This window comes from Pleurodeles waltl, chromosome 4_1 (genome assembly GCF_031143425.1).
Source record: "Pleurodeles waltl isolate 20211129_DDA chromosome 4_1, aPleWal1.hap1.20221129, whole genome shotgun sequence".
In the NCBI taxonomy this organism is placed as follows: domain Eukaryota; kingdom Metazoa; phylum Chordata; class Amphibia; order Caudata; family Salamandridae; genus Pleurodeles; species Pleurodeles waltl.
In genome coordinates this window covers 57,483,357-57,627,535 of record NC_090442.1, presented here as the reverse complement: position 1 = coordinate 57,627,535, position 144,179 = coordinate 57,483,357, and positions in this window count along the sequence as shown.

The following is a 144,179-nucleotide window of genomic DNA, read 5'->3' as shown; positions in this document are numbered from 1 at the left end:
TCCTATACTTATTGTCTGATGTGCTCTATTCCCCAAACACATTCGATTCCAGAATACTGCTCTTCAGCAGAAAGTAGAGCCCTGGGTACCAAAGGCAGTAGCACACTGTTTCCCATTCCTCATCTGAGTGAGGTCGGCCACTCAGACACCAAATCTTTATCACTGACACCTGGTTATGAGTTATTTCACACAGCAGCCTTTATACTTTGGGAAGCAAGTTCAGACTCATCATTCATTCCCTTCAAATTGGGTTCCTTTTTCTCTCAACATTTTCTGCTAGGTTCTGTCATACTTGAAAAATTCTAGACAAATATTGAATAAAACTATGTGTGTCATAAAACAAATGATCATATATCATTCATGTTCTTTGGGACAGGGGTTCACATCACAATTTGAATATGCTTTTTTTGGGTTGAACCCCTTCCATTCTGACCTCATGACCTAAATAGTCTACAGTTTTCTCAGTTAATTTACATTTCAAATAATTGATGGTCAGAACCTTATCTGAAAAACAGCTGCCACCAATACCAACTAACAGGCACTGGTGGAACTGGAAACACCCTCCAGGTGTAATGCTGTCAGCACCCTACTATCCCTGTATAATGGAGCTTGGTTACAGGAGGAGGAGAAATCAACGTGTCCAATTAATCAGTGTTAACCTTTTGCCAACATTTGACATGGGTAACCTGTCAATAAGGATGCTGTTGTTCAAGTCTCTAAGATCAGCACAAAACTTCACCTTCCCATTTGCATGATGTGTGACAATAAGAGGTGTCAACCACTCTGTCAAGTCCACTGAATCAATGACACTAGTATCTTTGGTCTTCTGGAACTCTGTAGTTACTTAACTCCTGATAACTACAGATACATTCTGAGCAAATCTCCTTGTTTACTGCATCACTTTTAAGCATGATGTGATGTGTGAAACCTTTGAAATTCCCAGTCCCACCACTAAACACCCAGGAAAACTCTCCCAACATAGCCTTCACACCTGCTCCCCATCATACATAACTACACACTTTGTTCCTGTATCTTAAGGTCAATCATGATAACCTAGTATGTTGACCTATGTACCACTCCACCTATCAGGGCTAATGTCTGAAGAAAGCAACATCCATTTTCCCAATACACTCCTCAATTCACATCTTCTCTGCCTTGACAGTTTAAGGTGATCTCAAGGCTGCAACACTGTTAATTCCATCACCACCAATGTATGTTGGTTTGTTCTTATTTTTTCAGATGACATGTAACTCTGTGTCTTTCACACCAATCTCAATCTCTCATTGAAGCCTATTCTTCAACTTCACCAATACATTTTTCCTGGTCTTTCACTTTTTGTTTGTGCAAAATCTTCCACAGTGACCAAAAAGACCACGATTGTTGCATTTCACCTTGCTAACAGGGCACACTTTGTAGGATGCCAAATGTCTAACACTTCCACATCTATGACATTTGTTTTCCTAACTTTCCTCTGACTTGGACATCTATCCATTCCTTTTTTAGACTTTTCTGCCCTATTTAATGTTTCTCCCAGACATCTCAGCCCTTCTAATAGTTGCCAAGCTGTCTTGTAGAGGAGTCTCACCATTCATCTGATCTTTCCTGTAACTCAGTTACTACAGTGTGTAACAATTAGGTCCCTACCCATGCAACATGTGAGTTAGGCTACGGGTCATTTACAATTTTCTTAAACTTGAAATCCATACTCTCCTCTTTGCCTTGTTTCCCTTGGAAACAATTGCAATGGTTTATAGTTGCATACACTTTTGGTAAGAAATAGGCAGCAGGGTCCTACCTACATTTCTGAACAAATTTCATTCGTCCTCTTGCTTTGCCCTTTCGGCGTCTACGTGTGCACAACCTCTGCCCTTCTGGACACAAGGACTATACCTATTCTTGTAAGACTTCTTGCCACTCAAGTGCTGCCGTCTAGATTTAGAAATGCACCCCCCCATTCCCATGGGCAGAAGAGGCTTTGCCAGTGCAAGCAGATATGGTAAAGGGGTCTTTAGGCAGAGCTTAATTTGAGCCGGTGATTTCTGGTGCTCGGCACCAGCACTTAATTGTGAGCACCGGCACTCATGACAGTCCACCCCTGGTGGTGTAGATTGTCTAATTTAGAGATGAGCACAACATAATATAATGACGAATGCCTGCCTCCAGAGCCATTCTTATAGCGTTCAAAGCCTTGAATAGTCTGAGTTGTCATGCTTGTAGGAGTGTGGTGGTAAGTAGTTATGTTGGCAGCATGGCAGGGGCAATGGGTGGAGCAGGCTGCAGGGGCCTCCTGACGAGGGCCCTGGCACTTATTTTGTTTACAATTTAAGCACTGGTTTATGGCTAGTCTCTTAATTTATAGTGGTCACCCAAAAGGTGATGGGATGAATGCTGGTAAATAGTCTAACCTCTGGCAATCGCTCGTAGTAGCATTCCAACCCATCGTTTGTCACCCTTCTGCGCCACTCTAGACAAAGGCCCGCTTTATGCAATCAGTAGTGGCCCAGCTCCTCTTGGGAATAGTCATCCCAAGCTGCAGGTGAGGCTCACCGCAGAAGGGACCACAAGCAACCGCAGGACTGGTTCAGATGGTGTGGCTTCTCAGTGAGGTATGGTTTGGATCCCCTAGGGATCCGCTTGTAGTGGCTGACTCCTTCAATCCATGTTTCATCCCAAGGTACGACTCCTGTGTTCTTTCCTCACCAGTAAATATCCCTGATATGTTTATCAATGGTGTGTTCCCTAACCCACACAATTTCATGGATATTCTCCACTGATGTATGTAACATGTATCTGTAGCATCCTCGGCGTGGACAGAACTAGAGGCTGGAGTCTTAACTACATTTTCTTCTGGAATTTTCTTCATTCAATAACCATCAGTTTGCCTACCAGTTTTATTTTTTTCAAACACTACCAGCGCTGCTTCCAAAAGTTCTATTGCAGGTCAACAGAGGCCGTACATTGCTTTTAAAAGCCCTGCCTCCTACCTGGTAGTGCGCACAGAAATTGAGATCTTCCAGGCACTACCCCTCTCATACTGATGTCGACACTGACAAAGAACGTCAGGTTGATGACAGAGAAAGAGAGAGTGTGTGTGTGTTTATTGTGGTGTGTGAGTGTGTATTTGTGTGTGTATGAGTGTGTGTTGTGTGTGTGTGTGTATTTGTGAATGTGTGTGTGTGTATGTGTATGTGTGTGTGTTAGAAATGGGGTCTTTGGTTGGCAGTCAGGTTACTCCCTGTACAAGCAAGGACCCTCACTCTAGTCAGAGTAAAGGAGAATCACACTCAGAGTACCCCCGCTCACCCCCTTGGTAGCTTGGCACGAGCAGGCAGGCTTAACTTCAGAGATGATGTGTTAAGTAATAGAGTGAACCACTACAAAATGACACACGTTTAGAAAAATGGTTATTATTTTATCTAAACAAAAAAGACCAAATATGATAAAAATCCACAATATACAGTTATAAAATATGAATTCAACACTTAAAAGCACAGGAATAGTGCTTAGAGGCACAGATGCTGAAAGTTGGTGTTAAGCGTCGTCGTGACGGAGTAGTTCCCTATGATGCAACGCCACTGGTGCCGTTTACGGAGTTGTTCGACCCCAAGGTATAGTACCTCAGCAAACAAGTAGAAAACAGGCCGGTGCATGGAGTCGGAAGGGAGGCGTCGCTGGATCCGATGCAATGTCTGTTCCGGTGCTACGGGGCAGAAGAGCAGAGGTATCGCTCAGTGGCATTGGGTCCTTACTGCAGAGCGGCGGAGGTGAATCGGCATTGGTTGCAAAGTTGGTTCTTTGGTTCCGCCAGACACAAAGTCTGGCAAAGTCACTATGCTGTGGGGTAACTTCACGGGGTTGTGATAATGTCACAGGGCCGCAGGTGCTGCAATGGCATCTGGTGTCACAGACATCGGACTTACAACACTTCGGAGTCAGCGAGGTTGTGTGGGATCAGCGGCTGCAGCGAGGCAAAGCCTACAGAGCTTGTTGCAGTTGTTGCACTTCTGCAAGGTCCACGGCTTCAGGGCAGGCGGCGTCACGGTTCCGGGCAACTGCGTCCTTTGCAAAGTCGTACATGTCATCCAATGTCGTTAGACAGGTTTTCTCCAGAAATTCACTTATAGGGACCAGGGAACTGGAATGGCACCCTCTAGCAAGCTAGAGTCCACAGCATGCATACTCAGAACTGGATGGTGAAGCCTTTGCTGTCCCTGAGGCTTCAAAACAGGAGGCAAGCTCTACTCCAAGCCTTTGGAGATACCTCTCAAACAGGAATGCACAACAGAGTCCAGTCTCTGTCCCCTCGCACAGGCAGAAGCAGCAACTGGAGAATAGCCCAACAAAGCACAGTCACAGGCCAGGGCAGCACTTCTCCTCAACTCTTCTCCAGGCGGAGGTTCCTCTTGAATCCTTGAAGTAATCTAATCTTCAGGGGTTTTGGGTCCAATACTTATACCCCTTTTTGCCTTTGAAGTTGGTTAACTTCAAAGGTAAGTCTCTCTTGTTTGTAAGATCCTGCCTCCCAGGGCAGGCCCCAGCCACACACCAGGGGGTTGGAGACTGCTTTGTGTGAGGGCAGGCAAAGCCCTTTCAGGTGTGTCCCTCCCTTCCTAGCACAGATGGCTCATCAGGGTATGCAGGCTACACCCCAGCCTCCTTGTGTCACTGTCTAGAGAGAGGTGCAAACAGCCCAACTGTCAAAATGACCCAGACAGGGAATTCACAAACTGGCAGAGTCAAAGGCAGGTTTAAGGAAGAAAAGGCATACTTTCTAAAAGTGGCATTTTCAAACTAACAATCTAAAAACCAGCGTTACTAAAAGATGTATTTTTAAATTGTGAGTTCAGAGACCCCAAACTCCATATTTCAATGTGTTCTCAAAGGGAATCTACCCTTTAATAATATTTAAAGGCAGCCCCCATGTGAACCTATGAGAGAGACAGGCCTTGCAACACTGAAAACTGAATTTAGCAGTATTTTTCTGTTAGGACATGTACAACCACATAAGTACATGTCCCACATTTAACATATACTGCACCCTGCCCATGGGGCTACCTAGGGCCTACCTTAGGGGTGTCCTATAAGTATAAAAATGGAAGTTTTAGGCCTGGCAAGTGGGTATACTTGCCAAGTCGAACTGGCAGTTTAAAACTGCACACACAGACACTGCAGTGGCAGGTCTGAGCCATGTTTATAGAGCTACTAATGTGGGTGGCACAACCAGTGGTGCAGGCCCACTAGTAGCATTTGATTTACAGGCCCTGGGCACATCTAGTGTACTTTACTAGGGACTTACTAGTAAATCAAATATGGCAATCATGGATTAGCCAATTATATATACATTTTACAAAGGAGCACTTGCACTTTAGCACTGGTTAGCAGTGGTAAAGTGACCAGAGTATCAAAAACAGCAAAAACAGAGTCCAGCACACATCACCAACCTGGGAAACAGAGGCAACACGTTAGGGAAGACCACGCCAAGGATGCCAAGTCTAACAGTGTGTGTGTATGTAAGTGCGTGTGCGTGGTACACAAAGGGGCAGAGATATTTCTTCTTTCTCTAGTTCACCCTTGCACAAAGACTGGAAATGTTTTTCACAAGCATGGTTGGACTGTAATGTAAGACAACCAACCGCAGCTTACCCACCACGGTCCAGATAAAGACTCATCACAGCTGTAAGCATCTCCCCCTGTAGATGTCCCAGGTGGGGGCCTGGAGCCGGTGACCTACGCCCGCTGGAGAATATAGGGTTGAGGACAACTCATCACCAGTATTGTAAAGACTACTCAGGAGATATGCTTCATATAACGTGACTCGCAACAAAGGCTTAGCTGCAATTCCACAAACTCAGTTCCATCTGGTAAATAATTACCTAAGAAACCGCTACATCAAACCTACCACAGAACGCTACCACTCAAGGAAAGAAGGTGTACAGCTACTGCACACCACCAGAGGTGCCCCTCCTGGCACCGGCCTCTCTTCACCCAAACTACAAGGAATGATGAAATGACCACTGAGGCCGGAAGTGAAGAGCAGGTGTGATCCATCTAAGCATGTCCAAGGGGTGCTGAGTGAGGGGGTGAGAGGAGGGCACCTGCAGAAGAGTTATGTGAGGGAAGGAGGCTCTGGAGGAGAGATCGGGGGGTTCCCCTTCTCCACCACCCCCATTTCCAGCGGCTGAATGCATTGGGCGTGCTCCCAGCTGGTGACATGGCTGCGCTGATGTTGCACACACATAATGTAATGAAGGTGAGTACATTGAAGTGGCATGCCAGCCTGGGTGGCGGGTTTCATTGCTTTGTCATTCTCCACCCACCCGAAGCCTTTGAAAAAGCACGACTAAATAATGGGTTTTATGACCTATTATCTACTGGAGTAACTAGAGAGAGGCATGGGGGGCTGTAGCCTTCTGGCCACCGAAGATCACAACATTTTTAGGGAGTCAAGGGCTAGATCTCGGAGGGTGTGAGACGACCAGCCCAAGGGGCATCTAAGGTCCTAGTCAGGGTGTCTGAGGCTGGGTGATGCTCTGTGGGGAACAGCTGTAGAGGTGGTATGTCTATATACAAACAATATTCACTCTAGAATAATACTTACTTCATGAGCTCGTGTGTGTGTGTGTGTATGTATATTTATATATATATATAAATATATATAGATAGATAGATAGATAGATAGATAGATTTCTCAACTCTACATCTAAATACTTTGGAGATACATACATTATCAAGATGCATTGATGAGGCTTCAAGAATAGTAAATCTATGCTTATCTCTACGCTTACCTTCGCGGTACAGTGATACTGAAGATTCTGGTGTCCACATATTTGATATTCCAACTAGGGGACAGCTTGAGGGGTGTAAGGAGCAGCTGGACATGTCTGGAACAGGTTTCTACGTCAGTGATTGACTGCAGATTCTGAAGGGCAGGAAGATACCTGAAAACATAAAACTTCAACGTATGCAAGCTCAGGCCTGTGCTGACAAGGAATGTGCCATAAAAGAACAAATCTTGCTTTAAATGTATTGCTCTGGTGGGCTTGGGTGAAGCCTAGTGTCTTACAGTTTCGCTTCCAAACCTTAGTTCTGCTTGGAAGCCCTGCGGCTATGAAACCTCCCCTGCTACTCAGTTGAGGTTTATGTATGATTTTCCAGCATGACCACACGTCTTTCTGGTTTTATGATAATTAGGCCTGCTGTTATTTCATTATTTTAATAAAGAGATACTTCACTGAGGTCAAAATGAGAGTATCTGTAAATTAATATGTTTTGCAATTCAGATTATTTGTGTGCAGTGTCAGATGTCTCCAGCACACCCCTTCTGACTTTCATAATCTCATTACATGTCTCTCTGTTTTGAGTGACCTTTTCTGAGGCTGTTTGTTGTGGCTTCTCATGGAAGTAAAACAAAAAAACTTTAAGAAACAGACTACAGATTTTTAAAGCTAAAAAGTATGTTGTTCTACTATTCTTGACGACAATTCAAATACATTCTCTCAATTTTATTGCCTACATTTCCCTCTTAGGTTTTCTCAAATGACAACATATGTTTTAGGCTGGGGTTGCTTGTGGTCCCTTCTGGAGGGGGTGTCGCCTGGCAGTTCAGGAAAGGACTGTTCCCATGAGGAGCAGGGTCATACTGATTTGCATAAGGCGGGCCTTTGTCTAGAGTGGCATCGTGGGCGAAAAGTAATAGACTGGAATGCGTCCCGAAAGATTGCCAGAGGTGAGATAGATTCAAGCACTCCATGCACCATCTTACTGTTATTGCAGCTGAAGTACTAAGTGGCCATGGGTATAAACAGATGTGGAACTATATACCTGCTGGACAAGAACAGCTCTATTCCTGCTGTATATTACCTTTTTAACATGTGCATAGGTGGGAGAAGTTTAAACCAGCATAGTCAGTTGACTTTAATTCTCACGGTTTGGAGACGAGACCCCCTAAGTCAGTGGCGTAACAAAGGCCCCTGTGCACCCTGTGGTGCAGGGGGAGGGTCAAGCTCCATGGGGCCCCCTCAGCACAGTACCCTGGCCTGAGAGTTCCTGAGTGAGTTCGGAGGGGGACGTCCATGTAGTTTGCGGAGGGTCCTCAAGTTTCGTTATGCCATTGCTCCAAGTCACTGTCCCCACTGCCAGTGCTGAAAAATAAGGAGATCCCACCAGATCCAACTCCCTATATAAGAGATGTGCATGCACTTTAAGAATGCAAAATGTATCTGTCTGTATGAGCAATTATACAATGGCACCACCTAATTTTTTATTTAATTCTTTTATAGCTCTACTCATCCCTGTGTACAATGTGAGAGCGCTTTGCATCACACACAAAGGCAGAATAAATAATACAAGTGTGTCCATCAATATACAGGAAATGTAACGTAAGGCAATGAAGGTTATAGGGGCATATTGTCCATGCCTGTAAACATCACAGGTTAATGTGAATGGTCTGGAATAACACAAAGTCAGGATATAAAATGTAACACCGTGATTGTGGTTGCCTGTTCTAACAAACTGATCTCAGTGTCAAGTCTAGCAGCCCACTTACAAATTTAAATAAAATACAAATCTGTGATCTGAATGGTGCACAATGTGCGTTGCGGCAGGCACATTAACCCTCTATGCTACTTTATAACTGAAAACTGTGACTGAACAAAACATAGAACGTTCTGGTAATGGCGCAGCGCCTGGTGAGCACAATGCCTATCAGGCAGCATTTTGGTGAACATCAGCACCTTGTGAGCACAGCGCCCAGTGAGCACAGTACCTAGTGAAAAGCAGCAACATCTGCTTTACTGTGACATTATCATAAGGTTTCAAGCTGCACGCCTTTGAAGCGCACAAACAGGCCATCCACAGTAGGTCACATAAAGGGAGCGCTCATTGTCAGAAAGAAACCTCTGGTGTACAGAACTCAGTTGCTCTGCTAATAGCTCTCTGTGTGCTGCTGATTGCGCTATGCTCTGAATATCTCAGGCTGCCTGCCCCCTGGGCCCTCAGAGTGTGTGAGCTGAGCTACCGTACATCACGTCACAAGTTGAGGGTACATGCGAATAGACCCACTTTTCTCACAGGGTGAAAAAACTGCGTTTTTTACCATTTTGTATTAAATGGGGTGGGGCCACGGACTGTGACGTGAACTGAGGGGAGTGCACTGTGCACTCCCCTCAGGGCGCATGTGTGTTTGGCCGGCCGACTCGGGCCGACCAAACACACATGCACTGTAGGCGCTCTCCAGCCCGGCACTGTGTTGCCGGGCTGAAGAGAGCCTGTACAGGCTCCCAGTCGCCACCCCACCCCTTTCCCCTGCCACAAGCCGCCACTGGTGACAGTACACTTGTTGTGGATGGCTGCATCTAGCTTGGGTCCCTAAAAGTAAATAGTGGAAGGATACAAGTCAGACAAGCAAAGGTGGATTAAGAGGGCATGATCCAGGGGCGGACAAACACAAGACGGACAAAAAGTCAAAGAAGTGCAATACCTACTCTGGATTTACCATGCTGCTTCTCTGATGCCGATAAATTAGAATATAATGGTTACACTTGTCGTTTGAGAAAAATGACCGAATCTACACGTATTTGGATGCATAATGGAATGACACGTTGGATTTGATCATTTGACAATAGCCTTGATAATGTCATTTGTGACGAAACACGTTTTGGCTGTCGGGTGCAAACAAATTGAACATGAAAAATTGTATTGAAACAAGAAATGGATTGACATTTTCGCAATAAAAGAAGATTTTGAAATACGATACGAGTGGTCTGAGATACACATGACCTTATGATTGCTGGCTGCTTACTGAGTTCTGTGCTTGTATTGTTCATCATGACAAAAATATCGATGACAAAAATATTGTGAAAGTAACTTTCTATAAGTAACTAAAGTTTTACTATGTATAACTCCACATATGTGTACCATGACAAAATATATATTTTCAAGGTACAAAGATGTGAACTTAAGAACAGTAAATCTATACTTACCTATTGCACTTACTTTCTCGATATTTCTCGATATTTTGGTCCTCAATATTTTTGACACAGTAGTCCGTCCACACGATATTTGTGTTTCCGATATTCTGTCAGTGATCCATGTAACAGATGCCTTCAGTTATTCCAGGCCTGTTCAGTTGGTGGCAGCTGGTTCATGGGCTGGTTCAGTGCTGGGTGACCCATCACACCCCTACAGATATGTCTTTTGTGAGAGTATTAATCTGTTGTTGGCTGTCGTCCGCTGGGTTGTATGGTATTAGTGAGGGCTGGGAGGGTTATATATGAATTGAGATTACTACATGACTACAAGGCTAACCCTAGATCGGCCCTTATCGTAACCACTCCATAAGCGCCATAGAGATGCTCTTTGCGTTAAACATATGGAGCACAGGGCAGTTCTGACATCCGCAGTGGCACCCAGTTGTCCAGTCTGTCAGGCCCCTCCCCCCACCCACCGGCAGACAGGAGACGTGCACTTCCTGTGACAGGGCCTCTTCCCCCGGCAGCGTACACACAATCACAACTCGACAGTGTTTTCCAATTATCTAATTAACGGAACCCCCAGGACAGTTTAGTCCACATATTTAATAGGCCGGGATACGTGAGCGGATTTCTACAGCATTAATTAGAGAGGATTGTCATGAACCGCTGAGGCGAGAGGGCTTTATCTGGTGGAGCAGGAGTTTTCACACATAACATGGTATGATATTCTGCTTACCTGAGGTCTGCAGCTGATTAAATGTAGCCCCTTGAAGGGAGTAAGGTGTTTCAGTCCCCACACCCCACATGAAACTGCGCAGCCACGGACTCTCTTTGCTAGGTCTCCTTCTGGGGGGCTGGGGGCTTGGTATGTATGAGGGAGGGGCAGGTGTAGTATGCAGGGTCTCATTAAGGCACATTTCATCACCAGCACGTTAATGCTTACGCGAGCTATCCAGCACGTACACAGCCGACGACCAGCTCAAAGAGATCAGAGCACAACCAATACAAGGCTGTTGCAGCAAGACGTTTAGAGACCGTATCTTAACTTACACCAGCCCAACATAAGCCTCAACTACATTCTTGTCATGGCCAGGTCACAGGACCTCTCAGCGGTAAGAGCATATGAAATGAACCTAGCCTTCATGCAGATACTGGAAAAAGGTTCCCCCCATCAAATCAGAATGCACAGATGCTATAACCAGAAGAGGAAAATCTAGCAGACTGCAGAAACTAACCACCACCACACCCCAACCTAGTTGCGGCTATTGTGGCAGGGAAGGACACCCCCTGAACAAAGGTCCAGCCCAAGATATACCTACTCTAACTGTGGGAAACAAAATCACTGCGTCTGTCTGCCGAGGAGGACAACGGAACAGGGGAGCGAGAGGGAGGCAGGTGCCGACTAAGGCAGTGCGTCAACTATCCCTGGACGAGCTGCAACTAACAAGAGCAACTGCTCACTCAATGAGATACCAGCAAGCAGAAACGGATTCACCGTCCGATGAAAAGAAAAAAGGTATTCCTCATTTCATTCACTAAGGAGCTAAAGAGCAACAAAGACCACATTCCACATGCCTTATCTAACTAACAGGCTCAGAAATCAAAGCCCTCATTGATACTGAAGCATCAATCAATGTGATGGGCATCCAACAATACCGCTGCCCTAAGCTCAAACAACCACTATCACCATCACGCACAAAAATCTTCACAGACGGCAGCTGGACACCTTTGCCGTTCAAAGGGCGCATGACAGTAGCATCAAATCAAACAGCCAAGAGATCCAGACAACCTTCTGCATGGTCGAGGAAGAAGCTGAGATCTTGCTGGGAAGCCATGTAGCTGAAGATCTGAGGCTAGTGTCATTTGCGTGCAGCGTCAAATCTAGTCAGATGAATGAATTATTACAACAATTCCCAGGGCTTTTTGAAGGGCTCAGGTGCCTCAAGGCCCTCCCGTTGAACTGCACATGGACAAGGCTGTCAAACCCTTAGTCCTCCGCCACTGGCAAGTGCCTTTCCATGTGAGGCCCTTAGTGAAAGAGGAGCCCAAAAGGCTGGAAGACCGAGGAGTGATTGAGAAAGTGACCGGGCCCATGCCATGGGTCTCCCCAGTGGTCATCGCCAAGAAGCCGAAACAACCTGGCAAGTTGCGCCTATGCATTGATATGAGGCTTACCAACAAAGCCATCAAAAGAGAGAGGCACCCGACCCCAACCATGGACGACATTATAGCAGACCTCAATAGAGCGCAGTAGTTCTCTAAGCTGGACCTAAACCCAGGCTACCACCAGCTGCTCTTAGCAGAGGAAAGCTGCTATATTACAACATTCTCGACCCATTTAGGGCTCCGTAGATACAAAAGGCTGAATTTTGGAACTCTGGGCTCCAGGGAGTTATGAACATAAGTGATGATACTTTAATATTCTCAGCCACAGTGGAGGAGCATCCGAAACACCTGAAGGCTACATTGAAACACCTCTGGGAACACAGAGTCATGCTACACAAATATAAGTGCTTGTTTTTTTTTAATTTCCATTGAATTCTTCAGTTATCTATTCAACCAGGATGACGTACGAGTGAACCCAACAAAATCGCAGGCTATTAAGCAAGCCCCGACGCCCACCACGGTGTCTGAAGTCTTCAGCTTCCTGGTAATGGCCACATACTGTGGCTGTTTTATCCCCAACCTAGCCACGATCACAGAGCCTCTGAGGACCTTAATGAAAGTGGACACCACAAGCATTTCAGAAAGCCAAGACAGCTCTATTGAGCAAAATCACAATGGCATACTTCGACTGAACCGAACTGAACTGTTGGTAGATGCTAGCCCAATGGGAGTCGACACCATGCTAACACAAAAGGTGGAACCTGGCAAGTGGGCACCGCTAGCTTTCACCAGCCGGGCGCTCAACCAGAGACCAGATAAGCCCAGGTTGAAAGAGAAGCACTGGCGATCAAGTGGGCCTGTACTCATTTCCAATTATACCTCTGTGGGAGACCGTTCACTGTGGTGACAGACCTTCAGCCCCTCATCCCGTTATTCGGGGGCACTGCTCCACACCCCAACCCCGGATAGAAAACTGGACTATCCAACTTCTGCACTACAGCTTCAGCATCGTATACAGACAAGGTGCCAAGAACCCTGCAGGTTTCCTGTCACACTATCCTGCCGATGACTCCAAAGGAACCAAGGAGGACTCCAAGGCATCCGACGACTATGTCCACCTGATGACACAAGGGGAATGCCCAAGAGCGATGAGCCTCAGTGAGATCCAGGAAGCCACCATGAAGGATAACCTGCTAGCAAAAGTCTTGGATGCACTTAAACAAGGGTCCTGGCAGAATTTCGGCAGAGATGCGAACTATTGGCAAGGAGTGGAAAGAGAGAACCTTCTACAAATGTGGATGATCCGTGGCGAACTCAGTGCCACCTCGGAAGGCCGGATACTACGGGGGCATTGTCTGGTGATCCTTGTGAGCCTGCAAAATCGCGTAACATCCCTCGCACACGGAGGTCACCAATGTATGGCGAAAATGAAGTCACGTCTGAGAACCAGTGATTGGTTCCCACACCTCAAAGCAATGGTGGATGAGGTCATACGGTGTTGCCCCGGCTGCCAGTTTACAAGCACCCAGAGACGCCAGCACCCATAATCACAGAAGATCCATGCATGGCCCTGTGGTCCAAGGTAAGCATGGATTTTGGAAGTTTCCTAGATTGAAGAATGACAATGGTCCTAGTCGATGTGTACTCCAAATACCCCATAGTTGATGTTGTGAAGTCAACAGCATTCGTCGAAGTGGCTCCAGCTCAGGAAAATATGTTTGCAATAGTTGGACTACCCGATGAGCTGAAGACTGACAATGGGCCTCCATTCCAAGGGACTGAGTTCAAAGAATTCCCTGAACACCTGGGGGTCCGACACTGCTGTAGCCGCCTTCCCCCCCATGGCCAATGGGGATGTGGGGCATCTTTTGCACACTTAACAAAAGCTTGAGGATAGCAGTCCTGGAAAAACAGACCAGAAACTCGGTCTCCGCAGGTTCTTGAAGGAGTATCAAGGAACACCACACTGCACTACTCAGCAAGCCCCATGGACATCCTGAATGGTACCCACCATCATCTGATCCAAAAGCAACACAGAACAGACGTCAACAAAACGATGTCCGAGCCAGTGAAGGGAGACGTGCCAATGTCCGAAGCATCGTACCTGGTGATGAAGAAAACTGACAGATAGAAGACCAGACTGGAAATTCTTCAAGCCCGGAGTCAGGAAGGTTGTCAGCATGGATGTAACAATGGTGACAGCTCACAAAGGCTTACAGACTGTAACAAGGAACATATATTGGTACAGCAAAATCTTGACTCCTAACCGCCTCCAGCAGGAGAAGCCGAACAGACGGATACGATGGGCAGTTTCATTGGGGTCAGGAAGGGTTCCTCACTCCGATCGATGAAACTGTCCATCGTTGGGCAGGCGTGGCCAGAGGTTATAAATAAAAGGGTTGTAGACTGCACGGGGTCTTTACGCCCATGCCATATCTCGAGTACGTGGTGTCCATTACTGTCATTCTATGACTGTTAGACATAGGCCTCTTAGCACTGAGGCACATTGGAGAGCCCCATTACACAGGCTGCTTGTTTAATGCAGCGCTAGTGCAAGGAATGGCAGAGCCACAGGCAAATGTCATTTTGCCATCTGGGTGCTCCTTCTCACCTATCAGCAAGGCCATTTCTTGCAAACTGGCAGCCACCTGTGGCAGGGTGACAAGACAGGTGCCTACGGTGCCCTTAATGTAGCACCAGCCCTGATCCTTTGAATATTTAGATTTTTACTTGTACTAAGGTGTGGGGCCGTGTACAATTGCCTCCTAGTCCATTTGTTTGTCTAAAATGCATCCAAACCACCACTTTCCTCTGTAGACTGGCCTGATGTGCCAGTTCACGAGCCTGTCACGGAGAGGCTCGAATTATAAATAATAAGGACAGTGTAAATTCACTGTCCAGGTGCAATGTCTTCCATCTTATCATGTGAGCACTTGTGCATGAGGCTTTGGTTGAGTGTAACGTGTCCCCCAGGGCTGATACTGCCACAAAATGTTTGCAAGTGAAGATGCTGTGAGGTCTGTCATTTATTCTCTCCTAAAATATATTTCTGCTACATGTTACCACTGAAGGTTGGCAGCTCCAGCAGAGTCAGATTGGGACCAAAAATAGGACCGGGCACCCTAAAAAATGACTCAGTTTCTGAATTGTGACCTTTCGTGAAGAATTGCATGGCTCGTAAGGTGAGCTAGTTTATAGGTTTTGGGAATCGTAACATAGGTCAGTTCTCACAGCTCATTATTCCCCTACATCTCTCCCACTGGTGTCCTGAGGCATCTTTAGATGCATGCCTCTCCCTTAGCCCTCACGCTCGCTCAGATCCCTGAGTCTCGTCAGCTCTTGCTCATTCATACAAACCCTCAGTTCCCACTGACCAACAGGCCCCCTGAGGAGCATGTTCATCCTTAGGTCTGACTTCTATGCGCTCTCAAGGACCTAGGTCCCATGCTCATCCCAGGGTGTGAGGCTCCTGGTCACAATCAGTTTCTCAAGGACCTGAGTGATCCTGCAGTGAGGTCTTACTCATCAGTGACTTGTGTTGTGTTATGATATGTTGTGCTATGTTATGTTGCGTTATTGTGTAGAGCACACTATTACCCGGGAGGGTATTTTGGCTCTGAGCAGATGTGAGTCTAGCCCAACCTAGGGCTTAGTGCGACTCCTCAAAAAGCCAGGTCTTCAGCTACTTGCGGAATTCATTGTTTAATAAATCTTTTAAACTTTTCTGCACAGAAGCCACACCTCCTGTGCAAGACCTCCCTGTCACACCCTAAGGGTGGGCGGGAAGCAGTGCACCGCAGGCGGGACCTGCTGGGACTCTCCAATTGTCATCCTGTAGGTGACAGTGGGCAGCCAATAGTCTGAGCTGGGGCGGGGGAAGGGCCGCTGCAGCCTATCAAGTTCCGAGGAGCTGTCAAACATTGCTAAAAGCGGGAGTTAAAAACCGTTCTGTGACTGGCCTCAGCCATTGGGCCTCGGGCACTAGCCGAATATTCCCTTCCCAATCCGAACAAAACTCTAGGCTCCATTTTTGGAAGCCTCTCTAATTTGACAATACAACTCTCCACTGTGAGATCAGAGGTGGAGCCTAGTGCATGTCAATCAATTGTGGGTCAGTAACATGGGCGGGTGTTCACCACACCGAGGCCACATCATGCTTGTGTGAGAGGAACTCGATTCCAGTGTTAAGCGGGTGCATCTACTACACACCCAGTAGAACATAATAATTTGGGAAAACAATTAACGTACTGATTTTTTTTCAGAATATCGTCAATTACAGTGGTTAATGGCAAAATATTTATTTCACAAATTATTCTACTTGATTTAAATGAAAGGAAGAAAATGGTTTTCTAACAATTTAGAGTTTTGTGTGTTTCTGCCTTTTACATAGTTTTACAACAATTGGTTGTTAATCAAAGTGATTAAGATAATTTAATTAAAAAAAAAGTAATTATTGAAATATCTTAATTAACGATTTAGCCTTTAAAAGTTATTCATTTTATATGTTTTCCTTTCACTGTCAGAATACACAAAATGCCAAATCAATCTTGAAGGAGACTTAATTATAAAATGCAGATGTTCTCCCGAGGGAGTCATCTGCCTTCCTGTTCAGAATGGATTGCCCTCCTCATGCCAACCTGTTTCACACAATTCTTGTCCTTAGCAGGAGAAGTCGTCATTAGTTCATCCGGTGTGTGTGGGCGACAACGAAAAAGGACTGAGGACTAACACTCAGCATGAAGCAAGACTAAAGTTTCTAAAAGTACATCTGCAAGCAAGGAGATGCTGGCTCAGAGAGGAAATGCAGGATTTAGAGTCTTATTTAGTCTTGGTGCAAAGGTGAGAGAGTAACCTTCCTGCCAAAGTGAGTTCTGTGTGCCTCATTCAGAGTTGGGTGGAACTTCAGTATGCAGTATTATGGAGAGGTGTGGCTCAATGGTTAGAGTGGCAGACCCTGCTGCAGAAATCTGGCCTGGGGCCAGGGTTCAATTCCTGCCTTGGTGGGTCTTGGGCTCAATTTCCTCGGACCTGATAATTCTCGCATCCCCAATGGCCCCAACAGCGCTAGGATGCCTGGCTTCACCTTGGAGGTTGCCCAGAGTGGGCACCTCACAGGGAAAAGCCAGGAGGGGTTCCACAGCGGTATATGTACATTGCCTTGAGACCCTAACGGGTGAGCAGTGTACTATACAAGTACGAAGTTTACAGACAGCAGAAACTACTCTGACTCCAACATGCTTACATACACCTCCAACGGCCTGACGGAGTAAGGACCATTGAACGATTGGCCATGTATCTGCCCGCCCTACTTAGAGAGGGCAAGCACATGGCCAGTTTTTGTTTTCACATACTGCCACACAAAGTGTGGTGGCACATGAAAGCAAAACACATCAGATGACCCCCATGCCATGGGAGAGAATTCCCATGACAAAGGAGACACTGTTTTGTGTTTTCAAAAAACAAATCCTACTTTGGGATTTTGTTATTTAAAATAAATAAGAAATGTTTGATGTATGGCTCTATCATGTAGGCTAGCCATCTGTCAAACTTTCAAAACATTTACAGGATCTGCTGCTATGGCGGTTCCTGGAAATGCAAGAGATGTCCGCTGGCTGACAGACATCTCTACATTTTGCAGGTTGAGTATCCTTGTCGTGACTGAGTAAAGTACTCTGCCATGGCGACGGTACCTACTCCATCCGCTGAAGTCTAAGTCAGGCTCTGAGTCTTCCAAGTGACTACATTGATTACTTTTCTTTTGTTAGTTTTTTAATGCAGGTAAGAAAATTGAAAGGGATGGAAAAAGGAAGACCTGACGGACATTTTTATTTCACTGTATTCTGATATTTCTGGTTGCCTTCACCGGGGGTTTTATAATTTTTGTTAGACATGGAGACAGCAGAAGCCCGATCAATGTTCTTACAGAATCCTGGAGAGTCTGTGTTGATATGAGAAGATTGGAAGGAGAGTCTTGAGACATCTCAAAGCCTCAGCAGACGTTTTTGAGTTCAAAACCTTGGTGCAGACGGTAACAAAGTGCTAAAAAATCTACCTGAACTTGGCAGGGTAGCAGAAGACAACAGAGTTCTAAAAGATGTCAGAGGATACTGGCTGCTGGCTTCAGATTTAAGGATTTATAAGATTTGATCGTGAGAGACCAGATGACAAATAAGAGCTACAAACTGAAAATGTAGGATGTTCTTCTGAGGGTCAAAGAGCCATTTCTAGAAAAAGCTGTATCCACCACCAAGATAATAGAGGGAGCATCTAATATGTAAACTTGTTAAATTCCGGAAATAGAAATAGCAGACATGAGATCACTGCATGTCGTGGAGAGACAAAACAGGTGGATGTGGTTCAGAAGGGAAAGAACAACAAAAAGGCAAATTCAGCTAGAGGGCCGGGGAAAAAAGTGAAATGCTGGGAGTGTAGAGGTATAAAACATTTGGCCACTGTAGAGTCTTGCATGATTTAGAACGGAACCTTTCTGGCTGTCAGCAGACTCCGTATCAATGTGATGTAATCGCTAGAATAGAATGTAATGAAAGTTTGGTTTGAAACGTTGGAGTTCACAGGTACACGCATAGGAATAAAGACATGTGATTTACAGCTGCATGCGTGGCCTAGTCATTGGCGGGTACCCAGGCTGGGGAAGATGCTACAGCCATGTCCTTCACTAAGAATCGGAAGTTACCCATACAAAAAGATGGGACACTTTTCACATGGATGCAAAAATGATCTTGAAATGAGTGACAAAGATAGAGGTAAAGTGCAGCTGGTGGAGCAGGTCAGCAGCAAAGATATCTGAGTAACGGTAAGGAAGGGTCAGTGTAAATATTCTAAACCAAAAAGAGATCAGTAAGTGTAAGAAACACCATAGTCTTAGCAAGTGGGGAGAAGAGGCATGTCAGGAAAGTGGCTCTTTGTGGGTGGGAAGTAAATCAACAAGCTGGCGAGGATGAAGACAGAGTGAAGGAATGTGGTGTGGAGAATAGACGTTTTAGAAGAACATGGGCCCAACCTTTTTTGTAAACTCTTTTTATTAAAGAATCACTCAATCAGCAATAATTCAGCAACAAGTTGCACAATATATTGCTCACCATATGACATAGACAACAACTCTTGGGCAATCAATGTAAATGACAAAGCAGTCTGTTCCCCGGCACACTGTTCCCCCAAAGGCCCCGTAGGCGCATGTATAACACTTTCGGTCACTTTCAGCTTCCCCTCTTCTTACATGTCTCGACAGCTGTTCCATCCTCCGCAGACCTTTTTCCAGTTGTGCGGACAGCTTCTGCTGAGGTACACTGTGTGTTCAGCCCTTTGGCACCAGTCAAGGTCCGTTTCCCAATCATTCACACGTGGGGGAAAGGAGAACCCCAGTACCAGTGCTGTGTTACCCTTCGCCACTGCCAGTACTAGCCAGATCCTCTGGTATCCCATTGCACCTCACCAGCAATGCTGAGAAACGTCCATTTAGCCTCCAGGGGGACTGCCAGGCCAGTGACCCGGGTCAGGATGCGCACTACTCCCTCCCAGTATTGCTGGATTTTAGGACACTCCCAAAATATATGAAATAAAGTCCCTTCCTATTCGCACTCCCTGAGGCACAGTGGGGTGACTGCTCTCTCTGTATGATGGAGTAGTGTTTGGGAGTAGATTCTGTGTAGAATCTTTAATTGGAGTAGTCTGAAATGGGTTTGTTTGGCAGCTACCCTGGAGCTCTGTATTGACTCACTCCAGTCCTCTTCTTCAAGTGTTCCTACATCCGGTTCCTACCCTCAGGTGCAGCAGTGGGTCTGGAGAGTTACACATCAATTTCCTATAAACAACGGAGATGGCTTTTTCTGTCAGGGGATCTGATAACAGGCGATCCCCCAACAGGGCTGTTCCCTCTCCACGATGTGGCATCTCAGCGCATGCCCCAGTTGCATATGTTGGAACCTCTCGAATCTCTCATTTCAAACTCAGTCTGTAAAGTCTTGAATGTTATATAGGCCTATTCCTTACATCTTCCAAGTGTTCTAGACATATCAGAACCCATAGTGGGGAGAGTTCTGTTGGCTTGCCCTCCCAACCTAAATGCCCGGTGGCCTCTCTCCAAGCCCTCACCACTGACTGGGTGTGCGGGGGCAAAGTCTGCCCCTCCCCCCCGCTCCAGTATATAGGACAGGCAGGAGCCCCCAGGTCCCATGGCAATTCTGTCTACACAGTAGGCAGGTTCTGCCGTGTCAGCGAAAACACAGTCAATAACCACCACCAATTGGGTGGCCCAATAATACTGCATTATGTTCGGGACCGCCAGTCCTCCCTCGTATACTCCCCTCTTCAGTTTACACACAGCTATACATGAAGTACATCCATCCCAGAGTATTTGGTGTAATTCCTGTTCAAGTTTGTGGAAGAAATCTGAGGGGATCCTATAAGGTGTATTTTGCAGAGCGTAAAGCAACTGCAGAAGGGACATCATTTTGTAAAGGGCTGCACGAGGGTTGTCTTGATGAAATCGCTCCAGTTGTAGGAGCAAGTTCCTATCTAAGAATTCTTGTGGTTCCCTTGTTACATAAATGCCCAAATATTTGAAGCCGTTGGTCACCAGCAGTGCCGTACATCGCATCGGCGGCCATAGTATCCCCCCTGCCAGCAGAATACTAGAGACTTCTCCCGGTTGATATGGTACCCAGAATAATCTCCAAATATTCTCAATATTTGCAAGATCTAATCAATGGAAAGCTCTGGTTGTGTCACGTACAGCAGGATGTCATCTATGTAGAGAGATATTCTTTCATCCCATTCCCACACCACAGCATACCCCATATGAGGGGATCCTGCCGGACCCAAGCTGCCAAGGGAGCAAGAGCCAACGCAAAGATCATGGGGGACAGCGTACACCTCGGTCTCGTCTGCTTTTGAAGGGTAAAGGCCCGCAACACTCTATTATAAACTTGCACTCGATCCAAGAGTTTGAGCTAACCAAGGAACTGGGGACCAAAGCCCATCCTCTCCAGCGCAGGGAATAGATATGGCCATTCAACACTGTTGAACACCATTTTGGCATCTAGTGACAGCAAGGCTGCTCGTTCACAGTCTTTAGTGACGCACAATGTGCCATAGAGATTACAGAGGTTTAGTCGCATCCTTCTGTGTGGCATGAATCTAGACTGATCCAAATGGATCCAAATGGATCACCGTGGATATCACCACCTGCAGACTAGTCGCCAAAGCCTTTGCCAGGACCTTCACCTCAGAGTTAGGCAGTGAGATGATCTGTAAGGACTGCACTCATTTGCCGGTTTGGCCTTTTTAGGGATAACGACTATCGTGGCCATACTTAGGCTCCCCTCTCTTCTGGCTGTCTGGAATATACGCAAAAGATGTCACCAAATTTGTCCATCAGAAATGTATATAATTCTACTAGCGGGCCATTTGGCCCAGCTGCCTTCCCAGATTGTAGGGCTCGTGCTGTTAGTTCTTCCACTATAAGGTCTTGATCTAGTGTTGCACGGTCCTCGGCCACAAGCATTGGAAATGTAAGGTCTCTCAGAAAATTGTTGCAGTCCTCACTCATCATTAAAGAGGAGGAGACATATAATGCCTCATAATACGCCGCAAAGGCTTACCCAGCAACACCTGTGGTCTGCAATGTCCCCACACGATCAAAGATCTCAAGTACCCAGTTACGGCCTTCATGCCGCTTCTCCAGCCATGCGAGCAACTTACAAGCTTTATCTCTGATATCGTACAGGCGGTGCTGGGTTGCTAGCGCATGGACGCGTGCTTTGTACTCTGCCCATTCCCTAAGGTCATGCTGCTTCAGACCCAATCAGTGATGCAGCCGGGGAGGATTCAATTCTCCAGCCACGAGATGGGTATCCAGAGAGGCACAGTCATGCTCCAGGGCTTCACACTTCAAGCCCCACTCCTGTGATAGGCCCCCTATCAAGGCTTGGACATGACCGCATAGAACCGTCTTAAACTCTTCACACAGCATGCGGATCGATTCCACCAATCCTGCATTATCTTGAAAATATTGATCCACCCTGTTACCTACTTGGTCCCTGGACACCCTGTCCTTCAAGTACCAGGGATCTACTTTGGGGGGGCAAGCCATTATGTTTACTGGGGCCAGTAAGCACCACCTCCAAAGGGGAGTGGTCAGATATACCCCATGCTTTCAGTGCCCCAGCGCTGAAGGGGCCAATATGCATTGTGTGGGTGAATGGGGAGTCAAGCCATGCCAGATTGCCATGTGCTGCAGATAGGTGTGTGCATTGCCGCACAATAGGGTTGTGTACCTGCCAAATCTCAATCAGTCCCATAGCTGTTACAAAGTCTGGCTCCGGGCCCGCAGTTCTCGTCATCCGTGTTCCAGCCCATCTGTCTATGTCCGGGTCTAACACATCATTCACGTCCTCCACCGGACCAGCAGCCCGGTCTGGAGTTCATGGAGCGTGGTACCCAATGCTGCGAGTGTCTGTATATGCATTCTGGGGGGTATATAGAGAGAGCAGATGTTCATGGTAAGGCCCTCCCAACTCTCTGTCAGCGGTAAGTATCTACCGAGGGGGTACATCGGCACTGGGCAGGGATAAAGCGGACAGATTTTTTTTACAGAGGATGCCCACTTTCCTAGAGTCGGATGTATAGCCAACGTGTGCCAATAAAAGTATAGCCAACCCTGTCCATGGCCCTACAGTGATTCCCTTTATGGTGTGTTTCCTGCAGGAGGATCAAGTCTGGGGCGTATCTACGCAGGTGTTGGAGCACCACAGTGCCCTTAAGCTTACTACCCAGACCCTTAACAATCCATCCACATCCATATTTTCAGACTGTTACATTGTTGGGTTCCCATTTGCAGTGGTATAAAATGCCTAAGTGCCCTTATGCATCCATGCCCCACCTCACGCATCTAGACCCCACAAAGGCGAGTCATTTGAGCTGTATTGCAGTTGAGCATGAAAAGACCTAGAACAAAGCTAACAGCAAAGAACGGTAAGTCCCAACTAGCAAAGTCCCTCTCACCCTATGACCCTCCTATGCAGGCTCCAAAATGCCCGCCACCCCACCCTGCAGAGTGCCTGTCACCCAACCAAACTGAGGGGTGATCAGCACCACCACGACTAGCCAACAAATGTTCCTATAGATAAAATGATTGCATCCCTTTGTCTATAGTAAACAGGATACAGTACCTGAGGCATTTGAGTCAGTTCAAAACAGTTCACCTGCCGCTGTGAAGGTGGGCCTCCAAATAAGCCCACGGTTATCAGGGTGGACACCCGGCTCACCATACACAGTTCACCCTATCTGGGGGAAGAGCTGCCTGTGTCCAAGCCTGTGGGTCGGTTAATTGCAAAGAAAGTTATGGTTCATGTGTCCTTTGCCCTTTGTTCCACTGCCCCAGTGTCCATTGCGTCCTCAGCATCTTTTTTCGAGTGTCCGTCCTGCATGTCTGCCTTGGTTTCCTTACCATTCTGTCATCCAGACGTACACCAGTCCTCTAGCCATTCCCAAGCCTCTTCTGGTGATAGAAAATGCCATGTCTTGCATTCCACAATTACTCACACTTTGGTGGAGTAGAACCATATATATTTGAGGTCCTGTGCCCAACGTTCTTTCTTGACTGTTACAAAGCTGCGCCATTGACGGTGGACTTGTAAGGTGAAGTCCGAAAAGAAACGGATGGTGGTGTTTTTATATTTAAGGTTGCCATGAGCACGTGCCACTTCGAGTATCTCGTTCCTGTTCCGGTAGTTGAAGATACGGGCTATGATGATTCTCGGGAGGGCACCTGGTCTAGGCAGTGGTATGGGAGTTCTGTGCGCCCTTTCCACTGAGAAGAACTTTGACAGTCTCTTGGGGCGAAGAATGCTGACAATAAAATCCCCTCTGGGACCCCCACCACCCTGATGTTATTACGTCTCGCTCTGCAGTCCTGATTTTCAAGTTTTGCCGCCATAGCTATGTTCTACTACGTAACAGACTGCACTTGGTACTCTAATCTCTTAGTGGTAGGCTGAACATATGTGATGTGGATTTCTACAGTTGCCACTTTTTCACTTATTTTCTGAACATCAGCTCTAACTAGAGCTATATCAATTGTCACCTTGTCCAACTGTGCCTTTGAGATCTTAGATCACTGCCATGATGGCCCTCAGGGAGGGCTCCCCTGCCGGCACAGACTCGCTCCCCTCTCCTCTCTGTCTGCTTGTGTCCTTGAGACAGCGCAGTTGTTCATTTTGTTAGTTTGGGGTTCAGCATTCCCTTTAGGTTACACCATGATTGCGATCCTACCTCTCCGACGCCTTGCGGGAGCACCTAGGCCAGGACCTGCGGTACAAGTGATAGGAGACGACGTTAGCATGCCATAGCCAGTTACACAGTGCACAACGGTCAGTACCCCGTGTCTATAGGAGCAATGCAGGATAATGCTCTGTATGCTGGGGTAAACAGCCATTCAAGTTCATTTCAGGTGGGGCACGGGGGTTGGCACAGCAGATGATTCAGTGTTGCAACAGGCAGGTCAGACCATGGAGCAGGAGACCCCACTCTTGAGGCTCAGCTTGACTCACAGTGTTGCCAGCCAGGGGAGGGGCTAGAGGGGAAAGGGAAAAGGGAGAAGGGCCCTCATCACAGAGTGAGCGGCCATACAGAGGCCCAGGTCAGCCTCGCACCCCCGGCAAAGCATTGTTTTATTTTAGAGGGTACTCCCTGTCCAGTGCCCATAAGGTCTGGAGGCCGCGGTTCTCTCCTGGCCGAATGACCGCTAATTGCCGTGCTGTCTGAATTGGCCACCACGCTCCATGGCAGGCCCAGTGTGTCGCACTCCTGATGTCTCTCCCAGCCGGGCCTCAAGCGGCGCAGAGGGAGTGATAGTCCAGGAAGGGAGGCAGCAGCAGGCCGCCCTCCAGGCTGCGCTACGGCTCTGGCTCTGCTGGCTTCAGTCCTCCCCCAGGTGAGAAGGGTCGCAGATCTCCGCGTCTGGGATCACTGTTGTTCGCTGTTGCTCCCTGTACAATCCTTCACCTGCCTCCACCTCAGCCCGCAGTCCTACAAGGGGGGGAGGCACAACCGTCCACCAGTGCGGCCCTCTGGTCCTTCTCCCACATGTGGTCCGGGTCTCACATCGGTCGTCTGACCTGGCCTTTTCTCCGCTCTCTGTTGTCGTTCATGTGCCCCAAATTACAGTACAGCTGCCTGTGAAGCCCCGGCGCACCGTGCAAAGCTCCGATTGCCTCAGGTCGCAGAGATTGTGTCAGATGTCAGGGTTTTAAGATGCCACTGCCACGGAGCGTTCTCAGTGCCAAGCCATGCTCCCGCATGGGCCTGACCTTAGCGGTGGCACGACTATCTACCCCCCCTGTCACCTTGTGCTGTGATTGTCAAGCTTACTTGTTCTGCAAAGCCGTGCCTTTAATGGCAAGTCACTTCATTATTGCACATATTGAATGTAATGTTTGGTGAAAATGTAAAAGTTTCCCTGATATTGTTAAAGGGGAAGATGTGTTCTGGTGTAATTGCAGCACGCGCACAAGTAGAAAGTAGAGATGTCATTTTTAATGATTGTTGGTCAGTGTCATTGATTATATTGAGCACCAGTTACACTATCAGAGTCCTGGAGTTTAGACTTCAGCTTTATACACAGAGTAAACCATATTTGTCCTGTGGATGTTTGGATCCATTTATTTTTCAATATTAAATGTTGATTTTGGTGATTAATTTTATTTGTCCTGTGCTTCATACCGTGTGGATTAGGTTTAGCACCAAGATGCTGGGGTAGTGGAGAGCCCTAAATAAATAAAATGGAAACATTGAAAAATGATTTGTTTCCCACTAGAAGCCTGTATGTGAAACATTAGATATTGGTACCTTGCCTTTGCTCACCAAGTTTGCTTCAATACAGTTTTCTGGGGATTCACATATAATTATTTTTTCATTTGTTAATTAATCCTTTCACACTTTTGAATGGTGGGTGAGCCAAATACTGGTGCTTGGTTGGATGGGAGAAGTGGAGCTGGACTGGACTCTGCATGTTAACCCCGTGTGCCAGGAAGGTAAGACAGAGGATTCTTTAGAGGACTTGGGTAGAGACTGGCCCAGCACGTGACTCATTAATGACATCAGGCAGGTCTAATGTGCTTCAAAATGTACATAATGTGAAGTCTGATTGTAGATTTATAGAGATTAGAACTCAAAATGAAATTGTCATCTGGGTAGGCGGTGACAGGATGAACCGGTTTAGGTAGGCCCCCGGACATCAGAAGTTAGAAATGTGTCTATTGCTCAGAATGGTGTGGAGAGGCGAGGTCAAACAGTGCTTTGAACTCTTGGCACAGAACCCAAGGGGTGAATGTGAGAATGAATGTGGCATACCAGCCACCATGCAACCTCTTCAAGCCCCAGAAGGCTGTGGCCAAATGCAAGGGGGTCCGTGTAAAGGCATGAAAGAACTCAGCTACCTCCCTCCATGAGAACAGATGGAAAAGAGTAGTGAGGCCTACATTTAAGCATGTTTTCCCTTTCACAGATTCTCCAGACACCCTTAACTTCCTGGAAGGATCTAGACTGATTAAATATGTTGATGATTTATTGGTTGGTTCTTGTTCACATTCATGCTAGATTTCATATAAGTACCTCAGTGTCACTCTTCTGTTTATGTGCTTGTTTTAGTGTGTATGTTTACTCTTCTGTTTATATGCTTGTTTTAGTGTGTATGTTTTCATATTTTCTGGAAACATCTAAGGTTACTAATGTAGATGCAATCACTGTCGCCAATAGGGATTTTATCCCTATATTTGGAATTCCTCTTCAGATAAGAAGTGGCAAAGTTACTCACTTTGCATCATCTGTGGTCCAATAACTATGTAAGGCTTTAGGAGTTATGCAGCACTTTCATTGCTCTTACCACCCTGAGTCCTCTAGGAGAGTAGAGCGGTTTAACTGCACTTTGAAAAACAAGATAACTAAGATTTCTATAGAAACAGGGCTAAAGATGCCCAGCTCTCTACCTTTGGTATTGTGGTCAACTTGAGCCACACCTAGTCAAAAGGCTAAACTGAGCCCCTATGAGATAATAATGCTACATCCCATTGTTCTCCCATTGTTCTCCCTTCTACTCCTCTGATGTCTCCGACTTGGTCTTGCTGACTTCCTAATGATGATGGGATTCTGAAGAATTGAAAATAGCTGATTCACAGTCATGACAGTTTCCATTCCCAGGTGCAAGCCTCTCTGTCCATCTGCCTAACTGGAGTCTGTCATGGTCTGTATCCTGGTGACTGGATACATGTGAAGATTATTCAGTGAAAGATGGTTCTACATCCCCTTTGGAAAAGTCGTTATCAGATCCTGTTCACCAGTAATACCCCAGTCAAGTGAACGCTTTACACTGTCAATTAACTAATAAACCAAAAAAACTCTGGTCCTGATGGCCGAACAGACCCTGCATCAGTTACTTTTAGCCACGAACGTTCTGAGCTTGCTGCATGAACTACTATGACCTCAGCAGATCACTGTGCTGCTGCTCTTGAGCTTAGAACTGCTCCTCTTGGAGCTGCTCAGCTACTATATCCCCGCAGCCAGGAGACATAACTGTATATTGCTTTCAAAAATCTATCATAGTTGGAAAAAGTTAAGGAAGACAAGGTAGTCAGAAGGGGCAATTTCAATATTTTGTATTTCAACTGTTACTTTCTGTAGAAACATCTTGCATGATCTACACAAATGACCCCTTGCTGATAATTCAGAATTGTGTATACTTTACAGAGATGTTTAGCTGTCCGGGATTCACCATTGGTTTCACACCCATTTCTGTCACTAACTAGGAGGAGACTGAAAGTACAAATAAAAAAGTAAAAATGGGGTATGTCCCAGTAAAATGTAAAACCTGTGTTGAAAAATGTGTTTTTTTTATTCAAGTCTGCCTGTTCCTGCAAGCTGGGAAGATGGTGATTTTAGCACCACAAACCCTTTGTTGATGCCATTTGCAGGGAAAAAACAGATGCTTTCTTCTGCAGCACTTTTTCCCATTAAAAAAAAAAAATCATAGCTGTATTTTGGACAATTTCTTGGTCTCTTCCAGGGGAACCTACAAACTCTGGGTACCTTTAGAATCCCCACAATGTTGGAAAAAAAGGACGTAAATTTGGCGTGGATAGCTTATGTGCACAAAAAGTTATGGGGGCGTAAGCAAGAACTACCCCAGACAGCTAAAAAAAAGGCTCGGCATGGGGGTGGAGGGGGAGGAATAGGGTAGAGATGAGAGGCCCAGCAGCTAAGGGGTTCATTTTCCGATCCAACATGGTGGATGGCTGTTCCTGACTAGGAAGCTGAAAAGCTAAAGAAAAATATGCAAATCGGGAAAAGCAAGTGACTGGTCTCGCAGTGCTTTTCAGCATGTAATGGCAAGATTGTGGTGAGGAAATTGTGGCCTTGAACGCAGAATCTAGACCCCCGGCAGCTCTGCACCAAATTCTGGCAACTCAATATGAGGCCCAACTTAATGGAAGGTAATATGGACACCCTAGGTAGCCAGACCTTAAAAGACTACCAAACAAATGCTGACGAAAACCAGTTGAAACTATATATAGGTACACTGTTCCACAAAGAAAAAGAAGAAGAAAACAGGGAAGGACCTGTACTCTCCTGTTGCCGGGAGCGGCAGTCTCCGCAGGATAGGTCCGAATGTAGGACCGGTGACCGAGTATTGTCACTACGAGTCCTAGAGACGCCTTCCCCATGGAACCTGTTCTCAAGTAGGGGGTGGGTACCTGTTTTACCAGTCAACCTGAGTAAGTGACTGGTTTCTATATATTTCTAAAGAGGCCTGTTATTTAGGTATATGGGTCCTGATGAAGCGTCAGTGGATCGGTATAGACCAATAGACGCGAAACATGTCGACCAAATCATAGAGGTGCCTTATCATTTTTAGGACACTCTAATTTATGTTTATATTTTTTGAAAGACGTGTGAGCATAATCCTCAACTTTACGTTCAAAATTGTTTTTAACCTTGGTCTTCATCCTTACTATATTTGACCGATTAAATGATGAAGTTTATGGATGATTAACCAATTTTAAATCCCTCTTTTCTCTTCGATGGTGACTTATAGCACCTTTGCTGTGTACTTTTGAATTTTTTAGTCACTATCTCAGAATTCGGCAGAGAGCCCCCATTACGGGGTGCCCACTAGGCATTGCAGTGCCGGCTTAGTGAGGAGCGATTCCCGATGATGATGCTAGTCATCCTTAGTGATGCATGAGGGCTCCCGCTCCTGAGAGTACAGGTCCTTCCCTGTTTTCTTCTTCTTTTTCTTTGTGGAACAGTGTACCTATATATAGTTACTATTACAGGGAGATTGTACACTGGACCAGCAACTCTCCCAGTCCCTCTTTTTGTGTTAGCAGAAAACCAGTTGAAGTAAGGGGCGAAAAGGGTGTACATTAGGAGAACTCTAAATGAACGTGTGATCTTGGGATCTTGGGCAAACATGAATGAGGATAACAAAAGTCTCCTCACTAGGCCCACGTTACTTCCATTACCTCTGGAAGACAGGATATTCTCTGTTCGTGCAGGAGAGAGAGGCCATCTCAAGTATTAATATATTTTATGAACGTGTTCCTTGTTAGTGACTTACAAAGGGAAGTACAGACTCTTCATTCCGGTCTGTCCCTGAGCTAGGAGGTGATGTGCTCGGGAGAGAAACATGACTTTTGGAGAAGAGGCTAATGAGCCAATCAGATCTCTCCCCGGGCATCTTGTTTCAATGGGAAGCAGGAAGAGGGTTGTCAAGGAGACCTGAAGTGTGTAGGGCGGGGCGCGGGAGCATGCAGTGTAATTTCAGTGCTTACACATCAGATGAGGCTCTCACAGACCCCTCTCCTGTCTGAGCTGAGGGCAGGGCCGGGCGGAGTGCGGCTAATTAGAGCTGATCTGACTAGAGCAGGTGACAGGGAGTCAGAAGAAGGGGCCAGGAAGTGCTCGGGGCTTCTGGGAGCTATGAACACCCTACAGGGCTGCATCAACAAATAGGGCATAGGGCCCGCCACGGATGTAGCTGTTTCCCTGCATTGCTGTGCACTAAAGAAAAATCAGACTTTGGTTAATGTAGAGAATTTAGCCGTCAGACTCCATTTTGTCTGCGACGTTTCATCATACCACGTGAAAAGACTCGTATATTCGTGTCTCCCTGGAATACAAATTACAGGCGTTCTTCACAGACTGTTCTGAATAAATGTACACTGATTAAGGGTTAAACCTAGCTGTACCAGGGAAAATGCAATGTAGCCACCTTGTTTCAATGTACAGCTGGTGGTGGCGAGAAACTCCAAGTTGTCTAATTATGAAAGAGTTTTGTGGAAAGGATTTAGTTGCAAATGATTTCTCCTTGCTTGGGTTTGTTTAGTTTAGGACTTGTGAACCAGGCAAAGCTGCAGTAAATGTACGAAATCCATTGTTCAAAACCCTATGAAAGAGTGGGTTTCATTCATGTAACAGGAAACCCCTTCTCACTTACCTTAGGAGCAGGGCCGACTTTATGGCGGTGCGAGCGGTGTGGCCGCACCGGGTACTGACCTCAGGGAGGCGCTGTCTGTTGAAAAGTTCCTTGTGCGTCCAGCCTTCAGGAAGCAATTAAAATGTCAAAATACCTCTTGTGATTAATGTTCTTGCTAGAGAGAGAGAGATTGGGGGTTTGTCTAGTGGCAGCTTTGACTCCATAAAGTAGCGTAGAGGGTTAATGTGCCTGCTGCAAAGAACAGAATGATATTGTGTGTGGATAGCTGAGTGGATTAGTAAAGCCAGCCTTTACAAGCCCTTTAAAACTAATGAATGTATGTGAAAGGGAGGCTATGGAGAAATGAGGGGCACATTTGCCGGGTAGTAGTGAGGGATCTGAGGGGGTGGTGTGGGAGGCTGGCCTGGCTTGTAGTGGGTACCAGAGGTACTTACACCTTGTGCCAGGTCCAGTTATCCCTTATTAGTGTAGAAGAGGTGTTTCTAGCAGCTTAGGCTGATAGAAGGTAGCTATAGCAAAGTAGCTTAGGCTGAACTAGGAGACAGGCAAAGCTCCTACTATACCACTTATATCATATAGCACAATATCATAAGAAAACACAATACACAGAGTTACTAAAAATAAAGGTACTTTATTTTTATGGCAATATGCCAACAGTATCTCAGTGAGTACCCTCAGTATGAGGATAAGTTATATACACAAGATGTATGCACACAAACCAAAATTAGGTAAGTAAGAACAAGAAAAGTAATGCAAACAGTGTAGAATTACAATAGGTTGCAATAGGCAAGCATAGGTATAGGGGCAACACAAACCATATACTTCAAAAGTGGAATGCGAACCACGAATGGACCCCAAACCTATGTGAGCTTGTAGAGGGTCGCTGGGACTGTAAGAAAACAGTGAGGGTTAGAAAAATACCCCACCCCAAGACCCTGAAAAGTAGGAGTAAAGTGCACCTACCAAGCCCCAGAGAGCACAATAGTCGTGATAGGAGAATACTGCAGGAAGAACAAACACCAGCAGTGCACTGACAACGGATTTCCGGACCTGAGTACCTGTAAGACAAGGGGACCAAGTCCAATAGTTGCGACAGTGTCCGGGGGGCAGGAGCCCAGGAAACCCCGGATGAAGGTGCAAGGAAGCTGCCTCCGGTTGGAAGAAACTTGGAGTTCTGCAAGAAAGAAGAAGACTAGGAACTTCTCCTTTGGAAGACGGATGTCCCACGTCGCGATGAAGCTTGCAGAGGTGCTCCCATGCAGAAAGACCGCAAACAAGCCTTGCTAGCTGGAAGGGTCGCGGTTTGTGGGTGCTGCTGAGGACCAGGAAGGACCAGGATGTCGCCTTTTGGAGGAGGAGACAGAGGGGGCGCTCAGCAAATTCAGAGAGCCCTCACAGAAGCAGGCAGCACCCGCTGAAGTACCCCAACAGGCACTTAGAAGAAGAGTGAACTGGAGTCCATGCAAAGTCACAAAAGGGGGTCCCACGACGTCGGAGGACAACTCAGAAGGTTGTTCACTGCGGGACGGAGTGCTGGGGACCCAGGCTAGGCTGGGCATGAAGGAAATCCTGGAAAAGTGCACAGGAGCCGGAGCAGCTGCAAATCACACGGTACACAGCTTTGCAGTCTAGCGTTGGGAGGCAAGGACTTACCTCCACCAAACTTGGACTGAAGAGTCACTGGACTGTGGGAGTCACTTGGACAGAGTTGCTGTGTTCCAGGGACCATGCTCGTCAGGATGAGAGGGGACCCAGAGGACCAGTGATGCAGTCTTTTGGTGCCTGCGTTAGCAGGGGGAAGATTCAGTCGGCCCACGGGAGATTTCTTCGGAGCTTCTGGTGCAGGGTGAAGGCAGGCTACCCCCAGAGCATGCACCACCTGGAAACAGTCGAGAAAGCCGGCAGGATTAGGCGCTACAATGTTGCTGGTAGTCGTCTTGCTACTTTGTTGCGGTTTTGCAGGCGTCCTAGAGCAGTCAGTGGTCGATCCATGGTAGAAGGTGAAGAGGGAGATGCAGAGGAACTCTGGTGAGCTCTTGCATTCGTTATCTGAAGAATTCCCCAAAGCAGAGACCCTAAATAGCCAGAAAAGGAGGTTTGGCTACCAAGTTAGGAGGGTTGGCTACCAAGAGAGTTAAGAGCCAATCAGAAGGAGCCTCTGACGTCACCTGGTGGCACTGGCCACCCAGAGCAGTCCAGTGTGCCCCCAACACCTCTGTTTCCAAGATGGCAGAGGTCTGGGACACACTGGAGGAGCTCTGGGCACCTCCCCTGGGAGGTACTGGTCAGGGGAGTGTTCACTCCCCTTTCCTTTGTCCAGTTTCACGCCAGAGCAGGGCTGGGGGATCCCTGAACTGGTGTAGACTGGCTTATGCAGAGATGGGCACCATCTGTGCCCATCAAAGCATTTCCAGAGGCTGGGGGAGGCTACTCCTCCCCAGCCCTTCACACCTATTTCCAAAGGGCGAGGGTGTAGCACCTTCTCTCAGAGGAAATCCTTTGTTCTGCCTTCCTGGGCCAGGGCTGGCTAGACCCCAGTAGGGCAGAAACCTGTCTGAGGGGTTGGCAGCCGCAGCAGCTGCAGTGGAGACCCCAGAAAGGCAGTTTGGCAGTACCCGGGGTCTGTGCTAGAGACCCGGGGGATCATGGAATTGTCCCCCCAATACCAGGATGGTATTGGGGTGACAATTCCATGACCTTAGACATGTTACATGGCCATGTTCGGAGTTACCATTGTGACGTTATACATAGGTAGTGACCTATGTATAGTGCACACGTGTAATTGTGTCCCCGCACTCACAAAGTCCGGGGAATTTACCCTGAACGATGTGGGGGCACCTTGGCTAGTCCAGGGTGCCCACACACTAAGTAACTTTGCACCTAACCTTCACCAGGTGAAGGTTAGACATATAGGTGACTTATAAGTTACTTATGTGCAGTGGTAAATGGCTGTGAAATAACGTGGACGTTATTTCATGCAGGCTGCAGTGGCAGGCCTGTGTAAGAATTGTCTGAGCTCCCTATGGGTGACAAAAGAAATGCTGCAGCCCATAGGGATCTCCTGGAACCCCAATACCCTGGGTACCTCAGTACCATATACAAGGGAATTATATGGGTGTACCAGTATGCCAATGTGAATTGGTAAATTTAGTCACTAGCCTGTTAGTGACAAATTTGGAAAGCAGAGAGAGCATAACCACTGAGGTTCTGGTTAGCAGAGCCTCAGTGAGACAGTTAGGCATCACACAGGGAACACACACAGGGCCCATACTTATGAGGGAGCTCTGGGCCACCCATAGGGAGCTCTGACAATTCTTACACAGGCCTGCCACTGCAGCCTGCGTGGAATAACGTCCACGTTATTTCACAGCCATTTACCACTGCACATTAGTAACTTATAAGTCAACTATATGTCTAACCTTCACCTGGTGAAGGTTGGGTGCAAAGTTACTTAGTGTGTGGGCACCCTGGCACTAGCCAAGGTGCCCCCACATCGTTCAGGGCAAATTCCCCGGACTTTGTGAGTGCAGGGACACCATTACACGTGTGCACTATACATAGGTCACTACCTATGTATAGCGTCACAATGGTAACTCCGAACATGGCCATGTAACATGTCTAAGATCATGGAATTGTTCCCCCAATACCAGAATGGTATTGGGGTGACAATTCCATGATCCCCAAGGGTCTCTAGCACAGATCCCGGGTACTACCAAACTACCTTTCCGGGGTCTCCACTGCAGCTGCTGCCAACCCCTCAGACAGGTTTCTGCCATCCTGGGGCCCAGAGCTCCTCCAGTGTGTCCCAGACCTCTGCCATCTTGGAAACGGAGGTGTTGGGGGCACACTGGACTGCTCTGAGTGGCCAGTGCCAGCAGGTGATGTCAGAGGCTCCTTCTGATAGGCTGTTACCTCTCTTGGTAGCCAGTCCTCCTAACTTGGTAGCCAAACCTCCTTTTCTGGCTATTTAGGGTCTCTGCTTTGGGGAATTCTTCAGATAACGAATGCAAGAGCCCACCAGAGTTCCTCTGCATCTCCCTCTTCACCTTCTACCACGGATCGACCGCTGACTGCTCCAGGACGCCTGTAAAACCACAACAAAGTAGCAAGACGACTACCAGCAACATTGTAGCGCCTAATCCTGCCGGCTTTCTCAACTGTTTCCAGGTGGTGCATGCTCTGGGGGTAGCCTGCCTTCACCCTGCACCAGAAGCTCTGAAGAACTCTCCCGTGGGTCGACGGAATCTTCCCCCTGCTAACGCAGGCACCAAAAGACTGCATCACTGGTCCTCTGGGTCCCCTCTGATCCTGACGAGCATGGTCCCTGGAACACAGCAACTCTGTCCAAGTGACTCCCACAGTCCAGTGACTCTTCAGTCCAAGTTTGGTGAAGGTAAGTCCTTGCCTCTCCAAGCTAGACTGCAAAGCTGTGTACCACGTGATTTGCAGCTGCTCTGGCTCGTGGGCACTCTTACAGGATTTCCTTTGTGCACAGCCTAGACTGGGTCCCCAGCACTCCGTCCTGCAGTGCACAACCCTCTGAGTTGGCCTCCGACGTCGTGGGACCCTCTTTTGTAACTTCATGTGGACTTTGGTTCACTATTCTTCTAAGTGCCTGTTGGGGTACTTCTGCGGGTGCTGCCTGCTTCTGTGAGGGCTCTCTGAGTTGCTCAGCGCCCCCTCTGTCTCCTCCTCCAAAAGGCGACATCCTGGTCCTTCCTGGTCCTCAGCAGCACCCACAAACCTCTACCGTGACCCTTGCAGCTAGCAAGGCTTGTTTGTGGTATTTCTGCGTTGGAACACCTCTGCAAGCTTCATCGCGACGTGGGACATCCGTCTTCCAAAGGAGAAGTCCCTAGTCCTCTTCTTTCTTGCAGAACTCTAAGCTTCTTCCAACTGGAGGCAGCTTCCTTGCACCTTCATCCGGGGTTTCCTGGGCTCCTGCCCCCCCCCCCCCCGGACACTGTCGCCACTATTGGACTTGGTCCCCTTGCCTTGCAGGTCCTCAGGTCCGGAACTCCGTTGTCAGTGCACTGCTAGTGTTTGTTCTTCTTGCAGAATCCCCCTATCACGACTATTGTGCTCTCTGGGGGTAGTATGTGCACTTTACTCCTACTTTTCACAGTCTTGGGGTGGGGTATCTTGGACCCCCTGACTGCTTTCTTACAGTCCCAACGACCCTCTACAAGCTCACATAGGTTTGGGGTCCATTCGTAATTCGCATTCCACTTTTGGAGTATATGGTTTGTGTTGCCCCTATACCTATGCTTGCCTATTGCAACCTATTGTAATTCTACACTGTTTGCATTACTTTTCTTGCTCTTACTTACCTGATTTTGGTTTGTGTACATATAACTTGTGTATATTACTTACCTTCTTACTGAGGGTACTCACTGAGATACTTTTGGCATATTGTCATAAAAATAAAGTACCTTTATTTTTAGTAACTCTGTGTATTGTGTTTTCTTATGATATTATGCATATGATATGAGTGGTATAGTAGGAGCTTTGCATGTCTCCTAGTTCAGCCTAAGCTGCTTTGCCATAGCTACCTTATATCAGTCTAAGTTGCTAGAAACACTTCTTCTCTACTAATAAGGGATAACTGCACCTGGCACAAGGTGTAAGTACCTTTGGTACCCACTACAAGCCAGGCCAGCCTCCTACATTGGTTGTGCAGCGGTGGGATAAGTACTTGTAACTACTTACCACTTTGTCATTTTGTGCTTTTCATAAGAGAATCATATACCAAACAGTTCAGTGTGTGTACACTTAACCAAAAAAGTTTGCTTTTCTTCTCTAAAACTTTTTACAAAGTTCTGAAAAGTTTCTTAAAACTTATAAAAGTTTTCTAAAAGTTAGAAAATTGTTTTTTTCTCTGTGCTTTAAAAAGTTCTGAAACGTTTTCTCTCTTCTCACTATCTCTAAACCTTTGCTATCATGTCTGTGGTAGAGTCTGCTCCCAAAACTGTCAATGCTACTTATGACATTTTGAACTACAAGAGCTTAAGGACTCTCTGCTTAGATAGAGGTTTAGTTATAGGAAAGGACCCTACAAAAGAGTTTCTGTTTAACATGCTTATGGTGGATGACCAGAACCAGTCTGGCCCATCCAATGAGAGGTTAGTAGAATCTTCCCAGTCTGATTCAGAGGAACCCCTTGAGGAAGCTGGGGAGGGTTCTGATAAGGGTCTGCCCCCTAGCAGCACACCTACTAATGCTGGTAGTAATGGAGGGTCCCATCACAGTAGGGCATCCTTTATTCCTAGAGGCCAGGTTACCAGGGTCCAGACAGATAGGGACAGGTCCCCCTCTGAAATTTCCCATTTTTTTATCTGTGTCACAGCATTGCCAACCCACCCACCCTGAAGATAACTTGTTAGAAAGGGAACTCAAAAAGTTGAGGGTTGAAGAGACCAGACTGAAGCTTAAACAGAAACAGCTGGCCTTAGATAGGGAATCCCTAGACATTGAGAAGGAAAGAAAGAGGTTGGGGTTAGGACCCCATGGAGGCAGCAGCAGTATTCCTGATAGTAATCCTGTTAGAGAGCATGATTCCAGGAATCTGCACAAGATAGTCCCCCCTTACAAGGAGGGGGATGACATCAACAAGAGGTTTGCTGCACTTGAGAGGGCCTGTATGGTACAGTTGGTCCCTCAAAGGCAGTGGGCTGCTATTTTGTGGCTATCTTTCACTGGAATGGGTAGGGATAGGCTCCTTACTGTTAGAGAAAGTGCAGCTAACAATTACACAGTATTGAAGAATGCACTCTTGGATGGATTTGGCTTCACCACTGAACAATACAGGATTAAGTTCAGAGACACCAGAAAAGAGTCCTCTCAAGACTGGACAGATTTTGTGGACTGTTCAGTGAAGGCCTTGGAAGGGTGGTTACATGGCAGTAAGGTATCTGACTATGAAGGCCTGTATAATCTTATTCTGAGAGAGCATATTCTGAACAACCGTGTGTCTGATTTGTTGCACCAGTACTTGATAGACTCATATCTGACCTCTCCCCAAGAATTGGGAAAGAAGGCAGACAAACGGGTCAGAACAAGAGCGAACAGAAAAGTTCATACAGGAGGTGACAAGGATGGCAAGAAGAAAGATGGTGAGAAATCTCAGGATAAGCATGGGGATAAGGGTAAAACCAAAGATCCTTCTTCAAATCCTAAACACTTTTCAGGGGGTGGAGATAAATCGAATTCTTCCTCTTCTTCACAACATACACACATTAAAAAGCCTTGGTGCTTTGTGTGTAAAAATAAAGGCCATAGGCCATGGGATAAGTCCTGTCCAGGTAAACCCCCTGAGCCTACCACCACTAATACATCAAACTCTAGTGCCCCTAGCAGTATTGGTAATAGTGGTGGGACTGCTGGCAACAGTCAAACTAAGGGTGTAGTTGGGTTCACTTATGGGTCCATCATAGAAACTGGGGTAGTCAGTCCCAAGACAGTTTCTGTCACACCTGGTGGCATTGGCCTTGCCACACTGGCTGTTTGTCCCCTTACAATGGATAAGTACAGGCAGACAGTTTCAATAAATGGTGTTGAGGCTCAGGCCTACAGGGACACAGGTGCCAGTATCACTTTGGTGACTGAAAACCTAGTGTCTCCTGAACAACACATCATTGGACAACAGTACAAGATTATTGATGTCCCTAGCTCCACTAAGTTTCTTCCCTTAGCTATAGTTCAGCTTAGTTGGGGTGGAGTTACTGGCCCTAAGCAGGTGGTAGTATCACCTAGCTTACCTGTAGACTGTCTCTTAGGTAATGACCTAGAGACCTCAGATTCGGCTGAAGTAGAGTTTTATACCCATGCAGCCATTCTGGATATCCCTGAGGAATTGCTTGCTCTCATTTCAGCTGAAATGAAAAAGCAAAGGAGAGAAAAAGGGCTGAAAACTCAGGATTCTTCTCCAACAACAGGTAAAAAGGGCATCACATGATCCCCTACCCACCCTGCCATTCAGGATACCATTCCTGTGGTAGGAGAAACCTCTCCTGGGGTGACACCTGTACCAAGGGAACCATCAGCTGGCACAGCTGAACTCCCTGAGGTAAAAGTACCTCTCTGTGGAATAACTAATATTGGTGAGGAAAAGTGCACTATTTTTGTTAACATGGAGCATCCCTCCAACCCTCCCAGAGAAACTTTAGTGCAGAAACCCTGCACTGCCTCACAACACTTAGGACAGAAGCCCTGCCCTAGTGTGGAGCTCATAGGACAGCATCCCTGCCCTGCTCCAACTCAAGAGAAACAGCATCCCTGTTCTCTCTTACAGCCATATGGACAAAGTTTCTGCCCAGCTATGGCTTTACTGAGACAGCATCCCTGTCTGGCATTCTCATCCTTGGATACAGGTCCAGTGGACGATTCCCACTGCTCTAAACTAAAACATACTAATAGGAACTCTGAAAATATAACTTCACATTGCTGGCTAAACTTCAAACAGGGTGGTTTACATCCCCACAGGGAAGTAACCATATAGTGGATGATAAAGGGAGTAACCAAGCTACTGCAGAACGACTCTCTACTTATCACCACTTAGACAATAAAGACTCAACTGACCAAGGTTAGCCTTATTGTCCTTCGTTTGGGGGGGTTGGGGGGGTTGTGTAGGAAGGTAGCCTCTTTCTAGCCTTGTTACCCCCACTTTTGGCTTGTTTGTGAGTATATGTCAGGGTGCTTTCACTGTCTCACTGGGATCCTGCTAGCCAGGGCCCAGTGCTCATAGTGAAAACCCTATGTTGTCAGTGTGTTTGTTATGTGTCACTGGGATCCTGCTAGCCAGGACCCCAGTGCTCATAGTTTGTGCCCTGTATGTGTTCCCTGTGTGGTGCCTAACTGTCTCACTTAGGCTCTGCTAACCATAACCTCAGTGGTTATGCTCTCTCTGCTTTCCAAATTTGTCACTACAGGCTAGTGACTAAATTCACCAATTCACATTGGCATACTGGTACACCCATATAATTCCCTTGTATATGGTACTGAAGTACCCAGGGTATTGGGGTTCCAGGAGATCCCTATGGGCTGCAGCATTTCTTTTGCCACCTATAGGGAGCTCTGACAATTCTTACACAGGCCTGCCACTGCAGCCTGTGTGAAATAACGTCCACATTATTTCACAGCCATTTACCACTGCACATAAGTAACTTATAAGTCACCTATATGTCTAACCTTCACCTGCTGAAGGTTGGGTGCAAAGTTACTTAGTGTGTGGGCACCCTGGCACTAGCCAAGGTGCCCCCACATGGTTCAGGGCAAATTCCCCGGACTTTGTGAGTGCGGGGACACCATTACACGTGTGCACTATACATAGGTCACTACCTATGTACAGCGTCACAATGGTAACTCCGAACATGGCCATGTAACATGTCTAAGATCATGGAATTGTCACCCCAATACCAGCTGCAAATCATGCGGTGCACAGCTTTGCAGTCTAGCATGGGGAGGCAAGGACTGAAGAGTCACTGGACTGTGGGAGTCACTTGGACAGAGTTGCTGTGTTCCAGGGACAATGCTCATTAGGATGAGAGGGGACCCAGAGGACCAGTGATGCAGTCTTTTGGTGCCTGCGTTAGCCGGGGGAAGATTCCGTCGACCCACGGGAGATTTCTTTGGCGCTTCTGGTGCAGGGTGAAGGCAGGCTACCCCCAGAGCATGCACCACCTGGAGACAGTCGAGAAAGCCGGCAGGATTAGGCACTACAATGTTGCTGGTAGTCGTCTTGCTACTTTGTTGCGGTTTTGCAGGCGTCCTGGAGCAGTCAGTGGTCAATCCGTGGTAGGTGAAGAGGGAGATGCAGAGGAACTCTGGTGAGCTCTTGCATTCGTTATCTGAAGAATTCCCCAAAGCAGAGACCCTAACTAGCCAGAAAAGGAGGTTTGGCTATCAAGTTAGGAGGATTGGCTACCAAGAAAGGTAAGAGCCTATCAGAAGGACCCTCTGACGTCACCTGCTGGCACTGGCCACTCAGAGCAGTCCAGTGTGCCCCCAACACCTCTGTTTCCAAGATGGCAGAGGTCTGGGACACACTGGAGGAGCTATGGGCACCTCCCTTGGGAGGTGCAGGTCAGGGGAGTGGTCCCTCCCCTTTCCTTTGTCCAGTTTCGTGCCAGAGCAGGGCTGGGGGATCCCTGAACCGGTGTAGACTGGCTTATGCAGAGATGGGCACCATCCTGTGCCCATCAAAGCATTTCCAGAGGCTGGGGGAGGCTACTCCTCCCCAGCCCTTCACACCTATTTCCAAAGGGAGAGGGTGTAACACCCTCTCTCAGAGGAAATCCTTTGTTCTGCCTTCCTGGGACTGGGCTGCACAGACCCCAGGAGGGAAGAATCCTGTCTGAGGGGGTTGGCAGCAGCCGCAGTGGAAACGCCGGAAAGGCAGTTTGGCAGTACCCGGGTTCTGTGCTAGAGACCCGGGGGATCATGGAATTGTCCCCCCAATACCAGAATGGTATTGGGGTGACAAATCTTAGACATGTTACATGGCCATGTTTGGAGTTACCATTGTGACGCTACACATAGGTAGTGACCTGTGTGTAGTGCACGCGTGTAATGGTGTCCCCGCACTCACAAAGTTCAGGGATTTTGCCCCGAACAATGTGGGGGCACCTTGGCTAGTGCCAGGGTGCCCACACACTAAGTAACTTGGCACCTAACCTTTACCAAGTGTGGGTTAGACATATAGGTGACTTATAAGTTACTTATGTGCAGTGAAAAATGGCTGTGAAATAACGTGGACGTTATTTCACTCAGGCTGCAGTGACAGGCCTGTGTAAGAATTGTCTGAGCTCCCTATGGGTGGCAAAAGAAATGCTGCAGCCCATAGGGATCTCCTGGAACCCCAATTCCCTGGGTACCTATGTACCATACACAAGGGAACTATATGGGTGTACCAGTGTGCCAATGAGAATTGGTAAAATTAGTCATTAGCCTGCAGTGACAATGTTAGAAAGCAGAGAGAGCATAAACACTGAGGTTCTGGTTAGCAGAGCCTCAGTGATCCAGTTAGGCACCACACAGGGAACACATACAGGGCACATACTATGAGCACTGGGGTCCTGCCTGGCAGGGTCCCAGTGTCACAAGGGCTAAAACAACATACATACAGTGAAATATGGAGGTAACATGCCAGGCAAGATGGTACTTTCCTACAGTGTGCAAGTCTGTTTACGGTGATACGCACACCAATAAATGGCAAATATTCTGTGATACGTGTCAATTAAATATTGTATAGGCCATCTTGGTTTGGGAAGAGTTCTCATACTACAACATATTTATAGGAATATACATTATATCAACAACAAAGAGTCGTTAATTCATCCACAATCTGTCCCATACTACAACATATTTACAGGGACACACATTATATCAACAACAAGGAGTTGTTAATTGTAGGAGGTTAGCCTGGTTTGTGGTGGGTACCTATGGTACTTATACCATATACCATGTCCAGTTATCCCTTCTTAGTGAAATGCAGGCAGTGTCTAAAAGCCAGGCTCTCTAGGGGTAGTGTGGATGAGCAGCCAAGGCCAAACTAGGAGACATGCAAAGCTCATGCAATACCACTGTAGTCACACAGTACTCACACACATGAAAGAAAGTACTCAGTGTTACAAAAATAAAGGTACTTTATTTTGGTGACACAGATGCCAAAAATACCATAGAGACTATACTCCCTTAGGAGGTACGTAATACACAAATGATATACACTAATATGCAGAAATCGCTGTAACACAGTTAGAAAACAGGGCAAATAGTGAAAATCACAATAGTTAGAAATGGGCCTGGGGGTACACAAACCACATACTAAGAAAGTGGAATGCGAAAGTCGGTTTCACACCTAGGCAAGGGTAGTGTGTATAGGGGTGCTGGGAATATTAGAAAACACCAAATGTAAGTCATAGACTCCACCCCAGAGCCCAGGAAAGCGGGATTAAATCACAGTAACTTTCCTAGAACACACAATAACATGAGAAAGAGAATATTGCAAGAACTAGAAGAGACTGCAAGACACCAACAGTAGATTCCTGGACCTGAAGACCTGTGGAAGAAGGCGACCAAGTCCAAGAAGCACAGAAGTGTCCAGGGAGAACAGGAGCCCCTGCTAACCCGGAGGAAGTGTAAAAGAAGAACCCCCCGGGAAGAACAACAGTCAGTACTGCACCCAAGAAGACGGATGCGGGTTCCTGGTTGGTGCAGAGGATGTCCCTCGCCGGATGAATGATTGCGTCGCTGGATTCTGCCAACAAGCTTGGCACACTCAAAGCTCGCAGTTAGCGGAAAATGGTGCTGCCTGGGACCAGGAAGGACATGGTGGACTCTATCCAGGAGCGGGAGCAGAGGGGGCTCTCAGCAACTCAGAGAGCCATCAGAACACCAGGCAACAAGCCCAGGAGTCCCGCAGCACGGGGACAAAGAAGGTGCAAAAGGAGGCCCATGCAGCACTACAACAAAAGGCCCCAGGCTGCCGAAGAAACACACAGGAAGCTATGCGTCCCAGGAAGGAGTGCTGGGGGCCGGAGGTGTACGGTACACAAAGAACTTCATGGAAGGATGCCAACAAGCCTTGGCAACTGCAAAACACACGGTGCATTGGGGTACTGTCTTGCATGGGGAGGCAAGCTCTTACCTCCACCAAAGTTGGACAGCAGGACGTCAGGACCACTTCAGTTCACCACCCATGATGCTGGATCCACGCACTTCGTCAGGAGGGGGACCCACACCACCAGTCGTTGATGCAGAGAGGTGCCTGCTGAAGCAGGGAAGAGACTCCTTCACTCCAAGGGAGATTCCTTAGTTCTTCTGGTGCAGGGTGAAGACAGGCTGTCCTCTGAGGACGCACGACTGGGAAACAGTTGCATTTGCTGGCAGGAGCAGAAGATACAATGTTGCAGAAGTCATCTTTGCTTATTTGTTGCAGTTTGTAGAGTTCCTGGAGGGTCCAGATGCAGTTTCTTCGGTAAAAAGATTAAGTAAACGATGCAGAGGATTCCTTTGCTCTTTTGGTGCAAGCTGAGGACAAGCTGTCCTCTGAGGATGCACAACTGGGAAACAGTTGCAGTTGCTAGCAGGAGCTGAAAATACAATGTTGTGAAGTTGTCTTAGCTTCTTTGTTGCATTTTGTAGAGCTCCAGGAGGGTACAGATGCAGTTTCTTCAGTGAGAAGGTGAAGTAAAGGACGCAGAGGATTCCTGCTGGAGTCTTGCAATCTGAATCTGAAGAATCACCCAAAGGAGAGACCCTAAATAGCCCTGAAAGGGGGATTGGTCACCTAACCCAGTAAGCACCTATCAGGGGAGGGCTCTGACGTCACCTGCTGGAACTGACCACTCAGATTCTCAGAGAGTTTCCTGCCCATCCTGAAAACAAGATGGCAGAACCCACGAACCCTCTGGAGTAGCTCTGAGCACTGCCCCTGGGGTGGTGATGGACAGGGGAGTGGTCACTCCCCTTTCCTTGGTCCAGTTTCACACCAGAGCAGGGACTGGGGGTCCCTGAACAGGTGTAGACTGGATTATGCAAGGAGGTCACCATCTGTGCACTTCCAAGAATTTCCAGAGACTCTCGGGGGCTCCCCCCCATGCTTGTAACACCTATTTCCAAAGGGAGAGGGTGTAACACCCCTCTCCCAAAGGAAATCTTCCTGAGCTTGAGCTGCTTGAGCAACAGGAGGACAGAATCCTGTCTGTGAGGTGGCAGCAGCTGGGGCTGCTGGAAAACCTCAGACATCTAGTTTGGCAGTACTGCGGGTCCACTGTGGAGCCCCCAGAGTGCATGGAATTATACAACCAATGTTAGATTCAACATTTGGGTATAATTCCAAGATGTTAGACGCCTTTACATGGCCATATTCGGAGTTACCATTGTGAAGCTGGACATAGGTATTGACCTATGACCAGTTCATGCTTAAAATGGCATCCCCGCACTCACACAGTCTGGGAAAATGGTCCTGGACGATGTGGGGGCACCTCTGCTAGGGCAGGGGTGCCCTCACACAGAGGTACTTTGCACCTAGCCTTCAGGGCTGGAAGGCCAGACATATAGGTGACTTATATGTGGCCTAGTGCAGTGTAAATGGCAGTGAAGGGGTGCCTGCACCATTTCACACAGGCTGTGATGGCAGTCTTGTAGCAGCCTTTGCCTGGGCTCCCTATGGGTGGCAAAAAAAATGCTGCAGCCCATAAGGATCCCTTGGAACCCCAATGCCCTGGGTAACTAGGTACCATATACTAGGGACTTATAAGGAGAGCCCAGGGTACCAATTTCGGATGAAATACTGGGTTACCAGTATGTAGTGAGAACATTTAGAGGAGAGAGAGCATAAGCACTGGGGTTCTGGTTAGCAGGATCCCATTGACACAGTCAAACACACTGACAAACATGCCAAAAATAGGGATAACATGCCAAAAAGATGGTACTTTCCTACAATCATGTAAGCAACTTTTGGCTAAACTCACAATTCTGTTTTGCTTAATATCCTAGTAGAGAGTATCAGATGTACGTGAGTTGGATCTGGTAGGATGATTATTTTCTCCAGACCGAGTTTCTTTTACTACTGTTAGATGTACTAAATCCAACTCTAGATCAGTGTCAGACCCAGCTTTCTAAATGATGATAAACTGTGTGTCGTACGTTGTCTAAAAAGTTATGAAGCATGTACTATTGCATTGAGACAAGATACTAATGGTCAAAATCAAATTAAATCAAGGTTTATAAAGCGCAACTGCTACCTTGAAAGGGTCTCAAGGTGCTTAGGGTATTTGTCCTCCGAGCTTCAGTTGAAGAGCCAGGTTTTAATGTCCTTCCTGAATTGAGGTAGCGATAGTGACTGCCTGAGGTGCAGGGTGTTCCATGTTTTTGCCGCGAGGTAGGCCAAGGAACTTCCACTCGCCGAGGTCTCCCGTATACGGGATACGGTGGCTAGTGCTTGTTGAGCGGAGCAGAGAATTCTGGTAGAGGGGATAGAAGGTGATGAGTTGGTTGGGGTAGGTGGGACCTAGGTAGTGGGGTGCCTTATAAGCAGGACGAAGAGGTTGAAGTTAATTCTTTTCCCGATAGGACGCCAGTGGAGGTCTCTTAGGTGATTGGAGATATGTTTGTGGCAGGGAATGTCCAGGATGAGTCTGGCAGAGACGTTTTAGATGTGCTGTAGTTTCTTCAGGTTCTTCTGGGTGGTACCGGCATACAGGGCATTGCCATAGTAGAGTCTGCTGGTAACCAGGGCATGGGTTGCGGTTTTGCAGCAGTCTTTTGGGATCCATTTGTAGATCTTCCAGAGAAGTCGGAGTGTGTGAAAGCAAGAGGATACGACTGAGTTGACTTGGTGGGTCATGTAAAGCGATGAGTCCAGGATGAAGCTGAAGGAAGGAAGGATGAAGCTGAGGTTGCGTGTGTGATTTGTTGGGGGAGGTGCCAAGAGTTGAAGGCCACCAGGAGTCGTCCCAGGCTGATGTGGATGGTCCCAGAATGACAATCTCGGTGTTGTCAGAGTTGAACTTGAGGCAGCTGTCCTTCATCCAGGCAGTGACGGCTTCCATCCCGTTGTGGAAATTCTTCTTGGCAATAGTAGGGTTTTCCATCAGTGAGATGATCCGCTGGGTATCGTCGGTGTAGGAGACGATGTTCAGTCCGTGGTTCCTGACGATGGATGCGAGAGGGGCCGTGTAGATGTAGGAACCCTGTGGAACTCTGCAGGTGATCTCCGTAGGTTCTGACAAGCAAGGCACAAGTCTGACTCTCTGTGTTCTGCCAGACAGGAAGAAGTATATCCATTGAAGGGCCTTTCCACGAATGCCGGCTTCTTGGAGCCTGAAGCAGAGGGGAGGTGTGAGACTGTGTCGAAGGTAGCCGATAGGTCCAGTAGGATGAGGGCCACTGTATGGCCCATGTCGAGGAGCGAGTGGATGTCATCTGTGGTGGCGAAGAGGGCGGTCTCTGTACTGTGGTTGCTCCTGAAGCCTGATTGGGAGCTGTCCAGGATGTTGTTGTCCTCAATGTGCTTATGGAGCTGAGCATTGATGGCTTTTCTGATGACCTTGGCTGGGAAAGGCAGCAGAGAGACAGGCCGGTAATTCTTAGGGTCCAGGGGTTTGGCCGTGGGTTTCTTCAAGAGTGGGCGGATCTCAGCATGCTTCCAGTCCTCTGGGAAGGTGGCTGTCTCTATGGAACAGTTGAGAGTATGTCGGTCAATTGCTAATTGCTCTGCAGAAAGCATTCACACCAGTGGCACCCACGACTCTAGCCAGGTGGATACGTTGGCTTCTAACATAAGCAGGTACTGATGTTTCAAGGTTTGGCGCTCAATCTTTTGCTTTAGGATCCAGATTGGAAGATATTATGAAAGCGGCAGATTGGTCTTCAGAATCTACCTTTAAACTTTTTATTATAAGCCTTTTGTTGATGTAGCATCTTTAGTGGTGGGCCACCTTTAAATTAGCAAAATCATAATCAGAGCCTCCAGTCCTGACAAGAAATTCTAGCTTACTTGACAAGAACAATCAATTCTATTAAGGACACGGAGGCGAGGATTATAAAACCCATACTCTTAACATAAGTTTGACGATTCTTATGTGAGTTGATGTTATGATTCTTGATATTGATTTAAAAATTGGACTGTCCACCCTATCATGTTAATTATATCACTCAAGTATGCGTCTGATTTTAAGATCATTTTTTTTTAGCGTTGTTGCAGGAAACAATCAGAAACAAGGTTGAACTATCAGTGGACGCAGTGGTCTTTGTTTGCTGCAGGACATGACAGTTGCAGTCCAGTTCTAAGAATGCGCTCTCCCATCACACTGGCTTGGGTCGGACACGTTGGTTGTGGCCTTGGATAGAAGTTTTTACAAGTTCACATTAGAACAACGCTTACCGTTTTGATTATTCGACCATTTATGGTTATGCAAATGAGTCAGACTGTTACATTTGATTCTTCTTGGCAAAGAAAGAGGAGAACAAGATGGCGGTTCCAGTACTTAAAGGGATAGCTGGACTGTGATTGGAGCAGGTGTTGGTGTCTTGGACTGAGTACTCATGGAAAATGTAGTTTTTAAGTTTATTGTACGGTGATTGGCTGCTATGTTTTTGATGCAGTAAAGATAGACAAGCATAATCCTTACCTCTGTGTCCTTAATATAATTGAAAATTCATGTTGCGTATGCTAGCACATTTTTTGTTGTCTAAATCCTCCAACACGATCCCAACCCCATGTTGTGTCTTGCCTGCCTCTCTCAGTCACCCACCCTCTTCCGACTTCCTAAGTGCTGTGTCAGTTTGTGTGAACACTGAAATGTTTTTGCTGCACAAAACAATTGGCTTTGTTAATATTTGTTCGAAAGCTGTAGTGTATCATCGCCCATGGGAGGGTGCGAACACACCATACTCTTCACTTTTGTGGGTCTATCTCAGACGCCCGCGCACCCCCATCCCTTTCCCGTGATGGACCTGCCTGCCGTGACATCACAGTTTAAGAAAGCTTTGGTGGTCCATTCCTTTTCTGTCTGGTGGGGTGCCATTTACTGGATCACTAACAGTATTTCTATGCCAGATTCCTCTGGCACAGATATCCTATGCACTAACAGTAGAATGGTTCCGTCTTTCACAGCTGCATTATCTCAGAAATGTATTCAGAAGAAGATGGTGCACCCTGAATGTCATTTATTTTAATGCATATGATGTTTCTTTTCTCAGCCACAAAGCTCTTCTTGCTGAGAATGGCTTTCAGATGCTCCTTCATCATTCCTAGGATCAGCTTTGAATAGGGAGGAGAGCTGCCCCTGAAAGGATGGCTGCCTAGATAAACAAGCATTGACAAAATCAATAAGTTGCACTTTTGGGATATACTTTGCCAATGGTTTTTGGCCATGCTACACAACATCCCCGATGCTGTGCAGCATGAATAAATAATTTTAAAAAAGCCTTTGATGCAGCTGCCTATTTTTTAGGTGACATGCATGTGCCTATAAAATGATGCAGGCACTTTTTATTCTGTTTTGTTGTTGATCCGAATTGAATTAGTAACTAAAAAAGTAAAATAAAAATACACAGAAGCTTCAACTAAAAAAAAAGCAGTAGGGGCAGAAGCAACTGATGAATGGAAGCGCCATGGGGGCAGAAGTAACAGAGAGTGCAGATCGGGTGGACAAGCAATGGGAAAAAGAGCACTGTAGAGTGGGCGAGGGAGAAGAAAATGGGAGAGCAGGCAACAGGGCGGAATACAGAAAAGGACCCAGGTGGGGGAAGCAACAGCGAGCGATGACCAGGGCTTGGAGGAGAAACAATGTGGGGCGGGCAGGGGAGAAGCACACGAGCATGAAAGCAACATGGGCGGGAACTACATGAGGGCGACCGCCACATGCAATTGGTAGGAAGAAGCACAAAGATGGTAGAGAACAACATTGATTGCAGAAGGATAGAAACATTCGAGGGTGACAGCTAAGAAAAACATGCACTTCATGCTATACTTCACCATAAAGGAAAAAATAGTGCCGGAAAAGCAAAGATTCGAAGCAAAGAAGCCAGCTAATCAAAAGAGATGGTAAAGAGGCAATGCCCCATAGGAGGGACAAGCACAAGATTGACAAGCTGGGACACTAATAAGAAGTAAGCAAATGAGAGTGACAGGAACGAATAAGAAGTAGGCAAATGAGAGTCACAGGAAATCCAACCAATGTCAACCAATCGACCGCCTACACTGCCCTGTATCTTCTTAGTAAGCCTACAATATGTCTCACAACAGACAGCACATGCACTGTTTAGTAGGGGAGACTTAAAGTACAGTGTGACGAGCACTGGTGACTGGAAGAAACTGGTGACTGCATTTAAAAAAGTGAAATATATGTGCTGACATGCTGTAACAAAGTTAAATTACATAATGTGAAAGAACCTGGAGTGGCACACTTTCTGGGATGTGTTACCTACACAAGGTTATTTGGTAAATATTTTGTTGTTATTAACCCTGCTTAGGAGACATATGCTGTAATTTAAGGCCAGATGTATGAAATGATGAGTTTGTGATTTCTTAGTAGTGAATTTTAGCGATTTGCTATTAAGAAATCGCAAGCTGTGATGTACAACTGTGTGTTTGACACTGTTAGCGATTCGTAGTGGTTCGCAAATGGACCTGCCTCATCAATATTCATGAATCAGTTTGTATTTTGCCAACCATTGTGAATGGCTACAATCACAGATATGGTGGCCTGCTGGGGTCAGCAGACCACCATGAATGTGATTGCTTTTCCAATAAAGCATTTTTTTGTGTAATGCAGCCCATTTTCCATTAAGGAAAACAGGCTGCATTGCAAAAAGAAAAATGAAAAGTTTTCTTTTCATTTTTAAAGAGTAGGCAGTGGTCCGTGGGAGCACTGCCTGCTCCTAAAAATCGTTTGCACCCCCATTCACAAAAGGGACCCTTTGCAAATGGATTACCACCAACTTGAAATTGGTGGTGACTGCAAATATTTCGTGACCGCATTCCCTGATCACAAAACATTCCTATATACCAGTACGCCTCGCTATTAAAGGGATGCCTTTGACATGCCCCTTCGTAACCGAATTGTTACTCATTTTGCGATTCGGTAATAGATAACCTGGGGCCAGATGTAGCAACCCTTTTGCGAGTCGCAAACGGCGAAAATCGCCGTTTGCGACTCGCAAACGTGGGTTTGCAATGCACAAATGCATATTGCGAGTCGTTACCGACTCGCCATATGCATGTGCGACTCGCAAATAGGAAGGGGTGTTCCCTTCCTATTTGCGAGTCGCAATGGTATGCAATACTATTTGCGACCGCATATGCGGTCGCAAATGGCATCGCAGTTACCATCCACTTCAAGTGGATGGTAACCCAATCGCAAATTGGAAGGGGTCCCCATTGGACCCCTTCCAGTTTGTCATTGCACCCAAAAATATTTTTTCAGGGCAGGGAGTGGTCCAAGGGACCACTCCCTGCCCTGAAAAAACCGAAACAAAAGGTTTCGGATTTTTTTGAAATGCAGCTCGTTTTCCCTTAGGGAAAACGGGCTACATTTCAAAAAAAAAAACTGCTTTATTTAAAAGCAGGTCGCTAACATGGAGGCCTGCTGACGTCAGCAGGCCTCCATGTTAGCGAGTGCCTATACTCGCTATGGGGCTGCAATTTGCGACCCACCTCATGAATATTCATGAGGTGGGTCTCTGCGACCCCATAGCGAGTCGCAGACGGTGTCTGAGACACCGTTCTGCATCCGAATTTGCGATTCGGAAATTGCGAGTCGCACCGACTCTCGATTTCTGAATCGCAAATTCGGACTTTGCTACATCTGGCCCCAAATTGCAAATAGGGTTTTGTACATTCAAAAATGTTTTTTTCTGGTCTCAAACGGCCCGATTCTGTGAATCCGGCCGTTTGCAAACAGAAAAAAAGATCTGTACATCTGGCCCTTAGAGCTGTGTTTCACACATACCACTGTTCAAAGTGATCACAACAGCAGACAAATTCAGTGGAGGTCAAGGTGGCGCGGGGGTCAGAAAGCATCACCCTGCTCTGGGGTGATCATCAAAGTGGTCGGTCAGGGGTAATCCATCGAGACGAGGAGTTGGAGGGCAGATGTGGCAATATGCAGGGTCTTGTATGCCCAGGTGTCAATTCACAAAAATGCCAGGGGTGCGGAAGCCTCAGTAAATGCCACTGGTCCTTTACTTTCACTGACACACACATGCTTACACATGGACACACACGCACATATTCTCTGTCACATACACACACTCAGCCGCAGGCAGGGGTACAAGTTATATTTAAAAGCATTTTGGCAGCTGCCAAGGAGGGTCATATTCCAGCTGATTGTACTCCATTTTCATTGAGGTAAGTGCAGGCGCAGCGTCATAAGGCCGCGCTGCCCGGTGCGCCTGGCATTGATTTGGCCACCTCTGAGGCAAGGGGTCCGAAAGGCAGCGCGGGGGTCGCAGATGAGGTCCATGCATGCCTGGCGCCCCAGGGCCCCCTCTGCTACCACTTGCAAGGAAGCTATGCTTGTGTCCGGGGGCGTGGACGGCAGCGCCCCAGTCATCCCTCTCACGGCTCTGTCACTCCACAGTGAGGGCCCTTGGGTGGTTTTAGGGCCACTGCCCCCCCTGGCCTGCCATTGGCTGCTGCTGGCTCTGTTCTGTTGATGGCCCTCGGGACAGGCACGCGCTCTAGTAATACCCGTATGGAGGGATGAATGATATATGTATAATAATGTATGTGTATGTTGTATAATGTTGAATATATGTATGATGTTGAATGATGAATGCTGATGTGAACGAAAGCCTCGCCTGGAAAGCGTGTATCCTTGAGAGCTGAGGCTGTGGGGGTGGAGGGTGGGTTCTGTGGGGGTGGGGGGTGGTTTGCGTGGGAGCAGGTTGGAAAAGACTGAAAATATTTATTTTCTTTTGACGTTTTGTCATCGTATAAGCCTAGGTTTGACTGACGACTGAATGCGCGTTAAAAGTCTTGTTTTCAAAAGATTGGGCGGCTCCTCTGAAAGTGGGGTGTCTCTCGGGGGAGGGGGGCTTCTTTGAACTGGTGTGAATCTTTCGGGGCGGTGTGCGGCTCCTCGGAAGAGGGGTGTCTCTCTTGGAGGGAGGCCTCTCTGAAGTGGAGTGTCTCTGTGTCGGGGGGCCCTGAAGTGGTGTGAATCTCTTGGAGGTGGTTGGCGGGGCGGGGCAGGTCCCTCTCAAGTGGGGTGTATCTGGGGGGGATCCTCTGAAGTGGGGTGTCTCTCTGTGGGGGGGGGGGGGTCCTCTGAGGGGGTGAATCTCTCGGGGCGGCAGGGCAGGTTCTTCTGAAGAGGGGTATCTCTGGGGGATCCTCTGAAGTGGGGTGAATCTAGGAGGGGCAGGCAGACTCCCCTGAAGTGGGGTGCCTGTCTGAGAGGATGCTCTGAAGTAGGGTGTCTCTCTGGGGGGCTCCTCTGAAGTGGGCGAATCTCTGGGGGACAGCGGGGCAGGCTCCTCTGAAGAGGGGTATCTCTTGGGGATGCTCTGAAGTGGGGTGTCTCTCTGCGGGTCTCCTCTGAAGTGGGCGAATCTCTGGGGGACAGCGGGGAAGGCTCCTCTGAAGAGGGGTATCTCTTGGGGATCCTGTGAAGTGGGGTGTCTCTCCTCTCTGTGCTCTCACACAGTTGAGGAAGAGTGGAGACCTTCCCTGGTGCGGGGAAGAACAAAAGAGGGAAAACTGTGCCTCCGGACCACTGTGTTTAACCCCCCACAACACGCACACAGAATACATCACAAGCCCCGCCCTCCCACCCGCAGACGCGTGCGTAAAACTGCGGATAGATGAAACAAACTGCATGAGTCATGATATTTAATTTGTCTATAGAGACAACAAAAAATCCTGCATTTTCTCTGACTTCTGCTGAACAGAAGTGATTGACAGAGAAAGTGGGGGCACAATTCCCCCTTGCCCTACAAGGTATGGGGTTTACTAGCACATCCATGGAAATTAGCACAGAACAAAAATCACCTTCTGGTCCCTTTTATGCCATCCGACCACCGCGGCCTGAGAGGGGGGCGAGGTTTCTAAAGTGCCAGTAACTTTAGTCCCATGAAATACTGATCCTGAACTCATCTGTGTTTCTCTAGCACAAAATTATATTGAATTATGTTCCCCTACTTCACATTATAAGGATATTACAAGCCATCGAGGAGTCCTGTGAACATACACAGGAACGAGACTGAGGGCCAAATTCCTTTAAAAGGTCGCAGAACTCTTAAATGACTTACAGTAACCTTATAGTGTATGCCAGGGGTCCTTTATTTCTTATAACACATGGTCACCCATCACCCTCCCCTTAAACCACCTAAACCTTGGTGTCTTGTTCTTTAATCTTTAATATGACAAAGGTAGCAGTGAAGAATAAAAGCTAAATCAAGTGTTAAATTAAACACATCAAAATCATTAACATTTAAAAAAATATATATTAGGACCAGTTTAATGTAAGGCAGATTAAAAAATACAATGAAACTCACAATATATATATAGATGCATAGATATTCAGTGCCTCATTTACAAGAAATGAAGCACCACTACAAAACTACTGCCATGGTACGACAGATCCTAATGCCATGATTGCGCCTTATTTACAAAACGGCGCACCAGGGAGTTAGGATCATGGAAGCATAAAAAAAGATTATGCTAGCCTGTGTGCCGATTGGCAATAAAAAAAAATGACGCTAATGCTGCAAAAGTGATGCTAGGCTGAATAGCTGCGCGTAATGTAACGCAAGCCATCCTAGCGTAAGTTTTGCATGACGCAAGCATAAAAGAAGCCAACGCTGCAATTCAAAAACAAACACAGCAGGAGGCACTCCTGAAGCAAACATGGAGAACCCAGAACACCAGAGACCCCAGGACAACCCCAACGACCTAAGTACCAGCGAGGATGTCCAGAGAGACTCCCAGGAGAAGGAGAAGAGGAAGAGGAAGTGCAAGGTTAGTGATGAGGAGAATAACATCCTGATCACTGAGTTGATGGAGCATCGACACCAGCTCTTTGTCACCTCTAATTTGCTGTTATGGAGGAAAGAGGGCAAATGCAGTCCATTGTCGGCAAGGTCAACATTGCAGCAGACGTCAGGAGGCCAGTGACGATTGTAACAAGCGCTGGCATGATTGCAAGCGCAGGACAAAGGAGAAACTGGCCAGCAACCGCAAGGCAGCACTGCAGACCAAAGGTGGAAGTCCAGTGCCCGAGGAGCAGCTGGATGAGTTGGAGCAGATGGTGGCAGCTGTCATCCCTGAGGAGTGGGTGAAAGGAGTCCCAGGGCAGCACAGTGTGGCATATGATGAACAACAAGAACCAATGTCATAAGGTGCAGGAAGCTATGCCCCAGCGCTACAACGCACTGTCTGCAGGCCAAAGGGCAGTATGCTGGCACGTCTATGTTTAAACAGCAAAGACAAGTAATGCACACTGACCACCCACAATTTGCACAGCCCAGCACAGAAGCATCACCTTACGCTCTTCATTGTGGGAACTGCAGCATCAGTCCATATTTACCTAACTTTGTATTTTTGGCACTTGAGGTACAATGTACAACAGTACTCACCACAACTACAATTCCCACAATACACAGCAAAAAGCATGGACTGGAACAATACATCAAGCATGCACACTGCCACCTTGCACAACCTGACTGTTACAGTGCAGGAAACCTTACAACATGTACCTACTCGGCCTCACTTGGGCCCATGCACACTCATTTAGAATTTTAAGCCTCAGAATGGAATGGCTGTGTCACAGGAGAAATAACTCATCTGAGAAGGGGGCCAGGTGTGGGCGATGGGAGGTATCTACACATGGGGACATGGCACGATACATGTCTATTGTACCCTGCTTGAAACTAAATTGCACCCAGCTGGCCTGGCGTGCAGGGTGAGTGCACACAGGTGTCAGCTGTCACGGAAGGGACAACAGGAACTCCTTGCAAATAATCAATTACAGGGTTGGGGGAATATAAGAGATGCACACCACAGGACCATGTGTGTACAAACTAATGCTGATGTGTGGGCGTGGTGGGCCACTACTACTGCTGTGTAATGTAGGCGCTGACTGTGCATGTCCAAACTACACGTGGTTTGAATGGGGAGACTGTGCATACTGGGGAGGTGGGAATGGACATGTGTACTGCATTGTAGCTACACAAATACACATTCACTGTGGGTCTGACTGTGCAACGCTTGTGGCACACCTGGGAGGGATGGCAGTAAATTGCCCATTGGGGGACTACAACCTCCATGTCATGTGGACTGAGGGGAACATGTAGCACATGCCAGGAGGGAGTCTGATGCAACATTGTCTCATGGTGCCACATGTAAAAGATGTAGGATGTCAAAGATGGACTTGACAAGGGATACCAAGAACAACATAGCCATCTCAAATTACAAGACTCATGGAAGAACCCAGGCTGAAATGGGTGGGCCCACTGATGTGGGAATCATATGTAGGTACTTGCCACCGTCGTATAGGTTCTCATTATCCTAATGAGACTACTGGATTTGGGCAGCAGAATCACTATACTGAGGGGGACTGAGTCTAATCCCACACCACGTGACACCTGTCTCCCTAATCCGGGTTTGTTCCGGCTAGCTAGCAGTGCCTCATCCCCACCCAAGAACAGGGATGATTGGGGCAACCGGGCGCATGACATACAGGACTCGTCAGGGGAATCGTGGTCACTCAGATCTCATACGTTTCTTTCAGTTACATTAGTCTTGCATATGCAAAGACGATCAGAGGCAGAGTATAGTTCAATAAGGTATTATTGAAGTAACTGCATCTTAGATAATAAAGCATGTATTGCAATAGCTAGGACATTGAAGCACAATAAGATTAAAACTGTGACAAGGAGAGTAAAACACAAGAATAACGCTACCATACAGTCACTAAAGTTTGTAGAGATAGTTCCTACCTATGCTATGTTAGAGAACGGCATGTTAAGCTCTAATTCTGCCTTTTATCATCCCTCATACCTGAACAAGAGGCCTGTAGTCTACACAAGCAGATGCAGCAAAGCAATCAGCAATCAGCATACAGTTGTGGTCCTCTGGCTGGAATCTCTCGCTAATGTACATGGGTCAAAGTAGTGTTTTTATAATAACACATCTGATGTTCCAAGGAAAGATCCCCATGTAAGAGTGTGTATGTTTCTGTGAACATTGGAGACTAAGCATATCACTTTTGCCAGCAACCTATCTTACTACAGCCTTGACGAAAGCACAGAGAGAGATAAATGTCTTGTTTAAGAAAGCACTGCTGACCCAGGCGAAGAACAGCTAGATAGAGAAAATAAAACAAGTTCGCAAATGTGGCTAATGTTAAAATAATAAAAAGAAGCTGAATAACATATATGTAAGTTAAAGTGCATAGCGGCAGGCCTAGTTTGCTAAAATAACGTGTATAAAACTATTGCTAAAATGGCTACACAACAACACTATTCACACCACTACTACCATGTGGGTGAGGCCACACCAATAGCTATTACAAAGCAACATGTAGCACCATTTTATATGGGCACACATATTCCACATGTTGTAAGCATGTGAGAAGTAAAGTATGATCTGGCTGGGATCACTGTGTGGCACTTAACAGTGGACCAGGACCCAAAAGTGGGTAATCAGAGGAAGCATGTACACATACAATGGGGTGGGCCTCTGTCACGTCACATGACATGTTACAGTCTGCAGATAAACATTTTGATAGTGATGACATTTGGGGGATGTCATTGAGCTTAAACTACCCGGTAGGACAGGGCCCATTCCCTCAGTAGGTACCCAGTTCTTGTGAGAACAATGCAGAGATACTGCAGACTGAAATACTGTCAAACTGTGCATCAACACCCATGCCTAACAGATTCTTTCCACATCATGTTGAACTGAGGTTCTCATATAAGAGGAAATGACACAGCGTGGCGCAGCAAGTCATCCTGCTGTGTGGCGCTGCATAATTTTCAAAGTGCAGGGATCTATCCTATTTACAGAAATACAATCCAACCCTGAACGTCCCTCAGCGCAGATGCAAAAACTGCTGCCTAGTGCCAACACAGGTACCTTGGCACCCATGGTGCAAGGGTGCCTGCATTGCAGTGATGATTGAATATGTGCAGGAAGGAACACCTTCCTTCACACAAACAATCATTACTGGCGTATTCCTCTTTCAATGTGTGCTGCAGAATGCAGCACACATAGAAAGTGGAAAAAACAGGGAAAAAAATGTTACTTCTCCCCATTGCACCATTCAGTAACACCCCTGAGGTGGTGTAGGAATTGGATGCATTCCCAGACTTGTAAATTTGGGAATGTGTCAGATTGCTTTGGATTCCATGGGTGTTCTGTGGGAACACCCACAGCAACACCCATGCAACGCACCTTACATGCAGTGTCACATGCGAAAGGGGTCCATATTTATAAGGCCATGGAAAGCCGTGCAAGGTAGCTTTGCGTGGGCTTGTAAACATGGGCTGAGACATAGCGCCACCAGAGCGTCAAAAGAAATTACACTCCGGTTGCGTAGTGTGCTGCTAGGGCCTCGTAAATGAGGCACTGAAAGTGCTACATCTGAAACCTTAACTATCAACCTGGTTGCACATGTCAACATCTAGCAGAGAGCACCATTAACATATCTCTATCTCATTGCAAAAGATGAACCAATACCTCCTGGCCAGCTGACTGTACTGGACTTTTCTGATGATGTGGATGACCAACTGCAAGTCATAAATCCTGACACCCTCAGCAAATCCTGGGTGCCAACCAGACACCAACTCAGGTTGCGGGGAGGCTTGACAGTGTTGCGGTGTCTCCAGATGATCTGTCCAACATCCAACATACCACCTGCAAGCCCACCCAGAGCCCTGGACTCCCAGGACCCAGAACTGCCATTTCAAAAGACTGTGGTAGGAGTCCAGCGTGAGCTGGCAGATCAGGTGCTGGTGCGGATGGAAACCATGGTCGGCATCCTAGAGGCAGTCCATTGGTGCCTCAGTCCAAATAAAGACAATATAGCTTCCATACGACGCCTCTACTCTCTGCTCCATGACTTCCAGCAGTCCCTGGTTGACATCGCTGGTGCCATGAGGCAGAGGCATGAGTAAATACCCTGCCAAAGTGGCACCAGCAAGTTTGCTAACAGGCTGGGGGCTATACAAAATGTCTTGGAGCCCATGGATTGGAAGCAGGACTCCCTTATTGCCAGTTTGGGCGCCTACCACCATGACGTTGCTGCTGTATTACAAAACCAGCGGTTCCTCCTTCATGCAGTGCTGCCTTATGAGTTGCCACAGATGAGCGCTGTCGGACATGCGATCTACACCTTCTGCCCCTGATGTGTGTGTGCCTTGCTCTACTTCAACACCTGCAACACCCATGTCACAGGAGGCACAGCATACATCAGAGGAAGAAGGTTTGGAATGTACATCTTTCAGTAGAAAAACAGCCCGGAAGCAATTCCTGGTGACACACAACCCTTTTCTCCTTTGCCCTGTGCTTAAGGTCATGCCAATGTCCAAACACCTGGTAATGTCCTCAATTTGACTTTCCCTCTGTTGACCTCTCACATTTTGGGACTGTCATCATGGCCAATCTTTCCTAAAGGCAATGTGGTCCTCCTCTTCACTGTAGCCCTCCTCTTCTACACTAGTCCCATGACGTGTTCCATCCATGGACTCTGTCTGGACATCCAATGGCTTGATAAATCTGTTGGGGTTGTTGTCTCATGAAATGTACATAAGTACATCACATAACTTTTGCACCTGTAAATAAAATGACTTACTACAACCTGTGTGTTGTATGTGTGTCTAAAGCAGGATCATTTGGAACATGTTGAATTGTCTGAAGAAAATACACTGAGTACTTACCATGTGTGGACTGGAGCCAGAGACAAAGCCACACAGACTGAGTGAAACATATTTGGTGAACATGATGTGTATGTTGACTAGCAAGCAGTTCCAGAGGCCTCCAAGCATGTAGTGCAACAGGTATCAAGCAGTCATAATGAAAGATGATGTAACTCACCCACAGGTGGCTGGTCTACCCCTGGATAGTAGCAAACAAAGAACATTTCTGTAACAACTAAATGATGCAAGTGTGAGTCTGTAAGGAGCAGGCATAAGTGTGTGGGTAAAAAATCCTTGAATTAGGGTGACTGCAAGAACTACAACATCCCACCAATGCATGTCCTATGACTTACCTACACAGAGCAACTGGATATGAATACCTGTGTTGGGATGTGTATCCATTCACAACCAGGTTGTCACATGCACTGCTCAACGGTGTTTGTAGATAGCTCATGTGATCCCATGCTGATCCCATGCCCAACCTGACAGGTACCTCCCATAGGGAATTCACCTAGTCACACAGGTTGCCAAATACTGCTAGCAAAGCCAAAGGCATGTACCTAACAACACCTGACCAGACAAGCTAACTCCTAGACAGTAAATCAAGATGGAGATTCATATGTAGCTAACAACAAAATTTAATAAACATTAAATCTGTCATTAAAAATACCTAAACTACTTATTATAACTATTCTAACCTAATCTACATTAACCAATCTTACTTAATATCTATGCCTAGCTTAATCTATTTTATCAGATACATTCAACGCCACATGATAAACAACAACACTCCACCCCCCTTAAAACACATCTGCAGACAAGGGCAACAGTAACTGCAGCTATACATAAACTAACTGAACACTATGCCTTAACAAATATATATTCTTATGGATTTTCTTCTTTTTTTTCTTTTTTCTTTTTTGTTAAAAATACATACCTTACACATCAACCCCACCCCTAAAAACTCCTAAAAATGTACCTACCCCTTATATAAATTACAAAATACTACCACTGACCTACACTATACTATCTTACCTACACTAAACTATCTAATGAAACCTACAATACGAACAACTATCTACAAGGGGAAGGGAAGGCAGTGTCCATTGGGCTCATTACGCCCCTCAGTGTCTTTGCACCACCTGCTTTATTTCACGGAGCAGGATGTGGATGCTGTCCAGTTTGTGCTCTATTCTGGACGTCTCTCAATTTTAAATCTGCCAATTCCTTACGCACATCCCGCTCAGAGTCATGTGGAAGTGCTGGTGTTGGATGTGGAACACTGTTGGTGTGGTGTGACTGGTGGTGGATGTGGAAGGTCCTGCTCCTGAAAACCGAGCCTTGTCTGCACCCGAGCCTTGCTGGTGGTGGCTTGTCCCAGTTTCAGAGCACCTTGAGAGAATACCTTCCAGGACCCCAATGGCTTTTGTAGGTCTTGCCCATCTTTTTGTAGGCCTTCTGCACCTTGTGTATGTGCATTTGCCAACTGCCCTCTGCTGGTGGTAGACATAAAGGTAAACTTGGTAACTGTGCAGCAACCATGCCATGCAAATACTCTCCTCAGACTTCAGATGTTGCACTTTACATGTCACAAATGCATCTTTAAGGTCAAAGTGCTCATGCATCTGCACAATATCCATCATCACACAGTTTACCATGAACAAAGGACGAAGGCTAAACTAATGATGCATAATAGCAATGCACCATCTCATAACATCTAGGCATGACCATGTCAGCATTGGGTGTGCTTGGGAGAAATGCTGTTTTGTGACAATGGGAGTCACAATTTCATGTTGTATTGACCGTCAGTGTCCCTTCTGCATCCTGCAATACCCTTGATACCATTGGCATCAGCCCAAGTAAGTTGGCCAGGGGCTGCAAGTCACATGCATTGTGTCACAACATTGGGTGCCTTATATGTAAAGGAAACATATCTGGACACATTGCTAAATAGGATATACATGTGACAAGTATCATATGTGACAAGGGGGAGGAGAGATCACACTTTCACATCACACAGAGATGCATGGAACAACTCCTAGATTATCTCCTGTTAGTGGTTGTTAGACCTGACAGCCTTAGGGTGGTCATCTCCTAACTTTTTGCCTGCCTCTCTCCACTTTTCTGACACTGTTTTTGCTGGTTTTAGGACTCTGTGCACTTTACCACTGCTAACCAGGGCTAAAGTGCATATTCTCTCTCTCTTAAACATGGTAACATTGGTTCATTCCCAATTGGCATATTTGATTTACTTGTACGTCCCTAGTAAAGTGCACTACATATGCCCAGGGCCTGTAAATTGACTGCTACTAGTGGTCCTGCAGCACTGGTTGTGCCACCCACATAAGTAGCCCTGTAACCATGGCTCAGGCCTGCCACTGCAAGGCCTGTGTGTGCAGTTTCACTGCCACTTCGACTTGGCATTTAGAAGTACTTACTAGGCCTTAAACTCCCCTTTTTCTACACATGTCACCCCTAAGATAGGCCCTAGGTAACCCGTAGGGCAGGGTGCTGTGTAGGTAAAAGGTAGGATATGTACATGTGTGTTTTGTCCTGGTATTGGACAACTCATAAATTAGTTTTCCACTACTAAGAAGCCTGCTCCTTTTATAGAGTGAAATAGATCTGCCCTCATAATCCTTGTGAGTGGTAGATTCTGCTGAGGTTGGATTTTATATTACTATTTTAGAAATGCCACTTTTAGAAAGTGAGCATTTCTCTGCACTTAAATCTATCTGTGCCTTACAGCCTGTCTCCAAACCACATCTGGTCTGTGCTAGTTGACAGCTCTCTTGTACAATCCACCCAGACAACCACAGGGAACTCAGTCACATCTACATGCTTGAGGCTTCCTTGGGTGGCAGAGTGGAGGGCCTGACGCTTACATTTCAAAGGCCAGTGGCCTGGCCTCACACAAGGGACTGATCACCCCCTATTGGGACCCTGGCAGATAGGACTGGGCTGAAAGGGGAACTTGTGCACTTCAAAACCACTCTTTGAAGTCTCCCCCACTTCAAAGGCATTTTTGGGTATATAAACTGGGTCTCTGACCCCACCAGACTAGACACTTTCTGGACCTATACCTGAACTCTGTCAGAAGATCTGCCTGGCTGCCCAAAGGACTCACTGGACTGCTTTGCTGCAAAGGACTGCTGCCCTGCTTTTGCCCTGCTCCCCTGCTGGCCTCTGACTGTGTTGGAAGGACTCTACCTTCCCCCAAAAGTGCACTCCAAGGGCTTGGTTTGAGCTTGCTTCCCGTTTTGGGATCTCAGGAACTACAAAGACCTCTACTGCTAGCTTTTTGCTAGTACAGCGACTTCAGAATGACTTCAGCAACGCCGCACCCTGCTTCTGTTCCTTGGACCTTGCTGCATGCAACAACCGTGGCCTGCAGCACAAGTCCGAGGTTGCCGCAACTCTGCTGATGCCACATAGGGTCATTGCGACTCTGCAAAGTTGACACATCACGCCCTGACTGACTAGAACCAGCGACCCTGTCGGGTCACAAAAGATTGACACATCTCTGGCGATGCCACATCATCTCCTCCTGCATCCGGATGGTATCGACACCTCACCTCCACCTGCTTCGCCGCTTGGAACCAACGCCTCTTTCCCGGGATGCCGTAAGGGACTGACTGCACCAACTCCAGCTACTCCTCTCTCCAACTCCGTGCGGCACACTTGTTCTTGGTTTGCTTCAATTTCACAAGGTACTGTACCTGGGGTCCATGAGATTCCATGACTGGCACCAGTGGTGTCGGATTGTTGGGAACGACTCCATTAGTGACTCCGTGATAGCCCCAGTTGGAGCAATTTAAACCTCAAAGAACTCATAATTTGATTACTGTACATTGATTTTGCATCATTTTATCAATAATTTAACTACATAAAATATATTTTTCTAAACCTATATGGTGTCTTCTTGTGGTGTTTTCACTGTGTTATTGTATAAAGTTCTGCACAAATACTTTACACATTACCTTCTAAGTTGAGCCTGACTGCTCAGTGCCAAGCTACCGGAGGGTGGGCACAGGATGATTTGTATTGTGTTGTGACTTACCCTGACCAGGATTATGATCCCTTCTTGTACAAGGGTACATACCCCTGCAAACTAGAGATCTAGGCCGTCATTATGACATTGGTGGTAAATTCCGAATACCGCTGTGGTGACGGCCACCAACTTACCACTGCAGAGATGAACAACTGTCCACCGGATTATGACATACATACACAAAACCGACAGAAACCAGCCACAACCACAAATCCGCCAGACCCAACGAATGCGATAAACTGTCGGAACTAGCACCCATACCGTTACACCAGTAAAACAACCCCTCTAAATAATGACCCACAAATCAGCACAGCAGACATTCAATGTCAGTAAACCATTGGCGGTGCACATCGCCACAGCAGAAATGGCCACCCAAAAACAAAACAAGACAACATTGGCCAGTCAAAAAAAAAAAAACATACCTGACACAAATACACACACCCCACACACACACTATCAGCACTATAAAACACCCCCCCGTACATCACCCACAAACCTTTGCAAACACGAGAAGACCACTACACCCTGCCAGGCCAATCCTAGAGATAAGTGCACACACACGCCACATGAATCTGTCATGCACCACACACACAACCACATCACTCAACATCCTCTGAACAACACACACCACACAACACTCATGTCCCCACAAAGGCAGCCCCGTTTCACTGATGAGGAGTTGCGGGTGATGGTGGAGGAAATAGGATAGAGCCTCAGCTGTTTGGAGCACAGGTACAGCAGATCTCCATCAACAGGAAGATGGAGCGATGGCGAAAGATCGTGGACAGGGTGAACGAAGTGGGAACAAACCCACTCACAAGGGACGACATAGGGAACAGGTGGAATGACCTATGAGGGAAGGTGCGTTCCATTGCAGCAAGGCACCAGATCTCCATCAGGAGGACCTGCGGTGGACTCCCACCTCCTCCCCCACAGCTGACAGCATGGGAGGAGAAAGTCTTGGCAATACTGCATCCTGAGGGCTTCACTGGAGTAGCTGGAGGACTGGACACTGGTGAGTCACCATTACCAACCTACCACCACCCATACCTACATGCCATATCATCCCCTCACCCTGACTCCCTCCACCCCAGTCCATCCCACACAGTGCGCCACCCCAATAACCACATCAAAATGTCTAACCCTGCATGCCATACCCGCTGCAAGCACATCCCTCCCAGCTCTGCATGCACACTGAGTAGCAATGCATGGACAGCATGTAGAACCACCAATCCCACAATCCATCACCATACACAACCAAAGGTGGGAGGACTACACCAATATCATTGGGAAAGGTAGAAATGTGGAGTATGTGACAGACAATCACCCTAACAAATCACTTACATCCCCACAGGTGCACCAGCCAATGTCAGTGGCGAGGAGGTGCTACGGCAATCCAGTCCACCACCAGAATATGCCCTCACTGATGACAGCAACTCTCGAGGACTTGATCTGAATGAACTCCCTGGCCCATATGGGACCACAGATCAGTCGGTTACCACATCCCACAGCCAGTCCACCACAGGACCCCCCCCCCCTCAGACTCAAACACCACAGCAGCCAGCCAACACTCCCAAACCAGTAGTGTGCCCACCTGTACAGGGACCCGAGTCAACACCATACAGGCGAGACGATGAAGGTCCTAGTGTAAGTGGGAGTGGGAGTGGGCACATGCACAGGGGATCAGTTGGAGGACAGCTGTGCTCCGGGGAGGCCAGGCCCAGGGAACCGACTGCCCAGGAGGCACCCACAAATGTCCAGGGGGCATACCAACAATCCCAGGACAGGATGGGTCAGGTGATCATCATCATGAAGGAGAACCAGCGGCTGCAGGGGGAACACCACCAGGAGGTCATGCAACAATTGCAGATCTTGAATACCACCATGTCTTCCATTGCAGGGGTGCTGAGTGACATGTCAAACATCATGCTTGAGTACACAACACACCAGCGGGCCCTTCCACTAGCCAGTGTACTCACGAGCCCTCCACATCTGCTGCAGCTAGTGGACAGGAGGCCCTGCCACAGGACTCACAGGCCACCAGCACCCCTCCCCCTGCAGAAGGTGAACCACCCCACAAACGTTCCCTGCAACCCAGACAGACACCAGAGACAGTTGCCAAGATCAAGACCACCGCCAGGAAATGAGCCCCTCCAGAATGTCCCCCTTGTGTTCCACTGATTCACCGTGTTCACTTTGGACTGCCTTTACTTGTCTACCTATGGCCCCATGGACACTGGACCTGTGCTACAAACAGACTTGGCCACTACACTAGACTTTTCCCACCCTATTGCACTTTCTATTGTTTTTGTAAAAGTCAAATAAACACCCTTGAACACAACTAGAGTAATAGTGCTTTATCAGTAAAAAATGTGCAATGTATTGAACTGCATTATCCTGTACAAATGTCCTGTAATGTGTTAATCCATCCAACAAATGTGTTTCAGCAGTCTCATCACATCAGTACACTGTTGTGACCACACCAACATCTGCAATAAGGGAAGGCATAGTTGACAGTTGTGATGCAAAGGTAGTGACTGGCACAACACAACAGCCACACAGCACTGAAATGGAGACATGCATAGATCAACAGTCTTAACTGAGTGTCAATGGAAGTACTGCTGAATGATATGTGTCCTGTAGTCCACATCCTCCTACTCTTCCTCCTCACTGTCCTTAGTGTCCCCTGCTGCCCCAGGTGCATTGTCACCCCCTCCTCTTGCAAATAGGGCACATGGTGTCCGAGGGCCAAATTGTGCAGCATGCAGCAGACCACCACAATCTGGCAGACCTTCTCAGGGGAGTAGCATAGGGATCCACTTGTTAAATGGAGGCACCTGAACCTGGCTTTCAGGAGACAAATTGCATTCCACAATCCTTCTGATATGCCCATGTGCATCATTGTACTGATTTTCAGCCCCTGTTCTCGGATTACTAACAGGGGTCAAGAGCCAGGACAGGTTTGGGTAGCCGGAGTCACCTGGAAGAAGTGAGGGACACACATTAGCCATGCACAATGGCATGGTATATGACTCCAGTAGGCATACACTGACATAATTTGGGTGTGGACTCAAGCTCACCGATAAGACACACTCTGTGCCTCTGTAGTCGTCCCATCACCTGTGGGACACTGCTATTCCACAAGACATAGGCATCATGAACAGATCCAGGATACTTGGCAGGGACGTGGGAGATGTACTGATCAGCAAGGCACACCATCTGGACATTGAGAGAGTGGAGACTCTTCCTATTCCTGTACACCTGCTCATTTGCCCTGGGAGGGACTAAGGCAATATGGGCCCCGTCAGTGGCCCCAATCACATGTAGTATGTGTCCCATTGCGTAGAATCCAGCCTTCACAATGGGCAAATCATCAACCTGGGGGAATGCGATATAGCTGCTCATGTGTTTGAGCAAGGCAGCCAAACCCCTTCCAAGCACAATCAAGAACATTGGTTGTGACATTCCTGCAGCCAAGCCCACAGTCACCTGGAAAGAACCACTTGCCAGGAAATGGAGCACTGACAGTACCTGCACAAGAGGGGGAATTACTATGGTAGAACGCATAGCAGGTAGCAGATCAGGCTACCTGCGGGGCACACAGCTCTGTGATTGTGGCCCTGTCCAGACAATAGGTGAGTATGATGTGCCCGTCCTTCAGTGTAGCCAAGTCCACAACTAGTCTGTCCATTGGATCTAGCCTCCTCCTCCTATTCCTCCACAGTGGTTGGTATCTAACTGAGCCAAAAATAAAATGGGTGTGAGAACAGGACCTATGGACACACAACATCATAGTACACAGAGCATATACGTATGTAGGACACTAGAATTGTATAGGTGTGTACAGTTGACACCAATGATGCACATATAAATTCAAAACATGAGTACTAGCATTAGGAACTGGCAACTGCCTGTCCTATATGCAGGGACAGGTGGAAGTGACCTCACTCTGCCGGCGTTAGGCGTCATGGTGGGAGGCGGTCTGCACCGCTGCGCTATTCCTCATTGGCTAACATGGGGCTCTATGGAGTACAGGAACCAATGATGATCAACACCAGTGGCGACTGTGTTCACCGCTGCAGACGTGACCACCATTTTCTTTCGACCACTTCACTTGATTCCTGACTTTCCACTCAACGACATCTCCACTGCTTGTGCTGCTGTGACCTGTGTTTGGAACCAGCCATGGCTCGTGCTACAGGGGAAAGGGCCCCAGCCTTCACGTCAGAGGAGTTGGAGAAGCTTGTGGATGGGGTCCTACCCCTGTATGGGCAGTTGTATGGGCCTCCAGACTAACCGGTGAGTACATCATGGGGACTCTGCATGCAACATGGTTGCATGTAGATGTATGTGTCTGCTAGCAGTGTGTCAATTCGGGGCGGTATGGCTGCAGGCAATGTGAATACAGAGGTAGGGGTCATGTGTGTGCTTGATGAGGGGCAAATGCAGTATGTAAGCCATTTGTGTGACAGGCTGGATTGTCTGGTCCATGGTGTCCTTATGTCTGTGTTTGCTCTGCAGGTCAGTGCCCATCAGAAGAAGGGGTTGTGGCGTGCCATCGCCAAGGACGTGCGGACCTTGGGGCTCCATAGCCGGCAGAGCATCTGCAGGAAACGGTGTGAGGACCTGATACGCTAGGCCTGGAAGACCACGGAGGCCCAGCTGGGGACGGGATCCTAACGAGGGATGTGTACCCATCGGAGCCTGACCTCCCCCTAATAGCCCGCATACTGGTGGTTGTCAACCCTATGTTGGATGGGCACTTGAGGGCAGCACAGCAGCCACAAGGGGGTGAGAACAGGCTGTGTGGTATTTTGTATGTTTCCTGCCATGGGGTTTGGGTACAAGGTTCTAGTCAGTGGATGCCCCAATATGCTGGTTTAGCCATTCCTACGTGGTCCTGCTTAGCTATGTAGGGTGGTTTGCATTTTTGACATTGCTAGGTAGCTAGCATAGCATGGCACACATGGCTTAGTTGGTCCCAGTAGGTGTGCCGATGGTAGTGTTTGGGTTCCTTCCAGCTGTAGTTCCTAGGCAATGGTTTTTCACTGTGGTCCATACTGCCCGATGTAAGTCCCAGGGATGTGTATGCCATCTGTGCTGTTGTTGCTGTGATTGACCCTCTGCTCCCTTTCTTTCTCCCCCACCCTCTCTCCTTTTGTCATCCTGTCCATGTATGCGTTAGCATCATTTGGCGAAGGAGCAGGGGCCCCGGTGAGTGAAGGAACTGCAGTCCTTGGGACCCAGGAGGCAGAGTCCACTAATGCTAAGGGGACCAGTGGGTTGGAGGGTGAGGGGAGCACCACGGGGAAGACCGGAGTAACGACTACAGACTGACTCCTCCTCCGATGGAAGCTCCCTGGTGGTGAAGCCCTCTAGGACCACTTTCGCTGCCCCCGCACTAGCTTTGCCTTCCCAGTAGCCCCCCAACTAGTTGCCCATGCCCGCTCACCCAGGAGGGTGGGCATCTCCTTCGCCCCAGGCACCTCAGGCCCTGCCCAAGTCAGTCCTGCTGCCCTAGTGAGGAGGCTATTGACCTCCTGAGATCCATCTCTGTAGGGCAGTCAATCATAGTAAATGCCATCCAGGGGCTGGCATCCCAGATGCAGCAATGCAATGCCTTCCTGGAGGACATTCACAGTGGCTTGGCAGCCATACAGAGATCATTTCAGGCTCTGGCCTCCTCTCTGACGGCAGCCAGTGTCTACCTGGTCCCAGTCCTATAGCCCTCTCCCCCAACCCATCCCACGCACACAATCCGACAAGCATGCACACAGAACAGACAGGACTTGCACAGACAAACACAGGCACCACACTTCACTCCACAAACACACAAATAGCCAATACCCAGATGCACATACTACAAAAGCCACTGCCTCCACTGTCTCCCCCTCCTCCCTCACAGTCACATCAGCACTCATTTTCCTGTAATCAAAAACAAGGGCTGCTAGTGGCCTCACCTAGGATGGCATGTCATACAGATATGAGCCTAGGTACCTCAGGCTGATGAACCTGATGTCACCCCTAACATGGACCATCTGGTGGCACAAGCCTCTTAAATGAATCCATGAGGCCATGCAAAGTCCAGCTGTGTGACCCATCATGGACTCATAGCTATGGAGTAACTCAAGGCGCCCCAAGAGGCTCACAATGTCACTCAGTGTAATGAGTGTATTTGCAGGGACATTGTTGGGGCATCAGTGCTAGACAACCCATCCATGTCTTAGTCCAACATGACCAATGCGAGCCACATAATGCAGGATATATTGAAACTGATGGGCCAAGGACACATCAATTGAAACATCCATGTTCAGTCTGACAAGTTTGGGACTGTGCCTGTTCCACATGACTCACATTACCTGTCACAGTGTTAGACTACATGGATATTGCATTTGTACACCTACTGCTATGCACATGCAACACCATCCAGATTCAGAGTGTAGTAACGGTCTGATGTATGCTGCCTTGCTGTCCTAAGTATGTCAGAGGTCACTCAAAGGCATGCATGGTGTGGGAACAGTGCAGCATGAGTAACAATCATGGGCACCACAAATCATGTGAAATGGAGTAGTCAGGGCACCTTCGCATGCTACTCCAGTTAGAAATGGCATCTTAAGTGCAACAGTAACAACAACAGGTTCTGTGTGGTAGAGAAGTCCTGCCGGAGCACAATGGCCCTTTGCAAGCACTTTGGAGCCTCCTGAGGTCCATGGCACATGTATATGCTGGCCTTCATGACCAAGCTGTGGTATAGGGAGACTCACAGTGGCTTTGGCATCAACAGAGGGTTCACCCTCTTGTGCAGGGGTGTGTGGGCATCTGCAAATAAGAACCCCACTCCGACTGTACGCTGTAAGAAAGATGTGGGACCAGGGGCAAAGTCATTCTCCAAAGGTGCACTGGCAGTGTGTCCCCTGATGGTAGCTCCCTTGAGGGGGGAACGTGGGCATATTGCACTATCCATAGATCAATTCACATGTGTGTCCAGGCTATCACAACACTTGCCTGCATGGGAAACTGATCCCCCCCCCCCAAGTTGACTGACAGCCTGCTCACAAACATAAGGATTGATCCCTAAGCATAGTCTACTCCTAGTTGTAGCAAGCTGTCCTGGTGTGTGGTGAGTACCTATGGTGTTATCACCTTATACCAGGTCCAGGTATCCCCTATTAGTGAGGTGTAGTCAGTGTCTAGGAAGCCAGGGCTCTCTAGAGGTAGCTGTGGATGAGCAGTCAAGACTTATCTAGGAGACATGCAAGACTTATGCAATACCACTGTAGTCACACAGCACTTACACACATGAAAGAACCACACAGTGTTACAAAAATGAAGGTACTTTATTTTGGTTTCACGAATACTAAAATACTATATAGGCAATACCCCAACTGGAGGTAAGTAAAATACACTATTATATGTACAGTATCAGTCAGGAATTAGCATAGAATGCAATAGAAAACAGTGAATGCAATAGACAATACTGAAGGCCTGTGGGAGACCAAACCATATACTAAGAGAGTGGAATATGAAAGTCGGGCCCCCACCCAAGGAAGTGGAAATCGGTAGAGGGGAATGGAGGAACTAGGAAACCCACAAGCTAAGTACCAGGGTGCCCCCCAGCGACCAGGAGAAAAGAGGTAAGTAACTGGTTCTCCCCAAACCCATCAAAAGGACTTCAGAGAAGGATATTGCAAAACCCAGACAAGACTGCAAGAAACCTAAGGTGGATCTCGGAAGAAGAAGACGTGGGAAAAAAGGGGATCAAGTCCAGTTCATGTTGCAGTGTCCGGTGGTGGCAGGAGCCACTACCCACCCATCTGTGGATGCAGGACCAGGTCGACAGTGGACAAAGACAGTCAGCAGTGCAGCACTGGAGCAGCTGAAGAGTTCCTGAAGAGATGCAGTTGACGTCCCATGCCGGAAGAAGGATTGCAGTTGGTTAGTGGTGTGGAAAAACCACCAATAAACCTTGGCAAAGACAAATGTCGTGGATGAAGAAATGCGGAGCTGCCAGGGACTAGCAAGGTCCAGGGGGACTCAACCCACAGAGGGAAGTCCTGGGTGGTCCTCAGCAGTGAGGAGAGTCACAGGAAGAGGGAGGAGGCAGCCCCCATAGACAACCCACAGGCAGCAAGAACAGGAGTCGAGGTCAGGCCCTCGCAGCACACCTAGAAAGCAGTTCCACATCGCAGGAGTAGAACGCAGAGGGCTGTGCATCACAGGGAAGAGTGCTGGGAGCTGGGGGCTACACAGAGCCTGAAGATCCCTTGGAGGAGATGCCAACAATCCTTGGTAGCTGCAAGAGATGCAATGCACGAGGGTACTGTACTGCGTGGAGAGGCAAGGACTTACTGTCTCCAAAGTTGGAAATCTGGCAGAGAGAACCAAGGGGACCACTCCAGACCACCACCTGTGATGCAGGATCCATGCAGCTCTGGAGGAGAGGAGATCCACGCATCAAGGGCTTTGACTGAGCTTGCCTCCTGTTAAGAAGTCTATCAAAGGATATCAAGGGCTTCATCGGCCAGCACCTGGGCTCTCTTACTGAGAGTCATGACTCGCCAAGTGGTGTGAAATCTAGTTCCTGAGCCCTTGGGAGTGAGTATTGGTGCAACCAAGAAGAAACCAAGAACATCGACTCAAGAGCGACTACGGAACTGGGGCCACTGTCTGACTCCGTGCTGCTACCTGCACCGGAGATGTAGTCCCTCCTGAGTGCAACAACAGACACCGCAGGCCCAACACCACCGCAGCGCTTCAGAAGTTCCGCCGCAGCATGAGTCCCGAGGGCTGTGTCACCGACAGCTGTGACACCCGACTCCGCCGCAGCACCTGTGGCCCTGTGGTGTGATCAGGACACCGCGAAGTCGATGCCTCGTGACTTGACCTGCTGGATTCATCGACCTCGCCTTGTCGTAAGGAAATGATGCCTCACCACTGACACCGTATCACCTCCCCTGCAACCATAAGGAACTGACGCCTCACCTCCCCTGCCTAGAGGTAAGGAACCAACAACTCACCTCCTGAGTAGCAGTAAGGAACCGAAGACGCACTGGCCCCAGCGACGCCTCACCTCCCTGACGACGTGCAACGTCTTTGTTTGCTCGTTTTCCAAAGGTACTGTACCTGGGCACAGTGCGACTCCGTGACCGGCCTGCACTACCTTGCGAGTGGCGTTGGACTGTCAGGAATGACTCAGTCAAGACGTCGTGATAGCCCCAGTTGGAGCTTTTGTGTTTCTAAGCCCTTTACTGAGATTTAATCTTTAAAAAGTTATATCTTTGCTTGTGTATGTTGGATTTTTTGGTTGTTTTGGGCGTTTTACTCAGATAAATATTGGCTATTTTTCTAAACTGGTGAGGAGTACTTGTGTAGTGTTTTCACTTTGCTACTGTGTATGTGTGTACAAATACTTTACACATTGCCCCTGAGATAAACCTGACTGCTCGTGCCAAGCTACTAAGTGGCTCCCTTACCCTGACTAGAATGAGGGTTCCTACTTGGACAGGGTGCAAACCATTGCCAGCTATAGACCCCATTTCTAACAGTGCACCTGGGACCTCAGAACAGTATGGGGGTCATTATGACCCCGGCAGTCAGCGATAATGTGGCGGTAGTACCGGCAACAGGCTGGCGGAACTTACCGCCACATTATGACATTGGCGGGTTGGCTGAAGCCAACCTGCCTGTGTACCACTCCGACCGCCACGACAAGATATACATCTCCAGCCCAGCGTCTGCCATTGTTCCTCCTGTAGGATTATGTCCCCGCCTACCGCCATGGTTTTCGTGGCATTCGTAACGCCACGAAAACAATGGCGGTAGGCCATATAAGTGACAGGGAATTCCTTCCAGGGGGTCCTCCGGGAGAGGACGGGACGCTGCTACCGCCAGCAGCGCCCACCAGCAGAACACCACCAGCGCCACCTTACCACCATCTGCCGGCATGGCCACAGCCGGATTTCTGCCATTCTTGTGGCGGAAATCCAGCTGTGGTCATAATATGGCGGACGGCTGGTAGCTGCAGCGACGGTCTTTTGGCGGCCATCACCACGGCGGTAGGTGGTTTTTAAAGCCGATATCAAAAGGAGGACCTATGTGTGTTAAAAATAAAACACAATGTGTCGAGAAGCATCAAGTACTACCAGCTTTTAATGCAAAATAGCAAGAAAAATATAAAAAGTGTAAAGACAATTGTCATTCCAAATGACCGGGGCTCTCACTAGAAAATGGTCACTTGGGTCATAGACTTAAAACTCATCACAAATTAGGCCAGTAAAGTTATGGTTTTACTCTATAAAAGTCAATGGGTTTCTGTCACACAACTGTTACTACCAGCTAAAATCTTTCTAATAAGCACCGGCAGCATTGTCTTCCCATAGGCGGCTTGGGCATCCTGGAGGAGAGGATATCATTCATAGACACAACACTAGGCTCTTTATTCTCCTGAAATGCAGCTTCCACTTGCTGGGTTTAAAAGCGAGGCTGCAGTACTAAAACATTTGCAAAGGTACTACCTTGAGCCTTGTGGTTTCTGTGGCTGCTAGAGCCATGAAAATTACTAAATTAGCAAGCATATTCATTGCCGCAGGCAGCTTCAAGCTGCTATAAAACACCATTCATATTTCACTAAATACATTCTGGGTTATGTATGTGACTCCAAACACTGTATTACACAGGTGAATATGAACATGATACAGGCAAGATTTAAATTTACACACAGGTGATCTCAGTACGAACTCTGTAGCTTCTGGATGTGTGCCTGTAACCTCAGTGTAAACTCTGTGACTGTGATCCCAGGATGCTGGTCTGTGACCTTAGTGTGAGACCGGTGCACCTGTGACATTGGGATAGTGACATGTGACCACATTATGAGATTGGTGGCTACAGGATGTGCGCCTCTGACCTCACTGTAAGCTCTGCCACTCCAGGAAGTATGCCTGTTACTTCATATGAGCTCTGAAGCTTCTGCATGTGTGCATCTGACCTCAGAATAGTGTCAGGGACCTCAGTATGAGCTCTAGGACTTCAATATGTGCACCTGTAGCCAGTGGCGGCCGGCAGCTTTGGGAGGGGGGCGGGCGGGGCACACGCACACACACACACACACACACACACAAACACACACACACACACAGACTCATTCTTTCACACACAGACACGCACGCACGAACGCACACACGCTCATCCATTAACAACACTCATTCCATTCAAACATTTACGCACGCACCAAACATTCATTTTACAAGATCACACCATTAATTCTTTCACACACACACACACGCACATCCATTAACAACACTCATAACACTCAAACATACACGCGCGCACCAAACATTCAATGTAAAACATAACACACATACATACACACACACACACTTACCTTTAGCCTCCAGGTCCCAGGAGGGTTGGGACTGCTGCCTTCCCTCATTGGCTGACCTGAGGTCAGCCAATGAGGGAAGGCAGCAGTCCCAGCCTCTTCACAGAGTGGGATGGGGTCAGTGAGACTGCTGACCCCACCCCACTCTGTGACGAAGTGTCACTGATTGACACTCGCCCTGGGCACTTCAGGGCTTAAACTGAAGCGCCCAGGGAGAGTGTCAATGCGTGATGCTTTCCTCGTCACCCAGGGGAGGGCCACAAGGCACCTTTGCTGGGCAGAGGAGGTCATGCCCATAGGAGCTGTGACCTCCTCAGCCCAGCAAAGTTCAGCTCAGGCAGCCAGGAGTCTGCACAAATCGTGCATGTCTGCTCCTGGGTGCCTGACCTGAACATGAAGAGTGTCTGTCAGGCTGACCTTTGTTCAGCCTGACAGACAGTCTTCATGGGGTAGGGGGGCGTGGCCCCTCCACCCTAAAGGACGGGCCGCCACTGCCTGTAGCCTCAGGGTGAGCTCTGTGTCTTTAGGACATGAGCCTTTCACCTCAGGATTGCGTGTGTAACCCTGGTATGTGCTTTGCGGTTTCAGGATGTGTGCCTGTGGTCTCAGGATGCAGGCCTGCAATCTCAGCATAGTACCTGCGACCTCAGTATGAGCTCTGTAGCTTCCAGATGTGCCACTGTGGCCACAGCGTGTGCTCTGTGGAATAGGATGTGGACCTGTGACCTCAAAGTAGTGTGTGTGCCTACGATCCTAGGGTGTTGGCCTGTGACTTTGGTGTGAACTCTGTGGTTTCAGAATGTGCGCAGGTTACACCAGGTTGTTGGTCTGTGACCTCAGTATGAGCTCTGAGGCTTCAGGATTTGAGACTTTGATCTCAGGATATTGGTCTGTGAGCTCTGTTGCTTCAGGGTGTGTGCCTATGACCACATGATGTTGACAAGTGACCTCATAATGACACACGCCTACAAAGCCCTCCATGACCAAGGACCACCTACATGAGCCACTGCCTGAACTTCTATCAACCATCCAGAGACCTTGGCTTGGCTCAGCTTCCCACACGCTCACTCAGACACAATAGTCACAGCGGAAGCCGTTCCTTTTTCGACCTCGCCACCAAGTTCTGGAACAGCCTTCCCCTCCACCTCCAAACAGCACCGTCGCTGGCGGACTCCAGGAAGAAACTCAAGACCTGGCTTTTCGATTGAGCTCAGCAACCTAGGGCCTGGATACCCTAACGGGTGATGGCTCACACTATACAAATGCTGATTGATTGATTGCGAGATCACTGGTGCACCAGAGGCCTCAGTGTGAGCTCCGTGTCTTCAGTATGTGTGACTTTCACCACATCATAGTGCTGGTGACCTCAGTATGAGTTCAGTGGTGTCAGGATGTAAGCTTGTGACATCAGGATGTTGGCTTGTGACCTCAGTATAATTGTGATCTCAGGAGAGCGTGATCTGATTCACTAAGGGGAGATGGTTTTATTTTGGTGCCCAGACCTATTTTCTGTCCCCATCTGGCCCTGCCTGTGACCTCTGTGTGAGTTCTGTGACTTCAGGGTGTGCACCTGTGACTACAGGATAGTGTGGATGACCTCAAAGTGAGTTGTGGGGCACCAGACTGTCCACCTGAGATCTTAGGATGTTGGCTTGATACCTCAGTGTAAGTTCTGTAATCCTAGGATGATGTCTGCAACCTTGGTGTGAGCTCCATGGATTTAGGATGTGAGGCTTAGATCTCAGGATTTTGGCCAGTGACATCTGGATACTCTATATGACCTTGGTGTGGTCACTGTGGCATCAGGCTATCCGCCTGAGATCTCAGGGTGTTTGTCTGGGACCTCAGAGTGAGCTCTGTTGCTTCAGGGTTTGCACATGTGATCTGAGGATATCCGTCTGAGATCTCAGGATGTTTGTCTGTAATCTCAGAGTGAGCTCTGTGGCATCAAGCTGTCCGCTTGAGATCTCAGGGTGTCTGCCTGGAAACTCAGTGCTAGCTCTGTGGCTTCAGGGTGTGAACATGTGATCTCAGGATATTAGACTGCAGTCTCTGATTATTGACTGTGACCTCATTGTGAGATCTAGGCTTCAGACTGTGTACATGTGACCTCTGTGTGAGCTCCCCAACATCAGGCTGTCTGCCTGTGACCTCAGTATATTGCCTGTAACCTCAGAGTGAGCTCTGTGGCACCCGGTTATCTGCCTGAGATCTCTGGGTGTTTGTCAGTGACTCTTTATGAGCTTTAAGGCTTCAGGGTGTGCACATGTGATCTCGGGATATTGGCCAATGACCTCATGATACTGCATGTTACCTTGGTATAACCCCTGCAGCATCAGGCTGTCTGCCTGAGATCTCAGGATGTTGGTCTGTGGCCTCGGTGGGAGTTCTACCGCTTCAGGATATGTACCTGTGTGACCTCCATGGCATCAGGCTCTATGCCTGAGATCTCAGGATGTTGGCCTGTGACCTCAGGGTATTGCCTGTAACCTTAGTGTGAGCTCTGTGGCATGAGGCTATCCGCCTGAGATCTCAGGATGTTGGCCTGATCTCAGGAAATTGCCTGTAAACTCAGTGTGAGCTCTGTGGCATGAGGCTATCTGCCTGAGATCTCAGGATGTTGGCCTGACCTCAGGATATTGCCTGTAACCTCAGTGTGAGGTATGCAGCAGCAGGCTCTCTGCCTGATATCACAGGATGTTGGCCCTGACCTCAGGAGCACCAGGCTCTTTGCCTGATATCTCAGGATGTTGGCCTGACCTCAGGATATTCCCTGTAACCTCAGTGTAAACTCTGTGGCACCAGAAGCTCCACCTGATATCTCAGGATGATGGCCTGTGACCACAGGATATTGCCTGTAACCTCAGTGTGAGCTCTGCCGCACCGGGCTCTCCGCCTGAGATCTCAGGATGTTGGCCTGATCTCAGGATATTGCCTGTAACCTCCGTACGAGTTCTTTGGCTTCAGGGTGTGCACATATGATCTCAGGGTTTTGGCCTGTGACATCTCTAGGCTTCAGAACGCTCACTTGTGAACTCAGTCTGACCCATGGGGGTCACCTGCGCTTGTTCACTAACAGCCCAGCTCTGAGAAAGGTTAATTGCATTAAACTCGGCTCATTAGCTGTCTCTGCTGGCCTTTCCATGGCTGGGGGCGGCTCGTGCACATGGGCTCTTACAGCACAATCAGCGCAAACTGTGGGACTGGAAGCGACCATTTCCTCCAGACACTGAGTGCAGCGAGACAGCGCGACACGTGCCCGACTCAGACCCAATTATCTCTGAGACTGAGCTCCAAGCCTGTGCTGGGGGGTCCTGGGGGGGGGGGGGGCTGCATCACACATGCATGGTGTGCTAGGTGGGGTAGGGGCTCATTCATGATGTGAGTGCCTCATACATACATGGTGTGGGTCCAGGGGAACGGTGCCTCGTGCATGGTGTGAACTGTGGGCGCAGTGTGTGTGTGTGGGGTGCTCATATATACATACTTGGTGTGAAATTAAGGGGATGTTATCTAGTACGTGGTGTTGGAGTGTGGTAGCAGGGGGACAGTACCTCATACATGGTGTGGTAACAGGGTGATTGTGCCTCATACATACATGGTGTGACAGCTGGGAGGTGCCTCGACATATATATTGTGTGGCAGATTGGGGGCCTTATACATACATGGTGTGGGAGCTGGGGTTACCTCATAAACACATAGTGCAGGACCTGGGCAGGTCCCGGGACATAGAGTGTTTGCCTGATACGTGGTATGGGACTGTGGGTACGTGGACAATGGTGCCTCATACATACAGAGGAATGGTACTTCATACATATGTGGTGTGAGAGCTGGGGGAGGCCTCATACATACATTGTGTGGGAGCTAGGGGGATGCCTCATACATACATGGTGGGGGTACAGGGGGATGGTGCATGGTCTGGGACTGTGGGCATACTGGGAAGTTGGCGCGTACATCCATTGTGGCAGTGTAAGGAGATGGCACCTCGTACATGGTGAGGGTGGAGGCAGTTGTGCCTCATACATGCATCGTGGGGGTGCAGGGGGATGGTGCATGGTGTGGGACTGTGGGTACAGTGATAAGGTGTCTCATAGATGCATAGTGTGGGTGCAGGGGGATGGTGCATGGTGTCGGACTGTGGGAACAGTGATAAAGTGCCTTATGCATGCATGGTGGAGGTGCAGGGGGATGGTGCATGGTGTGGGACTGTGGGCACAGTGATAAGGTGCCTCATGCATGCATGGTGGAGGTCCAGGGAGAACGTGCATGGTGCGGGACTGTGGGTACAGTGATAAGGTGCCTCATGCATGCATGGTGGAGGTCCAGGGAGATGGTGCGGGACTGTGGGTACAGTGATAAGGTGACTCATGCATGCATGGTGTGGGTGCAGGGAGATGGTGCATGATGCGGGACTGTGGGTACAGTGATAAGTTGCCTTGTTGAAAGCATGGTGGGGGTGCAGGGGGATGGTGCATGGTGTGGGACTGTGGGTACAGTGATAAGGTGCCTCATAGCTGCATGGTGTGGGTGCAGGGGGATGGTACATCATACATGGTGAGGGTAGAGGCGGTTGTGCCTCATACGTGCATGGTGTGGGTGCAGGGGGATGGTGCATGGTGTGGGACTGTGGGCACAGTGATAAGGTGCCTCATGCATGCATGGTGGGGTCCAGGGGGATGGTGCATGGTGCGGGACTGTGGGTACAGTGATAAGGTGCCTCATGCAGGCATGGTGTGGGTGCAGGGGGATGGTGCATGGTGTGGGACTGTGGGTACAGTGAAAAGGTGCCTCATAGATGCATGGTGTGGGTGCCGGGGGATGGTGCATCATACATGGTGAGGGTGGAGGCAGTCGTGCCTCATACGTGCATGGTGTGGGTGCAGGGGGATGGTGCATGGTGTGGACTGTGGTTACAGTGATAAGGTGTCTCATGCATGCATGGTGTGGGTGCCGGGGGATGGTGCATGGTGTGGGACTCTGGTTACAGTGATAAGGTGTCTCATGCATGCATGGTGTGGGTGCAGGGGGATGGTGCATCAAACATGGTTTGGTTACATGGGACTGGTGCCTCTTACATACATGGTTTGAGTACAGCCCGTGACACCTCATAATGGCGGTTGTAGGAGGCTGGCCTGGCTTGTAGTGGGTACCAGAGGTACTTACACCTTGTGCCAGGTCCAGTTATCCCTTATTAGTGTAGATGAGGTGTTTCTAGCTGCTTAGGCTGATAGAAGGTAGCTATGGCAAAGCAACTTAGGCTGAACTAGGAGACATGTAAAGCTCCTACTATACCACTGGTGTCATATGCACAATATCATAAGAAAACACAATACACAGATATACTAAAAATAAAGGTACTTAATTTTTATGACAATATGCCAAAAGTATCTCAGTGAGTACCCTCAGTATGAGGATAAGATATATACACAAGATATATGTACACAGACCAAAATTATGCAAGTAATAGCAAGAAAGGTAATGCAAGCAGTGTAAAGTTACAATAGATTGCAATAGGTGCACATAGGTATAGGGGCAACACAAACCATATACTCCAAAAGTGGAATGCGCACCACGAATGGACCCCAAACCTATGTGAGCTTGTAGAGGGTCGCTGGCACTGTAAGAAAACAGGGAGGGTTAGAAAAATAGCCCACCCCAAGACCCTGTAAGGTAGGTGTAAAGTACACCTACAACCCCCAGAGAGCACAGAAGTCGTGATAGTGGGATTCTGCAGGAAGACCAAACACCAGCAATGCAACAACAGTGGATTTCCAGACCTGAGTACCTGTAAGACAAGCGGACCAAGTCCAATAGTCTCGACAGTGTTGAGAGTGGCCAGGAGCCCAGGAAATGCCAGCTGAGGGTGCAAGGAAGCTGCCACCTGTTGGAAGAAGCTTGGTGTTCTGCAAGAACGAAGAGGACTAGGAACTTCCCCTTTGGAGGATGGATGTCCTACGTCATGAAGAAGCTTGCAGAGGTGTTCCCACGCAGAAAGACCGCAAACAAGCCTTGCTAGTTACAAGGGTCGCGGTTAGGGGTTTTGGAAGCTGCTGTGGCCCAGGAGGGACCAGGATGTCGCCACTTAGATGAGGAGACAGAGGGGGCGCCCAGCAAGTCAGGGAGCCCTCACAGAAGCAGCCAGCACCCGCAGAAGTACCTGAACAGGCACTTAGAAGAAGAGTGAACCAGAGTCCACGCGAAGTCACAAAAGGGAGTCCCACGACGCCGGAGGACAACTCAGAAGGTTGTGCACTGCAGGTTAGAGTGTCGGGGACCCAGGCTTGGCTGTGCACAAAGGAAATCCTGGAAGAGTGCACAGGAGCCGGAGCAGCTGCAAATCACGTGGTACCCAGCAATGCAGTCTAGCGTGGGTGAGGCAAGGACTTACCTCCGCCAAACTTGGACTGAGGAGTCACTGGACTGTGGGAGTCACTTGGACAGAGTTGCTGAGTTCCAGGGACCACGCTCGTCGTGCTGAGAGGGGACCCAGAGGACCGGTGATGCAGTCTTTTGTTGCCTGCGGTTGCAGGGGGAAGATTCCGTCAACCCACTGGAGATTTCTTCAGAGCTCCTGGTGCAGAAAGGAGGCAGGCTACCCCCAGAGCATGCACCACCTGGAAACAGTCGAGAAAGCCAGCAGGATGAAGCGATACAAGGTTGCTAGTAGTCGTCTTTGCTACTTTGTTGCGGTTTTGCAGGCGTCCTGAGCAGTCAGCGGTCGATCCTTTGGCAGAAGGTGAAGAGGGAGATGCAGAGGAACTCTGGTGAGCTCTTGCATTAGTTATCTGGTGAGATCCCCAAAGCAGAGACCCTAAATAGCCAGAAAAGGAGGTTTGGCTACCTAGGAAGGAGGATTGGCTACCAAGAGAGGTAAGAGCCTATCAGAAGGAGCCTCTGACGTCACCTGCTGGCACTGGCCACTCAGAGCAGTCCAGTGTGCCACAGACACCTCTGTTTCCAAGATGGCAGAGGTCTGGGACACACTGGAGGAGCTCTGGGCACCTCCCCTGGGAGGTCAGGGGAGTGGTCACTCCCCTTTCCTTTGTCCAGTTTCGCGCCAGAGCAGGGCTGGGGGATCCCAGAATGGCATTGGGGTGACAATTCCATGATCTTAGACATGTTACATGGCCATGTTCGGAGTTACCATTGTGACGCTGTACATAGGTAGTTACCTATGTACAGTGCACGCGTGTAATGGTGTCCCCGCACTCACAAAGTCCGGGGAATTTGCCCTGAACGATGTGGGGGCACCTTGGCTAGTGCCAGGGTGCCCACACACTAAGTAACTTTGCACCCAACCTTCACCAGGTGAAGGTTAGACATATAGGTGACTTATAAGTTACTTAAGTGCAGAGGTAAATGGCTGTGAAATAACGTGGACGTTATTTCACGCAGGCTGCAGTGGCAGGCCTTTGTAAGAATTGTCAGAGCTCCCTATGGGTGGCAAAAGAAATGCTGCAGCCCATAGGGATCTCCTGGAACCCCAATACCCTGGGTACCTCAGTACCATATACTAGGGAATTATATGGGTGTACCAGTATGCCAATGTGAATTGGTAAATTTAGTCACTAGCCTGTTAGTGACAAATTTGGAAAGCAGAGAGAGCATAACCACTGAGGTTCTGGTTAGCAGAGCCTCAGTGAGACAGTTAGGCATCACACAGGGAACACATACATATAGGCCACAAACTTATGAGCACTGGGGTCCTGGCTAGCAGGGTCCCAGTGACACATAACAAACATAATGACAACATAGGGTTTTCACTATGAGCACTGGGCCCTGGCTAGCAGGATCCCAGTGAGACAGTGAAAACACCCTGACATATACTCATAAACAGGCCAAAAGTGGGGGTAACAAGGCTAGAAAGAGGCTACTTTCTCACAGCGGTGGTGAGTGTGGGCACAGTGGTAAGGTGCCTCATGCATGCATGGTGGGGGTCCAGGGGGATGGTGCATGGTGCGGGACTGTGGGTACAGTGATAAGGTGCCTCATGCATGCATGGTGTGAGTCCAGGGGGATTGTGCAAGGTGTGGGACTGGGGGTATACTGGGAAGTTGGCGCGTACATTCATTGTGGCGGTGTAAGGGGATGGTGCCTCATACATGGTGAGGGTGGAGGCGGTTGTGCGTCATACATGCATGGGGTTGGTCCAGGGGGATGGTGCATGGTGCAGGACTGTAGGTACATTGATAAGGTGCCTCATACGTGCATGCTGTGGGTGCAGGGGGATGGTGCATGGTGCAGGACTGTGGGTTCAGTGCTAAGGTGCCTCATACATGCATGCTGTGGGTGTAGGGGGATGGTGCATGGTGTGGGACTGTGGGTACAGTGATAAGGTGCCTCATAGATGCATGGTGTGGGTGCCGGGGGATGGTGCATCATACATGGTGTGGCTACATGGGACTGGTGCCTCTTACATGCATGGTTTGAGTACAGCCCGTGACACCTCATACATGGCGGTGGTGAGGGTGGTAGGCCTTGTACATGGTTTGGGTGCAAGGGGTGGCACCTCATACAGACACGGTGTGGATGCAGGGTGACGGTGCCTCATGAATGGTGAGGGTCGAGTGCAGCCAGTAATACCTCATACATGGCAGTGGTGAAGGGGGTGGTCAGGGCGTGAAACACCCAGAAGAACGAGTCCGGAACCACAAGGTTGTGAAAAACGAAAGTGAAACAACGCTTTCGTTTTCCACGACTCCCTGGTTTTGGTACCTTAACCACGCATGTCTGAACGAAGTTCATGTGTGGTTAAGGTACAGAAGGGAGTCGGAGTGGACGCGGTGAAGGAGGAGGTAGGTTGGGCTGGAACTGGGGCTGTTTTGGGGGGGCTGGGGCTGATTAGGGTTTAGGGGGGACAGGGTTTAGGTTTTACGGGCGGGGATGGGGACTCGGGGTATTTTTAGTTTTTGGGGTGGGGGGGTCTGGGGGTGATTAGGGTTTAGGGGGGCAGGGGAGATCAGGGTTTAGGTTTAAGGGGTGTGTGGGGGGCTGGGGTGGAAGCATGCTGGGTCATGCATGCTGATTGGTAATGCCTTTACCAGGAATGCGTTTACAACGGTAAAATCGTTGTAAACGCATTAGTGGTAAAGGCATTAGTGTTTAGAACGAGGTCGTTGTTCCTACCTCGTTGTTGAGCCACAGGTGCTTTAGGCACCTGTGGTTCCGACATATAACCGGTCAGGGCTTTAAGTGGGCAGGGTCCTGCCAGTGCGCAGCACCAGCAGTTCTAAAAGGCAGGTGCTGAGACAGGTCTCTACGGGGCTCTCTATTTTTGCCCTCATCCAGGGTAAAAAAAACACTCTTTACTGGGCAGCAGTAGCACCCTGTGCTGACTTTGCTGTAACTTCAAAGAGACTCGTTACCGTTCTTTCACGGACTCATTATTTCAGAACTGAAGCATTTTAAATATTTTATATAACGATTTAGAAGCTATTGTTGTTGCTTATTTATCTTATGTAACTAACAACCATTGACAAAGCCAATAGTCCTGGCTTGTTGTAGGTGTAATGTTACTTGTATTATATATCCGGATGCAAGGACGGAAAGAAGCAGCAAAATTTCAGTTGGGCGTAACACTATAGTGAACACAGATTTTCAAGCCGTGCCCTTATTTACATCGGCCATGCCCCTTTGAGGCCCCTGCCAGTTTTTTCATCCCACTTAAAATCCTTGGGGTGGTGCATCATGATGGTGTTGGTACTGCCTCGTGCATGTATGCTATGAGTGCAGGGGGTGGCGCCTCGTACATGGTGTGAGTGCAAGGAGTGAAGGGTAGTGTTGTGTCCTCCCGATCCCAGACCCCATAGGAGACAAGAAAGAGACCAATAAGGGTGTGAGCACGCGCCTTCTTTATTCTTTTGCCTTGGTCCCCCATGCATGCAGCTATGTCCTTCGTCTACGAACGCCAAGTACGAAAGTAGTGCCTTTGCCCTGACTGTAGGTGGTTTCCGGGGGCCAGTCCCCTCCTCCCAGTCAGTGGGCAGTGTGTGTGTGTGTGGTCCTAGTGTCCACTCCTACTTGCGCCCATCCTTACAACATCTCCCCTGTTTGTTGACGAAATATACACATTACCCATGTTTGCCTTTATTGGTGATACCCAGTATGTTCTATGTTCTCCCCATTCAACCAATACATATGGATGTAGAGACAGAGAAACAGAGAGGGAGAGAGAGAGAGAGAGAGAGAGAGAGAGAGGTATCATGGTTGACTATTTCATCAGCTGTTCTTCAATTAAGTCATCATAGTTCTTCAATCAGTCTTTTGGCCTTCCTGTTCGCTCTCATTGGCCGTGATCTCTCCTTTTCATGACCTTTTTCTTCTCTTGCTCCTTTGACCCGGAGGGGGCCCTCCCCAGCTGGAAGAGCCGCTTCCTGTGGCCCTCCAGGGTCTGCGCTTGGAGCCTTCTGTCCGGCACTAGGCCATGTCTCTCCTTCCTCATCACCTGCCACCCTGAACTCTTTGAAGTGAGAGCTGTTTCTGGTGACGGACTAGGAGCTTGCCTCTGTTGTGATCATTGGCCCTTTGATGTTTGATATCCTCAGAGGCTGGCTCAAGAAGGAGCCGTGTTTGTGGTTTGGCGCACAAGGGCTAGATCTCCAAGTTGTCGTCCAGAACCTGTGGCGTGACACAGAGCGTCAGTGTGTCACGTAATTTTCCTCTTGGCATCTCGGTCACGTGCAACAATGTCACTGTGCTCTGACGGTGCCTTAGTTCCAGTTGAGGCAGACAGGTCCTACTTAGTACCAGTTCTGATGGGCACCTCCCAGTGGGACTGTGTGGTGTGTTGCAGTAGTCCCGAAGTACTTGGCACAGTGCTTGTCCTACAGACATGTGTGCCAGCTTCCCTTGCTGGACATCCTCCTTTATGTTACCCATGAAGCTTTCCACCATGCAAGTAACATTCAGACCGCCTGACCCATTTTTCCCAGCGAGCACCTTTCATTTTTTCATTTGAGAGTCAGATGGCAGAGGGTGCCTTAAGATCACACTTGGACTCATGCCCTCGTTGCTCTCCTCTGTCATGGTTGTTGCAGCTTGTCGCAGGAATGTAATATGAAATGCTTGTCACAATGTAATTGTTGACACAATTGTATATTGAATTGTAAATTTAGTCAATGGTGTATTGAATCTGCCCTCAATATAACATAGAGTGCTTTTCTTCACTGTTTTGCAGTTGCCAACAGTACACGGTCTAGTTACTGTCAGTCTCCCTGGTTAGTGAATGGGCACCTGATTTCAAAATGGCCGCTGGGGCTTCCCTACAGCTCATTGGCTCTCAGCACCTGACTTCAAGATTGCCACCGATGACACCACGTGCTCAGGAAATCTCGCATTAGTTGGAGATCAGTGCGGGAGACTTGAAAGTCCACTATTAATTAGAGGCGCAGGGCTCAACGGTTGTGCCTGCATGCTTGTTCATCCTCTGCGACTCCCTCGCCACCTTTTTTCACCGCAACATCACGGACATCCATGGCAGCTTCACCTCCCCGAACTCCATGACCACTGTGGCCAACACTAACTCCAACCACACCAACCTCCTGAGCGCCTGAACCCACACCAACGACGAGGACACCACCAAGACCATGAGCACCATCCACTCTGGATCACCTGCTAACCCCTGCCCTCACCATGTCTTCAACAAAGCCAGCCAAATCATCGCCCCCCAACTCTGTGCTATCATCAACAGCTCCTTCGAGACCGCCACCTTCCCGGAGAGCTGGAAACACGCAGAAGTCAACGCCCTGCTCAAAAAACCCAAGGCAAACCCCGAAGACCTCAAGAACTACCGGCCCATCTCCCTCCTCCCCTTCCCAGCGAAGGTCATCAAGAAGATAGTCAACAGCCAACTATCCCGCTTCCTGGAGGACAACAGCTTGCTCAACATCTCCCAATCCGGCTTCCGCAAGGACCACAGCACCGAGACCGCTCTCATCGCCGCAACCAACGACATCAGGATCATGTTAGACAAAGGTGAAACCGTGGCCCTCATCCTCCTTGACCCCTCGGCGGCCTTCGATACCGTCTGTCACCAAACACTCCGCACATGGTTCCACAACGCCAGGATCCGCCCACACATTGCTCATCATTGGTTTGCTTTATTGTCACTCTCAATTGATTTATTTTTGTTTGATGGGTTTCCTCTCACCAGTTTGTCCAGTGTTCGCTTGTCCCTCCCCTGGAGCATAGCCTGTTTACCACCTCTTTGACTGTCTATCTTGTACCCTTCCATTGCTCACTTTTAGGATTTTTTTTATCTTCTTTGTTAAACACTCCTTGAGAGTGCTGTGTTTTCCAGCTTTCTCCTTCTGTTCCCCTGTGCTTCCCCCAGATACCTGTCTCCGTGTTTCTCTCTTGTGTGCTTCTACACCTGCGCTCTCAGGCGCTCCATGTTGTTCTTGCCCTTGTGTGTTTTCCCCCACTTCCTGTGTTGGTGCCACTTTCTTGTGCGTCCCACTCTCATGTGTGCTTCTCCACCCCTTGTGTACTTCCTCTCTCCCACACTACCTGCACACTGTGTTCTTTTCATGTGTGTTTCTCCACCCCCCTTGCTGCTCTCTCACTTGTGCAATGCTTTTCCCTTTCTTAAACCCCACCACTCCCTCAATCACTACTCCATTAACCCATCTGCTTTATTTATTTTTTTATTTACGCTTTTGCACTTATAAATTCTTAATTTTTTATTTACTGTTCCAAGTGGCATCTGCCATCTTGGATAGGTACAATACAATATAATACAATTTGTAAAGCGCATGGCTACCCCACCGGGGTTTCCCAGTGCTAGGGACATGCAGGCAAATGCAGTAGAAATGTTACCTTCAAGAGCTAGGTCTTAATCACCTTCCTGAACAGGGGATTGCAATTATCAAGGCGAACAGTAAGAGGGAGGTCGGTCCATAATTTGAACCCCAGGAAGGAGGACTACCAGTTCTGTATTGCTAATTTTGTTCTAGGAATAGTGGCCAAACTGGCAACTCCTGGCCAAAGCTCTCACTTGGGAATGTAGGGGTAAAAGGTAAGTACATTTATATTTGGGAATGTAAGGGGGTAGGTAAATAGAATTTAACACAAGTGTCGCCCATGTCATTCCGCTGTCATGCGTGTGCGATGGGATGCATGCATGACTAGGCGTCATTGCAACTTTTTACATTTTATTTTAGTTATATATGTTTTTCGACAATGCTGCACAGCATCGTGAGGGAGCCAGGCTTCATAGAGCATCGCCCAAAGGCACTGACAAAGTCGATAGGCCCAAAAGGCTTACTCTGAAGTTGGGGTAGCTACAGATGTTGTGAGAAACATTAAGGCCTACTTTTACTAATATTTTGCACTGGGTTCTGTGATGGGATTTAATTTCCAATGTAGTTCATGATTTGTATTTGAAAGCTGCCTGAAGTAAAGCAATATAGTGCTATGCGTTATTCTGTGCATCTTTGTGTCAAGGAGGCGTACCATGCGTTCTACATGTGCATTCCCATGCAACCAATCAAGTGTTTTAACGCAAATTCATATCTACTAGCATTGGTGGACATGGATTTGCAGGAACAAATTACACCTTTTTGAGCTACGCATAATAGTGGATCGACCTTTAAAAGTCCACTTTTTTCCAACACTGCACATGTGGTGCACACCCCACATAGCTTTAAATTGTAGTTATTGTATTGGAAGGCTCCCCTTCCCGTGCAAAACAGATGTTTGACAGAACCAACACCCCTGCACTAGTGTGCAAGGATGTGTGGGTTAGCACTTGGCCGCCAGGGTTGAACCAGCACTGGGGGAGAGAAAAACATTGGTATATCTTAGTAGACGTGGCACTGTGCTGCTCTCTCCCTTCCATTCAACACAGCAACTTTGTTTGCTGCACCGCATTGTGTGACATGGTGGCGAATCTGCTCCAAGGAATCCCCACCACCAGAGGGCGGTCTTCTTCATCCTATGAATCCCAGTCTGTGACCCTCCCCTGTCCCTTCCCTCACCTCATTAAATGAACCCTCTGCATGTATAACAGCTGTTGGTGGAGACAGCAAGCTGTACATTGCTTATCTGCCTGGGAATCATTTGAGCCTGGTGGGGATGTACACATGACAAGTGTAACTTATAGGTAAGGCTCCCAGTCTTCCGTTTTTACTGATTTTTAAAGATAAATACAGACAGAAAACAATGTTTTTCCTATCTGCATTTATTTTGAAAAGTGGAAAAATACTGAAAATTGTGCTTTTTGTGGGTGGCTCTCCATGCTGTCTTTCCAGGACAACAGCTGAGCAAATAGACAGCATGGAAAAAAAGGTTGAGATGTCCCTAAATACAGGCCTTAGTGAACATATATTTGTATTGGAATGCTGATATTTACCTGTGGGTGTATTGTTTATTTGTATTAGAATGCTGATATTTACCTGTGGGTGTATTGTTTATTTGTATTAGAATGCTGATAATTACCTGTGGGTGTATTGTTTATTTGTATTAGAATGCTGATATTTACCCGTGGGTGTATTGTTTATTTGTATTAGAATGCTGATATTTACCTGTGGGTGTATTGTTTATTTGTATTAGAATGCTGATATTTACCCGTGGGTGTATTGTTTATTTGTATTAGAATGCTGATATTTACCCGTGGGTGTATTGTTTATTTGTATTAGAATGCTGATATTTACCCGTGGGTGTATTGTTTATTTGTATTAGAATGCTGATATTTACCCGTGGGTGTATTGTTTATTTGTATTAGAATGCTGATATTTACCCGTGGGTGTATTGTTTATTTGTATTAGAATGCTGATATTTACCCGTGGGTGTATTGTTTATTTGTATTAGAATGCTGATATTTACCCGTGGGTGTATTGTTCATTTGTATTAGAATGCTGATATTTACCCGTGGGTGTATTGTTCATTTGTATTAGAATGCTGATATTTACCTGTGGGTGTATTGTTTATTTGTATTAGAATGCTGATAATTACCTGTGGGTGTATTGTTTATTTGTATTAGAATGCTGATAATTACCTGTGGGTGTATTGTTTATTTGTATTAGAATGCTGATATTTACCCGTGGGTGTATTGTTTATTTGTATTAGAATGCTGATATTTACCCGTGGGTGTATTGTTTATTTGTATTAGAATGCTGATATTTACCTGTGGGTGTATTGTTTATTTGTATTAGAATGCTGATATTTACCCGTGGGTGTACTGTATTGTTTATTTGTATTAGAATGCTGATATTTACCTGTGGGTGTATTGTTTCGCTATGTTTGGTTGCTTAATTTGCAGTTAAATAAATGTGGAAATATACCATTTTACGACTTTTCATTCTCAAAACACAAAATAAATATGAATAAATTCCAATAAGATGGGCAGCAAATAAATATGGCTAAATACAGATGGGAATGGTAAATAATAAATACCATAAAACAGGGAGCCCTACCTATAGGACAATCTTAGTATGGCAGCTTTAAAAAATGCTACGCAAGTGTTCCTTTAAGTCTGAATATCACTTTATGTTGAACTTCGCCTACGCTCTTGTATTATTTTTGGGTACTTTGCATCACTGTGAATAATCTCATGGTCCAGCCTGATTCCTTGTTGATGTGTTTTCAGTGTCACTGCTCTGTATAATGTTGTTTTCAACCCTAAAAGACAATCTTAGCTCATATGTTACACTGTATTCCCAACCTAACCCTTTTTAATAGTACAGTTATTATAAAGCATTTTATTCATGTTTTCTTTGAAGTTACAAATTCCCACTAGGATTTCTAACATGTCTTATCAATCCTCCCCTCGGTGTTCCTCGCCCCTTCCTTATTTCTTTGTATATTCCTTTCCTGAGATCTACTACTGGGCTTGAAAAAGTCACAACCTAACACCCTTCTCTTCCACGCTCTATTAGCTCCATGTTGAGCGTAGGGTAAACTTCAAGGTGCTTTGTATTATTAACGGATGTCACCACTCAAGCCTGGAAACCTTTGCATCACCTGAGTGTAGACCAAGGTACAGGTCTAGGGTCACTACAGCTTCTTTTATCAAGAAGGCTGCTGGTGGAAAAGGCCCACCAATGTGTACAAAAGGTTATGGGTAGAATGGTTGAATTCATCTCGGCCACTGGCAATCACTCGGGCTGCATCCTAATCCATTGTTATTTTGCCTGCCATGCCACCTCAGTTTGGACCCAGCCATATGCAAATCAGTCTTGACCCTGCTCCTCATGGGAAAAGTCCAACCTGAACTGCCAGGCCAGATCCTCCATAAACTGGAACACAAGCATCCTGGGACCTACTTCAATCTACACTCTGTGTCACTGGAACAAAGCCAGACCTGGCTGATGAATGCTAACTAGGGTGAAACTGGCCCTGGATTCATTGTGCCAAACTGTACAAGACACAATCTTCACAGTGTTTGTCTGGCTTTAGTTTTAGACTTCCTGCATCTTCCTCATTCTTTCTGTGACCTGTCCAGTTAAGGAATGTACTTAAAGGGACATTCAGGAGTTGTGCAATCCCTACTAAAAATAGCTGTGAAACCATAAGGCCCAATTCTGTCCTGAGTGTCTGTGATAATCTGGGGAGCCCTGGCCTCACTGTCAATTATTGATTTATAATTTACATGTGCCTTCTTTGTTTCATAAGCCCCCGGCCTACCTGTCAATCTCTGATTTATAATTTGGATTTGTCTTTGCTTCATAAGGTCCTAAAAGTACCTTAAACAAAAATGTTGAGAGGCAACAGAGCTCTGGGTGTCTCATTGATGGACGTAGCAGTCTAGGGCCCTCTGAGGCCCCTCGGGGAGACTGCAGGTTTGTGCTCCTGGTTTACCTGATGCTCGGTTCCTCCATCCCTTTCCTAGTGAAGATGTTTCATGTTTCTCACGTTCCTGGCAGGGCACGAGAACCCCTTGAAGTGCGCCCAGAGGTGGTCAAAATGTTATGTGTGAGGCTTGATTCTGGAGGCTAGTTTTAAAGAATGAAGGAAACTAACGAAGAGGCCCCAAAATCAGACACTCCTGAGTGCAGTCCTCCTCCAGAGACCCCTATGTATTAGCTTAATCAACCGTATGATCCAGTATGGGTAACAGGACTCTAACTTTCATTGGCCCACAGTGATGAAGTTAGTACATTTATCAAAGCAGAACAGTTTGTAAGGAATTGGGAAATGCATAAGTTAAGGGGAACCATACAACCAACTTGTGTCTTTATGACACATCGCTTTTTCAAGATGAAACTTTGGCCCATATTTATACTTTTTGGCGCAAACCTGCGCTAGCGCAGATTTGTGTCAAAACGTTTAACGCGGGCTACCGCCATTCCAGCGTGCCAGCCAGGTGCCTTATTTATGGAATGACGGTAGCCGGCGCTACAGCCTGGTTAGCGTCAAAATAAATGACGGTAACTGGGAGACGGAGGCAAAGGGAAGACTGGGGGTTGTGCGCCACAGAATGGTGCAAGTCAGGTTAGAGTAAACAATATTGTCTCTAACCTGACTAGCGTCATTTTTTGACGCCCAACCCCCATGGAAATGACTCCTGTCTTAGCAAAGACAGGAGTTATGCCCCCTGCCCAATGGTGGAAAAGTAACACATTTCTCAGAAGAACTTTTCCTGAAATTGGGTAGGGAGGAACAGATTTTACTGGAAGTTCACAATTCAACTTCTCCTCTTATCAGTTTTTCTCGTCTTTGTACGTTCCACTTGCTATGACTTTTCCATCCTGCGCCTTCCCAATAGATTCTCAGCCATGTTGTGTGACTGAGAATCTACCTGAAAGGTAGGGGGGTTGAAAGTTACACAGGTCTCACAGTCTCACGCCTGTGTCAGCAGTCATCCTAGAGCAGCCACTCAGCTTTCAGAGACCTTACTGCTCCCGCAAAAGGAACATGTATGAGTCAGGGGCGTAGCTACCAATAGTACAAAAAGTGCAGTGGCACCGGGTCCCTGGATTGTGAGCCCATGCACAGCACCCAAGGGATGAGCAGGAGTGAGCATTCGTCTTGCTTGCTTTAAAGCCCGCAGCACTCTTGCTATGCGGCTGCACTCTGGGTTGGGTGCCCCACCACAGCACTGGGTGATGCACGTCTAACAGGCTCAGCCCTCAGTCTGCAGCAGAATGAAGAGAAATTCCAACATTGATGAGCAGTCAACATGGAGAAGGCCTTTGACACCTTACGACTGGACTTCCCGCTTGTGGGGCTTCAAAATTTTCATTTTGCATTTAATTTTTTAAATATCTCAAACTTGAATACCCACAATCAAGGACTAGAGGATGAATCAATGGAGTACATAGTCCCAAACTTTCACACAGTGTGGGCATCTGACCAAGCTGTCCCCACGCTGGCGAAAGAGTCACTTGTCGAGTGGGTGAGGATTGATGCCCTGATGCAGGGCTTTAGCAAGATCTAATGAAGATGTGGAAGATGGTGTCTCTCTGTTAGCAGCTTGGCCCATAGTTATGAGCTTTTGTCGCAGGTCTGCAAGTCATCTGCTGCGCTGCCCTGCGTCAGGGAAAGGGCAGGAATGCACTGTATTTAAGCAACACAGCACATTCCTGACCTTTCCCACTGCACTGGCGCCATTTGAGCTGCCTAGCGCCAACTCTGGCACCTTTGCATCATGGAGCAAGGGTATCTGCGTTGTAGGCAGGATTGTTTTTGTGCAGGAAGGGGCACCATCCTGCATAAAAACAATCCAGAGAGGTGTTTTCCTCTTTCTATGTGTGCTGCAGAATGCAGCACACACAGAAAGAGGAAAAACAAGGAAAAATGAAGATATTGTTTCTCATTGTGCCTTCCCTGGGAGGCGAAGGGTTTTGGCGTATCCCCAGGTTTACAAGCTCCTGTACATTTGTGGATGCATCAAAATCCATGGGTTCTGCGTGGAAACGCCCACCGCAACGCCCATGGAACGCCTCCCTTGCGCAGAGTAAGACAACGCAGGGAGTTGCGCAGCCTTGCCTTACTCCATATCTATGAGGCCAATCAAAGCTTTATGTGGCCTCATAGACATAAGTTCAAGGTTTGCCGCACCCTTGAGCAACAAAACGTGACGCAACGGCAGCACAACGGGCCATAAATATGCCCCTTGGTCTCTTAGAGGTGCCTTAGGTGGTCTGGCTCATATGCAACCCAAGCCGATGTTTTATCCTGAGAGTCCTGGGGCTCCAAGTGAGCTGGCCCAAGCCGTGCCAGAGTCCATGGGGGGAGAGGAGAGCTGTGTGGAAATCCAAGCTCAGCGTGGGATACTTGGAGGCGTGTATGCACAGGAGGGAGTGCACTCAACACTTCCTTTATGTTCTTGGCTTGGAGACCTTACTGTTGCCAGTCACAGATTTGGTGTCACTCTTTAAGATGACAGAATTCCAACTTGACTAAACTCAGCCCTACAACCTTCTTCTATGGCAAGCCCTGGCCCCACACATTAAACTGTGGGCCCACTGCCTGCCTCTGGTGCCTAGACGTCATACTCGTGATTGGTAGGTGCACCAAAAAATGATTTCCCAGGTTTACACAACACTGTGAACTGTCCTGATGAATCTGTGAAACTGAGGAACTCCTGGGGGACAGACGTAGATGAGGTCATAGGTGGTGACTGGACAAAAGCCCTTATGGTGGCCAGATAAACAGCAAACCCTGCCTAGCACCACTCAAATACCCTCCAAGATTCCACTGTGCCAGGGAGTGGTGAGACGGAATGGGGTGTATGGGGTGCACAGTGTTACAGGCATTCTGGGTAGAGGCGATGAATGTGCTTTCCAAGGCTGTTGGACAGGGGCTCACTCTTACCCCAAAGCCGCCACTGCTTGGGCTCTGGAGATCTGGAGGCTGACAGAAGCCTGAAGGAATTCACCAACCAAGGTCTGATGGTCACCAATGCGACACTGCATGAAGATGGTAAGGAACAGAGACGCCTGGATTGGAGAAGTGGGTAAGAGGTATGGACAAGGGCTTGGTCATGCAGGGTGCATTCTATGGTGCTTAGATCTTTCCCAAAAACATGGGAGAATTTGGGATCTATGACTGCCTTATTTAAATTGAATAGACCCTACTGACTGTAATAGGTGGATCCCAAGGCTTGTTGGCCTCTGAGGTCTTACGGCCTTATCTGAGCTAAACCCTTGTTAAATATACTGCTTTGAGTTATTTTGCGTCATGTGGAATTAATGTATGCCTCAACTGTGGGTCTGCTATAATTTGTGATTCATTAAACGCTTGGTTATTTTTTTTAAATGTCAGTAAAGTTGTCCATGAGAAAAATACAAATGATTCAGTGCTTTCGCATGAGTCGTGAAATAAAATCTGTAGCATAAATTCCCCCGCACAAAGGTTATCACATCAACAATAAGTGTATCAAATTCAACATGAATTACGAATATCGATATTAACTACAATACCAATATTATTTATATTATGCAAAGGTCCTGAGACCACCTTTCAATGCTAGTGAATACACGTCTGATGCTCATTTACCCCTCGTCATTTTCTATAAGTACTGACATTTACTATTACCGCTCCATGGATAGATTCTGCCTCACAAATTCATGTATCCTGCCACAAAGCCGGGGAATCCATCAGACGTCAGGATGCCCATTTTATGCCAGAGATACATATCCTGCACTGTATGCCAGTGGTGGCCACCATTTTGTCTGGGCCATCCTTATAACAAGTAGAGCTACCACTTGGACTGTAGTGGCCAGTGCTATAATTAGGAGGGCCAAAATATGCCAAGAACACTTACAACAGACCAGAGCCCCCTTTATACAACAGGTGACTACCATATGCCAAGGATGACCAAAAGATGGCATAGCCACAATTATGAGGGGTTTAGCCACCATGATGACAATGAAGGCTGCTATATTCTAAGGCTCCTCAGCCTAATTGCCTGGAGAGCCACATTTATATAAAGTATTACTGCTATGGCTTGAATTGTGATCATTGTGCCAGGGGTGGGATCATATTGCTAAGAATTCCCAGAGTATTCCAATTCCTTCTTTATGGAAGGAGGCACCATAATGTCAGGGGTGGCCACCACAGTGCCACAGAGGGACTCAATATGCCAGAGCCCCTTTAAGCCAAGGAGGTCACCCACAAAGACAATCATTCTCACTCAGATATAGTGAGTGACATGCACATACACAGACAAGTTGACTTATGCACGGATACAAACACACGTGCCAACATATGCACAAACACATGAGCTCAGGCACACCTGTCCTTCATCTACCAGTGAGCCACACCCAACGTCTGATGGTTTGCAGTGCTATGTTCACACATTGTTCTTGTGCTGGCAGAGACCTCAACCAGTGCATGGGAGGTCCCCAGTCCTCCTTGGTGTCAGTGGGATGGGTGAGCATCAGCACCCAGGCAGGCTAAAGCAGGGACAGGCAATGGGAGGGGAGTAGTAGACACACACTTCAATGGGTGATAGGTGCACTCCGTGCTCTCCCAGGTCCACACATTGATTAAGCTTCTGAAAGGAGGATCACCTGGGAGTTGGGATGAGCTACTGACAGCCCAAGGAAAGGCCTTTTCTAATTCTCAGACATGGAGTACATCCAGGTTTGGGCAAAAAAAAAGTTCTACCGCATGTGTGTGTGTGTGTGTATGTATGTGTGTGCGTATGTGCGTACCTGTGTGTCTGTGTGCACCTGTCTGTGTTTGTGTATGTGTGCGTTTATGTGTGTGAGTGTGTATGTGTGTGAAGTATGTGTGTGTGTGTGTGTGTGTGTGTGTGTGTGACTGTGTGTATGAGTATGTGTGTGCATGCATGTGGAGGTGTGAGGGTGTTTGTGTGTAACTCACTATCATTACAAAGTGGCATTGCTCCCCTATCTCTAGTGTCAATTATGTTTTCCAGTGACTAGCTGTCATCAGTGGCGTAGCGTGGGTTGTCAGCACCCGGGGCAAGGCAAGTAATTTGCGCCCCCTAACCCGGGGCAAAGCAAGTAATTTGCACCCCCTAACCCGTGGATTTTAGCACTCAAGTCTCTTCCAAGATGTTGCGCCTGGTGCGGCCGGCCCCCCCTTCACCCCCCACGCTACGCCACTGGCTGTCATACATTTTGTCAAGTATTTTGTGTATTCGCCTAGGCAGGCTTTTGATTTCACGTACGTAGAATGCCAGATAAACCTCATATACTCTATTCCATGTCACTTATTTGTCATTGATGCCCTGAAGTTGCTTTATCAGCGGTCAGTGGGTGGGGCACTCACTGCTGAGATATGTGTGCAGTGAATCCTGTACACCACAGATTCAGAGCACAAAATCCCAAGTTCGCCAGAGCAGCCTTCTAGTGCAAGGGTCTCCAACCTCTTCTGTAACAAGAGCTACTTATGTTCAATGAAAATCACCCTGAGCTGCTAGTGTTAGTGACCACACCATCCAAGATTGTCAGCAGTAATCACATCAGTGCATTATGTGGGGTTTCCATCCGTAAGTAAAAAAGCAGAGGTATGTCAGTAAATGGGTGATACATAACAGACATTGCTGCAACGCCCCTGGCACCAAAGTAATAATATGAGTAATAAATCTCTCCAACTCAAGTAATACTTTTAAATAAATTTTGAGTATTCAACCATTTTTCTCCAAACACCTTATGAGTACTGAAAATACACACACATTTACATTTCAAAGTGCGCTTTTTGACTTTTCTATACATATAATAATTCAACCAAGCAAAAGCTTCTATAGTGGTAGCCTGGGTTGCACACAGAGCTACTCATAGGGCACTGGAGAGCTACTGGTAGCTCACGAGCTACTCAATGGAGATGCCTGTTCTAGTGAGTACCAGGTTACATCTGGCAAGAATAACTTCTTACAGAATGCTTCATGTAAAGCACGATGGATAAAAGTGATTCAAGGTAAAATAACTCCACAATCTGCAACTTAGTTACAATGTAAACTGTGCAGGCATTACTGAGCCCAAAAATGAGAAAACAATTGATTGTGGTTCATAGCGGACCCCTCCCAACACAGCATGGTTACACTTTGGGTAACTATGCGCTGTCCGGCCCTGCGCACTCCCAGCAAACACACATCCCGAGCTTAACTCACTCTTCATAACTGCCATATGAAAATATGAATTTTTTATTATTTTATAAAGATAATCGTAATTGTAAATCTTGTTACCATGGTGAGGGAAAAAATGTGGTTACGGCCAGAGCTGCCAACTTTGTACCTGGGGAACCCCGTTCGCGTCCCGGCGTCGGCTCAACATCCTGTGATTCTGTGCAAATCATTTGTCTTCCAGTGCCTAAAAAATAATAGGCGCAGCCCGTACTTTAGGGTGGAGGGGCCATGCCCCCCACCTTTTGCCCCTCATGAAGAGTGTCTGTCAGGCTGAACAAAGGTCAGCCTGACAGACACTCTTCATGTTCAGGTCAGGCAGCCAGGAGCAGACATGTGTGATTTGCGCAGACTCCTGGCTCCCTGAGCGGAGCTTTGCTGGGCTGAGGAGGTCGCAGCTCCTATGGGCGTGACCTCCTTGGCTCAGCAAAGATACCTCTAGGCCCTCCCCTGGGTGACGAGAAAAGCGTCACCCATTGACACTCGCCCTGGGCGCTTCAGGTTTAAGCCCTGAAGTGCCCAGGGCGAGTGTCAATCAGTGACACTTCGTCACAGAGTGGGGTGGGGTCAGCAGTCTCACTGACCCTATCCCACTCTGTGACGAGGCTGGGACTGCTGCCTTTCCACATTGGTGGTCAGCCAATGAGGGAAGGCAGAAGTCCCAACCCTCCTGGGACCTCGAGGCTGAAGTTGTGTGTGTGTGATGTTTTAAAATGAATGTTTGGTGCGTGCGTGCATGTTTGAATGTTTTGAGTGTTAATGGATGTGCGTGTGTGAAAGAATGAGTGTGTGTGTAATGTTTTAAAATGAATGTTTGATGCTTGCGTGCATATTTGAATGTTATGAGTGTTGTTAATGGATGAGCGTGCGTGTGTGTGTGTGAAAGAATTAGTGTGTGTGCTTCCCGCCCACCCCCCTTCCTCCTAAAGCTGCCGGCCGCAACTGAAAAATAAATACATGTAACCTTGTGTGATCTAACTTGTCATATAGTGTTCCAACTGACTTCGCAGTACATATAAAAAAAAAGGCAAAATATTCTAACGCTTACTACCCCAGACGAGACCTCAACGGGGGTGTGGTCACTATTGAATTCAAATCATGGTTAAGTGGATTTTTTGTTTCCTAAGTCCAGTAGTTTTTCGTCTCGGGTTTCTGGGTGTGTGCGCGTTTGGTTGTGATTTTTTTTTTTTTAAATCTGTTTATTAAACGTAACATTCACACAACAGTACATTGGCTGTTAATGATTCTGCAATCCATTTGCTTGCTTATAGAAACTTGCACAGCATTATCACACAATAATGTAGCAAAAGAACGGGAAAGAAAAGAGGGAGAAAAAAAAAAAAAAAGGAGAAAGGGGGCAAGCAAAGATAGCCAGTATAAAACAACATGAACATGCAAAGAAGAAGAAGATAAAACAGCATACAGCTTGAAAACTAAGTGCTTAATTAATTGCTAATTAAAGATGCAGCTAATCGCTATTAATGTCATTGCTAGTGTAGGTAATCCCCAACAGGTGGAGGGGGAAGAGAAAATAGGGGGTGCAGCTATTATGTATGAGTAAAACAGGGGTCATAACTAAGGTGTGACTTATGTTTTGCGGAGTTTGGTAGGATAGCGGGCAGAAGTAATATTAAGTAACCTTGGTATGGGTTGCATGTAGATTTGACCGCAGAGAGAGTATCCGAGTGTGTTGTGAGATTGCATTGTGGAAAGGGGTGAGGGCGTTGATGGCGGATGTAAGTGAGAATGAGAGAGGTTAGGGCAGTGGAATTGACGTACTGACGGTGTCAGCCAGGAATGTGGTAGGTGTGTAAAATGCCCTGCTCACGGGGGGTACATGTCATCCCTAGCTTCTGTTGCCACCACAAAAGTGTCCCACACCTCGGGGCCCTCCTGAATGAGACCTTTGTGTTACAATGAGCGGAGTGTCTGGGCTTCAGCCTGCACTCGGAAATGTAAGTCACGAAGCCAGGTCATGTGGGAAGGGGCGTGTGGGGCTTTCGAATGCGTTGCTATTAGCCGTTTGAAAACGACGAATGCTAAATCTATGAATCTGTGTATTTGTTTATCCTCTCTGGTACGGTGGCGTATGCCAAGTAAGCAGGAGTCTGGTGTGAGCGACAGAGTGTGAGATGAGATGTCTGTTGTGAAGTCCGTAACCCGGAGCCAAGCCGAGTTTATTGAGTGGCAGCTCCAAACCATATGGTAAAAGTCAGCTGCCGGAGTGGCGCATCTTGGGCATGTCGGAGTTGTGCTCGGGTAAATTCTTTGGATGCGGGCTGGGGACAAATATGAGTGGTGAATATAGTTGAACTGGGTGTAGCGCAGACGAGGATTACGGGATATTGATTTAATCATTGCGAGAGCTGCGATCCAGGTCTTTTGAGGTAGTGGCGAGGGAAGGACAGAGTCCCATCGTGCCTTAGCATGTGGCAGTGTGGTACAAATCGCCGCCAGCAATGCTTTGTATAATTTAGTTATAATGCCTTTTGTGCAACCTATGGTAAGGATGATGGTAAGTAATGGGGACTCGGGCGGCTCGGCGCTACCGACCCCCCAAAGGTTATTAATGGCGCTTAATGGCGCTGTATGTCAAGAAGGCCCCGTTGTGCAACACTCCGGCAGACACCAGTTCCGCAAAGGTGATTATTACAGAGCTAAAATATAAATCGCCCATCTTCAGTGTGTTTATTTCTCGCGTGTCGGGATGCATTGAGAGGATTTGAGTGCCCGGCAATTGAAATAGAGGTAGCATGGGTGAATAAAGGGGAGAGGAGGTCTTACCTTGGACGTATCTGCGCCAGCAGAACCGAGCTGCTTCCAACAGTATTAGTTTTGGGAGTAGAGGGGGAGGGCCCGACAGCATTGTAAACAGCAATTTCTGCGGGGCTATATGTGACTGCAACATAATTGAGCTGCTGCGTAGTATCTTTCGAAATTAGGCATGCCCAGCCCGCCCGTCTCCTGCGAGTGTTGTTTTATAGTCAACGCTACCCTGCGTCTGTCTTTGCCCCAGAGTAAGTCGGTTAATATTGATTGCTGCTTGGTAAAGAACGAGCGTGGTAGGCACAACGGGAGGGCAGTAAAGTAATATAAAAACCTTGGAAGGATGAGCATCTTGGCAATCGCCACTCGACCCATGGGGGATAAGGTGAGCGAGCTCCAAAAAGGTATTAAGCTGCGGGTGGAGCCGAGTACCCTGTCAATGTTGCCCTCTTTTAGATCTGTGATAGAGTGGTAGATCTGCACTCCAAGATATTTAAAGGTTGTGTATGACCACGGAAATTTATATTGTGGAAGTGCCAACGCGTTTGGTTGTGATAGTAAATGTTTAGTATTAAGACAGCATAAAAGGGGGTTCTTGGGGATCAGGCAGCTTCCTACTAGGAGTGAGTGATCAATTCTGCTCCGCCAGAAAAGTTGGCATAATTTTGGCCCCTCCGTGTTAAGCTTGTAATGCGGATTTCTGGCCAATTCCGCCAACCGCGGCATGGCAGAGTTTTTTTCTCATGTGCAGCTCTCCAACTGTATGTTGGCAAGCAAGAATTAGTGTTCCCTAGTGATATTTTTAGGCACTAGGAGGGCACCCGATGAGGTATTCACAATGCGGGTAATCGTGACCGTTCGCGATGAGAAAACTGTCACTTGAGTAGAAAATTTACTCGAGCTGAAGCAAAATCAGCTTGAGCAGCAGTGCCCTCTGGAGCGCTGCATGATGACACTATGCTGATTTTTCAGCACGGAACAAGGTCCTGGCGCTAAACATCAGCGTGAGCCGTACAAAGTGCCAATTTCTACCCATTACTAAACTTTGCTGAATTTCGTGGGGTAAAACTCCACCAGTTCTGCCCACCCCTACTTACTCCCCTCCCTCCAGGCCCCCCCCTTTGGTGGTACAGTAAAAGCCACCATATCATGGGAGTGGAGGAGTCACAAGTATCCTGTGAACCAGCTCACCTGTACCAAGCACTGTTTCACAGATCAACAGGATATCAAATCAAGTGCTCAATTATTCGAAGGGAACATGTGGCGAGGTCAAGCCTCGGTGTCTAGAGCCACCACTGTCGGAGAGAATCCAACATTGAAGGAGAGATCGAGTGGGATCACAAACAGCCTCCACTCGTGCTGCCCTCCACTTGTGCCGCCCTCCACTTGTGCCACCCTCCATTTGTGCTACCGTCCACTCTCGTTCTACCCTCCACTCATGCCACCCTCCACACGTGCTACCTTCCACTCATGTTAACCTCTACTCGTGCTATCTGCCACTAATGCCAGCCTCCACTCATGTTAACCTCCACTTGTGCTACCTTCCCCTCATGCCAACCCCCACTCATGCTACCTTCCACTTGTGCCAAGTTCCAATCGTGCCACTCTCCAATCGTGCCACCCTCCAATCATGTCACCCTCCACTTGGGCCACCCTCCACCTGTGATACCCTCCACTTGTGCTACCTTCTACTCTCGTGCTACCTTGCACTTGTAATACCTTCCACTCTCGTTCTACCCTCCACTCATGTCACCCTCCACACGTGCTACCTTCCACTCATGTTAACCTCTACTCGTGCTATCTGCCACTAATGCCAGCCTCCACTCATGTTAACCTCCACTTGTGCTACCTTCCACTCATGCCAACCTCCACTCATGCTACCTACCACTTGTGCCAAGTTCCAATTGTGCCACCCTCCAATCGTGCCCCCCTCCAATCGTGCCACCCTCTACTTGTGCTTGCCTCCGCTCATGCGAACCCCACTTGTGGCAGCCTCTGCTTCTTCCACTCTCCACTTGTGTCGCCGTCCACTCATGCCACTCTCCTCTCGCGCTACCCTCCATTTGTGCCAACCTCCACTCATGCCACCCTCTACTTGTGTTACCTTCCACTCAAGACAACCTCCACTCGTGCCACCCTCCACTCATGCCAACCTCTACTCATGCCACCCTCCACTCATGCACCCTCCATTTGTGCTAACCTCCACTCGTGCCACCCTTTACTAGTGCCAGTCTCCATTCGTGCCCTAGCTGTTGTGAGCTGCAGCAGAAGCTTGGAATGATCTCCAGGTGCTCAGTGTGAGGGCACGTGCTTGGGTGGCACAGCTGCATCTTTTGTCACCCATGGAGCCTTCGCCCCCTCCACCTACACTTCATGCTCTTTGTGCTCCCTACAAAGGCCTCTGACAGCAGCATGGGCCTCGCTGAGGGGACATCTGAACACAGCCCTTCACCGGGCTGTCTGTACAGAAGAGTTTATTAAGCATTACAGTGGAGAACAGAATACACAAGAAGAACAGGAGCCTCTCACCCTATCACATTATCTGTGAAAGAAAACTGCACTCAGGGAACTCTATCTGTAAAAAAAGAAAGGGTCTGATCGGCCCCCCTGGAAGGAAGGGATATAGCCCCCACCCCTCCCGCCCAGCCACGGATTGGCAGAACAATATAGACATAATTTCAGACCATATCTATGCGAAGGCGTAACAAAGGCCCCCACTGGGTGGGAGGAGGGTCGCTCCAGGGCAGGCTCCTCAGCATAGTACACTTTGCACAGGTGGCAGGCCCCTGACTGGGTCCAGGGGAGAGGGCCCCCTTCATGTAGTTTGCAGCCCCCCCCCCCACCTCAATTTTCGTTGTCACTGTGTCCATGGGCCTGGTGTGACTGCACCTGCTAAACTATTGATAACTACACCCCTGAGCGTAACTCCGAGGGCTATCCCGCACTGAGGGCCCTGGGCGCTTTAACAGCTTTCTGAAGACATTAAACACCCCCAGCTTAAAGAGTATTCGGCGTAAGGAAGGACTGGGGGAACCTGGGTACACTCCAACACCACCCCACAAGCAACCCTATTAGTATTGTGACTCCAGACAGGTAAAGGACATGATACATCCTAACACAAAATGACCTTGGTCTTCTAAGCACCCACCGCCGAGGGCCACCAAAGACAACTCTCCATGCCATCTGGGAGGAACAGCTTGGCTGAGGTTTCTCCAAAACCAATATTTTTACTCCAATGTTAACACTTTATTTCCATATTAGTACTTATTATCTTTGTACGTGGTATTCAGTGACAGTTCCGCTGCTATGGTGGAAGAGCGTCGCTAACCCCCTCACCCCCAGCCAGCAGCAGCAAACCTTTAGAAATAAAACGATAATAAACAGTGTTTATTATCGTTTTATTTTTAATGGGGCGAAGCCATGGGGGGGATGACAGCCATGGAGGGAAGTGGTGTGCACACCCCTCAGTGCGCATGTGTGTTTGGCTGGCCGTCTCAGGATGGCCAAACACAGATGCGCACTGAGCTGTCTCCGATCCGGCACTGTGTTGGTGTGTTGGAGACAGCAGGCAGAGGCTCCCAGACTGCCGGGGAGCGCAAAGCCAATCCTGATGCCAGCAGCATGAGAGCAGCATTAGGATTGGCCGTAGGGCACGCTGGGAGCCCGTGCCTCCCTGCAGTGCAGCGAAGAACAGAAGAGCGACGGTGTGGCGGGGTCAAGGTAAGATTTTTTTAACATTTTTTATTGCTTTTGTTTTGTTCCAGTGCTTCAGTGCATCGACAGAGAAGGCCTTTTACTTTATTTTCCTTTTTTCCATCTCCCTTCTGAAGACATCTTGCTGCGGGGGTGCGGAGAGCCACTGGAGATGCTGAGCTTGTAACCCAAGCAACTTGGGTGCCAGTCATGGTGGATTTGTAGGCGGTGCAGCTGGATCTGAAGGTGATGAGGGCGGTCGAGCTCTATCTGGGTGGCATGGCATGGTCACCTTTCGTCAGGACCTAAACAGCGTGTTGGGTGGCATTAAAAGGGGGCAAGGGTGGATTAAAATGTCGAGATGGTTTCCTATAAACCCAAGGCAAGATAAGGTGTATGGTGCAAAATATTTCTGAGAAAGTAAAATATGAAAGCAAGAAGAACAGTTGAAAATAGCTTGGTTTTTATTAAAGGCGTCACTCAAGTCACTACACAATGAAGCAATGGAATTCAGTGAGATAAATCTGAGTTCTGACACATTTACCTTTTTATTTGAAAGATTTATAATCTTTCAAATAAAAAGGGCAGCAGTGTGTTGTGCAAACCGCGTACCTTTTATAGGATTTTCTCTCACAGTGATTAGTATTGAGGGATTTCTCAGCCCAGACTTACATTGATAAACCAGTTTGAGTCTCCCAGCACTCCAGCGTGTGGTACTTCTCACCAGCAATCCTTATGTTCATCAGAGTTCCATCACAGTTATGCCAAAGCCAACACGTGTTTCGCCCGAGTGGATAAGAATAAAACTTGTTTCCAAAGTCTGCGTTACAGAAGAACCATCCACCTGTCATGATAAGTATCATTTCTGCGAAGGGGGGTGAGGGCCAGTCACTAGGATGCATTTTATTTGATCTATTGTGCAATAAGGTTCGTATAGGACGGGGAATACTCAGGGACTACCGCTATTCCACACATTGTGAATGCTCTAACTCTAGGTGCACATGGGGGATTGGGTCACTCTGACCCAGGGAGGTGGCTCTTACTCTACAAGGCAGAGGGACTCCTTCCTTAATAGTTATATTTGTTCTCAGTTCTCGCCCTGAAGAAGTCTGTTGCGGCATTGGCAACAAAAGACGAAACGTGTTGGCTTAGGCGTAACTGTGATGGAACTTGATGAAAATAAGGATTGCTGGTGGGACGTACCAAACGCATAAGTTATATTTTTCGAGTGCTCGGAGAGCTGTAAAATGAAAACTTTGCTAGATAAGCAGACATTTGAGGTGAGCAAATCTAGAGTGTCGCTGGTGTTGCAGGGTGCTCTTTACTAGAGCGTCTCTCCACCTAAAAGTGGGAACTTCCCAGAGTGCTCCTTTGTTTTTTGCATAATGTATGCGTCACTCTAACCCTGAAAGGGCTTTGTTTTGACTTATACTGGGCGCTCCCTTGTGTCTGGACAAAGCTAAACCCCTCTGAAGAGCTCTAATGAGAGCGAAACACGTGTCAGGGGTTGCTTTTACTCATTCCAGGTTGGCTTGGATGGTATTTTACCAGTCCAAAGCTGTAATACTGTGCCTGGAGTGGTAAATGGCTTTTGTCATTTTACAGCTTGGCGAGGATGACACTGTGTCAATCCTATGCTTAAAGACTTTGCTGTATAAATGGCAAAAGACTTTGTCACTATCTAGCTCGGCGTGGATAGCAGTGTGCTGATCCTATGCTTAAAAACTTTGCTAGATAAGCAGACATTTGAGGTGAGCAAATCTAGAGTGTCGCTGGTGTTGCAGTGTGCTCCTTCCTAGAGCAGCTCTCCACCTAAAATTGGGAACTTCCCAGAGTTCTCCTTTGTTTTTTGTGTATATATATATATATTTCCTTTAACTGACACCCCAATTCTGCAGCACACTTGGAAAATGTCCAAATGCAATTAAAGAACACTGCTCACCTCTCTCTAGCCGGCCCCTTTCCTTAAGGCTCACAGTGCTGGATCATGGCTGCAAGGACCAGGAGAGGGGGCCAGACCTCTAGCGATGCAACTTGCCCACTATTGTACCAACATGGTCACTATTTTCATGTATAAACAAGAATCAAAATTGGATAAAGCAGAAAAGGCTAGTACTTTAATGTTTTCTACAGGAGGACCAAGGCTGGTCCTCTTCGCTTGTACAGTGACCAAAAGGACAGTCACTTAGAGGGCTTTCTCCAATAATTACCAAGGGATGAAATGAATTCATACACTCTATTCTACCCTTCACCTTTTATTTCTTCTCAGTGAAATTCCCAAAGGGCAATGGGAATACTCACTGGGCTGTAAAACATAGTCTGCACCTCACTGAGGAGCCTAACAAGGGTGAGATCTGTCTGCCGATGCTTTCATTTCCATTGATAGTGAACATTTCATGACATGGCTGGGCGGGACATATCTGAGTAGGAACAAGACCGATTTACATAAGGATGGTCCCTGGCAGTAGTAACACACTGAATAAAACACATGGATTGGAATTCCATCCAAGTAACCCCAAGTGTCTGATATGATCTCAAGGATTCCTCCTGACACTTTTTGTTTTTCTCAGCAGAATAAAAGAGCAAAATTCTCAACAAAGTTTCTTGGGACAGAATTAGATAGAAAAAAAACCTTAGTTAACCAATCACTTCAAATCTCTCAAACTGGAAGGGTGCAGAGTATACAGACAATGGCGTATAGAGGATTAAATCCATAAAAGAGCCAAATATATGAGTGTGGCTGCCACCTTTAAACTTAAAATCAGGGAAACAAAGAAAAGCTACTTCTCTGACCATATCTCCCAAGGTGCTACTCTGTCCTCAGAACCATGTGATAACCTGCACAATTTTTCATCAACAAGATTGAACTAATATGGTCCCAGCGGTACCTAGGGCCTGTGCGTTAAAGTGTCCCTCGTGGACTGCAGCACTTATTGTGGAACCACAAGTGTGACAAAGTAAATCATGTCTCCTAGCCTGCCACTGCAGACTGGAACACCGGTTTTAAACTGCTAATTCAACCTTGCCTCTTAAACCAATAGCAAAATCCAGACCTCCTTTTTTCACAAATATGTCACCCCTAAGGTAGGCCTGGTGAGCCCTTAGGCAGGGTACTGTAAATTAAAAGGTAGACCAGGTGTTTTTGTGTCCTACCAATACAAAACACAATTTGTCGTTTTCAGTGTGGAAAGGCTAGTAGCCCCATTGGTGAGTACAGAGTTAGACATTGAGAACTCAGCTGTGCTAACTCTTGGATGAGACTACTAAAGTTGGTACCTCAAGGTATCAAAAGAATTGTTGATTTCAAGGCAACTTGATGCCCAAGGTGAATTTAATGTAACTTTTGAATGAAAGGCAACTTTAGAAAGTTGCTACTCTGTGCCCATGTTTTCCAGTGACCATTTACAGTTGCTTATGACAAGACAGCCTTCTGCCCTCCTGGGGAGAGATGTGTACAACTTCCAAGAAAACACATAATAGAGACCTGCGATTCGAAGAGGTGTTACCTTTCCCTGGCAGAAAACCAAACAGGGTATGAGCACAAAAGCTGAGCTGCAAAGGGGCAAATAGTGGAAACACATGACTGGGGCTGCTCTTTTGTTTTGGTAGACAGTTTGGCATGGCGGACAGAAAGGAGGAAACAGTTACCAGACCAGTTTTGCATGGACGTATAACCTTCAGGTAGCCACACCTCCGAGGATGGGCTACCAAGATCCACACACCAAGAGAAGTGTTGTGTTATCTTGGAAGTGAGAAGAATATTCCACTCTGGGATAGCTAGATGCCACACATTACAGGAAGTAAAAAGAAAAAAGGGAGCACACTGCCTCACACTCAAGCAAAAAGTTAGCCCCAATGCATCATGGTAAATGCAGTCACTTCGTTTTGTGCTGAAAAAGTAATCAAAAGTCTTTCACCTAAGTAGGTGCAGCAAGTGCTGTGTATCTCTGGACACGTGTTTCTCGGTTTAGCCCGTCATCAGCAGAGAGCAGCCAAGTCTGTGGGGTTGCTTGAAATGCCGCCAAAAGTCTTCTCAGGTTTATGTACCACTCGCTGGCGCACAGGTGCCTCTCCAGAGCTCGTCAGCTCAAGGGAGCAGTCATTGGACACACCTGTGAGCCTGTGAGTGGTACTAGACCTGAGACGATTTTGGCAGCATTTCCAGCAACCCCAGATATTTTTTGATGCTTTCTACTCTCTACTGATGAGGGGCAACTACCCTGAAACACGTGTATAGAGATGAACAGCAATGACTGCACTAACTTTAGTGAAAAACTACGGACACTTTCAAGTAAGCATTAAATTTGAACTGCATTTACCAGGATGCAAAGGGGCGAACTCGACTGGGATGTGAGGCAGTGTGCTCCCAACCCGCCTTCACATTACAGGAAGTTGTCATCAAGTGTGAGGGGACATGGTAGCCCATTGGCTAGTAGTCACCGCATCCTCGGAGGGCCAGTTGTGAACATAAAAGCGGTACCCCTGGCACCAAAACCTCAGATCACGTTTGCACTGCAGAGAGGGTTGAAGAAGGACTGTCCTGTTGTTCCCTGGACCCAGCAAAGAGAGGCTTCAGCAAAGAGAGGCTGCACCAAAGATTTGACCACACCTGCTGATCTTTGCGCTATCAAATAGAGGACTGTGTCTTTGGTGCTCAGCTTGAGGAAAGTTATCCCTGAGCCCCAGACAAAAGAGGTGAACTCCAAGAGTCCGTTTTTTTACTTCCTATTGTTGCTCGAATGTGAATTTACTTTGAAAAAATGAAAGACAAGAGGCGTTTGGCAAAACAGGAACAATTTGTTTAAAACATTTCAGCCGGGAGAACAGTTACAGAAATGGGGTCTGAGGGCTGTCTCAAAGTACAGTTGAATTGAGCAGTCTCTCTGAGTACCATAAAACAATTTAAGCATTCATTTTATGGTCAAGAATTTGAGCAGTTGTCTTGGAGTCGTGGGCCTCGACCTTGCGTGGACACAATCAGAGCCAGTGGGTAATGTGTCCAGATGTCCGGCATGAGGGGTGCATGATAGGTGCATGTCACTGTGCATGCAGTGTTCCTAACTACATGTAACATCTAACTTCATAGTGTTTTTTTGGAATGCGCGCACCCCTCCAGCCATGTGTGCTTTATTGATGCCAATCTCCTGGGACCATTGTGGTGTCGCTCCACCTATCTGTGGTTTTGATCTGAGTTTCCTGTTCACGCGTTTGTCTGACGGCTACGTGCTGCCCCACCTGTGACCTGTCAATCAGTAACCTCAGGCCTAGGTCTCAGAGCCTGGCTCACCACGTACTTTTGAGTCAAGGTTGATGGAAAGTTCATGACTGGTGAGTTCAATAATACTGATGCAATTTCGTTTTTATATGTGAACGTATCATGGTTCACATTTGACATTGAGTTTCCAATATTAACACTATTACAGCACCAGGGCCACAAAAGCTGAAAACGCCGCATTCGCAAGTTGGTAGCCAGAAAAACTTCATTGACCACTAAAGTGCAGCCCAGGAGCTTGATACTCAAAAGTTGCACCCAAGACTGTTGGCCCTTGGAGAGTCAGCAGAGTGCAGTTTGGTCGCCCAAGACGCATACTAGCGTAATTTAAAGTAAACTGTTTAGTTGTGACCGGAGACCAGTAGACTTGTGGCACCTGGCTTTTGGCTGGATTTCACTTCAGCTTTGAGGGACATCGATCTCTGTGGCCAAAGTTGCCCCACTGTGTTTGTGGACCAAGAGGTAGCCCCAGGAAGACCCGTCGACTGATTCAGCATCTACAACATCCTCAGCATCTTCAGCATCATGTATCCTTTCTATATGGAACACTCAGTGATATATTTTGCCCATAGAGCCTGGAACTGGATTTGAGACTGATTTGACTGCAAGAACACTGTCCTGCTAATCCTTACCAGCACTTGTGACTTGCTTCCTGTTGAAGTTGGTAGCCTAAAGCGGGCAAGAGTATCCAAACACAACTTTACTAAAGTTTTCCAACATTTTTGAAGTAACGCTACCTCCAGTAGTTGCCAATGCTTGTTTGTGTTTAGGGTGAAAAAGCCGTGATTTACGATTTGCTTAATTTGTATCTCAAAACACCTCCTGTTGATTTTGTTCATTTTGGTGTCTAAAGATTCATGAAAATCAGATCTATTTTTATAAATTGGTGTTGAATTTCTTTCATGTCATGTTTGTTACCTACTTTGTTGTTTTTGTACTTCTAAATGGTTTACATGTGTTCCTTTGATAATGCCTAACTACTCAAAGCCACACCTAGCCAGGGTTGAGCTAAAGGTTAGATGAATGAGCCTGACTGGACCCAGGACAGGTTTGTGAGTTTATTACATGGTGAGGGCACACAAACACACCATGAAATAAACACAATTTCCTGGCAAATTTCAATCAGTTATTTCTAGTAAAAGTATGTGGAATGTCTTTTAGCATAACTCAAATTATTTGTTTCTTCTTCAGATACATAAAGCATGTCTTTGTTGAATGGACATGGCCATGTGAAACATGAAAAGTCACTGTGCAAGAAACTGTTGGACGGATTTTGCGCATAGATGGATTGGGACCTGGAAACATTAACAGCAGTTTGAAGAAAGGACTGGAACTGAAAGAAATTATTCTTTGAACTTCAGAAGTAATAAAAGGTAAACTACGGCCTCCTTCCTTGGATCTCACAGTACTAGACCAAGGTTTGCAAGGTCTATAGGAGGGAAGACCCTCTTCTGGGCCTCACTCCTGTGGTTCAGTAGTGAAAGTTCAGGTTATGGCCCTTCCTCCCTTGAAGCAAACAAAATGTAATGGGAGAAATGCTTGCAATAAGTCTAACCACTGGCAATCACTCAAGTAGCATTCCAATCCATTGTTCTTTTGCCCACCATGCCATCTCAGTTTGGATCAGCCATATGCAAATCAGTCTTGACCCTGCTCCAACAGGAACAGTCCAGCCCATAGTGTCAGACCAGGTCCTCCCTGAACTGGAACACAAGCAACCAAGGAGCAGATTCACTCTGATTGGAGTTCGCAATCTGGTGTAGTTTGGTTCCAGTGGCTCAGTGAGCGTAGGACCCATGTCAGAGCATATCCTTGTCACTTAGGACGGTAACTCAACTGCGCAAAAAGTGATGGGAGCGATGCTTGCAATTAGTCTGAACACTGCCACTTGCTCAGGGTACCATTCCAACCCATTGTTCTTTTGCCCACCATGCCACCTCAGCTTTCACCCAGCCATATGCATAGTTTCCTTTAGAGAAACAGTCTGGTTCTACCTCTACCTCTGCTGTAGACAGGATGGCGATTTGATTTGGTATGAAGGAAACTAATAGGGCACTGACACTCCAAGCGGGTGCCTTGTCTTTCTTTGGTAATGCATGAGTGCGCACACAATTGGCACATACCTCTAGGAGTTAAAACATGATTATTTGTTTAAAGGGGACCATGTTACTTGTTTGTAGATTCACATCAGCAGTAACGCATAGTGTTATGGACACGCTTAGTTTAGGAGATCAATCTTCATCCACGGTAGGTGGTAGAGCAAGACTCCAGCTACCATTAAGAATTTCTTGAGTATATCACATGTTAAGGGCTCTGTTTCTCGATTTACAGGTTAACTAGACTGATAGTGTTGTCCTGAAGAGACCCACAACTTCATTCCAATAGGGTTGAAACATCGACATATCCAGGGGGGGTATCTTTATATACTTGTGTCAAAGTAGGATTCGAAAATAGGACTGTTAGAAGTGGGGTTTCTAGTTGGGAGAAGTCTGCACCCGGTCCATGTAGGGACCACCACTCTAGTCAAGGTATGTCAGCACCGTGTTTACCCTCTGTTAGTTTGGCACAGAACAATCACGCCTAACTTCAGAGGTAATATGTAAATTATTTGTACAACACACACAGTAACTCAATGAAAACACCACAAAAATACTCCACACAGGTTTAGAAAAATAGGGAATATTTATCTGAGTAAAGCAACACCAAAACAACAAAAATATAATAAGTAGAAGTTGAGATATGAATTTTTTAAGATTAAATGAAAAACAGTGCTTAGAAACACAAAGTGCCAATTGGAATATCTGGTCGCTGTAGACCATGGCAAATCTGAAACGTCAAGCCAACCGCAATGGACCGCAGATCGGATACAGCTCCAGGTAAGTCCCGCTGAAGTTTTAACTTCTCAGTTCGGTGCAAAGAGTCCGTTCGTGGGAGTGAAGAGCATCCAGGCATTGCGGACGGACGGGCTGGAGCCTCACGGTCGTGAGTGGCGATGCTGTTGTGCGAAGAGTGGAGATTGCGCCCGCTTGTACTGATCCTTTGTGTGAGCATCGTGGTTCCAGTGTGAACAGGCCTGTTCGCATTCTCAAAGAGTCTAAAAGTTTGATTTAAGGAGCTGCAACACAGGGGAACCCCACTTCTGAGACCCAGGAACGGAGGGGGCACCTCATTCAAGAGTAGGACTCCCAGATGGCAGAGTCCAGCAATGCCAGCAGGAATATAGGAAGTCTTTTGTGTTCCTGAGACTTCAAAAAACAGGAGGAAAGCCAGCAAGCCATTGGAGTCACTCTGGCTTCAAAGTGAGAAGGGTCCAGTTCTTGTGCTCCGCAGGGCAGAGATCAGCAGGCAGCAGGGCAGCTCAGCAAAGCAGAGAAGAAGTTCCTTGGAACAGTGAGTCAAGGCAAAGTGGGAATCCTTAGAGCACAGAAGTCTTTACTCCAGCAGAGTTCTTCCCAAGTCCAATAGTGTACTGAGTTGATGGGGTCAGAACCTCAGTATTTATACCCCAAAGTGCCTTTGATGAATGAGGTGACTTCAAAGGAACTCTCTGAAGTGCACAAGGATCCTGCAGCAGGCAGGCCAGCCAGGGTCAAGCGATATGGGCCTGGAAGACCCGGAGCCGCCGGACCTATGCGGTAGGGGAATGGTCAAACTCATTACATCGGTACGCGTGGAACAATGTACCGACATGCTTAAGGACTGAGAGACATCAGGAGGCGGAGAAGAGGGAAACACGGGACACTTGAGGAGCAGCGGAGGCCCGAGGAGAGAAAGCAGTCGACAGGAGAGCAAACCGGAAGAAAAACGGTCTGAGGCAGCGACCCAAGCAGCCGATGGAAGAGGGAACGGAGACGCCAGAGAAACCAAGTCCCCGAGAGGAACTCTGAGGGCCGCCATGGCCCTGGAGGGTTGTTGCTATTACAGGTACGAGATCGCTTATGCGGTCACTTACAGTCTTGGGCACAGAGGTTTAGGGGAGGTACGGGGAAGGGGTGTGAGAGGGGAAACTTCACGGACATTGTTATAAGTTCCACTGCATATATTGACACTACAGAAGAAGGTTGCACTAAGGTGATCCACTAGTGCTTTGCACGCATCAACACCAGGGTATACTGGGATCTGTAGTCAACCTTTTAGCTTCTAAAACCACCTTTTAGCTTCTAAAACCACCTCACTCTCACAAATCCGCCCCTCCCCCAGAAACCCATTATTGCATGAAGATAAAGAAAAAGAGAAAGTAGAAAAAGAGAAAACATACAATAGACTACTTACCTGAATCCCGGGTGACAAGGACCTTGGAAGACAAAGGAACTTCCTGTAAGGGGAAAAGAACCAGAGAAAAGAAAACAGACAAAAGAAGAATTGTGGACTATATACATGTCTAACAGCCTTTTCATATGCATGTGACACATACAAAGAGGCGGTGATATAAGCTATGCGATAATGATTGCTGATAAAAAAAATATTTTTGCTATAAATTGTTATAGAAAGATATCCCTATGTACCTTTCAATACTCTCTGATTTCTGTTTTTACATAAAACATTGTGGAGTGTACAGATGTATACAGACTTGCTTGGAATACTTTCAGGTACAGAACAGTTTGATCTTCTCAAGAAAGAGATCGGAGGGTTGGTAAACTATAAAAACTAATATTTTGAAAATGTTCAAATGAGTTAGATGACAGAAAAGAACAATTTATGTATTGTGTGCAACACGTGTGTGAACTGTCCTCTTGTTTTCAGAAGTTTGAGTAAAAACGTAAAGAATTGTTAACAAAGAAGATACATATTTCTATGCTTTTAATCACATACAAAACCCAAACTGAAGAATTAAGTCATTTTTAAAACATCACAGAAAGGGAAACTCATGTTAACTTACTTGAGGTACGCTTACAACAAAGACAACATCAGTAGCCAACATAGTCACTGGTAACATGCCAAGGGCTATTCTGATGGATGTTATGGAATTGCCACACCGGTGGACAATAAAGTAGAAAATGAACTAAGCATAGTCATACACCAAATATGGCTGGGATTGGGACCCGTAACATCGTCCAAACCTTGGAGGCCTCCAAGTTCGAGTACCCCTGGTGGAACCATCTTACAAGGAGTTGCCACAAAACAGAAAGGGCATCAAATCGACTCCAAAAACATATACAAATATAGACAAGATAGACATTACCTTTCACCTCGCACTAAATAATTCTAAAGGAGATTTGGTTTTATGTGACAAAGTAAGTAATGAGAAAAGTATCATTATTTTTGATACAGTGCAAAATCTCTCCAGTCACCCATCTGCCACATGAATGATACCTTTAAAACTTGTCCACCACCCTTCTAACATATCTACACTAGGGGTGTGTGTGGAGCTCTGCTCCGCTGGTGGAGCGAATGGAGTTTTTGGAACTCTGCGCTCCACCTGGAGTGCAGAGTTAGTCAAAAAAATCAAACGCTGCTGTTTCAGGTATCTTGTGCACCGGCCTGTCCCGTGTGCACTGCGCCCAGGCCTAATCTACACCAGAGACGTTCAACACCACAATTATGACATCTCACTGGCATTCGCACTACTGCCCAACAAACTAAGCTATTACTACAATCTAACAACAAAATATCAACTGTTCCCCCTCAAATATAGCCCATGACTTTGAGCATGTTATCATACATGCCATTGCCAACGTTTTCCCAGGAAACACATTTGGGGCTGTTATTATCATGATAATCGTGTTCTTTGGCATCATTAAAAAAAAGTATAGTGAACATCAACTATTCAACAAGCACTGAATTCCAATTCCAAATAAAATACACTATGGTGGTCATTCTGACCCTGGCGGTCTTTGACCGCCAGGGCGGAGGACCGCGGGAGCACCGCCGACAGGCCGGCGGTGCTCCAATGGGGATTCCGACCGCGGCGGTAAAGCCGCGGTCGGACCGGCACCACTGGCGGGGTCCCGCCAGTGTACCGCCGCCCCATTGAATCCTCCGCGGCGGCGCAGCTTGCTGCACCGCCGCGGGGATTCCGACCCCCCCTACCGCCATCCAGATCCCGGCGGTCGGACCGCCGAGATCCGGATGGCGGTAGGGGGGGTCGCGGGGCCCCTGGGGGCCCCTGCAGTGCCCATGCCACTGGCATGGGCATTGCAGGGGCCCCCGTAAGAGGGCCCCTACATGTATTTCACTGTCTGCTGTGCAGACAGTGAAATACGCGACGGGTGCAACTGCACCCGTCGCACAGCTTCCACTCCGCCGGCTCGATTCCGAGCCGGCTTCATCGTGGAAGCCTCTTTCCCGCTGGGCTGGCTGGCGGTCTGAAGGCGACCGCCCGCCAGCCCAGCGGGAAAGTCAGAATTACCGCCGCGGTCTTTCGACCGCGGAACGGTAACCTGACAGCGGGACTTTGGCGGGCGGCCTCCGCCGCCCGCCAAGGTCAGAATGAGGGCCTATGTGACCGAGCCTTCCTGCTCAATCCGAAGTGACTAGAGAATATAGGGGGTTATTCTAACTTTGGAGGAGTATTAATCCGTCCCAAAAGTGACGGTAAAGTGACGGATATACCACCAGCCGTATTACGAGTTCCATAGGATATAATGGACTCGTAATACGGCTGGTGGTAAATCCGTCACTTTTCCGTCACTTTTGGGACGGATTAACACCTCCTCCAAAGTTAGAATAACCCCCATAATCTGTTAATCGACTAACCATTTTCTGAAGAGGACAAACTAACCCCTCTTCTAGGCTATGTCGAGGACGCTTGCGTTGGATGCCTGCACTGATCTGGACACAGACGCCAAGTAAGATCCCACGTGGAATGGTAAAGTGTGTATCCAAGTACTTGAAAGAACGAAGCAAAGACAAAGAGCACCGGTGAAGGGTGGCACAGTCCTTTCAAGCCACAGAAGAAGTAACGAGCTGCAGCTTGCATTCATTCACAGGTTGGCATTACATTGAGTTGACTGCTTGCCGCCAAAGATTTGGTTTATTTGATTTCATTAGTAAGTTCTTGTGTATTTATTAGCCATTTTTATCCAGCTCGTCACCTTCACGAGCACTGCGCTGCTCTTTCTCACCTAAAGGAACACCGATCTGTTGTGTAGCCATTTTAGTTATAGCTTCACGCACGTTATTTTAACATACTAGGCCTGCCGCTGTGCACTTTAACGTAGATATATTTTATTCGGCTTCGCTTTATTATTGTTATAATAGCAACTTTTACAGTCTTGTTATATTTCTCTCTATCTAACTGTTTTTGCCTAGGCCAGCACTCTGTTCTCAAACAAGACATTCTTGCTCACTCTGTGCTTCTTCCAAGGCTGCAGCAAGATAGGTTGCCGGCGAACGTGGTATAAGTTTAGTCTCTGACATTCATAGAAAATACACATCCTTACGTAGGGACATTTTCTCAGCACATCAGCTGTTTTATTAGAAAAACATTCCCTGTCCTTTACACGTTAGAGGGAGATTCCAGACAGAGAACTACGACTGTATGCTGATTGCCGAATGCCGAATGCTTCGCTACCACCAGCTCCCAAGACACTATCAGCAACACTGAACACATGCACTTCCTCATCTACATCAACAACAACTCTACCCTCAGAGGTACACTAATCTACAGACCACCCGGACCACACCCTGCCTTCTGCGACACCATCGCCGACAGCATCAGCCCGTACGCCCTCACCTCCACAGACTACATCGTCCTCGGTGATTTCCACTTTCATTTAGAAAACCCACAAGACCACAACACTACCTCCCTCATAGACAACCTCAACAACCTCGGACTCAAACAACTGGTCACCGCACCCACCCACTCAGCAGGACACACGCCGGACGCAATCTTCACCTCAAGCCAACACATAGCCCACACCACCGAACTCCTCTGGACAGACCACCGCTGGGTCCACTTCTCCTTCACCAAACCCCCCACACACTACCATCAACACACCACACCCTACCGCAAGTGGGACAAGATCCCCGCAGAACGACAAAACTCCCAACTGGCCCATAACCCCCCCCACACCAACGACCCCAACGCAGGAGCACACAACCTCTCCAAATGGATCACTACCTGCGCAGACACACTAGCACCCCTCAGAAAACACATCACCACCCGCAACATCAAGAAAGCCCCATGGTTCACCCCTGAACTCCAAGACTCCAAGCGCAAATGCCGGCAAGCTGAGAAAATATGAAGACTAGAACCCTCCTCAACCAACTTCTCCACCCTCAAAACCAACATTCGCACCCATCACCAACTCATACGCACCGCCAAAAGAGATCACTACAAGACACGCCTTGGTAACAACTCCCAAAACAGCAAAGAACTCTTCACCATCATCAACCAACTTGCCAAACCCAAAGCCAGCAACATAGACCCCACACACACACAGCCCCTATGTGACGCCCTTTACAACCACTTCCTCCACAAAATCCTGGACATCCACAACAGCTTCATATCACACACAACCACCACACATACCCCTCTCTCACCCAACTCAACCCCCACTCAAGACCCCCCCCACCACACTATCCACATGGACCCCTACCACACACGAAGAAACCGAAAAAAACATGAACTCCATCCACTCTGGTTCCCCCTCCGACCCCCGTCCACACTGCATCTACAACAAAGCTAGCCCTACCATCGCCCCCATACTCTACAACATAATCAACTCCTCTTTCGACTCCGCCACCTACCCAGACCCCTGGAAGCACGCAGAAATTACCGCTCTCCTAAAAAAAAACAAGGCGACCCAGAGATCCTCTCCAACTACCGCCCCATCTCCCTCCTCCCGTTCCCCGCCAAGGTTGCAGAGAAATTAGTCAACACTCGCCTATCCCACTTCCTCGAAGCAGCCAACACCCCTGACCCCTCACAATCTGGGGTCCTCAAGAACCACAGCACAGAAACCGCCCTCATCGCATGCACTGATGACATCAGGACCAAAGTCGACAAAGGCGAGACCGTTGCAATCATCCTCCTAGACCTCTCCGCAGCTTTTGACACCGTCTGCCACCACACACTCCGCACACGCCTCCACAACATAGGAATCCGCCACAAAGCCTTAGACTGACTCTCCTCCTTCCTCACCGACCGAACCCAGAGAGTCCGCCTCTCGCCCTTCCACTCCAACACTACCAAGATCACCTGCGGAGTCCCCCAAGGGTCCTCCCTCAGCCCCACTGTAGGAGGCTGGACTGGCTTGTAGTGAGTACCAAGGGGTACTTACACCTTGCACCAGGCCCAGGTATCCCTTATTAGTGTATAGGGTGTCTAGCAGCTTAGGCTGATAGATAATGGTAGCTTAGCAGAGCAGCTTAGGCTGAACTAGGAGACGAGTGAAGCTCCTACAGTACCACTAGTGTCATATGCACAATATCATAAGAAAACACAATACACAGATATACTAAAAAATAAAGGTACTTTATTTTTATGACAATATGCCAAAAGTATCTCAGTGAGTATCCTCAGTATGAGGATAGCAAATATACACAAGATATATGTACACAATACCAAAAATATGCAGTATAGTATTAGAAAACAGTGCAAACAATGTATAGTTACAATAGGATGCAATGGGGACACATAGGGATAGGGGCAACACAAACCATATACTTCAAAAGTGGAATGCGAACCACGAATGGACCCCAAACCTATGTGACCTTGTAGAGGGTCGCTGGGACTGTAAGAAAACAGTGAGGGTTAGAAAAATAGCCCACCCCAAGACCCTGAAAGTGAGTGCAAAGTGCACTGAAGTTCCCCAAAGAGCACAGAAGTCGTGATAGGGGAATTCTGCAGGAAAGACCAAAACCAGCAATGCAACAACGATGGATTTCCAGACGAGGGTCCCTGTGGAACAAGGGGACCAAGTCCAAAAGTCACGACCAAGTCGAGAGTGGGCAGATGCCCAGGAAATGCCAGCTGTGGGTGCAAAGAAGCTGCTACTAGGCAGTAGAAGCTGAGGATTCCGCAGGAACGACAAGGGCTAGAAACTTCCCCTTTGGAGGATGGATGTCCCACGCCGTGGAGAGTCGTGCAGAAGTGTTTTTCTGAAGAAAGACTGCAAACAAGCCTTGCTAGCTGCAAGTCATGCGGTTAGGGTTTTTGGATGCTGCTGTGGCCCAGGAGGGACCAGGATGTCGCCAATTGCGTCAGGGAACAGAGGGGGCGTCCAGCAAGACAAGGAGCCCTCTTAGAAGAAGGCAGCACCCGCAGAAGTGCCAGAACAGGCACTATGAAGTGGAGTGAAACAGTGCTCACCCGAAGTTGCACAAAGGAGTCCCACGCCGCCGGAGGACAACTCAGGAGGTCGTGCAATGCAGGTTAGAGTGCTGTGGACCCAGGCTTGGCTGTGCACAAAGGATTCCCTCAGAAAGTGCACAGGAGCTGGAGTCGTTGCAAAAGACGCAGTTCCCAGCAAATCAGTCTGGCGTGGGGAGGCAAGGACTTACCTCCACCAAACTTGGACTGAAGAGTCACTGGAATGTGGGAGTCACTTGGACAGAGTTGCTGGATTCAAGGGACCTCGCTCGTCGTGCTGAGAGGAGACCCAGGGGACCGGTGATGCAGTTCTTTGGTGCCTGCGGTTGCAGGGGGACGATTCCGTCGACCCACGGGAGATTTCTTCAGAGCTTCTAGTGCAGAGAGGAGGCAGACTACACCCACAGCATGCACCACCAGGAAAGCAGTTGAGAAGGTGGCAGGATCAGCATTACAGAGTTGCAGTAGTCGTCTTCGCTACTTTGTTGCAGTTTTGCAGGCTTCCAGCGCGGTCAGCAGTCGATTCCTTGGCAGAAGGTGAAGAGAGAGATGCAGAGGAACTCTGATGAGCTCTTGCATTCGTTATCTAAGGAAATCCCCAAAGCAGAGACCCTAAATAGCCAGAAAAGAGGGTTTGGCTACTTAGGAGAGAAGATAGGCTAGCGACACCTGAAGGAGCCTATCAGAAGGAGTCTCTGACGTCACCTGCTGGCCCTGGCCACTCAGAGCAGTCCAGTGTGCCAGCAGCACCTCTGTTTCCAAGATGGCAGAGGTCTGGAGCACACTGGAGGAGCTCTGGGCACCTCCCAGGGGAGGTGCAGGTCAGGGGAGTGGTCACTCCCCTTTCCTTTGTCCGGTTTCGGGCCAGAGCAGGGCTGAGGGGTCCCTGAACCAGTGTAGACTGGCTTATGCAGAAATGGGCACCATGTGTGCCCATGAAAGCATTTCCAGAGGCTGGGGGAGGCTACTCCTCCCCTGCCTTAACACCATTTTCCAAAGGGAGAGGGTGTAACACCCTCTCTCTGAGGAAGTCCTTTGTTCTGCCTTCCTGGGCCAAGCCTGGCTGGACCCCAGGAGGGCAGAAACCTGTCTGAGGGGTTGGCAGCAGCAGCTGCAGTGAAACCCCTGAAAAGGCAGTTTGGCAGTCCCCGGGTCTGTGCTAGAGACCCGTGGGATCATGGGATTGTGCCAACAATGCCAGGATGGCATAGAGGGGGCACTTCCATGATCTTAGACATGTTACATGGCCATATTCAGAGTTACCATTGTGAAGCTACACATAGGTAGTGACCTATATGTAGTGCACGCGTGTAATGGTGTCCCCGCACTCACAAAGTCCGGGGAATTGGCCCTGAACAATGTGGGGGCACGTTGGCTAGTGCCAGGGTGCCCACACACTAAGTAACTTAGCACCCAACCTTTACCAGGTAAAGGCTAGACATATAGGTGACTTATAAGTTACTTAAGTGCAGTGAAAAATGGCTGTGAAATAACATGGACGTTATTTCACTCAGGCTGCAGTGGCAGGCCTGTGTAAGAATTGTCAGAGCTCCCTATGGGTGGCAAAAGAAATGCTGCAGCCCATAGGGATCTCCTGGAACCCCAATACCCTGGGTACCTCAGTACCATATACTAGGGAATTATAAGGGTGTTCCAGTATGCCAATGTAAATTGGTAAAATTGGTCACTAGCCTGTTAGTGACAATTTGAAAGAAATGAGAGAGCATAACCACTGAGGTTCTGATTAGCAGAGCCTCAGTGAGACAGTTAGTCATAACACAGGTAACACATACAGGGCACACTTATGAGCACTGGGGCCCTGGCTGGCAGGGTCCCAGTGGCACATACAACTAAAACAACATATATACAGTGAAATATGGGGGTAACATGCCAGGCAAGATGGTACTTTCCTACAACCACACTCTTCAAAATCTACATGATCCCACTAGCCAACATTCTCCGAGCACACGAAATCACCATCCTCTCATATGCAGATGACACCCAACTCATCCTCTCCCTCACTCGCAACCCCACCACCACCAAAACCAACCTACACGCCGCTCTCCTAGACACCGCCAACTGGATGACCACTAACCATCTCTTGCTCAACTCAAACAAAACCGGAGTCATCATCTTCGGCTCCAATAAAACCACATGGGACGACTCCTGGTGGCCCACTGCCCTAGGCCCCGCACCCACCCCCACAACCCACGCACGCAACCTCAGCATCATCCTCGACTCCTCCCTCTCCATGACACAGCAAATCAATGCTCTAACCTCCTCCCGCTTCCGCACACTCCGCACCCTAAAAAAATCCTTCAAATGGATCCCCCCAGAAACCAGAAAGACAGTCACCCACGCACTCATCATCAGCAGACTGGACTACGGCAACGCCGTCTAAGCCGGCACCACACTCAAACTCAAACGCAAACTTCAAAGAATCCAGAACACAGCCACGTGCCTCGTCCTTGGCCTCCCCCGCCACAAACGAATCTCACCACACCTCAAATCCCTACACTGGCTCCCCATAGACAAGAGAATCACATTCAAGATCCTCATCCACGCACACAAATCCCTCCACAACACCAGCCCAACCTACCTCAATGAAAGAGTAAACTTCCACACTCCCACACACAACCTCTGATCAGCCGACCTCGACCTAGCCACAGTCCCCCGCATCCAGCACACCACCACAGGAGGCAGGTCTTTCTCCTACCTTGCCCCCAAAACCTGGAACTCCCTCCCCACCGACCTTCGCAAAACCAAAGACCTTCTGGTCTTCAGAAAGAACCTCAAGACTTGGCTGTTCGACCAGTGACCCTCCCTGCCCCTCCCTCTAGTTCCCCCCCCAACGCCTTGAGACCCTCACGGGTGAGTAGCGCGCTCTACAAATGTCTTTGATTGATTGATTGATTGATTTGCTACAGCTGTCTTTACAGACTTCAGGCCTTTGATCAGGTATGGGGGATGATGTCTTCCCAGGAGAACCGGAAGGACAGAATTAGAGCTTAAAACGCTGTGCTCTATCATAGTCTAGGTAGGAATTAGTCTGTTGACACTAGTGACAATATGGTAGCATTATTTTTATGTTTCGCTCTCCTTGTCACAATTTTAATCAGGTCATGCTGTATCGTCCTGGTTATTGCAGTCCACGCTTTGCTATCTAAGATGCAGTCACTTAATCAAAGCATTATTGAAATATTTACTGCCTCTGTTTGTCATTGTGTATGTGAGACTAATGTAACTGAGAGAAACAGAAGAGACATGAGTGGCCACAGCTTCCCTGAGAAACCAGTTATGTCATGCGCTCGACTGCCCGATCATCCCTGCCCTGGGGCAGAGATGAGGCACTGCTAGTTAGCCGGAGAAGAACCCGGATTGGAGCGATAGGTATCACCTGTAGTGGGTCAAACTCAGTCTCCCACACTGCAGGCGATTCTGCCACTCGAAATCCAGTAGTCTAATTAGAATAATGAGAGCCTACGCGACAGATCTATGTTTGTGTACAGACTTTGGCCCATATTTATGAAAAAGTGGCACATCTGAGCTAATGCAGCACTTTTTCTGTGCCCCGCTACCAGCACCTAACAACGCCATGTTTGTGCCATATTAATAATATGGTGCACCATGGCGGTCGTTAGCCCAAAGGCGTCAAAATGTTTGATGCTATTGTGGCGCTTTGCTACAGTAGCGTCAAAAACGTTGACGCTAGTGTAGCAAAGTGCAAGGAGGCCTATAGGTTTCTATGGGTGCGTCATTTTAACACCTGCTTTGAATAGACGTTAAAAATGACACCAAACATGGTGCAGTGAAATCTGTTAAATTTCACGGTGCCATTTTTGCAGGCCTCTTAGCGCCGGAACGCCCCCCTTGCATACACTATGCCTGGTGGAGGCATAATGTGGCAAGGGTTTACAAAGTGGCACAATGCATGCATTGCACCACTTTGTAAATTTGGCATGGTAAAAAGGCCACCTTAGTGTAAAAGAAAATTATGCTGAGGCAGCGAAAGGGGCTCTTAAACATCCACCTTTATTCCTGAATGTATCATTACACCACCATTGTTACCCTTCAAGACTTGAATGTGCCTTTGTCCAACCAGGAACCTTTGCTTCTTGCCATTCAGCGTAAACTGCTCATAGACTGGTTTGCAAAGAAGGAAATGGCAGCATTTTCAGCGGATGCTGTGAGTGCAATTAGACCATGCCCAGACGTACTGCTCCAGTTCTCTTCTAGATTATTACCCAAGTTGAGATCCTATGAGCTATTTCCCAACTGGTGTACTGTACTCTCAGAATGGTGTTTCTGATAAAACACAAACATCCTGTGTTTGTGGCAACTGAACCTATGTTGGCTACTCCACGGCTGGTCTGGATCATGCTTCCTGTGATATGTTGTGCCCACGATTAGGTGTTTCAAGACACCTCTCTCTCCAAATTCTGTGGTAGGAAGAAAAGAGACATTTCAGAGGCTGCTCGATTCGTTACCATCTTAATGCCAAGTTATGGAATGGTCCTTTCCATTAAAAAGATTTGTTGAGTTGCTACTGGAGGTAGTGGTTTAATCACTTACTAGAACTTGTGAGCTAATAAATACTCAGTTAGTGGCACAATGAGCTGTGATGTTATAGAACAGGATGGATCACAATATTGTCTCAGCCGTTATTGGTGGTGTTAGTCCCAATGTTGGCAGCGAATGTTGCACTTTTATCCCTGACACGTGTTGGGATCCATGAACAGAACGATATATGTGAAAGTATTATAGACTTGCTCACAATTGATGAGTGATCTGAATGGTCCTGGTTGAAAAGCATCTTAGACAGATGGGGAATAAAAACACCTAAAATTTGGTCATTCCGATTGTTCTCATTCAAGTCTGCATCGCCTCTGTTTGATGGATCACTAGATGCAAGCAAGACTCCCCAACGTACCCCTTATCAGCTCCTGATGACGATGATGTTGTTGATACATTTGATGAAGGGAAGTAGAGAAAATGATGTGGGGCAACAAGTGTTTGTTTTATTAATATTAAACTATATTAGTGAGTTTGGTTATGCTATAAAATGGCACAATAGGGCAGACTGTGAGAGTAGAAAGTGTTAGCTTTATTCTAGTATAAAGTTACCACAGCAGCCATGTTGTCTTGCTCATGCTAACTTTGCCTACTGCATAGCAGCGGCTCCTCCGCTATTGTGGTGGAGCGTTGCCCCCCGTCAGCAGCCTTAAAAGTTGAAAAATAAAACATTAAGAAAAAACTTGGGCTGGGCTGAGTCATGGGGGAGGGTTCATCACGGTAAGGGGACGGAGGGGGAGCGGTGGCACTGCTATTGGTGTGCATGTGTGGTTGGCCGGCGTCTCAGGACGGCCAAACACACATGCGCACTGAGCTGTCTCCAACCTGAGCTGTGTTGGCGTGTTGGAGACAGAAGGCACAGGCTCCTATTCTGCCTGGGAGTGCAAAGCCAGGGTGTTCAGGCCAATCCCGACACTGCTCTCATGCTGCCACCAGCATGAGAGCAGCGTCAGGATTGGCCACAGGGCAGGCTGGGAGCCTGCAGTGGAGAGGAGCAGAAGACTGTTGACGCGACGGGCGGCAGGTAAGTTATTTTATTTTTGTTTTGTTTCTGTTTGTTTTTTTTGTGTTGTCCACCCCTCCCCCACAGCCCCGCCACTCAGGCCTGACACCAGCCATTACTGCTGCTGCATGCACACATCTCTGAGGCTAGTATGTCTTGTGCCTTGGCACCCAGAGCTTGAAATTTGCAATTCAGTTTGCTCATCTGAAACTGTTGGCACTTTTGTTACTCATGAAGTTGTTTACTGTTATCAGCTCAGGTACGCACCTGCTTGTACTTTTGGTGAGATTATAGTGACATGATTGATACTAAAAACTGTGTGTGTAGTAGTTCTTGTATGTGGCTCTGGAGGAGCTGGTCTCCCTTGCTGATGTCTGAGGGGACCCCCTTGTGCGTAATCTCTATGAGTCACAGAGTTTTGTTTTGTTTTTTGCAATACACTCTATATAGGCTAAACCGAAAAGTGAGATGGAATAAGCAAAATCTGTCACTCCATAGAGGCTGTCAGTAGTGATGACGATGGTAATTTAATCTATGATGTCATCAATGAATAATTCGGTCGTGTCATGAGCATTGTGGTGAGGGTTAGGAGAGCTAAAGTTATGTGGCCATCTAAACTGGGACACGTCAGTGCTTTTTAGATTTCGTGTGGTAGGTATTGCATCACAGCATTTTTTTATTTTTATTTTATCATGTTTACAAGGTAGGTTTAATAAGCATTTTATATATTGATCCAAGGCGACATTGCCATAAGCAAACTAACTTGAATTGGTATAATAGTGCCTTTGACACATGTTTTGCTAGCCTGCCTCCCGATTTTGTAGGCATTGCTCGCCACCTAGTGGCAATTCATCATATCCTCTGAGTGGCTGTGAAAGTCCTTTTGTGCTCCTTGTTGAAAGTTGCCTGGGAGTGGATTTCGGTTTCCGGCGGAGATGGAAAGAACTGCACGGTATTGGGATCGGCAAGAGTTAGCCTAAAATGTCGTGCCTTTCACAACAGAAATAATGTTCCAAGTAACTGACGACACCCCAACTACGTGACCGGATTTTGAAAAGAAAAAAAAACGGACAGGTCAGACATAAAAGTGAGACTAAACCCTTTAGTCTCACTTTTATATCTGTCCTGTCCTGTAAATGTGTGTGTGCACACACAGATAAGGAAGCAGGCAGCAGCGGAAGGACAGAAGCCAATAAATTACTTCTCCACTTATTTAATACTCTAGAAGTTCACCTGAGAAGAGAGCATACCTTTCTCTTCTGACTCGCACATTGACCTGACATTTGTCCCAAAAACCGGGACATTTATTTAAAATGAACAAAAGCGTTGGGACACCGGGACAGTCTTCTGAAAACCGGGACTGTCTGGGGAAATCCGGGACTTCTGGTCACCCTACTGCCAACGCTCACTGCGTCACCTTGTGACACACAATATTGGCTCCCCTCACACGGTCTCCTGGTGAGGAGCCAATATCACACGTGGCAGGGAAAACTGTGGCAGGGAAAACAAGCTGAAAACCAATTTAAACAGTGTTTTCAGCTCGTTTTCTGAGGCTTTCAACTGCCAATGTCAATTAATGGGAGTGAAAACACCCCAGGACATCGGCAACAGCCTCAGCAAACTTTTGTTTTGTTTTTTGTTAGAGGTGGGGTTTTGGGCCGGGGAGGGGGCAATAGTGCCTCTTAGATGCTTCTCGACACAAGGCTCTGCCCCCTCCAAGGCCCCGCCCCTCCTCACACTGTAGGATTTTTTGAGGAAGATGGCAGGTCTGAAAATGGGTCAGTTGTTTTAGTTTCAGAAGGTGGTAATAACATACATGCTGACATTACAGAACAGCAAAGTGGGAGATTTTGAAAAATAATCGGGGAATTTATTTTCACAAGTGACTTGCAGCTCTGCCAAGTACCACGCCTTAAGAGTTAGACTAACGCATTTTCGTGTGGTGGTCCGCATCACTGCACTAAAATGCAAATTCACACATTTATAGAGCCTCCATGCAGTGGCAGGAGCGCCACTATAGAAGTAGCACTGACACATTAAGCAAGCAGCACAGACCGCGCGCTGCTCTGGCAGAGTCAGTGTGTGACAGATTGCACTAGTGCACACTGTGTAGTGCTACCCTGGCGGTGGTGAAAAGTTTACATCAACTGCCAGGTCTGGTCGTGGTCGCCGGCCAGGCCTGGGGGGTCAGCTGCACTCGCTGGCTGCAGCATTCACTGCGGCGGCTCTCATGTGACCTGCCGGAACATGACTGGAACTATATGTGTCCATCGCGGCAGGGCCTTAAGTCACTAGTGAGGCGGGCTGCAGGCGCATGCGGGTGGCAGTTGTGTCCCTTTAGGTGGCAGCAGCTGCTTCTCGTACCACTGCTGCCTGTGCCACCAGCTGGAGCTCCTCATCATGCCGAGCGACCGACCAGCTGCCAGAGACCCGCTGTGGCCGGGGGCGCTCTCAGCCAGGTCTGTGATGTATTAGCGTGACTTGAAAATATAGTTAATTTACGACGTCAGCGTGAGCCTGCTGCCTGTAGCTCAGTCACTACTCTCCTCAGGCCCCGTTACTGTCGCGAAGGGCCGGGCAGCACTCCCTCCACCCAGCTGACAGTGACTCAGTAAAATTATTCATTTTAATATTTAAAATACTAGCACTGAACTTAGTTCTTGAAAATATTTCATTTACAGCCTGACTGAGCCTGTCGCTCGCTGCTCTCCTCTGGCTGGTGCCGTGAAGCGGACGGGGTGGGCAGCGCTACGCTCAGCTGTGACTCAGAGAGTAATTATTGATTTTAATATTTATTAGCACTGAACTAACCTAGTTCTTGAAAATACAATTTAATTGACAGCCTGCCTGAGGCTCTGCAGCTCACTGCTCTCCTCAGGCTAGTACCGCGGCCGGCTGGGCAACGCTCCGCACAGATGACAGTGACTCAGTACTTATTGATTTGCCCTTCCATTTCTGGTGCTTCACAGCACTTTCAAGATCTTCTTAGAGTTTCTCGTTGCTCAGATGGGTGTAATTTTTGATATTTGTATGTTTCCCTTGTCTTCATTGATCGATTTTGCTCGCAAGAAAGTGTCACTCATAGTCATTGAATGTCACGCATAATTACACTGAAAATATGAAAATGTCACGCATAAGCAATCTGAAACCTTGGCAGCTACGGACTTATATAAGCAGAAGCAATTTTAGGCAGAAGACAGCTATAACAAAGCCATTTGTGGCTTTTAAAATCGCGAGTCTCCCTTCTGAATCAGGCCTGTGGGCATGTATCTAATGGATGCATGTTTTAAGAGATTATGTGCTAGTCATAGCATTTTGTAACATATAAGAGACTATGGCCCGTATTTATACTCCGTTTGCGCCGAATTTGCGTCGTTTTTTTCGACGCAAATTCGACGCTAAACTAACGCCAACTAACGCCATATTTATACTATGGCGTTAGAGGCGTCTAGCGCCAAAGTTCCCGGAATGTGCGTCATTTTTTTGCGTGAACCCCTTCCTTGCGTTAATGATATGCAAGGGAGGCGTTCCCGTCTTAAAAATGACTCCCAGGCCTTTACGTGGTATTTATACTCCCAGGCAAAAGAGACGCCCGGGAGTGGGCGTGGCTAAAAACGGCGCATTTGCGCCGCTTTTTAACGCCTGGGTCAGGCATGGCGTTAAGGGACAAGTGGGCTCAAAATGAGCCCAGAGTGCCCTCCCCTGCCCCCAGGGACCCCCCCTGCCACCCTTGCCCACCCCAGGAGGACACCCAAGGACGGAGGGACCCATCCCATGGACATTAAGGTAAGTTCAGGTAAGTATTTTTTTTTAAATTTTTTGTGGCATAGGGGGGCCTGATTTGTGCCCCCCTACATGCCACTATGCCCAATGACCATGCCCAGGGGACAGAAGTCCCCTGGGCATGGCCATTGGGCAAGGGGGCATGACTCCTATCTTTACAATGATAGGAGTCATGTTGATGGGGGATGGGCGTCGAAAAAAAATGGCGCAAGTCGGGTTACGACGATTTTTTCGACGTAACCTGACTTGCCCCATTTTAAGACGCCCATACGCCATTTTCCCCCTACGCCGGCGCTGTCTGGTCTACGTGGTTTTTTCCCACGCAAACCAGGCAGCGCCGGTCTGATTGCGCCGTCTAACGCCATTCCATAAATACGGCGCCCGCATGGCGCTTCAGAATGGCGTTAGACGGCGCAAAATTTTTTGACGCTAAACTGCGTTAGCGCAGTTTAGCGTCAAAAAGTATAAATATGGGCCTATACCTCTGTGACCTCTTCTCGATGGTGTTATGTCCTGCTGCAGCTCTGATTTGTACTTCTGCCTCGTTTATCCTCTGGTCTTGAACTCTGCACAGCGGGCAGCATGAGAGCCTGAGATTCAAATACACGAAGTACCATTTTAAGTTCAATCATTGGATGCACTTTAATACTGTTAATTGAATGAATAAATAAGCATGTTTCGAATCAATAAATTTAGTCACTGTGTGGAAGTGCAAACAAATGTGTATTTTCCTTCGAATGCCATGAAACTATTTCCAAATTGAAGTCCTCCTGGGCCCTAGTTATGAGTTGCCCAGGAGAGCATCCTTTCGGGCCAACCACAAGTTGTGACCTCTAACTCCAGACACCGCACCCAGAGACTCGTGAGGAGCTCCAGGTGCCGCAGGCCAATCACCAACCCCCCACATTCTTTAACATGGGTGGGCAGAAAAAGGGCCCCACCAGCCAAAGGAAAGGAAACTCTGTCCTCTCGCCATCCAAGGCCTCTCTCCATCCCCTTCAAGTCCAAGAAAAATACCCTCAATTGTGTGAATTTAGGCCCATTATGTCCCCTAGAAACGGGAAAACATGGAGCATTGGCCCATGTATTCTCAGGTCTGCATGTTATTCCCCATTGCAGGGGAAGTATCTGGAAATTACTATTAATTCACGGGGCCTGACAGGCTGGAATTGTAACTTTCAGCCCTATTATCCCCCTCCGAGTTACCAGAGAAGTAGTAATCCGGGCCCAAGAATGTTATCAAATTCCCCTTTTACTAAAACAAATGATGGCAAAGAAATCAATGAAAGGATGGAAAGGCCAGTGAGGGGAAGAAGTGCTAATGTCAAGGCGCTGTTGAGGTGACCACTGGCTCTGGATAGATCACCTGGCGTGGTAGAAGGTTTTTAACGTGGATGGCACGTGAATGTCAATCAGGGGTAGTCAAGGCTAGCAGTTGCTATCCCTGGCTGGTATTTGCTACCCTGGTTCAGGTCTTTCTGCCTCAAGAATGAAGTAGTACGTAAGAAAGCAAACAGGAATCAAAGGGCTAGATGTATCAAGCACAGGAATCAAGGGGCTAGATGTATCAAGCGCAGGAATCTGAGGGCTAGATGTATCAAGCTCGGGAATCTAAGGGCTGGATGTATCAAGCTCAGGAATCTAAGGGCTGGATGTATCAAGCTCAGGAATCTAAGGGCTAGATGTATTCAGCTCAGGAATTTAAGGGTTGGATGTATCAAGCGCAGGAATCTAAGGGCTGGATGTATCAAGCTCAGGAATCTAAGGGCTAGATGTATCAAGCGCAGGAATCTAAGGGCTAGATGTATCAAGTGCAGGAATCTAAGGGCTGGATGTATCAAGCTCGGGAATCTAAGGGCTAGATGTATCAAGCGCAGGAATCTAAGGGCTAGATGTATCAAGTGCAGGAATCTAAGGGCTAGATGTATCAAGCTCAGGAACCTAAGGGCTAGATGTATCAAGCTCAGGAACCTAAGGGCTAGATGTATCAAGCTCAGGAATCTAAGGGCTGGATGTATCAAGCGCAGGAATCTAAGGGCTAGATGTATCAAGCTCCCGGTTTCCATTTCTTAAATAGCGAATTTTAAGAAATTGCTATTTAAGAAATGCAAAATGGGATGTATGAAAATTGCAATTCGGTAATAGCGATTTCTTAAAAATGCACATGCATACCACCAACATTCAATTCGTGGTAACTGCATTTCCTAAATGCAAAATTCGCATTTAGGAAATGCATGATACATGTGCACTGGTAGTCGCAAATAGGTATTCCCTATTTGCAATTACCTATTTAGGGAATCACAATTTACAATTCCCTAAATGCAGTCTCAATTTCAGGGAATTTCTATTTTAGCGATTCCTTGAAATTGCACTGCAGATGACTTTCATACATTCTGAAAGGCATTTTTGCATTTGCGGCAAATGGTGGAATTTTGCAATTCGCACCGTTTGCTAATGCGTAAAGCTTTGATACATCTAGCCCTAAGAGCCATGTTTACTTCCTATCGTTTCATTTCATGCCCTCCCCTAGGCCGACAGCCTCAAACAGGAGGAAGCAGAGGGGGTAAGTGTGAAAGAAGGGGTCAACCCTGTGACATTAAAGGATAACAGGGTGTGTAACCCATGCCACTTCGGCTACCCCTGCTGAGCTGACGCCCATCACACACCTTTCCTGCAAGAGTCACCCCCAGAGATAAGCAATGGAGCTTCGGGACTCACTGAAGAAAGGATTTGTGACATGAGACTGTTGTGTCCACTCCTCTTCTCGCGAGTTATGCATTGATAGACAAGGACTGTTAGGAGTCAGACGAGCCTGCCAGAGAATCTCTTATCTGTAGGTGATGATGGAATGAAACTTCGCCCAGTGAATACACACAATGAATGTTATTTAACAACATTATGACCATTTATTACACAGTATTTGCCTTCACTTCACGTGTACCTGAATGAACATGAATATAATAAACAACTCCACAGATAATGTGCATATCAGGACAAGTGTTAGAGAGATCCCAATCCTATTTTATCACACAACCCTGGCCTTTTAGTCTATTACCAGCCGAAAGTGTCTAAGGGCCTCTTTACGACTTTTGTGGTCAAACGATTCGAACGCCAAAGCAGCAGGACGGAGGCCATCGTCAAGCCAGCGGCCTTCCACCCAGTCATATTATGATGTGTCCATCAGGCTGACTGGTGGAAACATCGTAATACAACATTTCCGCCAGTCAGCCCGGCGGAAACATTGCCACGTATTGGCCGGAGCCGAAGGCCAATGCCGTCGCACAACAGCACCCTCGGAATGCGCCTGTCTGCAGTGCAGACATTGCACATTCCAAGAGTGCTGCCATGGCCATGGGCAGTGCAAGGGGCCCCCTGTGGCCCCCACCACTGGCTCTCTGCCGGCCTTTCCATGACAGTTAAACTGCCATGGAAAGGCAAGTCGAAAGTGGACTTTTGAACAGCACAGTGGTGCAGCCATGGGCACGGATGTGGCTGACCATAACTCCGACCGCCGCCACCCCGTCGGGATCCGTGATCCCGGCGGTGGCTGTGGTTCATCCTCCAGATGACAACACCGCCATGTGCCACGTGCTCATTGCACAACGTATACTAAAACTCATGCTGTGCTTTTAACAATTTATAAAGCTTCGACTGGCATGTAATACGAAAAAAGCCTGGATTGGCAATTTTATTTCAATTTGCATGCTATCAAACATACTGTCCAGTGAAAAAGAAGAAAGAGACTGAAGACCAAAAAAGGTTTGAACTAATTGATTAAACTTTACAGAACGACTACATTGATTATCATTTTGTAGACTTTATTAGTTGATGCCCCAATGATTGCACACCCGGGGTCTGGTGAACGTCTGTGCTCCATCCATTGCCGTAGATTTGTTGAGTGCTGGGCAGTGCACTCTTCAAAGTTTCACATCGACAATGTTGCCTTTGAGCATTTTAGAAAACATTAGGGCCCATATTTATACTTTTTTAGAGCCGCGTTTGCGTCATTTTTTTACGCAAGATCGGCGCAAACTTACAAAATACAATTGGCCCATATTTATACTTTTTTAGCGCTGCATGTGCGCCACTTTTTGATGGAAAAGCGGAGCAAACTTACAAAATACGATGACGCAAATGCGGCGCTAAAAAAGTATAAATATGGGCCAATTGTATTTTGTAAGTTTGCGCCGCTTTTGCGTCAAAAAGCGGCGCAAAAGCGGTGCTAAAAAAGTATAAATATGGGCCTAGATGATTTTGAGGAACATAGTAAAATGGTGCGCACTGTCATTCGTATTGTAAACATATTTTCTTTGTGACGTTTGTACTTTTCTACTGACAAGTTCTCCAAATCCTTCGTGTGAGAAGTAGGAACTCAGGGTTCCATGTGTATCATTCTTTGAAACATTGTCAAGTCACCCGAGCTTAATAGTATTCAGTAGCCAGTGAATTTCCCCTTGTTCCCTTTTATCACAGCACCTAGTGGGTCTGGTGTTCTCACGAACATCATTTTGCATCCCGGGACTTGTAGTTTCACTTTATGTATTACAAGTTGAGTTTAAATGTCCCAATATGCAAAGCAATATTTGCAGAGAAAAAGCTGAAGGAGTCAAAAGTGAAACTAGCACATTGGCAGCTATGGAAATCCACGTTAGTCACTCATTTGAGACTGTATTCCACTGAAATGCAACGCACAGCCTGGACTTTCTGGAGCATCTTACACACACGACCCTAAGGGGCTCCTTTGTGGTGCCACAAGACACAGTGCCAGAGCTGTACAGCTCACTGAACAGCTGTCACAACTATCGGTACTATTGTACCTGTACCCCCCGCAGGGATATCGCGGACTGCCGAAGACTAGTCACACAGTCCCTGAGTCTTAGCCTCCTAAAACTGTTTCAGCGCGCAGAGACCCCGGGGAGGGGAAGGGACAGAGAAGACAGCAGCCAGTAATGGGTCCAGTGGCCAATACCTAAACAGGAAGATAAACACTCATTACTAATTCTGTATTTCTTTAGACGCCATACACACCTAGAATGAAACCCACCTATTGGTTAACATGCTATTTCATGGCTGTAGAGATGTGTATAAACATTTATACAGCTAGAAAACAAAATATATCCGGAATCCTAAAGTTAGACTATGAGAGCGGCACTAACATATCCATTCAAAGCATGTGTACAATAATTACTAAGTGTGATTAGCTGCTGATTACAAAATAATTATTCATTTCATTGACATTTCTTTTATGTAAAAATGATAACAGACCTATTACTTCACAATCTGCTCTATTCTTCTTTCAAATAAATAGGACCAAATGCTGACAAATGTTAAGTTCAATTAATTAATTCCTACAACAGTTCTGCTTTTGGTCACTAGATGGCAATAATGATCTGTCATTATACACAAAAAGAATCAACTTGTGTCGCAAACATTTTCTGAGTTCTAGGGCCAGATCTACAAGAGACTGGTGCAGCGAGGTGCTGCACCAAAATCAGCGCCAGCTTTGAATAGCAGGGATGCGCCGTATTTACAAGAATACGGCGAACCCCTGCGTTTCTCCCTGCTCCAGCGCTAAATTAAGCAGCCTGCACCATCGCACCTTACTGCACATAAACAATCTACAATGGCGATTTAGCACTTCTATGTGTGCTGCACACATAGAAAAGGCAAAAGCGAGGATGAATAAAAGTATTCCTCCTCGTTGTGCCATGCTAACGCCACCCCTGGGGTGGTGTTAGTTTTTGGCGCTGCCACGGGTTTACGCCTACTGGTAAATCTGTGGTAGCATCAAAAGCAATGGACGTTGCAATGGAACGCCCATAGCAACACCCACCGCACACCCCCTGACGTAGAAAACTGCGTCAGAGGGGCCCATATTTACTAGGCGGAGTTAAACCACAAAAGTGGCTTAGCGCCACCATGTAAGTGTGATGCACTGCACAGCGCCTTTGGAGAATCCAGTGACGCTAGGGCCTTGTAAATCTGGCCCCTAGTATCCTCAATGTTAAAAATATATAAAAATAGTAAATATTTTTATTTAGTTAAATAATATATACATGCTATTTTCATACATTTTAATGTTAATTTATACTTATTTCTATTTATTAAAATATATCAATACAAATTAATGTTAAAAAAATAAAAATGTCAATAGTCAGTGAAAGAATGGATTTCAATAATTTTCTCCTGGGTCGTCACCCTATCACAAATAAATGTATCACCTATTTTATTTGCATATGCAATTTGTATCTTACAAAATATAAATAAATATGATTTTTTTTTATTTAAAATATCCATAAAAAAAGATGCATCATGCATAGAAAGAGGAACATGTTTCTTTGTATTGTTTTTGTGCATGAAGGTACGCCTTCCTGCACAAAAATAGTCCTGCCTGTATAAACATTGCAATTCAACTGTACAGTAATGTATACATAGGAAAGACCTGTAGTTGGCTGCAGTCAACACACCAGGAGCGATAGTGGGGCACAAATATCTGCAAAGAGAGATGCCAAAGGGTACAGTGAGTGGCCATAGAAGTGGGAAAAACTGCCTGCCAGTGACAATGTCAAACACAAAACTGTCAATTAAATGTGAAGTTACACTGTCTTGCTTGTGTGTCATTGGAAGTATTGACAAATTATTGCACTTCTGTTGTCCTCATCCTCATCCTCTGCCTTATCTTCACTGTCCATAGGATCCACTGCTGCCACACGGCCATCTCCAGCCTCATCCTCCTGCCGAAAAGGCACCTGGTGACAGAAGGCAAGGTTGTGCAGCATGCAGCATGCCACGATGATCTGGCAGACCTTCTTGGGTGAGTAGCACAGGGATCCACCTGTTACATGGAAGCAATGAAACCTGGCCTTCAGGAGGCTGAATGTCTTCTCTATAATTCTTCTTGTTCGCCCATGTGCCTCATTGTAACGTTCCTCTGCCGTTGTCCTGGGATTCCTCAAGGGGTCAGTAGCCATGAGAGGTTGGGGTAACCAGAGTCACCTGCAAATATCGAGGGACAACTGTTAGCCACACACTAACCCTTATGGCCCACACCATACCCATACACCAACATCCACTGGGTGGGAACCAGGGCTCACCTATTAGCCACACCCTGTGCCTCTGGAGTTGAGCCATCACATCTGGGATGCTGCTATTCCTCAGGAAAAAGGCATCATGCACAGACCCAGGATACTTAGCATTGACGTGGGAGATGTACTGGTCCGCCAGGCACACCATCTGCACATTCATGGATTAAAAGCTCTTTCGATTTCCGAACACCTGCTCATTTCTCCGGGGGGACACAAATGCAGTATGTGTTCCATCAGTAACCCAAATAATGTTGGGGATATGTCCCATTGCATAGAAATCAGCTTTCACTGTGGCCAAATCCTCCACCTGGGGGAATACGATGTGTTTAATCAGGGCAGACAACACTTTGGTCAGCACTATTGAGAACATTGGCTGACATTTTCCTGCTGCCAAGCCCACTGTCACTTGGAAGGAGCCAGTTGCCAGGAAATGGAACAAAGATAGGACTTGCACAAGAGGGGGTATCCCGGTGGGGTGACGGATAGCAGATATCAGGTCAGGCCCCAATTGGGCACACAGCTCTGTGATTGTGGCTCTGTCAAGTCTATAGGTGAGGATAATGTGCCTGTCCTCCAGTGTAGCCAAGTCCACCAGGGGTCTGTACACTGGTGGATGTCTCCATCTCCTATTCATCCACAGCGCTTGCAAACTATGGGGTAATCTAGTGAGCAGCTGGTCATTAACTCAACATACCAACCACTACAGTTCAATGCATGTTGTGATTGTAACAGTATTTTGTTGGAGATGTCCAAATGGTGCATTTGTGTACTGTGATGCAGTTAGGATCCATGGCCTGCTCCCCCCCTGAAATGGCGTCTACCTGTCCTGTATGGAGTGACAGGTGGAAATGAGGTAATTCCGCTGACGTTGTGGGCGATTGCGGGAGGCGGTCGAAAACCGCTGTGCAACTCCTCATTGGTTAACATTGGGCCCTACGGGGTACAGTGGCCAATGGTGATGTGCGCCAGCGGTGACAATATGCACCGCCGCGGACGTCACCTACACTGCAAGTGCTGCTGTGACCTGTGTCTGGACCCGACCATGGCTCGTGAGACTGGGGAAAGGGCCCCTGCCTTCACCTCCCCGGAGTTGGAGCGACTGCTGGATGGGGTCCTACCCCAGTACCGAATGCTGTATGGACCTCCAGACCAACAGGTGAGTACACCGTGAGTACGATGCATGGGGCATGAATGCATGGAGTGCTGTGTGTGAAGGCCTCATGTAGGGGGTGGGTGGTGGATGGTCCTGGGCAGCGTGCAGCATGTATGGTGGGCCATGTCTGTGCTAATGGGGATGGGAAGGGGCATGGTGGGCTGTGAGTGTAAAAGGCAGGACGGTCGGACTAAAACCTTTCCCTGTGTCCATTTCCCTGCAGCGCCCATCAAAAGAAGGGTATATGGCGTGCCATCGCCAAGGACGTGCGGACCATGGGGGTCTACGGCAGGCAGAGCTTCCACTGTCGGAAACGGTGGGAGGACCTGAGACGCTGGGCACGGAAGACTGCAGAGGCCCTGCTGGGCATGGCCTCACAACCAGGAAGGGGTGCCCGTCGAACACTGACCCCCCTGATGACCCGCATACTGGCGGTTGCCTATCCGGAGCTGGATGGGCGCTTGGGGGCATTGGGGTGGGATCCAGGTGGGGGTGTGGGCCCTGTGGGTGCCCCTTAGGCCAGGCCTGGTATTGCAGGGTTCGTCCCATGTTGGGCAGGGTTCTGATGTGAAAGTACTCCAACCAAGCTAGTAGGCATCCACTACTGGGCAGGGTCTGTGGGTCTCAGGTATGCTGCAATTGGTGTTAGGTGTCCCTATCCATGGACTGGTGACTAGCATTGTGACTGGTAGTGCATTGCCTAGTGCGTAGGACTGTTCCCTGTGTGTGTGTGTGTCGTGTACGCCAACGGTGGTGTTGTTGGTGCCATTGACCAAGTGTATCCTTTGTGTCTCCCCCCTCTTTTTGTTTTATCACCCTGTCCTTATGTGAATTAGCATCATCTGGCGGAGGAGCAGAGGCACCGGCGACGGAGGGAGCTGCATCCCACAGGACCCAGGAGGCCGAATCCACTGGCGGTGAGAGCACCAGTGGGACGGATGGCGAGGGGAGCACCACAGCGGAGACAGGAGGGGACAGTTCGGACACGGATACCTCCTCCGATGGGAGCTCACTGATGGAGGCGGACACTTCTGTGACCACCCCAGCTACAGGTACAGCCGTCACCCCCGTACCAGCACCGCTCTCCCAGCAGCCCCTCAGCGAGTTTCCCGTGCCCGCTCACCCAGGAGGGTGGGTGTAGGAAAGTACCATCTTGCCTGGCATGTTACCCCCATTTTTCACTGTATATATGTTGTTTTAGTTGTATGTGTCACTGGGACCCTGGTAACCCAGGGCCCCAGTGCTCATAAGTGTGCCTGAATGTGTTACCTGTGTAGTGACTAACTGTCTCACTGAGGCTCTGCTAATCAGAACCTCAGTGGTTATGCTCTCTCATTTCTTTCCAAATTGTCACTAACAGGCTAGTGACCATTTCTACCAATTTACATTGGCTTACTGGAACACCCTTATAATTCCCTAATATATGGTACTGAGGTACCCAGGGTATTGGGGTTCCAGGAGATCCCTATGGGCTGCAGCATTTCTTTTGCCACGCATAGGGAGCTCTGACAATTCTTACACAGGCCTGCCACTGCAGCCTGAGTGAAATAACATCCACGTTATTTCACAGCCATTTTACACTGCACTTAAGTAACTTATAAGTCACCTATATGTCTAACCTTTACCTGGTAAAGGTTGGGTGCTAAGTTACTTAGTGTGTGGGAACCCTGGCACTAGCCAAGGTGCCCCCACATTGTTCAGGGCCAATACCCCGGACTTTGTGAGTGCGGGGACACCATTACATGCGTGCACTACATATAGGTCACCACCTATATGTAGCTTCACAATGGTAACTCCGAATATGGCCATGTAACATGTCTATGATCATGGAATTGCCCCCTCTATGCCATCCTGGCATGGTTGGTACAATCCCATGATCCCCCGAGTCTCTAGCACAGACCCGGGTACTGCCAAACTGCCTTTCCCGGGGTTTCACTGCAGCTGCTGCTGCTGCCAACCCCTCAGACAGGTTTCTGCCCTCCTGGGGTCCAGCCATGCTTGGCCCAGGATGGCAGAACAAAGAACTTCCTCTGAGAGAGGGTGTTACACCCTCTCCCTTTGGAAAATGGTGTGAAGGCAGGGGAGGAGTAGCCTCCCCCAGCCTCTGGAAATGCTTTCATGGGCACACATGGTGCCCATTTCTGCATAAGCCAGTCTACACCGGTTCAGGGACCCCTCAGCCCTGCTCTGGGGCGAAACTGGACAAAGGAAAGGGGAGTGACCACTCCCCTGACCTGCACCTCCCCTGGGAGGTGCCCAGAGCTCCTCCAGTGTGCTCCAGACCTCTGCCATCTTGGAAACAGAGGTGCTGCTGGCACACTGGACTGCTCTGAGTGGCCAGGGCCAGCAGGTGACGTCAGAGACTCCTTCTGATAGGCTCCTTCAGGTGTTGCTAGCCTATCTTCTCTCCTAAGTAGCCAAACCCTCTTTTCTGGCTATTTAGGGTCTCTGCTTTGGCGATTTCCTTAGATAACGAATGCAAGAGCTCATCCGAGTACCTCTGCATCTCTCTCGTCACCTTCTGCCAAGGAATCGACTGCTGACCGCGCTGGAAGCCTGCAAAACTGCAACAAAGTAGCAAAGACGACTACTGCAACTCTGTAACGCTGATCCTGCCGCCTTCTCGACTGTTTTCCTGGTGGTGCATGCTGTGGGGGTAGTCTGCCTCCTCTCTGCACTAGAAGCTCTGAAGAAATCTCCTGTGGGTCGACGGAATCGTCCCCCTGCAACCGCAGGCACCAAAGAACTGCATCACCGGTACCCTGGGTCTCCTCTCAGCACGACGAGCGAGGTCCCTTGAATCCAGCAACTCTGTCCAAGTGACTCCCACAGTCCAGTGACTCTTCAGTCCAAGTTTGGTGGAGGTAAGTCCTTGTCTCCCCACGCCAGACTGCATTGCTGGGAACCACGACTTTTGCAGCTATTCCGGCCTCCGTGCACTTCCGGCGGAAATCCTTTGTGCACAGTCCAGCCTGGGTCCACGGCACTCTAACCTGCATTGCACAACCTCGTAAGTTGTCCTCCGGCGGTGTGGGACTCCTTTGTGCAACTTCGGATGAGCACCGTTTCACTCCACTTCGTAGTGCCTGTTCCTGCACTTCTGCGGGTACTGCCTGCTTCTGAGAGGGCTCCTTGTCTTGCTCGACGCCCCCTCTGTCCCCAGACGCAATTGGCAACATCCTGGTCCCTCCTGGGCTACAGCAGCATCCAAAAACCCTAACCGCACGACTTGCAGCTAGCAAGGCTTGTTTGCGGTCTTTCGTCAGGAAATCACTTCTGCACGACTCTCCACGGCGTGAGGGATCCGTCCTCCAAAGGGGAAGTTCCTAGCCCTTGTCGTTCCTGCAGAACCTTCAGCTTCTACTGTCCAGTAGCAGCTTCTTTGCATCCACAGTTGGCATTTCCTGGGCATCTGCCCATCTCCGACTTGCTTGTGACTTTTGGACTTGGTCCCCTTGTTCCACAGGTACCCTCGACTGGAAATCCATTGTTGTTGCATTGCTGGTTTTTGTCTTTCCTGCAGAATTCCCCTATCACGACTTCTATGTCCTTTGGGGAACTTTAGTGCACTTTGCACTCACTTTTCAGGATCTTGGGGTGGGCTATTTTTCTAACCCTAACTGTTTTCTTACAGTCCCAGCGACCCTCTACAAGGTCACATAGGTTTGGGGTCCATTCGTGGTTCGCATTCCACTTTTGGAGTATATGGTTTGTGTTGCCCCTATCCCTATGTGTCCCCATTGCATCCTATTGTAACTATACATTGTTTGCACTGTTTTCTAATACTATTACTGCATATTTTGGTATTGTGTACATATATCTTGTGTATATTTGCTATCCTCATACTGAGGGTACTCACTGAGATACTTTGGCATATTGTCATAAAAATAAAGTACCTTTATTTTTAGTATATCTGTGTATTGTGTTTTCTTATGATATTGTGCATATGACACTAGTGGTACTGTAGGAGCTTCACTCGTCTCCTAGTTCAGCCTAAGCTGCTCTGCTAAGCTACCATTTTCTATCAGCCTAAGCTGCTAGACACCCTATACACTAATAAGGGATAACTGGGCCTGGTGCAAGGTGCAAGTACCCCTTGGTACTCACTACAAGCCAGCCCAGCCTCCTACAGTGGGTATCTCCTTCGTCCCAGGCACCTCAGGCCCTGCCCCAGTTAGCCCTGCTGCCCAAGTGAGGCGGCTATTGACCTCCTGCAATCCATCTCTGTTGGGCAGTCAACCATTGTGAATGCCGTCCAGGGGCTGGCAGCCCAAATGCAACAGACAAATGCATTCCTGGAGGGCATTCACACTGGCATGGCGGCCCAACATAGATCAATCCAGGCTCTGGCCTCCTCTCTGAAGGCAGCCATTGTCCCTGTTTCCAGCCTCCCCCTCCAACTTCCCCTACCCAATTCCATTCCCCTCAACCCCAACCTATCCCAAGCACACAGGCAGACCAGCATGCACCCAGGTCAACACACAAGAGTGGACATGGCAAACACAAGCACCACACTTCATCCCACAAACACAAACACCATCCAGAATCAGACATACCAACATCCACTGCCTCCACTGTGGCCCCCTCCTCCTCCTCGTCCACCTCCCTCCCAGTTTTGTCTCCACTCACACCTGCATGCACTACATCCTCATCCACTACCCCCATCACCAGCACACCTAACGGCACACGCGCCTGATTGGCAGTCACCACCCCCACTTCCATGCACACGTCCCCTGTGTCCTCTCCCACTGTGTCTGTGACCCCTCCTCCCAAAGTACACAAACACAAGCACTCAGAAACCCAACAGCCATCCACCTCACAACAGCATCCAGCCCATGCACCTGCACCCAAACACAGCAGACACCTCCTACCACCACTTCCTCTTCCTCCACTCCCAAACCATCTCCCTCTTCCCGCCCCAATGTCCCTAAGAAGCTTTTCCTCTCCACCATTGACCTCTTCCCTACCCCTCCCCCCGTCCCTCACATCAGGCTAGGGCCGTCAAAACCCAGGCAAGCACCTCAGCCACCCAGTCCACGGGCACAGTAGTGTCCACAGCTACTCCAGGTGGGAAAGGATCCAGGCCACCAGCCAGGCAGACGGACAGGGTGCCAGCCCCAAGTGCGTCGAGGAAGGGCAAGGAGGCAGCCCCAGCTGCAGGACGGAAGGGAAAGGAGGCAGCACCAGCTGCAGGATGGAAGGGAAAGGAGGCAGCACCAACTGCAGGAAGGAGGGGCAAGGGGCCTGCACCAGCAGGCAGTAGAGACAAGGGTCCTGGTGTAGTGACTCAGTCAGAGTCCCCACCACCAAACATGGTGGTGCAGCCGTCCGAGGCTGCAGGGGATGGGCTAGAGCCTTCCCTCACCACTGCCAGCACCGCCACCTGCACCGCTGCCAGCAGCAGCTGCCCAAGTGGGCAGCAGGCTGAGGATGCAGGGGATGGGCTGGAGCCTCCCCCCACCACTGCCAGCCCCGCCACCAGCACCACCACTGCCACCACTGAGCAGTGGTCACTGCTGGCAGACAGTGTGTAGTCCTGCGTCCATGGGCTGTTGGCGGCCTGGCCCCAGCAAATCCTGTGGGAATGACACCCAGCTGAGAGACTGTGACCTTGCTCTCCCCAAGATCTGCATCACTGGGCACAATGCCCCTTTCAGAACCAGTGGAAGAAGGCATCCACTCACCCCATGCTCCACAGGATGAAGCTCACTGGGCACAAAGCCCCCTCCAGAACCAGTGGAGAAGCCATCCACTTGAGAGACTGTGGCCTTGCACTCCCCAGGACCAAGCAGTGGGCAAGTCACACAATTGAGAGACTGTGGCCTTGCACTGTCCAGGACAAAGAGCAATGGGCATGTTGCCCCATCCAGAGCCAGTGGGCAAGTCACCCACTTGAGAGACTGTGGCCTTGCACTCCCCAGGACAAAGAGCAATGGGCATGTTGCCCCCTCCAGAGCCAGTGGGCAAGTCACCCACTTAGGAGATTGTGGCCTTGCACTCCCCAGGACAGAGTGATGGGCATGTTGCCCCCTCCAGAGCCAGTGGGCAAGTCACCCACTTAGGAGATTGTGGCCTTGCACTCCCCAGGACAGAGTGATGGGCATGTTGCCCCCTCCAGGACCAGTGGCGTTGTACCATCTTCCGGCTGAGGTGCCCCCCATTCCCTGTCACCCTGAGGTGCCTAGCTATTTTTGACCTGATGCCCCTGCAGTGCTCTCTCCGTGTTGTTCCAGGAGTGAGGTGGGGCCTTGGCCTATGTGTTGTGGCCCTGTGGCCCACAGACATTGAGGACTGGACAGTGTCCCTACATTTGTAAATATGTATATAGTTGTTGATTTGGATGCATGTATTGCTACTATATTTATCTTATTACACTCACTTTAATTAATGTATTTTGTCCTTGCATTATTCCTTAGGGGTACGGGGGTGAATATGTAATGTTAGTGCATCTGCTTGTGTGTATGGTGTTTCGGGGTGGGGGTGTTGCGTGTGGCGTGTGTGTGTCACTCTTTTTTTTCCTCCCCCCCACCCCCCTGTGTGCTAGGCGGCAGTACTCACCGTGGTCGTCTTCGCCGGCGTTGGTGTTCGTAGTGGAGCAGCACGTAGAAGAGCATGGGGAACACATGCAGCTCGGGCTCCATGGCAGCCTGGTTCTTCCCTGAGTCTCCAGAGGTGAGTCGTTTCCCTTCTGTGCAGTGTTTCCGCAGGCTTTTGATGTCGTTGGTACCGCCCCGGAAAAAATGGCAGATTGGTGTCTCATAATACAGTGGGTGGAACATTGTATGCCGCCTGGCTGTAGGCGGTTATCGCTGTGGTGCCTGCTGATTTAGCCCTGGCGGTTGGTGTGTTAAAGTGGCTGTCTGTCTGAGCGGTTTCTGCCGTGGTAAGAATTTCATATTTTTACCGCCGGCCTGTTGGCGGTATTACCGCCGCTTTATCACCAACTGCCAGGGTTGTAATGAGGACCTATGTGCTTACCTGTGATGCCATGATCAGACCAGTGTCACATGATGTGGTACCTCTGATGCCATGATCAGACCAGTGTCACATGATGTGGTACCTCTGATGCCATGATCAGACCAGTGTCACATGATGTGGTTAGCTGTGACGTCATGATCAGACCAGTGTCACATGATGTGGTACCTCTGATGCAATGATCAGACCAGTGTCACATGATGTGG